Source organism: Siphateles boraxobius, unplaced genomic scaffold (assembly GCF_051911475.1).
Source record: "Siphateles boraxobius isolate OS27281-9 unplaced genomic scaffold, OSU_SipBor_1 50, whole genome shotgun sequence".
Lineage (NCBI taxonomy): Eukaryota > Metazoa > Chordata > Actinopteri > Cypriniformes > Leuciscidae > Siphateles > Siphateles boraxobius.
In genome coordinates, this window is record NW_027509142.1 from 3,326,171 (window position 1) to 3,470,349 (window position 144,179).

Sequence of the window (144,179 nt, forward strand, 5' to 3'; positions counted from 1 at the left end):
ACAGAACATGTTAGCTGTAGCGTAGCACCACACACTAGCACCCTCAAAATATTGCACTTTTATATACATATTTTATTGGCAGGTGAAAGTCCAAACTTAAAGGTCTCTTCAATTGTAAATTGAGAGATTAATAATTGATATGATAAAATGTTTTTTAGCCAGTGTGTGTGTGTGTGTGTGTGTGTGTGTGTGTGTGTGTGTGTGTGTGTGTGTGTGTGTGTGTGTGTGTGTGTGTGTGTGTGTGTGTGTGTGTGTGTGTGTGTGTGTGTGCGCGCGCGTTGGAGTTGTAGAGGTCAAGGATCAGTCCTTGAGGTGGAAATAAATACTCACCATTTTTCATTCTCCTCATCAGGTTTGTGAGCGAGCAGGAGACCCATGGGTTTGCAGAAGAGGAGGTCATAAAACAACATGACACCAAGAGGAAGTCCAGGTTAGCCGTGCTGAAAGATGACAGTGTTTGCGAGACTGCGATGTAAATGGTTTCTGGGGGTTGACATAGAGATTTCCCCTCTTAGTCCCACATTACCACCCCATTAACCTCTGACCCCATGTTGCGGAGAGCAGAGGAGGGCTGCGGTGGAGAGCGGGATACATGAGAGGAAAGAAGAGGCCAAGCTTGTGCCCCTGGCCTCTGAGAAAGAGAAAGTGGGGAGTGTGCCCCGTGACCTCGCGCACACACACATGGTCCGCATTTGGATGTCTGCGGGTGGCACAGAGCTAGCACTAATCTGAAACAGCCTCCACTATAAACAGCATGTTGGAGAGAGGGAGAGAGAAGGTGAGCGCGACGGGACGGAGAGGCTGTCCTGGTAAAGGTGTCGGTATGGAGACTCTGAGGAGATTCTCCTGTAACAGCCTCAGTCTGACCATCGTTTTGTTTATTAGGCGTTTTCACTCTCTGGGCCCTATCTTGCACCCAGCGCAATTGACTTTGTACACGGACGCATGTATCATTCGTATTTTGCAACCGCGCAAAGCGGACTTTCCCCTCCACAGACGCACGCCGGCAAAATAGGGAATGAACTTGCGCTCCCTGGGCGGTTCAGCACAAAAAAGGAGGCGTGTTCCGGCGCAAACAATCCCTGGTGCTATTTTGCAGTTCCAGAAAACAATTGCGCCACTGACCAGAAAAAAACTAGTCTAAAGTCAGTGGCGTGTTGCGCGTACATTCAGATGCTATTTTAAGCGCGCATGCTTGGCCATAATACAGAGTGTGAACAACGCGCATACACTGATGATTCTCTCATCTACACAGATGCATTTAACTTTTTGCAAACGATACATTACTATAAGGAAAAATATAAAACACGAGGGAAATCATTGTTGTGTCCATGACGATGGGAAAAAAAGGCATAAAGCTTACACATTTACCCAAATTATTATATGCATGTTTAACCGAAGCTAATTTGGGTGGGTTTGTCCCATCACCAATGTCACTTCTCTTTCTTTTACGGCCCTGACGAGAACATCGATCTCCTCGGCTGTGAACCGATTCTGAAGCGCGCCTGGTAAATGCGCCGTTATAATAGTATTGCGCCATTGAACAAGCGCACCTCGTTCATCATGCTCTTAAAGGGAATGTGATATATAGCTCTTATTGGTTTGTTTCCCGTTACGCCCAAACCACACCTATGAATAATGAAGCTACTTCAGACCAACCCCTTTTAGATTTGCGCCAGGCGCAAGAGGCATTTATCCCGCCGGGAAAATAGCAACAGCGCCGGGATCCGCCCACAAAGTTACTTGCGCCTTGCGCTTGACACTTGCGTTTTAGATGGTTTAAATAGGGCCCTCTGGGTTATATGACTCCTGTTTCCGCCTAAGAGTAAAAAATAATAAAAAAGTAACTGTAACTTTAAATCTCACAACTGCGTCTTTTTCACAACAGCAATATTTTTCGTAATTGTGACATTTACATCTCTGATTATGACTTTGTATCTAACAATTGTGACTTTATTTTTGAAAATTGTAAAAATGTATATGTTGCAACGTGACAATATTTTACAACTGCAGCTTTATTTGTCGCAATTGCGATTTTCATAATTGCAGTCTTTTTTCTCACAATTGCGACTATATATCACGTTTTCAACTTTATTTTTTTTCTGTGACTTTCTCACAATTGTAACTTTATTTCTTGTAATTGCAATTATCATAATTGTGGTATTTTTACAATTGCGACTTTTTTTGGGGGGGGGCTTTCTCACATATGACTTTATATCATAATTTTGACTAATAATTGTGACATTTACATCTCACAATGTCAAATTTATTTTTTATTTTTGTGACTTTCTCATATATATATATATATATATATATATATATATATATATATATATATATATATCATATTACAATTGCTACTTTATTTATCAAAGTTTCAATTATCATAATTGTGGCATTTTTTACAATTACGACTTTATCAAAATGTGATTTTATATCTCACAGTTGCGACTGTTTCTCACAATTGCAAAATTGCAGCATTATTTCTCATAATAGTGACCAGTGTGAATATATCTCACAATTATCACTTTTTTGCACCTAATCCTCATAATTGTGATTTTATATCCCACAATTACATTCTCACAAGTTTCTCACAATGGACTTTATATCTCACATTATGACTTTATATGTGACTATTTTTTATTTTATATAGGCCTAACCTTCTAATTTTTTAATGAGGCAAAAACAGGTTTCCATATATAACTCTTCCTCTCTCTCTCTCTCACACACACACATACACATACACACACACATGCAAAAGTGATATTTTTATTATAATAAAATAATATAAAAAAATATTTTATTCTAAATGTATAACATAGATTTTCACCACATTTAAACCAATTAACATGTTTTACTGTAGTTTTACTTTTTTCAGTTACCATTACAAACTTTTTCCCCCTCATATGCTTATGAATAGTTATCCTTCACTCGTAGCACACGAACTGCTGTCGGCACGACAGCTAAAGCCACACTAAAGCACTGCTGGAGCAAGATTATGCTAATACTTCACAAACAGACATTTGTGATTAGCACACAAAACATCCTGCATGCAAATGCCACACTTTAGCTCTCTTTTCCCCCCATATTTAATTCAATTGTGTTCAAAATGTGTTTACAGATTAACCATTACTATTAGGCCGGATTTATGCATAGGCATTTAGGCACGTGCCTATACTCGTATCCAGGTGGACCAATTACAATGGCTGCGTATGAAATCACATACACTCTTGAGTTGGTACTCATTTTGAACAAGTAATTACTAAAAAAGTATGTTCAATATAGTATGCATGTGTGTAGTACGAATGTAATTATGATGTTGTCATTATGATGTGACCTACCAGCGTCAGTTGCGTCGCTTCACTGCCATACATAAATCCTCTCCCGCGGCCTCATGGGATAGTGAAGTGTCCATCGTATACACACTTCAGAATCTCATTGAATAACCATTGAAAAGTATTAAAAGAGCTTGTGACTAAACCTCGTAATTCCATTGGATCCTCAAACTGTCAGTCAAATGTGTCTCAGTCTAGCATTTGCTGTTGAGTCATAGCCAATACTGTCATTTTATAACATGAGATTTTGGCCAAATAACCTTGAGCGCCCACATAGTTACAGTTACAATAAACTTTATAACCTGTAAGTTGATGAAAACATTATTTTGCCTGTCCCAATATGAAGTAAACCCGGCCCTGTTAGTAATGGTTGTTAGTGTTTCATTTTTCTTTAGCATTTGTACACCACCTGTTGACCAAATAGGAAAAGAGAATGAGAAAAAAAATGGCTGTAAAAAAAGATAATCCTGGATAAAGCTGGATTTCCTCATTTCAGTTTATCCAACAGGATCTTATTTGATTCTCAGATATTTTTAAAGGATTCTTGTTTATCCTATAAGGGTCAGTGCAAATTATATATGGATAGAAATGTCATTAGCATTCCTTTGGGATTTTGTTTCGTCAAAGGAAAGCGAGAGGAGAGTAAACTGAGAGATGTTGTGTGTGCGTGTCCCCGTGTGGAGGCCTTGGGTCTCAGGGTCACTGCTGGGGTACGAGGTGCTCGCTGTACTGAGAGGACAGCCTGTGTTTATTCAAACTTATTTATTGGGCCAAGTCTGTAGTAAAACACTATCAGAGTCTGGAATGATGTCCTCACCTCACATGCTCCTTATAAATGCCCATCTGTCGGTGGGGGAAGTGGGGGGGGGGGGGGGGGGGGGATCCTAAAAATCCTAAAAATATGAAAATGAATGCTATTTGTTGTATACATTACACTGGTGTATTATTGTATCAGTGGTATATAACTTTATATGGCAGCTGGTAATCCCATATGTTGGAAATTTATGACACGTATTGAATTAATCAACATTTGTAAAAATAATAATAATAATAAAAGTGTTATGGTCCAAAACAATTCTTTTTTTTTTTTTAAACAGTTTGGAGGACACATTAAAAACAGACCAGAAGACAAGGATGTTTAGACTCCATGTTGGAAGACCAGGAAAATAAATACACTTTTGTTTCTTTTGTTGAAAAACTATTTACACAGTAGAAAGCACAAGTATCATATAAAAGTGTGTACATGTGAGCATGTATATGTGTGCATACAAATGTTGGTGTTTGTGTCTTTTCTGGTTATTTCCTTTCTATTTCCTTTTTTTATACCATATTTAAAACATTAATTGTTGTACATATAAGAAAACTTTGCACGTTGTCCATGGTAAAAGAAATCCTGGAATTGGCCTGAGATCTTCATATGATTGCTCCTTTTTTATAACAAATGAGGAGCAGTCAGTTGTGTGACTGTGTGTGTATTGTCTATACTGTGTGTGTGTGTGTGTGTGTGTGTGTGTGTGTGTGTGTGTGTGTGTGTGTGTGTGTGTGTGTGTGTGTGTGTGTGTGTGTGTGTGTGTGTGTGTGTGTGTGTGTGTGTGTGTGTGTGTGTGTGTGTGTGTGTGTGATAGGACTCTAGTGGCAGCCACACGCTCTGACCACCATGTTGCGGTATTTCTTCAGGATGACATTGGAACTGTCGTCAAAATACAGGACGGAGATGGCGTGGAGTTGTGTGGGGGCGCAACATGGTTTTGGAACCGTTTCGGGGTTGATGAAGTGAACCTGAGGGGAAAAAAATACAAAGGTCAAAATAAAAGTACTTGCACAGATAGAAGATAACGCATCTTACCATCTGTACTTTACAGAGTTATTGTATTGCTAGACGCAAGGTTAAAAATGGACACTTTGTTGGTTTTATTGAGTCGTTAATTGGTAGTTTTAAGAATGGCAACTTTGGGGGACGTTTATGCGTTTTGGCCATTCATGTACACAACAATGGCGTTTTGGGGGTCTAAAAACACAAACTTTTGAAAACGGGTTTCGAAGTGCAACTTATTGAAAATAATACTGTTATCGTCTCTGTGATAACTACAAAAAAGGTGAATTTGTGAAAACGGTGACGTCATGCACATGCCTGTTCAGTCTATAGGCGCATAGTGTTTCTTTATAAAGAGACATGTATAAACGTTTTGACAACGTTTCGTCTGTGCGTGAAAAACACAAAGGAAAAACCTTTCCGTTTTCAGTGCATCACTGTCGTGTAAACGTACCCTCAACTTGTGCATCTTCTTGTTTGTCACTCATTTACAAGAACAAAATAGCTAAATAATCCAAATGCCATAAAGACAAACATACACTGTTAATAGTATTAAATATTACAATTATTCCTGTGATCAAAGCTGAATATTCATCATCATTACTCTAGTCTTCAGTGTCACATGATCCTTCAGAAATCATTCTAAAATGCTGATCTGATGCTCAAAAAATGTTTTTTTATTATTATCAATGTTGAAAACAGTCATGCTGCAAAATATTTTTGTGGGATCATTTGATGAACATGAAGTTCAAAAGACGTCATTTGCATTTATTTGAAATAAATCTTTCGTAACAAATGTCTTTACTGTCACTTTTCATCAATCAATTTAATGCATCCTTGCTAAATACAATTATTAATTTCTTTAAAGATGCAGCATTATAAATTTTCATATCTGGTATTTATCATTGGCGGCTGTGGCAAAAAGTACATTTTGGACCCAGGTTAGAGGCTTACCAATGTCTGTACGATGGCGTGGTTTGTAGCGTTCATGTAGGAATTGAGAGGAAAGGCACATTCTCCCATACAGTAATAAGCAGCGTAACCCTCAGGAGCAATAATCCAATCCTGAGAGATGGACAGAGAACAGATCTGTTAAAACAACATCCACCTTCAGTCATAAAGCCTGAGCTAGACCTTTCCCAACCAGATGTTCTTCATTTTCACCATGCACGTCAGATTGTGATCACAATAAAGTGTAATTGTGTTGAGGTATGTGTAAAATGTAATGGTTCAAAAGGGAATGTGGGATGTAAGCCCACATGGTAGAGTTGGGGTCTCCGAGTCCTCGCCAGCTGTTCTGAGAGAGTGTTTATGTGCTGTGATCCAGTAGGAGAGACAGATACGCTACAGGTGGCAAGACTATCGGTGTGTAAACAGAAACGAGGCTCTCCTATCTCTGCTTGACTGCTTTTGCTCGTACTCTTGAGCCTAATGGAGTGGACGGCTTGAGCTACGCAGACTCGTAAAACCGTTTGAGCCATAAACACAGTAAGAGATAAAGTGGAATGTCGAGTGAGAAGGAGAAGGAAACCTGCTGGGAAAAGATCAAGTTAAACCTGATTAAGCTGGTTTTTGGAATATTTTAGCTGGTTTGTTACTGGTTGTAAGCTGGTGGTCTGTCAGCCCTAACCAGAGGTGCGTCTCACGAAAGCATCGCTAGACAACTATGGTCATGAGTTCCGTCGTTATCAGCATAGTTCAACGTGTTTCCCGGAACCATCGTTCTAACGAACATCCGCAGACAGGATCGCAAAGTTGTGTGGACGGAACGACAGCTCTCGGCCTGTTTTCTAGTTTACATTACATGTGGACTCAATAAATCCTTATCTTGAGCCAAATAAGCAAGCTGACATTCAGTACAATCTGTATCTTTTATTTCGAATACATACAAATGTCATTTATTTTGTCAAGAGATTTAAAGCGCTGTTTTTGAAGAGTGCACGTGTGTACGAGCTCTAGAACACAAGCACGAGAAAAATGAGAATTAATCCTCAGATCCCAATAATTGTCAAAAACTATCAGATTCTTATAATTTATAGCAAAAAAAATTAAAAATCTCAAACAGATTAATTAAAATAAGTTATTACACAATATTAAGTGTGATCAGTAACCAACGTGGTTGAACATCAAATCTGTGACAATACGGTTTTGGTAAACAGTTGACAAATTTATTAGGTCAACAAATTACATTGTTGTACAGGAAACGCACCTCAGATCGACCGATATATATATTGTGGCCATTAATGAACAATTTGTTCTTTCATTTTAGAGAATCGTGTTCACAATCATGGTCACGATTTACTAATTAGTTCACTCGTTTTAGTTAAATCAAGGCCAAAAATGTTAATTAAATAAAAATGAATAATTAATAATCACCTTATTAATTTTTTCCCTCGTTTTAATATTCTGTGGCCACATTGAACTAATTTGTTCCCTTGGTGTGATTTAACTAAAAACAAAGAAAATGTATTTATTTATTTATTTTCCCCACAGGTCATGTGCAGAGCTCTGTAAGATACACTACCGCTTAAAAGTAGGGTCAGACAGTTTTTTTCTTTTTTTTTTCTTTTAAATGAATTAAAACTTTTATTCAAGGATGCATTAAATTGATCAAAAGGGACAGTAAAGGCATTTATAAAAGATTCTATTTCAAATAAATGCTTTTATTTTGACCTTTCTGTTTGTCAAAGAATCCTAACAAAATGTATCCACAAAAATAACACAACTGCTTTTAACATTGATAATAATCAGAAATGTTTCTTGAGGATCAAATCATCATATTAGAATGATTTCTGAATGTGACTCTGAAGACTGGAGTAATGATGCTGAAAATTCAGCTTTGATCACAGGACTAAATTACATTTTAAAATATATTCACATGGAAACTATTAATTCACAATTTAACCGTTTACTGTATTATTGATCAAATAAATGCATGAGAGACTTTCAAAATGCTTATAAATCTTAAAAACCCCACACTTTTGCACGGTAGTGTATACAGTATAATTCCCTCTTCAAATAATTTTCTGACCCCTTGTGTTCTTGAGTAGAATATGTTTCTGGCCAAAAACAGGATAGATGGAGAAAGCAAGGAAATAACAATATGAGATGTGGCAAGAACAAAAAAAAAGAGGAATATCACACCTGCCATCCAAGGTCTCGAAAACTAACGTACAGCTCATGTTTCTTACAGGCCTGCTTCTGATCCGCACTGCTGTTCTCTGAAAAGAGCGAGAGAGACAGATTGCTGTAGAGCTGTAGAAACCTTTTTACAGAAATGATAATCGCTTATGATAATGGTTTGCACATTTAAGTCCATGTCTGTTATTTTTAGAGTCAAATATATGCTAGAGAAGTGGTTTTGTCAGACTTCAAATATGTAACGGGGTGTTGAAGCTAAGGCTAAGCTGTGAGATACATGGAGAAATAGGAGGAATAGGTCACTGAAGTTTACCCGAATCCCTAACCCTCATACCTATGCAGAACATCGACCCATATTCATTTAATATACATTTTACACTGTAATGCTATTACTGAGTAAAATAACCTGCAGAGAATTACACAGTAATAGGAACCATATGAACACTGCCACACACTCTCACGCAAATTTTATCTCTGCTTCTCCTTTGCCTTAAAGGGATAGTTGATGCTGAACATAAAAGTTATTTTTTGACCCAATTAAGTCAGATTTAAGCACATCTTTAAATGTAATTTCATATTGTATTTATATGGTTAAAGTGTACTGTATTTATATAACACACTACAGTTAAAATTATAAGTACATGTGCTTTTGTATCTTGGTCAACACATCAAAATAAAGTACAACAAAAGATCTGAAATGGTCTTTAAAGTAAAACTGACATTATTATGAAGCGCACTTGTTAAAAGTACTTAAATGTGTAAAGAAAAACATCATGAAAGTGTGCTCTCTTTAAGTACACTTAAAGGATTAGTTCACCTCAAAATGAAAATGTCCTAATAATTTACTCACCCAATGCCATCCAAGATATTTTTCTTTCCTCAGTGGACGAGAAATTAAGCTTTTTGAGGAAAACATTTCTGGATTTTTCTTAGAATAATGGACTTCAATGGCAACCACTGTTTTGAAGTCCAAATCAATGCAGTTTCAAAGGTCTTTGAAGTGCTTCAACGGGCTGTGCCCGATCGCAGCTGAGGAAGAGGGTCTTATCTAGCGAAACGATAGGTCATTTAAAATATATATAAATATATATATAGATCAGCGCAATCTGAACAATTGTAGTTAAAAAGTACATATATATATATATATATATATACTTTTTAACTACAATTGTTCAGATTGCGCTGATCTGCAACGCGCCGGGAACTACGTCATCACGTTGAAAGGTCACGCTCGATGTCGCCGGCGGAAGTGCCGCCCCACTGTTTACTGCTTATTTTATTTTTTTTAAATTGACCTATCAATAAGCTCGATAAGACCCTCTTCCTCAGCTGCGATCGCGCACAGCCCGTTGAAGAACTTCAAAGACCTTTGAAACTGCATTGATTTGAACTTCACAACGTTGGTTGCCATTGAAGTCCATTATTCGAAGAAAGATCCAGAAATGTTTTCCTCAAAAAACTTAATTTCTCTTCCACTGAGGAAAGAAAGACATGGATATCTTGGACGGCATTGGGGTGAGTAAATTATTACGAAATTTTCATTTTGAGGTGAACTAATCCTTTAAGTGACCTTTTATTTCTTTACCATTATATTATGTGCAAGTACCGTTTTTTTTAAATAATATACTTATAAGATTTGAATACTATTAAGCGCACTTCTCTAGGCTGATTCCGAAATCGCCCCTATACTAAGTCAAGTCAAGTCTAGTCATCCTCATTTGTATAGCGCTTTCAACAATGTAGATTGTTTCAAAGCAGCTTTTTACAGAGATAAACATATAATGCAAGGTAACCGAGATTGGTTTGGTTTTATAGTGGTTCTTGAATAATGTTATTTCCAGCTAAAGTTATACCCTTAAATAGGGCACTATTTGAGGGGACACCCATTTGTAGCGGTGTCCAAAACCACAGTGGACGTTATAAAGTGCACTCCAATAACGAGAGTACAACTGATGTACACTTAACGGCTAGAGAATACCCATAATGCACTGTGAGAGTCGCATCTGACCAGAAGATGGCGAATCATCCATCCATCCATTTTCCAAAATGCTGGTCAAATGTGGCAACAGCGTAATGTCGTACAGGTATACATTACTTTTTACTTGATTATTACATTTTTTAATAAGGTTTATACGTGCTAGTTTCCATGACAGAGTTCCAGATACATCTTTTCTTTTCAGCTGCCAGTTTGCTAAGTTTCAAATGATTATTCAACAGCAAACACAAACTATGCAAAAGCGGCTGCCCTTCCGGCTCACTCAGTGTCCGAATTCACTCACTCGTTTTCATTCACTCCTTCAAGTGGACTATATTAGTGGAGTAATGTAGGGAATAGTGAACGAGGGTACGGTGGGCGATTTCGAACACAGCCCTAGTTTCTTCACTAAGAAAAAATGACCATGTTATTTCCATTTCCATTTGGAACCACAGTATTCTTTTAAATACCTTTCTTTCGGTTCTTTTATTGCAATTTTTACATTTGTTTTCCTTTTTCACTTGCCTTCACACTTCTGTATTCAATATTGAAAACACACACACACCTGCAATATTGGCTACACGCAGTGCCTCCTGGCCCTTGGCGGTTTTGGAGCGGTTGGGATTGCGCTGCTTGTTGCCGCCCTGTGCGGAGCGGATGCTTCGGATATGGACCTCCGTAGCTTTGAAGAAGGCCACCATGAAGGGCTGTTTGCTCTGGGGGCCGCTGCGACCCACCAGCCCGGCCACCCATGGGTTCACACTCTGGCCTGCAGGGGGAGACACATACAACACTCATTTACCACTGTCAGAAATCAATTTCTAATTTGTTTTCCATCTGAGATCTGAGAGGAAATAAATACATCTTGGAATTGTTAATATAAATGTTGACAGGTACAAATCCCAAAAGAGAAGCAGTCACAGCTCTGTGAAGTTATACGGGCCCCTTGAAAGATGTATTTGAATGTATTTCTGTGAATCGGTTCTTGAGAGAGACCCCATATATCACTCAACGGGACAGTTTAGCAATCCTTTACTTTGTCAGAGCCATGTGGCCTAATAAATCGCGTAATATGCATTATATAATAATCAGTTTGTCGGTCACAGTCTTATAAATCATGAGACTTGTGTAAGAAAGTGTGCGTGTTCTCCAAGAATATGCGATTTCTGGTGTTTATTTTGTGTAATCTCTCCCGCTCTCAAGAGCGCTTTTAGTTCACTGTTTACTCAGAGAATTCCAGCACTTACATCTGTTTCTGTGCCATCCTGGACTCCTTTTACCTACACACCGGCTTTAGTGTGTGTGTGTGTGTGTGTGTGTGTGTGTGTGTGTGTGTGTGTGTGTGTGTGTGTGTGTGTGTGTGTGTGTGTGTGTGTGTGTGTGTGTGTGTGTGTGTGTGTGTGTGTGTGTGTGTGTGTGTGTGTGTGTGTGTGTGTGTGTGTAGAGTAAGGAATGCTCACTCTGTCTGAGCGCCGAGGTAAAGTCGGGTTGCCGGTTGCCTACAGCGACAGGGTAAGCGTCCCGCAAGCATGTCTCGACAAGCTCGCTAATCTACACAAGCCCCATAATACATTGCACCTGTTTTCATGCTAACACTTAAAACCTGTAACATCCTGTACACACACACACACCTTCCTATCACGCAGCTACGGTACAAAACACACTCCCGCTGCGGCTGGCTATAAAGTGAGTGAGTGAAAAGGATAGTAGGTTCAATTCTGCATTGCTTAGAATTTACACTATAATACATTATATGATTAATAAGTTATGATAACATAACTCTTCAAAATAAGTTAAGCAACTTTTTTTATAAGTTATCCAAGATTTTAAAAAAAATTAAAGTCAGTTTAATGTAATTTAAGTTGAATTGACGTAAACATCCAAGTTGATTGTACTTAAAAATTTTAGGCAGCAACTTTTTTTTACAGTGGACATCCAAACCAAGCATTGATATTAAACTAAACTTCACCATTAATAGTGATTTCGGCTGAAAATCTAGACTAAGCATTAGTGATCAACACAGCTACTTAAAGAGAGTACACTTTCATGACTATTTCTCTTAAAACAAATAAGTACACCTTTAAATATTAATGTAAAATTAAAAGTTTGAAGTCATCATGTTTTAATAATCTTTTGTTGTGCTTTAAAGTGCACTTATTTTGATGTGTTGACTAACATACTAAAGCACATGTATAGTACTTGATCATAATTTTAACTACAATTAAAGTTTAAAAAAGTTAATGTACTAAATTGCAACTTCGTCATTACAATACAATTAAATATATTTAAATTAGTGCTGATATATACTTTATTTATTATATTTTTACAAACTTTTATGCTAGATGTGATTAAACGGAATTAATCGATTTGAAAGCACAAATTTAAATACATGAAATACAAGTTACAATAGAAATTATATTAAAGTGTATTTTAGTTTACCATAAATGCTTGTCAGTACATTCGGCAGTAACTTTAACCATATTTCAAAGACAATTATTATGAAATTACATGTAAATTCCTATTTAAGTGGGTCAAAAACACTAAAGGTCAACTAATTACATTTAATATGAATTTAAACTATAATACATTTTCATTTAACTGCAAATAATAGGCAATTAAGTGTCCAAAAACATTACATTCAGTTCCATAGCAAGTACACTTTTTAAAAAGTCTTTTTAAAGTGTACTTCTTTTCAAGTCATTCAAATTAGAACAATACAAAATGTACACAAAAAAGTGGTCTCAAACGTTTGGACCCCCACTATAGATGTTTTTCTTTGAATGGCTTTTAAATGCAATGTAATAAATTGCCCTTCAGAGAGACTGTAAACATTTACTGAACTGAACTGCACTGAACTAAAATGGCGCACAAAAGCAAAGGCAAAACAAATCGAGTGCTGTGCAGTGTGGGCTCAGGAACGGTCTCATTTTTGCAATCTGTGATGCAACACAATGTTCATGTATCATATTTTGAACCAGTGACCTGTGGTGTTTGCACGTCCACTTACCATCTAAACTTTCCAGAGCCAGCTGCAGGCCCAGATTCCGGCCCGGGTTCAGCACCCAGTGGTTACTGGTAGCTGTGATGTCGAATACCAGCCATCCCTCTTCTGCTGCCCAGATCACCCGTGAGTCCAGCAGGAACAAATCTGAATCCCTAATGGAGAGAGCGCATATGACAGCGTATCACATGGAACATAGCATGCACATGAGTGATTAAAGCAAGTAGGGAAATATGGGGAAAGATGTGCCAGCCCCTTAATACTGTGTGCAACTGTTTTTCATATATATATATGTATATATATATATATATATATATATATATATATATATATATATATATATATATATTACACACACCAATTTTTTTACTTCATTCCTGAATGAATCAACCGTTTGAACTAATACCCTCATATATCATCATCTTAATTTGTCATACATATTTGAAACGACATGAGGAAGAGTAAATTAATACAGAATTTTCATTTTTGGGTGAACTATCCCTTTCATACCCTTGTAAAACCCATGTATCTCATGGCATTACTTTATGTGTAAATGCTTTCATACCACCTCTGATCTGCAGTAAACGGTCTGTAAATGTATCTAGATACCAATTCAGATGCAGCTTATAAAAAAATGTATGGCCTAAAAGTTTGTGTGATAAAAGCTGTGTTTGTCACGCGCAGGTCTGCAAAAGATTACGAAAAGGGAGGTTTAGAGTAAATAGTAGCATTAGCTTATAATAGTAAAGCAGAAGAAAATAAAGCAATGGCGTGTACTAAAACAAGTTCACCATTAGACAATGAGTGGAAAGAACTTAAAGGGATAGTTCACCCAAAAATGAAAATTCTGTCAGTATTCACTCACCCTCATGTTGTTCCAACCCCGTAAGACCTTCGTTCATCTTCAGAACACGAATTAAGATATTTTTGATGAAATCTGAGAGCTGGATCACTGCTCCATACTAGTCCATAGGCTTGTTGAGGGATTGAACTTGCAGGCCCCGAAAATATATTACAGACATCGTTAAAATAGTCCAAGTGACTACATTGGCTCAATCTTAAGTTTATCAAACGACGAGAATACTTTTTGTGCGCAAAAAAACAAAAATCACGACTTTATTTCATGTATTAATTTACTTCTCTGTGGGCCTCGAGTCAGTTCACTAGTGTAAAAGCGTAGAGCTTCTGTTGTTGTACGTCCATTATGAAAATGTAAGTCCATTATGAAAATGAAAGTGACTTTATCTTTTGGGGGTAATTTCTCAGCCAAATTTGATGTGTGATTAATTTGAGATTAATTAGATTAAATATTTTAATTAATTGACAGCCCTATTCTTTTTACTTTACCAAATAGCTTTTTAAGAACATGCAATTCTGGAATACAGAACATATAATACATGTAATGTATTACATTTATATTATTTAGCTTAATTAGTTAATTTAAATGTTTAATATTTAAATTAATTACGTCAATAATTACACACACATTTAATATATTACATTATTTAACCACATAAAATAATCCTCATCCTCCAAGGGAACCCCCAAAGAGGTCCAGAGATGGAGGGCAACTGGAGTGAGCCGAAAGAAAAATACGTTCAGTGGCCAACTGATTCAAAGACTGGTATATAAATCAACACAGACATTCTTTAAGTCTTGTGTCTACAGAAAAGCCCAGCAGACATTTACTGTTGTACACAGGCTGGCAGAACTGACACCCTATTCACTACAGGTGTGACTTTTGAATTTTGCTGTTCACACAACAGCTTGAATAGCAGCTTGAATAGGCTATTATTGGTATGAACAAATAATAAAGTCAAGTCCAATTTCTATTCTCATAATAGCCGTCAATAACATCTGGTAACTTCCATACAGTAACACGACAAAGTCTTAACCTAGCTGAAATTAGTTTTATGTCAAATCAAATGTATTCAAGTCTAAAAACACATATCATGTATACTATTTTTATATATATAAACACACAGTATACACACACACTCACCGGCCACTTTATTAGGTACACCTGCCCTTTAAAAAACTCAATACATTTAGGCATGTAGACATGGTCAAGACGATCCGCTAAAGTTCAAACTGAGTATCAGAATGAGGAAGAAAGGGGATTTAAGTGACTTTAAATGTGGCCTGGCTGTTGGTGCCAGACGGGCTGGTCTGAGTATTTCAGAAACTGTTGATCTACTGGGATTTTCACACACAACCATCTCTAGGGTTTACAGAGAATGATCTGAAAAGAGAAAATATCCAGTGAGTGGCAGTTCTGTGGGTGAAAATGCCTTGTTGATGCCAGAGATCAGAAGAGATTGACCAGACTGGTTCAGCTGAAAGAAAGACAACAGTAACTCAAATAAACACTCGATACAACCGAGGTCTGCAGAAGAGCTATGGCAATCTCTATATCTGCTCCAAAATTCAGATGGTAAAGTCAGAATTTGGTGTAAACAACATGAACACACATGGATCTGTCCTGCATTGTATCAGCGGCTCAGGCTGGTGTAATGGTGAACAGTATTATCTTTGGGCCCCTTAGTACCAGTCGAGCATTGTTTAAATGCCACAGCCGACCTGAGTATTTTTGCTGATCGTGTCCATCAGCTTTATGACCACAGTGTATCATCTTCTGATGGATACTTCCAGCAGGATAACACACACGTCACAAAGCTCAAATCATCTCAAACTGGTTTCTTGAACATGATAGTGAGTTTACTATACTCAAATGATCTCCAAAGTCACCAGATCTCAATCCAATAGAGCAGCTTTGGGATGTGCTGGAACAGGAGATTCACATCATGGATGAGCAGCCAACAAATCTGCAGAAACTGCGTGGATTTCATGACAACATGGCAACACAACTTTCATGACAACATGGACCAAAATCTCTGAGGAATGTTTCCAGCACCTTGTTGAATCTCGGGCCTTGTAGAATGCATGCAGTTCTGAATGCAAAAAGGGGTCTAACCCGGTACTAGCAAGGTGTACCTAATAAAGTGGCCAGTGAGCTTTTAGTGGATAACAATGTTATATAATAATTAACATAATATTTTAAATAAACATTGTATCAGCAGAATTAAAAACTTAAAACTAACTTTATTTTATTATATATTATCAGTAGGGGATGTTCCTAAGCTGTCAAATCTGTTACCATGATTGTGTACAGTAAACCATTGTTAATTGAAGACTGAATTGTTTTCAAAATAGAAAAGACACTGATTTGAATGACCCTTACATTGAAAGATGGAAGGTGGTGGATAATGTGAAACAGAGGGGGGAAAGTGAAATAAGTGGAGAAATGAGAGAGCGATGAACAGCGCGTTCGTTCCAGATGGTAATGCCCTGGGGAGCACTTCATTTCCTTAATTGACAATAATGGCTTTATAAACGACTGTTGATCTCACAGTGTGGCTGCCCTGCACTAAATCAAACAGAGGAATTTAGAGCAAGTCAAGAAGACAGCGTAAGAAAGGGACTGAGAAGCAGTATACAACAAAAGACAAGGGGAAACGCTGCAGGGAGAGAAAGACTGGAACTAAATGAACACACTTCAGAAGTTTCAAAGCCCCAGAGTAGTTCAGGTGCTCAGTGTGTGTGATCCAAACACCTGTTCTGCTCAACATCTGCTGCCTCAGTCTAATTCAGTCTCCTTTATCACTCCATTTTTGTCTCTTTTCTCTCCCTGATGGGAGCACAATGAGGTGTGTTGTTCCCCACAGGCCTGTTGAGGCAACTGAGGCCTTCAGGAGGGGTTGAGCAGCACGTAGGAGGAGCTAGACGTTCTTGAACCCAATTCACAGCGCGGGTCAAGCCGATATTCTAGAAGGTCCCGAACGTGCGGTGAAGGGAAGCCCTGTGGTGCACAACTGATTCTTTGAGAGGGGAGCCGCTGAGTCGGAATAGGAAACATGGTGTGATGCAACAGTAAAGTTTGCATTGGGATGGTTAGATAGACTGCGCACTGTGTGTGCGGCAAAAAGAAATAGAAGGAAAGGAAACACAATTCAAATGTTTACAGCGTTTATGCACCAGAGGGGTTGAGAGCATTACAGCCCTCAAGAGGAACGGATTTTCTTTGGAAACCAATTCCCAGGCAAGAAACACCCACCGTAAAATAAAATAGTAAACTATATGCAGGCCCACATGAAATCTGCAGACATGTTTAATATTTCTGAGGTTGATTTAAAAATGCAAAATGGCAGAAAAGTTTTCTTGTGGATATGGATATGCATAATGATAAACCGATTTTGGGGGCATTGGATTCAGAGGAAAGACTTTTTTTCAGCACTGGAGTTATTAGCAAAAACATTATAGACTTGAACAATTTTTTAAACATGTACTCATTTTCACATGATCCATTTTTGTAACAGTACGCCATTCATATTTGGCGTTATTAGGCGCTGAGATTCGATAATAATAGTCATAATAGAGGATCTGTTGGTATGTCCACCAGAGAAGATGCCCCCCTATTTTAAACTTCCCGATCATACGGTAACGGCATTATTAAAGATTTTCAGTTGCAGAGCAGTTGTGTAATTTTTACATGACTCGGAGGGCAACCTCAGTGTCCAGTGGTTTATGTGTATAAAGCTTCAAAAAGTTGTGTTAAGTTTGCAACACTTCTTCAAATCAAAATTATTTTTGCCAGCACAGTCCCTTGCTGCTGTGTGCAACATTTGATGATCAGATGAATGGCCTAAGAGGCGTTCGAATAAGTAGGGTTTTTGAAAAAGAAAAAGAAATAGCAGGGAAATTTTATATGAGGAAAGGAAACTGACAAGAACATTATTTTTAGATGTTGACTCAAGGATTCAGAGTAATAAAAAGTTAATTCTGGTGTTAGCAAAATGTGTGACACCACCTAGTGTCCGACGACAGATATGTGTTTGCTTGGAGCCCTTAACATGAATGATTGGGTATAAAATGTAGATGTACCTGTCTGAGTGTTCTTCCAGCACCTGGTAGACACTGATGCGGAAGGTCTCATTGTCAAAGCGTTCTGGAACAAAGTCCTTGTAGATCCGGAACTCAGCCGCAGTCACCGCCTCACCCTCGGGAATCTTGGACAGGTCAAATCGGAATTCTCTGTGATGGCGCCTCACGGGCAAAAACTCCTTATCATGTTCAACTGTACAAGATAAACAGTAAAAGAGATGCATCAGCGCTTCAAACTGTGTCAAAACATTTCCACCGCAGTGAAAGGTGAGCTTGACATTTACACTGTACTCATTTACACTTGAACTCAAATGTCACCTTCGTTTGCACTATTGCTGCCTGCAGGCAAGTCAAGCCACCCCATTCTGGTTTTTCATGCATAAACACAGAGCACATTTCCAGACAGATGTATGAACTCTCTAGAGCCACTGATTGAGACATAGTCCAGCAGACAGCTTTATGTGTCTCTTTTTCTCAAGCCCTTTCCCTCTTTTTCCTTTTCACTCTTTCTTCCATCATCTGGACTGTGTGAGACAGAAGACATCTCGCACATTTTGTGAGCTTGGGACTTGATTCAAACTGGCTGATCAAATTGTGTTTACATTTTATCATTGTGAAAACAGAATGTTTTTCGTAAAGAGGGCAGAATCTGACACTGAGCCTGGAGTGTTTTGGTAGCCAAGGAACTTGAAATAAAGAGATTGTTCAACCCAAAATGAAAGTTCTGTCATCATTTACTCATGTGTTCCTCATGTGTTTACAAACTGGTTTAATCTTCCTTCTTTGGTTGAAGATAAAAGATGTTTTGAGGAATGTTCAATCAGGCAGATATTTTACAGCTCCCATTTAATCAAATGTCGAAATATGGATACATTTCAAATCAGCAATACAATCTGACATGAATAGTATCATAAACATTGTTTCTTTAAATAGCTAAAACAACTGTAAAACAACTGCTAAACGCAAGTTTCACCCATAGAGTGTAAAAAAAATATGGACGTAGTGTTTTTTTTCACCTGTAGGTTTCTGAAGAGCACTTTTGAAGCCCAACGTGGGCTGAGCCGGCCGTCGCCATCTTGGCAGCGCGTCAATGCGCGTCACTCCCGGATAACCGAAAATGGGCAAATGACATGACGGCTAACAGACAGCAGACAAACGGCTAGAAGTGACATCAGCGGCAATCCATCGGTCACTCAAGTGTCCACGCCCTTAATTATGAAGAACTTCAAGGTTTTATATAGTTTAAACGGATGAGTTCCTTAAAAAAAAAGATCACCCCCCTCATGAAGGGCAAAATTAACTATATAGCCCAAATTTAGTACCATGCAGGCTATAAACATATTTTTTTTTTGCTGTAAAGTTGGGCATTTTAATATGGGGGTTTTATGTGATTGACTCTCCTTTGCAGCCTGTCTCTCTACCGGCCAAACTAACTAGCACTTAAACTACAATTCATTGACTGGCCGCTAGAGACAGGCTTGTAGCGGCCAGTCAATGAATTGTAGTTTAAGTCACTTCCGTGTTGGATTCGAAAGAGAGACCGGAAGGTGGTGACTTTGCTGATTGGCTTTTACCAGAGCTGCCATATTTGACGATCCAATTTCTCCCATTTATTGTAAACCCAGTGGCCTATCTCAGCTAAATACAGTCCCTGGCAGACCACAGACACACAGGGGTGGTGATGGCGCAGTGGATAAGATACATGCCTTTGGTGTGAGAGACCCGGGTTCGAATCCACTGCAAGACACCAATGTGTCGCCTGAGCAAGACACTTAACCCCTAGTTGCTCCAGAGGCATGCGACCTCTGAAATATAGCAATTGTAAGTCGCTTTGGATAAAAGCGTCAGCTAAAATGAATAAATGTAATAACAGACACGTTAAAGCTAGTATAACACAAGCACTGGGGGTCAAAAGGTTAAAAAGATGCACTCTCAAAATAAAAGTGCAAAAATTTTACCTTTAGTGGTACAACCGCTTGTCACTGGAGTAGTACCCTTAAAGGGACCTCTGTACCTTTCACATAAACATTCACAGTAGTGCTTTTAAGGGTAACATTCTGATACTTATTACTACTCTATGGCCCTGTCCCAAATGGCACACTTTATGTGCACTTGCAGTCTTGTGGAGTTGAAAAAGCCATTTTAGGCTTCAGAGTGAGTCCTTTGCGGCAAATATGCACCCTGGATGCACACTTTTGCCAGACCCGCACTGAAGCGAACTCTACTGCAGAATTCTGCCCGTCAGTCAAAGTGGCGTTACATCACGAAGGTGTGGATTCAGAGGAAGAATCGTAGGGCTTAGGGTTCCATTTTGGACAGGGTCTAAGGTACTAAATTGCACCTTTAGGAAGGTACAAAGTTGTACAATTTTTGCACCCTTTTCAGACAGTCTACAGTCATCGTGACATCTTTGTCAATATAGGCTTTTTAAGTTGGGAAACCCTGGTGAAATTTGAAAGGCATCGGGTGTAACTACATAATAATTTAAAGAAAAATGCTTTTAGTTGACATTTCTTTCCAAAATTACAAGAATGAATAACTTCAAACTGACCTGACAGAAGCTCTAGGTTACAGTGATTTTGCAAGAAATTAATCAATATGAAATTTTGATAGCCATAGTGCAAGATCTTTGTAACTATATACCAGATAACTAGGGATGGGTACCGAAACCCGGTATTAAACCGGCACCAGGGCTGAATTTTGAAAGGCCGCTCTATCAATAAGCTCGGACGTTATCAGTTCTGCTCTCGGTACTGGAATTAAGAAAATACACATACTATTTATTATTGCTATAAAGACGTAATCTTGAACATGTTTATCTCGCCAGTCAGTTATATATATAATAATATTAAACCGTTTGTCTGTGATGCAATTTTGCTATTCGCAGTGCAGAAGAGTGAGAGAGAGAGAGAGAGAGAGAGAGAGAGAGAGAGAGAGAGAGAGAGAGAGAGAGAGAGAGAGAGAGAGAGAGAGAGAGAGAGAGAGAGATCTCTCACGTGGAGCCAGAGCCCGCACAACACGACAGCCCTGCTTAAAGGGCAGCTAAACACCTGGTCAGAGCCTGACTCCACCCACTGGCAATATTTGAAAAATGCTGGAAAAGTGGGCAGAGCCCAGCGGAGGGGGGCGTGCACCTGAGACGCATCTGTCTGTATAGAACTTGCCTATGTCACCAACAACCCCTTACGTCACGAACCACCCAAAACATCCAATAGGAAAATTCAACTGCAGTAGCCACCGTTCAACCTGAAGAGGGCAGCACTCAGACGTTTTTACACCATATATTGTAGAATTAAAACACTTTATACACAAATGTCAAAAAAGTTACTCGAATCAATGAACAGCATTTATGAAGCTCCATTCTTACAGATCATTAACTAAAAAAAGTTGGTTTAGGGTTTAGTTACCCTTTAATGAGTGACAATGAGGACAGAACTAAAAATACAAACGTGGTTACACTTTAGATCTGGTAATTTTAATTTTATTTTAGATTTCGGCTTTCAAAGATTATAAAAAGTAGATGTTTGAGATGAAACCATTACAAACTAGACGCATTCTGTCTAGCGCAACTTCTTTCCCTTCACAGCGATGCGCTGTCATTTCTTCCTAAAACCCAAACTTAGCATCAGAATCAGCACCATCGGTGATTGTTGTAAAATGCAGTCTCTACTGTTACTAAAGTGCAGACGCGTTTAATCATTAAAAGAGCTATTAAAAGCACAACAATCTGCGCAAGAGACGCTGTTCACAAGGCGACGCGCGCTCTGAAATGGATTGCAACAAGGCAAGAAAGGTATACTTAAAGGAACACAATGTAGTTTTTCAACCTTCATTATATATTTCCAAGACCCTTGTGATGGTACATTGACTTACAATAGGTCGTATGACACGTCTGTCATAGCCTATCAGTGTCTGTAAGATAATAGTTCAATTGTTTTCAAAGTTATATGATCAAAGCTCTGTAGTTTTTATTCTGGGGGCAAAACATATATTTCAATACAAAACAAGGATGATTGAGAGATTAACAAAACTGTTCCTCAAAAGCTTGATGGATCATATTTGATTTTTACATTTTAATGTGATTTTTATAAAATACTATTTGTGGATAATCAAATAAACCTAAGTTGTTTCAGTCCAGTAAGTGTTCAACTTGAAATATTATTCTTATGTTTACTTTATATATTATTATAATATTTCACAGCTCAAACACATGTGTATCACGACCTGACGGGGGAAATTTTTAGAATTATGTTAAAAGTCCTTTCACTTGCTAAAAAGTATAAACTTTTTAATCAGACAAAAGAAGGCATGTAGTAGATTTGATTGGTTAGTACATTTGAAATTTTGAACATTTAGAGGCCTTGTAAAATTGTGTATCGAAAAAAAGAAACAGTAGGTTTTAGGGTTAATGATAGTGAAGCCATTGTAAAAAAATTGCATGTCTGATTTATTTGTCAATTTTTTTTGTTGCACATAATGATCTTCAATTTCTGATACAGTGGGTGAGCTTACAGTACTTGGTGTGTACTGTGCTCAGAAGTTGTCTAATGTGCCGAACTCTCACTTTTCAGTGATTGATAAGCCCTGTCAAGGACTGAAGATAGCGCTCTGTCTTTCTTTGGCTCCTCTTCAGTCTTTTATTACTCTGTGAGAGTACTGCACACACACAGACAATAGCAGCCTTGTTGACTCTGCAGTCAGTGCATCAGAGCCAGAGAGAGCAGCTGTCATCCTCATAGCTCTACTGAGAGCAGTGAATCATGGTCTGAAGAGACTTATCTGTGTGAAAATTAAGTTGTATTTCTCTCTTTACTGATTCCAAGAGTATGTGATCTATTCTGGTTCTCAACTGGTTTTACTTCAAAGGCCAAGCCAACACAGTACCAAATTTATTTGGGTCAATGTTATTTGGTATGAAGGCTGTTTATAATAAAGAAAAAAACTCTTGTCTACAGTAGGTCTTAGAAGTGTCCTTTTTGTATTCATGTTTCTTGAAAACGTATACAATTTTCAAGAAAGTTCAAATTTAATGACTCCAAAAATATCATGTGGTATACCCAAATAAAAAGTAATAGCAAGTACTAAAAAGTTGAATAAGAAAATTTCAAATATAATAAATTAAAAATAGTGATAAAAATGTCTTTAAGGTAAAGTATTTTCTTTACAAATATCATGAATTATTCATTCATAAATATAATTTTAAAGTTTTTGTGGAGTCATACCACATGACATTCTTCTACATAAAGTAGCATTGCCTCATTCAAAAGGTAAAATGACCTTGTATTTCAAGCATTTTTTTGACCATGACATAAGTCAATAGTTTGCAGGGGTCCTCAAGATGATATCATATTCTGTTTGATGTTATTTTTTCCCTGTATTTCTCTGAATGTTGGCCAACTTTGAACATGAACATGTTGGCTGCAACACTTGAAAAGTTTTGTATATATTAATCATCACTGAAGCAGTTTTTTTTCAAACTGTTAGAATAATAAATTGAATAGATAATACAAATAATAATAATAATAATAATAATGCAATTTTAAATCAAATAAAAATAAAGGTTTTCAAGAAATTTATGTTCCCTTTCGAGAAAAATGGATGCTGCATTATAGTGTTGACACTATGGGAATGCATCCAGGAATGACCAGTGTCTGAAGCATGTGTGTATAACACACCAATCTTTATTGTCCGACTACAATACTATGAAGCATATGGAGCGCCCATGCGTATAAAAGGGCGCCTGCATTAGATGCCATCAGTTTCTTTATCGTCAGGTGCCGCTTTGTTTGTGTGCGTTAAAGATGAGAATCTGTAGTGTGTTCGAGGGAGCTGGATGCGCTCATTGTGATGCATTTGCAGTAAGAACTTTTGTTCCTGCTTGGTTCTCTAGGAATAAAATCCAGAGTGTCCATGCAGCGCGTTCGGCTCTCACTGGAGCTCGAGGCTCTTATGGCACTGCATCACTGGAGAGCATTTGCATTTGCCATATGAAGCTAGCTTGATTCTCTTAGAGTGATGAGAATGAAGGAGTGAAGGAGTGGTCACGTTGACATAATGCAACCCCTTCACTCTTCAGCTAACCTTCTTCCAGCACAGCTGGTAAAAAAAGTTGAGAGACAACAGTTTCATAGAAGGGCTGGTCACGGTAAAAAGAACCTCACTTTTCAGATGCCCTTCCTTTATATATGTGGAGGTGTTAGCAGTAAACTGCTGAGGCAACAGCTTATTGAAGGAGTGGTGGCGGTGAGATGATGCGACCGCTTCACTTTTGGGTTGCCCTCCCTCCAGTGTGCCGGGGGTGTTAAGCAGTTGACCTCGCTGTAACCATATCGTAACAAAGTTCATCGTTCAGGGAAGGAGGTAGGAACTGGCGAACGTTCAACGTAATTTTAATAATAATATAAACAAGCAAAACAAAATGAAAGTAAGTCTGTCACAGACAACTGCCGCAAATAAACATATAAAAACAACACCATAAATGTCCCAGGCCTGGTCCTCTCTATCTTCCACCATCGTCATTTCTCCTTTTATCCTTCCGGAGCTCCTCCGTGGGACTCGAGAACTCTCATTAACACTCCGCCACACACCTCGCTCCGTTCCCACAGCTCACACATATGGCAACCATTGCTGAGAGGACCACTCTCTCTGTCGCCTGTTTAGTGTGTCTGTAAACAGTACTTGGACAGATGGAAATACATTTTCTGTGTCAACACGGTCCTTCAAAATGGGTACTGCTGAGCACACTGAGTTCATCTGGAGTATGAAGCACGCTCGCACGCTTATATACCGAGTAATACAAATATTTTAGTTAAGATTGGGAATGGACAGATACCCTTTTTTTTATCAGTGTCTCCCCTGATGGTCCGTGGAGGGTCAATAGTAAGAGGTAGATCACTTCGTAAAAGTATCCCTTACTCCAGTCTGTCACCCGAGTCAGTGAATAGAACAGAAAAACTTCCTTACGGATCTTCTGAAAGTATATTTACTCTCTTCCTAGGGTATAGAGATGATAAATTAGAATTATTATGGGCTGGTCACATAGCATCCCAATTTCTCATTCTGTCTCCCTCCCCAATTATTAGTTGGGTTTTAAGTATGGTGTTACACTCGTCTGTGGATGGGTTGGCCTTCTTTGGTGAACAGACGGTTGGTATGAGCTTGGCAGTGCTGAAGATGGGCCGTACTGCATTACTAACCATCCTCTTATATGCTGCCCAGTACAGCAATTTAAGCTAGACATGCTGAGATGTGCCTTGTGTGCCGCTCCCTAAGGTAAAAGTAAGATGTAGAGCTGGAGGAATGAGAGATATCTAGGCAGGCATTCTAGTTCCTATTCTCTCATTTTGTCTCCCTTCCCAATTATTTATTTGGGTTTTAAGTAGGGTTGTATGCTCCCCTGTGAAAGGGGCACTTTCTGTTGTGAGAAAGTGACCCTTGTCTATGGACTAAGCATACTACTGGAGCATAGTGGTGACTATGTCCCTGGAAAGCTCTGATTATGATCTCTAGGCAGGGGCCTGTGCCGCTTTCGGAAGTCAGGCTACTTGTGCTTGAGTTCCTTTGCTGAAATAGGGATAAGGTAAGTATTGGAGGATGGAGCTCTGGTATTTTTCCCTAGCACCTGTTGTCACTGGCTATTAGGGAATGAGGCTGTTGTATATGTCGCATAGGATGCACCCAGTGAAGTGTTGATGCTCAACTTCGGGCTTGGCCATAGAGTTATTATGCCTAGATCACTATGATTGTGCGCATTTCACAGATTAGCTGCAGCATATATTCTCTCAGCATGGCGTAGTTGGTATTCACATTCCCATAGTGTCAACACCATGAAATAGCATTGAGTTCCCTTGAAAGGGAATGTCTTTCCATGAAAATGGAATGAGACAGCGCATCGCGTTGCCATGCCTTGGGCACGCCTGCACATCTCCTTCAGACATTGAATGACACAAAAAGCTAAAACAAACTAAAGGAGAGAGAAGGGGAGAGAAGGTTATCCCAGTCCTAATAAGCTAATAAGTCTGTTTTGCTATCCTACTTATGCATTATTTTTATGATTTCATGTTATTATTTGCATTTAGCATTACCTTTCCCTGATGACTGTAACAGAACAGACCCCCATTTTCAGGTCGACACCCAGCAGTCGTGAAGCATTGGTTTATTACCTGCTCACCTCATTTATCCTCAGTTACTCTCTGTCCCTTCATCCCTTTCTCCCTTCATCTTCCCTCATCTCCTCCTTCAGATCCTTTCATCATCTTTTCTCCCCATCCTTTGCCCTCTCCGTCCACTACTTTTCCTCATCCTCCCTTCAAACCACCTTTAGAATGGCAGCTAACAGCACAAAGGCCCTACTGTGCAGTAAGGTGAAAGCGAGAGAGGAAGAGTGCGCATGGATCCAGTTACCCAGCAGTGACGATTAGCAGGGGGCATTCCGTGTCTCATTGTCCCGCTCTTCTCAGAGGACTTGAATTGTTTACACACCGTTCTAATTCAGAGCTGCCCTTCCATTGAACCCCCAGGATGCCCCCTCGCAGGGCAGACGTAACACCAGGGCCACCTGTGCCCGCTTGGCACAGAGCAACAGCTCTAATAGAGACACCAAGACCTCTACAGTAGTAAAGCCTCTTTGACGAAGATGGTTCTTTCTTATTATGTAATACTTTTATGGGTTCAAAGCAATAAATAGAGTTCTTGCACATCTGACAGCTGCAATAACCTGTATCATTCAACACATGCTGATATGGATTCTAAAGGCTCGTTCACACCAAGAACGATAAATGTAAAGATAACTATATTAGCATCCACACGAGTGGACAATATCGTATATAACAGAAATAAATGAATTCACTGTCAAAGAGATATATATTTCAGCTGATGAATGTTAACGGCCAATCAAACTCCATCTGACATTAAAGCATAAAGTCTGGCCTTCAAGGTTAACTTTCTGGCATGAGAGGGGAGATGAAATGATGGTGAGAAGAGGGACAAATAACAACAGGAACGGTTGCTTGCTAGATTCAAACTCACGTTGTCTATGAGCACCATGGCCTAATATGATGGAACATGTGCTAACAGGTGTTGGATCCAACAGGTTTCAAAATGTTACAAGCTAAATGTGAATTCACTTCACTCAAGTGAGAAACATGACAAAGCCTTGACAAGGCTACAGATTTGGCAGGTGCATGCAGATTTTTTCTTTGTCACTTAACTTGGACCTTATTTTAATTGTGCATCAAAGCAAGACTTTTTTTACAGTTCTATCTCTGTATCTCGCTGTCTCTTACACACATCTCTCTTTCCTGAGTCTTTCTCTACTTCTGTCTGGGTAGATCAAAAAGTTTTAGTCTAAGTGCTTTTCCATTTCTCTGTAGATTTTAATGGATGACGTGTACCAAGCTGTCATAGCTTCACCCTTACACCATTAAAACATACCTACAGGAATGTGCTTGAAAAAACAAACACGTACACTCCTGATAATGTAGACCAGAGCACAGACACCCATAGAGACATGCTGCACAAATTATCTCAGAGTTTCCCAGTCATAAATATGACTTGAGAGGCTTTTCATATCCGATTTCTGACTAGGAAACTCATAATATGATAATGTAAATACTAGTCCAATACTGTTATATACTGTTCAAATACCTTTTGGATCCACACTGTGTTCATGCATTTCTAAAGAAGATCCTATGAGAACAGGAATCTAGGTGACGGGCAATTTGGCATTGTCTTCAAAATTACACAGTGTTCTGAAAGCTTTCGACCAAACCAGAAACAAATGATTCAGATGGCCACCTGTTCATCAATGGCACCAATAGAGCAAGACCAGAGGAGTGTCATAGTTGAGCTATTTAATAAGACTCTCTTCACATTTTTTCCCTAGTTCATTTGGCGTCATTGTCTGAGCACATGTGCGGCCTCACATTAAATGAGATCACACACACAATGATTTCCATGTTTTATGGGGACTATCCATCATTGATATCATGATTTTTATACTGTAGAAGCTGTATATTCTATCCCCTTACACTAACCCTTTTTCAAAACACTTAATTTTGTATAATTTATTAGCTGTTTACCTCATGAGGTAAAAATGTACTGGTATTACTATCCTTGTGGTGACATTTGGTCCCCATATTGTAGCGAATACCAGGTACACACACACACACACACACACACACACACACACACACACACACACACACACACACACACCATACAGCTACAAACACAATGCACGTGGCTTCAGATACATCATGGCAAATCTACTCCAAGAAACATCTGCAAACGTGGACACACACACACACACACACACACACACACACACACACACACACACACACACACACACACACACACACACACACACACACACACACACACACACACACACACACACACACACACAGAGTGAATGATTACAGCAGTTGTTCTGTTCCACCCTGTAACCAATAAATAAGATCTCCAGGCTCAGAGCAGCCAGAAGTGATGACACAAGTAAGCGTGCGTCGCCCATCCATAAAGCCCTCAAAAGCTCTGTACCCCAAACCCCTGGCCCACCGCAGGTGCGCTGTGGACAGACACACCCTCTCTGAACTTGGTCCACAGCCGGCCCTCAATCTCTCTGTCAAGGCTTCCACACTAAAGAGGACTTTATCGACTGTGTGGAGCAGATGTGAAGCAGCTCTCCAGCCTCCTGCAGTCTTCTGTTCTTTCACAAAAGTCCTGTGATGCTCTTTTGTAGTGCATTATTTTTTGAAATACCCCATTAAACAGTTCAACGAACATTATTTTCTATTGGGGCAGGACATGTTGAATATGCAGTAGCATGATAAAAATTAAGACTATAAATCAGAATCAAGACAAATGGTTCTCTGTCAACTGAAAAAGCCTTTGAAAACAATCACTTTGAAAGTGATTCTAGCTTATACCATTATTGTACTGTAAGAACTGTTCCTAATGTTTCTATAAAACTTTCACAATGTGTTTAATGTATTTAAGGCAAGGCTTAGTGACAAGTCAATTGTTTGTTTTGATTTGCAGTTCTTTTCTGTGCCACTAGGGGTTCATATATGCAGCAAACTGTTTTAAATGCACAGTATGTAAATTTTGCCACTAGAGGTCGCTTATTCAAAACAATACCCAGACAGCAACATAGTGCCGGCCCAGATCCGGCCCACATCTGGTGTGTGTTGAATCCACATGTACTAGATGTGGCCCGAACACTATTTTCCTGCCTGGGCAACAAAGGCATAGCTTGATGAGTGTGGAAACCTGGGAGTTGTCGTCTTCACCTCCGCAACCGATGGAAAGCAATCCAACAGGAGTCAGGCAGAAATAGTGTTCATGGATGAGCTAATGTAATAATGTTTTATAAAAGATTCCGTCAAGACCAGATTTACCTTATATTGTGACATATGCTATGTTAGGCCTCGTTTACACTGTCAGTGAAATGTGACCCAATTCCGATTTTTTGCTCATATGTGAAACAGATCGGATGTGTTCTATGACAGTGTAAACAGGGAAAAAACGCTATGTGCCAATGGATTTTCTGAGGCATTAGGCTATGTATCCACGGTTTAATGACAAGTGAAACCCCGACGTGCATCTGCAAAGGGACTGATGGCCCGACGAAACATTGTGACACACGTCGACACAACATATCAAAGGTTGGCTTGCTCATTATGCCATAGACCCACTGCTCCTCATTAAAGCCCGCCACAATCTCATGAAAGTGCGTATCTATAGCACAAATTTTATTTCTCGTGCCATTTACGGCGAAAATAGTTTTTGCGTGGATATGATACGCAGTTTTCACGTGAATATGATATGCACTTTATGGCGTGTAATACACACGCACTCCACACCTCTAATCCTACCCAAGGGGTTTACAGTGCGTATCATGCACGCAAAAACTATTTTTATTTATTATGGCACAAGAAATAAAATTAGTGGTATAGATACGCACTTTCATGAGATCGTGTTGTATGTTCCCACCAGTCCTGATATCTTTCTCGCACACAATAACTGAAGCACATGCGCTGACTGCAATGATGGCACAATGATGGATTTCGCATATATCTCAAAGCTAGCATCAAGCATATTTTGCGTTCGTCCATCTGTGCAAGAATCCCCTTTAAGCATGCACGATGTTTGAAACACATGAAACACATGAAGGATATGGGTCACAATTGAAAGAACGTACAAACGGACGGTCAAAAAAATCAGATATAGGCAACAAATCAGAATTGGGCATCAAGACCTGCAGTGTAAACGAGGCCTTAGCCACTTGACAAAACAGTGTTGAGGCTTGGTAAAAACATGTTACACGAGGTAAATCAATAAAACGAGATTCAAACAAAAAGACTAACCGATTAAGGTGCCCAAACAGTTGCTCACATGTCTAATAAAACGCACAATATATTAAAGAGTCTTTGGTGTTTCCATGGTTTTTACAGAAGTAAACCTGGAAATCGTGGGTAGTGCGGATATAACGACATTGACAGGCGACGCAATGGCACGGCCCATTACACTGGATTTAAACATTGTTGGAAACATTAGTGATAATGTATGTACAGAAGTCAGCAAAATATATAACATTGTTCTAGTGGTTTTTACATATTTTAATCCAGAAATCTTACATACTGTGCCTATAAAGTCCACATGAAATGAAAATATGTACTGTATGTATTTTCTAAATGCATGTAATAGACCTTATTGCGAATGATTCATGCTTAAAAAAATTTACTTCGTAATGTTTAAAAATATATATTATTGCTCAATCTTCCAATGAAACCGATAGATTCTAGTTATGTATGCAGAACTTCTCCAATCCTTTAGTCTGCTTAAAACTCGCCTCTGCAAGCTAAAGATCATCTCCTTCCACTTTTGAGTGCAACGGCCACAACTATAAATCCAATCAACAGCTGATGCACAGAACCAAGTCCCTGCCCTACATTTTCTTATTATGTTTATCTCGCCTAAATGTTTGCTCACTCATTGCGTTTTTACAATGTGGTAATTTTGTTGTTAAGAGTTTACACAACACAAGGAAGCTTGATTTCAATCTTTAAATTAAATGTTAAATGTGTGTAGGTCTAACACCAGTATTCAGAAATACTACAGAAACATAATAAAGTAATCAAATGTAAAATAACACATAGTGTTTTAGTTCTGTTTCCTGATTAAATTAAATAGGCTAATAATTCTCATTCATTACAATTAAAGCTATCTTTTGTTGTTTTGACGACAACATTAATGACAGACGCATAGCCTATGGCTGCTGTCACTTTTACAGCTAGTGCACGGATCCATTGCTGTTTTCATTATACTGTCTGTCACACTGTCACATGCGTTTTATACATAACCGACTGTGTTTATGAGTATACTTACCAAGACCGGAAGTTTTACACAATTTTGCGTTTTTCCCCCCATTAAAGCGATATAATCCGCGAAAAATAACTTTAGTTTCTCGCGAGCTGTACTCTATATATGCACGCAGTGCAACTCTCTCAGAGAGTGCGCGAGTAACCTAGCTTACTGGATAGTCTAAAACCGCTTGAATGTTTCAACTGATAAGAATTAAGAAGACTTGAAAATTATAAACTTTAGTTACGATGCACTGATGGCTAGATTTTGGCTAGACATTCAGTCATGTCCCGACTCCTAAACGCGCTCAGACAGGTGTTGTTGTTGTTGTGCGTGCTAGGGAACGTAAATGCGCCGTACGTCATCGCGTCACTATATCATTCATATCGCGATATGACACTTTTTTATCATGTAAAAATGTATACCGGTATTATCGTGGACGGTATGATATGGCACACCCCTAGCTGCTACATTAGTTTCAGCATGACTGTGAGTGCCTTCCATGGACTGTAAAAAAATATGGACGCAGTGTCCGTGTCATCACCTGTTGGTTTCTGAAGAGCATTTTTGAAGCCCAAAGTGGGCGGAGCTGGCCGTCGCCATCTTGGCAGCGCGTCATAACCGAAAATGGACAAAAGGGCGGGATTAGCTGAGGTGACATAACAGCTAACAGAAAGCAGACAAATGGCTATAAGTGACATCAGCAGCAATCCACCTGTCACTCAAGTGGCCACGCCCTTAATTATGCAGAACTTTAAGGCTTTATATCATTTAAATGGATGAATTATATTTAAAAAAAATCACCCCCCTCACAGTTGTCATGAAGGGCAAATTTAGCTATATAGACCAAACCCAGGCCGTTAACATATTTTTTTCTGCTGTAAAGTTGGGCATTTTAACATGGGGGTTCTATGGGATTGACTCTCTTTTGGAGCCTGTCTCTAGTGGTCAGTCGATGAATTGCAGTTTAAGTCACTTCTTTGTTGGATTCAAGAGAGAGAACGGAAGGTTGCCTCTTGGTGTCTTCTCATCTATATAGCATGTTTCTTCTGCCTGAGCTAAACTGGAACTTTTTGTGGGTTGTGCAAACTCACATTCCTCTAGACAGGGTAAGAAGTCTGCATAAAAAACTGTTCTGAAATATCATGTTGTTACTGGATGGTGACCAGAACAAATCCATTGGAATAATCTCCTCAGCTTTCCGTGATGCCTTCAGCTTCTAAAACATCACCTCTTTGCTTATCATCCCTTTATTTCCATCTCTTCCTCTATCTCTCTTCCTCCACATATGAATGGCAGTCATTAGCAGCAGGGCTGGCGCGCAGTTAAACCCAAGCGGGCACATTTATGACTTCCTCTGGGAGGAAACAAGTGGCTAACGGCATGGTCGTCCTACCTGTGTTAAATAAACATTACTGAGAGAGAGAAAGAGTGAGAGAGAGCTTTTATATGAGCAGCTAGGGAAACTCAATCCACAGGCATCTGAACAGCTGCCCGTTTCCACTTCTTTTCCTTTTCATCCCAATACACGCAAACACAAACAATCCCATTAGCACTTACTTGCATTACTCCTGCTTCTGCAGTCTCACACACATGCACAGCATACGCTTGGTTTGAATGAGAGGTAATGATCGAGACTCCATAGGCTTGCTAAACCTGTTGCCCACCTGGAGCTGTGCAGATTAAGTGCATGTGCTCCACACTTATAACATGTATACCTTTCATACCTAAAGAGAACAGTAAAAGTCCTGTGTCGTTCTGCGGAAGTAATTGTTGCGGATACGGTTTTATTATTCTATCAGTACAAATGTCAGCGATAGTCATAATAAAATGAAAAATGTATTGATATGTCTATACGGTTTAGACTGGGCTATACTGTTTAGACCAGGGGTTAGAGATTTTTTGATATAGTTTATCTGTATGTAAATATATCCGTGTAGTGCAGGACTGCTTCAACACGATAGAGCAGAAAAGATACATGAATGAATGAGAAGAAAGTGTAACAGATAATCGCAGCGTGTCGCAGGACTGCCAGTGTGAAATTGCTTTTATACAACAATTCAATAAGCAATTATAATAACTCACGCACACTATGTAAGATTTTGGATCAAAATATCCAAAAACCACTAGAACAATGTTATATATTTTGTTGATTTGTGTACTTACATTATCCCAAATGTTTCTAAGAATGTTTAAATCCAAAGAAATAAGCAATTTTAATGTGCGTCGCCTATCAATGGCATCATACCCGCGTTACCCTCGATTTACGATTTTATTCTGTAGAAACCATGGAACTACCAAAGACATTTCAATATATTATGTCTTTTATTAGACAGGTGAGGAACTGTTTGGAGACATTCATCGACAGAAAAGTAATCATTGTTATACAGCTCAACATGGCTAGTCTTTTTGTTCAAATTTTGTTTTCTTGATTTACCACGAATACCATATTTAACATGCCTAATATTAATATATATAGATCTAGCTTACTACAAGTGTCTCATATAGTAGCCACCGAGCGAACCAACAGAGTAGCATTATAACAATTTTCATCACACTCAAATGTATCTAATATGATAAAACAGCGCTGCGTTACCCCACATACGCATGACCGGAAAAAGCAAAAGCACTCTGTGGCATAATAAAAGCTCCACTGCTCTCGAGCTGTGTATCGCGCTCGTCTCTAATTAGCAATCGCTCCAGCGGCCTCGTTACGCTCCAACAGCTTTTGTAACGTTAATAAATCTGTAATACATTACCGGTCATCTTTGAATATGATTTCTGCCCGAGTCCCGTCGTATTCTCCACCGGCTGTAGAGGTGAAGACAACAATTCTGATGATTTTGCGAAATCAAGGCGTCATCAAGCTACGCCTTTGTTTTCAATTAACGACCTCTAGTGGCGAAAAATTACATAGTGTGCCTTTAATATTAAATAATGAAATTGTAAGTGTATTTGCTCATTTTTGCTCCGCCAATGAAAATAAACCCAAATGAAGTCAAAGAAGAATCAAAAGTTCCGTCTCTGAGGAAACAGTAGTAGTGTTTCGTTTCCTGAATTAAATCAATGTGTTCGACTTGAAGTAGCGCTGCACAGATGTATGACATCAAAATGCAATGAGAGCGATTCGAAAGCATACTATGAAAATAAACATGAGATACTTCTAAAGCATTTATTTTACATAATGCAATGAGTTTCATTTTTTAAGTGTACTAAAGAGAATATCTGTAAGTAACAGAAAAAACTGTTTTATGTTACAAATGTATTTTCCTGTGATTTGCTGCACTTAATTACTATAAAAATCAAGCTCTCCTTCCTCCATTGAACCACATCAATACAGCCAGACCAAAACCCATTCATCCCACGTGTGTGAGTGTGTGTGTGTGTGTGTGTGTGTGTGTGTGTGTGTGTGTGTGTGTGTGTGTGTGTGCGCGCATATGCGTGCGCATGTGTGTGTGCGTGCGCACAAAGCCATTATGAGATGAATGTGACCTCTAATTGGAAACACACCGTCAAACATAGACAAATGAAAACACACATTTTTTATCCCTCGTGTCTTTCTAATTCTCTTTGTCTCTTGCTCATATACACACACTTACATTCCCCTCATTGTTATTATTAAATTACTGTCGCTACATTGTTTTTGCTCTATAAAGTATGAGGTACATTTCCTGTCTGCATTTTTTTTCTGCCGTAATAAGCTGTTCTAAAGGGCACATGATCAAACTGCTCAATTTGGCAGCCGGTCTCAGTCTCTCACATGTGTTGGCCACAGGAAAGAAGCACTGGAGCCGTTGAGCATCTCACCAAGCACTTCCTCCACACACACACACACACACACACACACACACACACCCTGTTTAGTTGTGGGATTACGAGCATTTAAACTGAGAGCAGCTGTTTTTACACACACACACGGAAGAACTGCAGAGATGATGTCACTCTTCATCACTTACAACCTACACTAAATGGCTCACCAACATCCTCCTGACCGCCCGACAACACCCAGTGTTTCAAATCCACCTCGCAACAAGCATTCTGGGGCTTTCAGATCTGTGCTCTGTCCATATTCACTATACAACATTTACTGTATCTTTGACCAAATAAATGCAACCTTGGTGAGAATAAGTGTCTTATGTGTAATTACTGTAGTGAAATTATTTGAAAAGAGCAAAGCAGATTGGTAATGTGTAATTCATTTCTCACATTTGATCTACTTAAAGGTGGGGTGAGCGATATTTCAAAAACGGCTTTTGGACATTGTTGATATTTGAAAGCAACCCAAACAAACACACCCCTCTCTCCAAAACTCACACTCCAATCCTAACCGCCCCGCTCCGAGTCGGTCTCGAACCGCGATCCTCCTACAAGCGTGTCGAGTGCGCTAACAATGACGCTAAACTCCGCATTCTTTAGCAATCGTCAGCGTGACTCTCACTAGCTGCCCTTTGTTTCACACGCAATCCAAGAGTGGATGTCTGTTTATCATAGCAGAAGCACAACAGAATAATGCTTCAAGAAAAATAAAGTGCAGATGATTAAAGAATAACAAGGAAGCACAAAAAATGTACATACAATAGTAATTACAAACAAGAGTTGGTTGTTAGTTGCCAACAGCACAGCAGCACCAAACACAATGACACTCAAACCCAGTGTTACTCACGTGTGGAGCGAATCAAAGCAACATGCGTGTCTGTTTTCAGGCCTTCCCGCTGAGCTCTCTCCAGAGCTGGACAGCTTTTCTAATATTAACAAGGGCCCTAAAGCTCTTGCCCAGTCATAACCCTTCAGTGATTTCTTCTGATCTTTTCACTTTTGTATTGTCTCATCTTTATTTCTGCAGTCTTTTTTCAGATCTCCCTCTTGCTCGTTCTCTCTCCTCCATGGTCATATGCCCCCTAATGTTGATTGTCTACACACATTTATTGTTGTTGTTCGTGTGTCGGTCAGACTAACTTTTCAAACAGCGTTTTTCAAATATCGCTTACCCCACCTTTAACCCTTAAACACATACCTCAGGACCCGGGACGTCATTCACTACCCTCCTTATCATTCATTTTTTAAAGTTACACATCAACCTTCTTAGTATTCTTTAATCAATTCATTATAAACAATGTAACAAGAAAAAATATAACAAAATTCTAAAAGAATGCCTGTTTTACTGATAATTGTTTTGTAAAAATTGTATAGTGTCGCTAACAACCCATGGAATGTAACAGTGTAAATATATTTTTTCTGCATGACCATAAATTAATCTTTGATGACTGAGGAAGTGCAATTCACTTTTTTCCTTAAGTTGGCAATGTCTGAAACACAATGATGTAGTGACGTTTCACTTATAGTTACCGCAGGCAGAAAACAAAAGAATAGGAAGAATCATCAGCAAAACTTAATTTGTAAATAAATAAATGCTGGATCAAAAACAGCAATTAAAAGTCGCTATGACCAACACTGTCCAGACAACTTGGGGCCAATAGCAAAACATAACCTCTAAATAAATCTGCATTAACCCGCGCTCGCTCTATCTCGCTCTGTCTCTCACGGTGCGTACACACTGGCGCGGAGTGAACGTTTTCATTTAATTCCTATGAATTGAAAACGCTCACTCAACTTCCAAAGGAATGAACTGAAAACACTTGCGCTGCTCCACTTGCTTCGCACCAGTGTGCATGCACTGTCACCATGTAATGCACTTTTTTATGCCGGATTGTTTAAAAACATTTTAAAAAAATTCTAAAATCTGACATTTTCCGGAACAATATCCGGCTCAAATTAAGCACTTCTTTCAAGCTTCAAAAGGTGACAAATATTTATTCTTCTGTAATTGTTACTCTAATATCACGAGAATTAGGCAGAGGTCCATCCGTGTTAGATATAGATTCGGATATGTAATAATGATTGGCAAAGCATTCAAGCATTTAAGGGTTTAATGAAAGTGTTTTAACTTTTCTGAACGAGTGTCATAACTTTAAAAAAAACAACCAGCTTAAGAAATCTACAAGTATTATGTGGTTAAATGTCAAAATAACTCCAATATCATACACTAGAGCTGTGTGGGTAAATTAAGCGCGATATGATTTGACGTCACAATCACGTTGCATTGTGGTCTATGAATCTGCCTGAAGTTGAGTAGACTCAAATTCGAGAGGTCAAGAGTCTGTCCAAATAAACTTCCCTCGCCCACTTGACGAAGTTGAACGCTTCAAAATGTCTGCGAGGATTAGGGAAGTGTATGATTTAAACGCAGCCCTTGTGGTTAATTTGTAGCAAAGCATTGAGGGATCCCGGAGAGCAGGTGGGGCAAAAAAAAAAGGGCCTTGTCAAAGTGTGACAGGTTTCAGTAGGTTGACACCTCTGAGGCAGGATGAGAGGAGAGGCCGCGGTGACACAACAGATTAAAGCACATGCCCGTCAGCCGCCTTCACACCCGCCGCCCCGACCTGTGTTCCTCCTCTTCTCAGCAGGACACCTGAAAACTCCTCCTTAATCCCTCACTCTTCCTTTCTTTCTCAGATTCTCTCCTTTCTGTCCTTCACGGTCCTTGACACTAATGTTACATTCCTCTAATGTTTGTCCCTCTCGCAGAGCTGTATGTTAGAGTCTGCCGCTGAATTGAACTGAAAGAAGTACACTTATTTTGATGTGTTGACTAACATATTAATGCACATTTTATATGATACCACTTTATATTTTACAGTGTCCTTGTTACACATTACATATACTTACAGTAGTAATAATAGTATAATAATGCAACTAACCCTGAAAAAAACATTGTGTTAATAAATATTACTCAGTACTTAAAGGCCCCTTGAAATCAAAATTTTAGTTTTTAAACTGTTAATATGAATATGTTAGCCTTAAGGTTATGAATAAGCTGGTGTGTTCCAAAACAATGACAAAATTTGCATTTAGTAGATATAAGCATTCAGAACTTACAAGTCTCTCACTTCCGCTAAACTGGATCACGGGTGTTTATGACATCACTGCGGACTTCAGCTTCTCATCACATCTTCTGTCCAATCAAATGCTCTCTAGAATTTAAAGCGTCCCGCTGCCTACGCTATAAATACCACCTGGCCAAAACAACCATTGACACGTCACGGAGCAATTTTTGAGGCTGAAACGCTCACGTTTTTTTTTTCATTTTCCAACAGTACTTTGGTATAGAATAAAATGGCTAGAATTTATTCCCACCTCTACTATTGAATCCAACGCATCATCAGTGATCGGATTCACTTCCATGGCGCTGTCAAGTACGACATGCAGTCTGTGAGTTAAACTAAACGCTATTGGCTATTTGAAAAGGGGGAGGAGCCATTCAATATGTCCCGCCTTAGCTTCCTGTTTCAGTAGAAATTATGTCAACGCATCATGCAAAACTGCGCCTTCCAAGGCACTTCAGTGGGACTTTAAATTTATAATTACACAGAAAGAAGGACACATTCAAATAAATTTTAATCGTACTTGTTTATAATTAACTGTAGTGTGTTATTCGAAATTACATTTAAAGTTAATATATTTTAAATGCACTAAATTGCAACTTCATCATTAATAATGTGTCATTACAAATATGTACTTGATCATTTTTCTACCTATACCAAATCTCATTGCTCTCCTTTTAATCTCAATGCTGCCTAGGAGAAATAATAGAGATATTAAAGAGATCTGTTATCATTACTGATCCCATTTGCTTTGTGACAGCTGTTTAGTGGCAAAGATATGCTCAGTATGCGTAATATTAGCAGAGAAGATTAATATGGTAAATTACGTCCTGGCCACAGCTACTGACATCACTCCAGTCAAACACCTTACAGATATTTCAAGCTCTGAATGAATGAATAATTACATGCTATTAAACAGCAGGTGTTTTTCTAAAACCAATCCCTCGCACAGAAACCACCCATATGCATCTTTCTCATCTTGTTTTTTAATATGCATACTAATACAATCAATAACGTATGCTAACACAGAAACGGAAAATAAACAACAATCCGCATTAGCAAAGGCCCCATCACACACACATCACAGTGTGTTTGGATTGTACCGTTGCTCCGCTGTTTATTTAGTTTAATTAGATCCAGAAACTCTTAGTGAATTAATGAAAGAATCCTGTTTAGCTCCAATCTGCCTGCGGTTTAAGCATTTCCTTAATAAACTGATGTAATATTTGCCGAATTGATTTTTTCAGACTAATTTGACACACATTTCAGGTTCTCATAAATGATGCCTCGCAGTTATTGCTCGGCGGTACAGTAATGGGCTTTTATTTGGCTCATAGCATGTGCTAACATCCAGTGATGCATTAGGGGGTTCTGTGTACAAGATGATCCTGTTTATACACACATGCAGGAATACACGCAAATATACGGACGCTCTGTCACAACATGTCACTCTGCAACAAATCGATTTTTTTCTAGTAAATTCTCGTGTTTTTTGAGGTGATAGTATAGCAAAATGTCTCTTTGTAGAAGCCTTTGATTTTAAAAAGCTTTATTCTTCCAAAGGAAGTGTGGATCTCAGGGTTTGGTTTGGCATCAGTTCAAGGACAAAACAGAGCTACTAATACATCCTTTATCTCTGGCTCTCTGCCTCTCAGCTGTGAAGAGTTGATGAGTTTGAGAAAGAGTGAGTGTGTGTGTGTGTGTGTGTGTGTGTGTGTGTGTGTGTGTGTGTGTGTGTGTGTGTGTGTGTGTGTGTGTGTGTGTGTGTGTGTGTGTGTGTGTGTGTGTGTGTGTGTGTGTGTGTGTGTGTGTGTGTGTGTGTGTAGTACAAAACCCATTACATCTATGGAGAGTCCCCACAAAGGTGCTTGTGCGTGTGTGCGTGCGTTTATTTTTTGAAATGCCTGTGATCAGTTATGGGGTCACTGGCTGGGTTTTAGGACTCTCTCCAGTGTTGAGTGAGTCTTCAAGTGCCTCTTTTATACTTTTTCCAATATTACCTTTCATGTAGTGTATAATGTAGCTGCTTGTGAATGCAAAAGGTCTGAAAAGGTTTTAAAGATCAAAGTGCACGACAAACTACGTTTTTGCCTCCTCAAAAAAAAAAGAATTGATTCTGAACTGCCGAAACAAGCCGTCAGCAATTCCAGTCTCACTTCCATATGTTTCAGACCTACGTAACAAATTTGGGTTACACTTTATTTTGAGGTGTTACAATGTAATTATACATTTAAGTTCGGAATATTAAGTAACTACATAGGGTTTGGATCAGGGTTTGGTTTGGTTTTGGTTTAGTTGCATGTACTTATTCATATTTATAGTTATTACTATAGTAACTACATGTAACATATGTAACAATGACAGTGTAAAATAAAGTGTTACCCAAATTTGCATAATGGAAGTCTGTGGTCTTCATTGGCTACCCGAGAACAACGTCTACTTTGACCCTCAAACACTGTAGATGAAGCTGAGAATGGAAGAGTTTGGTTCGTGTTGTTGACATATCGATAAGACACGGTTTTCAGTGCTGCAATTCCACTTTGCACTTCCAAAGGAAGAGGACTCATGCTGGAATTGATACGGAAAAATCTATGCCATCATTCGTCTTCATATCACTGTGAATCAGGCGTGTTTCAGTATCCTGTTATATTTTATTATTTGAAAGTCCCCCTGTATTCAATAATTTTATCCCTTTAAAACTCATATTTCATCACCAAAATGACAACGTTTAAACTTTTTTTCCTTGAAAAAAAATGTCATGCCTTAAAATAACGTATAAATTAAAGATGTAACTCTACACCCTTGCCTCATTTAGTATACGCGGTTCTGTGAATATGCAAATGATCCCCGCCTCCACTCACTCACACCAGCTCAGAGATCCACTCATTGACGATCACACATTCACCTGATTGGTTACAAGGTAGTTTTTGGCATCAGAAAAAACAGTCTTTGGTTCACTGCAGTTTTAAGGAAAAAATGCTCAGTGATGGTGTTGACGTATGATTTAGCACATGGTTTGCCTTAAAGTATATTAAAAACATCACATGGACACAACTTTAAAAGCTGGATTTTCACCACATGGCGACTTTAACATTGCACAGACATGATGGTAAGTAACTAATAACATAGATTTTTGGGTGAACTAATCCTTTAAAGGGTCTGTCAAGCTTTCAAAACAACTGAAAATTGACATCAATGCACTGATATTCCTCTCATTTGTTCTTCACATTCTTCTCTTGTAGTTTTTGTATTGTGTTGAATGGACTAAAGAAAACAGCTGAGGAATCTTTTGTTGCACTTTGTCTGATATTTCCCAGCACAGCAAGGTCTGTGGCCTGCTTCTCTGTAACAATGTTACACAATGTTGATGCTCTGGATCTGTGTCCATACGGGACAGGCGGGGAACTGCACTCGCACCAAGAACAGATGGGCAGGTTAAGCTTTTTCCTCTCACAAAGAGATAAGGACAGAGAAACACAAAGAAAAAAAGTGATTAAAACAAATGCAAACATGAAGACATTAAAAGGTACACTGTGTAACTTTTGACCCTCTAGCGGTTAAAAAACAAACATGCATGCATTTTGTGGAGGAACATTGTTTTGGTTTCACTTCGGCTCTGCGTGTTTGTGCAGATGAATATGGTTATCTTACTACTCATAAAACATTCACTACTAGGCTTAAAAGATAAAACAAGTTTAGATGGAAAGGATCTCAAGCTGACTAGCTGAAGATGTTACTGTTATCCATTAATAGACACGGTACTAACTTGATAGTAAATTCCAGAACAACAACAACCATAATGAAATGAGCCTTCACAATAGATAATGCTTTACAATGAACTCTGTTAGAGAGCTACATATGGCAATTTCTCTGTTCAATAAAATACCTTACTCGCAGCTGAGTAATATAAACACAATCTCTATGTCACTTTTACAACATTTCTGAAAAGCCAAACCAATGTTGATTCTTGTTTTCTTACGAGCTCAGTCGCGTTCTCTGTTTTGCCAGCAGACTCTCCTCTGTCTGGTGTTTGTTTAAAACGGGTGATTCCCCGGAGGTTGGGGATTTAGCAGATCCATGTCAGGCTTTCTTGCTAACTGTGACAAATAACCTCTGCCACTCCAGCCACACGTCAAAGTAACCAGAGCATTTTTTTGTCTATTTACATATATGACGAGACAAGAACTGGCGAGTGAAGTATGTACGCAATTTTACGCAAAAACCATCCCAACCGGTCTCAAATATAAACACTTATACCATATTTACTATAGTGAATCAGGGTAAGACAAAAAAAAAATATTGGAAGAAAGACTGAGGGTGTATTGACTGTAAATGTTGTTAATTTTGAACAACAAAAAAACCTATAGTGCAAATTTAAATATAGAAAGCAGCAAACTCCAAGCCAGTGATCTCCCAGCGCTAGAAAAGTAGCCTAACACTTCAGTTACACAAGACAACATGTCAAGACAAGAGTCCTAATCAAACTCAACAAGAGGAAACAAATTCTGTCAAAATCTGCCCTTTTATTTGGTGCCAAGGCAGGCCGATGGCTCTCACTGACTCTCTATTATTTCTCTCTATATCGTTTGTTATAATTTCCAAGACTTGTCCATCTGCACCAGTCACATCAACAACCAGCAAACACAAGTCCTTCACAGAAGGAACTGACAAGTCTAGACCTACAGTTTGTATGCTTGGAAAAAAGTGTTGGAAAATAAGTGCTGCAATAGTGTGTGTACGTGTGTGTGTGTGTGTGTGTGTGTGTGTGTGTGTGTGTGTGTGTGTGTGTGTGTGTGTGTGTGTGTGTGTGTGTGTGTGTGTGTGTGTGTGTGTGTGTGTGTGTGTGTGTGTGTGTGTGTGTGTGTGTGTGTGTGTGTGCAGACCTTCAGCAGATAAAGTTCCCTGTACAGCTGCTTTGGCCAGCAGATGCACAGAAACATCTGTATTAACCTCTGGCAGTGTCCCAAGGGCAGCCCGCTGAGAGCAGGAATGCTAGGAAGGCCCTTCGACAGAGCCAGAGACAGAGAAATAACAGAAAGACATGGAAAACGGGCACAAAAAAGAAAGGAATAAGACAGCTGCTGAAAGGAAGGCCCTTTGCTTAGGAGCTCTGCATAATGTTTTAGCAAAAACAGCTATCCCGTAACTGACCATCTCACAATTGCACTGAACATTTATTAGTGAAATGACATCACATATAAATCGTCCCACATTTTAGTATCAGTGGTTTGTCTTACTACAGAGTCATGTCATAACCATAATTATTAGATGGCAACCCGTGACGTTCTACCCGGAGCTGTTCACGTCCTCAGACTCGGATTTATGCATTTCTAGGTCAACACTATCAACACTGAAATGAATCTGCAGCAAACCAAAATATACTTTAATATCATATTGAAAGTTGTATGACATGAGTTTAAATATATTTGTAATTATACATTTGTAATGATGAAGATGCAACTGTGTACTTTTAAAATATATTAACTTTATTTGTAATATTGAATAACACACACTACATTTCAAATGATAATCAAGTACTTGGCATGCGCTTAAAGTCGTCATGAAACAGAAGTTGAGATTGTCCTTTTTCCTTATTGTGACGTATATCCGAGTGAAACGGCTTCTGAAATTAGAAAAAAAATGTAGGGCGGGGCTTGATTTCGTCCTTTGGGAATTGATTGGATCGTTGGAGGTTGGGCGTTGCTAACAAAATGGAGGCAGATTTGAATGACAGTTTACAGTCAGTTGTGGAGGATTTCTCTCCACCGGGCTCACCACCGTTACCCTCCCATGAAGCATTTTTAATTGAGGAACCCAACGATGAGAACGAGGACGATCAGCCAAATTTTCCGGGAGGAATCACCTCATATTTATATGAGCCTCCCGCGAACCAAGATGAGGCGGCTGATAGTCAAGTCAAAAGAGACAGACCACAATAGCCACGCCATCTAGTAATAGTTTTTGACCGGAAGAGAAGAGAAGTCGTTTCGAAGGGGGGAGGGAAGGGTAACGTATTTGATTAAAGATTATAAGCGTACATTATTTTAAAAAAAAGAATGAAGTGCACAGATAAATCATTTATAATAAACACTACAATATTACATAAAAAATGAATGGTAAAATTTGATTTCATGTCGACTTTAAGTATGTCAGTCAACATCGAAATAAGTGTACTTCTTCAAAACTTGACAAAATATTATTAAAACATGATTATTTAAAGTGCCCCTATTTCAAATGTTATCGTTCATTACCAATCAGACCAGAGAAGGCCAATCACAACAGACTGGGTCATCTGATCAATCAGAGCAGAGTAGGGCAATCACAACAGACTGGGCTATCTGACCAATCAGAGCAGAGTAGACCAATCACAACAGACTAGGCCATCTGACCAATCAGAGTAGAGTAGGCCAATCACAACAGACTGGGCCATCTGACCAATCAGAGCAGAGTAGACCAATCACAACAGACTGGGCCATCTGACCAATCAGAGTAGAGTAGGCCAATCACAACAGACTGGGCCATCTGACCAATCAGAGTAGAGTAGACCAATCACAACAGACTGGGCCATCTGACCAATCAGAGTAGAGTAGGGCAATCACAACAGACTGGACCACCTGACCAATCAGAGTAGAGTAGGGCAATCACAACAGACTGGGCCACCTGACCAATCAGAGCAGAGTAGACCAATCACAACAGACTGGACCACCTGACCAATCAGAGCAGAGTAGACCAATCACAACAGACTGGGCCACCTGATCAATCAGAGTAGAGTAGGCCAATCACAACAGACTGGACCACCTGACCAATCAGAGTAGAGTAGACCAATCAAAACAGACTGGACCATCTGACCAATCAGAGTAGAGTAGACCAATCAAAACATACTGGACCATCTGACCAATCAGAGTAGACCAATCACAACAGACTGGACCTAGATCAACTGAAAATTAAACTTCTGTTATCATTTACTCACCCTCATGATGTTCCAAACCTGCATGACTTTCTTTTATTTGTGGGACACAAAAAGAAACCTTTATGAAAATGACCCATTGAGCTCCAACGAGGATAAAAGAGCACCATATATATATCACAAAAGAAAACCAAGCAAACCAGTAAATTGAGGGGAATTTTTTAAGTAAATCAGTTCACCCTTCTCTCAGAAATCTGTCTTCAATCTTGTGAAGCTCAACAGTGTGAATCAACTATAGTGTGCGAAAAGAGCAGCTTTTCTGCAACACATCTCATTTTGTGACCCATGCAAGAAAGTCAAATGGGTTTAAAACAACATGAGGACGAGTAAATAATGACTGTTGCAGTCTACTACAACATGCAAAAACAAATGCTGTAATTTGTTTATTTAAAAACAACTGTCATTAAAGTGAGATTCAAACTTGTGAAATATTATACTCCGTGCCACATAACCCCCCCCCCCCAGAATATTTTTCCATGACAGAAATTGTTAATAGTCCAGGAAAAATTATAAATACATGTTTATTCTTCCAACACACAAGCATGCCACATAAAACACAGCAAAACAATGGTATTATGTGTGCACTTGTGAATGTGCATTGAGTAAGACGCCTTTTAATGACACATTAACAGATTTGCCTATAACGTCATGCTTCCCTAACAAGGCTTCTGATTATCGTCACTATAAAACATTACAAATTTGAGCCAGCCAGGAGCCTGAGTGTCCCCGGAGATCTGTGTGCATGTGTGTGTGAGGCAGAAAGCTTCCATGAGTATTAACCATTGTTGTAGTGAGACTTCAGAGAGTTGGTGCGCTAATGAGAGGCTCACTGATACACACACACACACACACACACACACATACAAATACACAGATATCTGCATTCACCAAAACTCAGGAGATTCACAATACAAGGTTAAAGGGACAGTTCACTCAAAAAGGAAGATTGTCATATAGCAGAATGTTCAGGCTGCTAAAGAATACATGCAATTCATTGGGGGAAATCATATCATAGGTTGTAAAATGTCATGTGGTGCAACTCCCCAAAACATTTAAAAAAATATTAATTATTATTATTATTATTAAAGTCCCCCTGTAGTCAAAAAATGTATCCCTTAAAACTCATCTTTGATCATCAAAATGGCATATTTAAAAGTTTTTTCCTTGAAAGATTTTTTTTCATCATGCCTTAAAATAGCTTGAATGTAACTCTACACCCTTGCCTCATTTAGTATGCACGGTTCTATGGATATGCAAATGAGCTCCGCCTCCACTCACTCACACCAGCTCAGAGATGCACTTGTTGACGATCACACGTTGACCTGATAGGTTACAAGGTAGTTTGTGACGTCAGAAACACCAGCGATTTCAAACCGAGTTTTTGAGATCACTGATGAGATCACTTTAGTTCACTGCAGAAAATGCTAATCAACAGTGTTGACTTTTCAATTTCCACATGGTTTGTCTTAAAGCATATTAAAAACACCACATAGACATATAAACAACATTAAAAGTTTGATTCTCACCACAGGGGGACTTTAAGATCATATAACTCAAATGTATTCAAGGTGTAAGGACAATATGTTATTACCCTTTAACACAACAAGACATGTAAAGAGTTGTTTTCTCGAAAATGGTATTTTAAAAAATAGTAACCTGTACCTTTTTGATGTTTCGTGACATGAGGGTGAATCAGAGTTTCTTAATCACCTTTATTTGGTTCCTCTAAGTATTAATGGTAAAACACACATTCATTCACTTTTATTCGCAATGTTTTGAATTTGAAGTGATGCCAGGAGCTGTGTTTTATTTTACGAATCTTCCCGAGACTGTGATGTAAATGTGACCTATTAAAAGAAGAGGAATCCATAAGAGGCTTAATAGCTAACAACCCCCCGCACAAGAGTGGTATTAAGTCTTTCTTCCTTCCTCTCTCGCTCTCTCTCATCCATCCATCAATCTATCTGAGATTCCACTTGCACGCTAGCCAGAGGACTGCATGAGAGCGAGCGATGACTAACGCTCTAAATAACGCATTAGCGAGATTGAGAGACGGAAAACAGACCCATAAAAAACTGATGGGGTAATGACGTCTCTTTCTCGTGGCAGGTAGCAGACGGGCCATTTCCTCAGCCGACGGGACTCTCAGCACGGGGTGGGCCGGTGTATGGAAAGTGGCGGGGTGAGGTTGAGCTAACGACGGGGGTCAGGTCAGGTCAAACTCATTTCGCCCCTCTCCATCTTACTCTAAGACTGCTGGAAGTTGATTTTGACTAAACTGTTGAAATGCACCTGGCTTTTGAGACACTGTTGGTCAAAGCCAAATTCTTGGTCTGTTCCAAAAAACGTAGACGCACATCTAAATTGAGGGACGTTTCAAAAGGTAGGCAACATCATTGTGATTGCCTTATAAGATACTGTAGGCTACATTATTATGGCTAAGACCCATTCATTATAGTTAATTGTGTTTAGACGAAATATAGCCTACTTACACTACAGGAGAGTTGGATGCTTGCATCTGATTGGTTGAAGAACGTTCTAAGGTGTGAAATTATTTTCAGGGAAACACACGACTAAAGTAGTTCACTTAGTGTTGCTTCGCCAAATGATTTCAGTTATTTTAAAGGTCGTTACAAACCAGAATTACAGTTCTTGGCTGTGGACACGCCTGTGTGTGTCCTGACAAGCCAGGATAGGGACACCTCGTCTAAAAATGTAACTTCGACTTTAAAAGAATGAAATACAAAGTGGTCTGACAGACTCAATTAAAGGTCTATATATATATATATATATATATATATATACACAGGGATGTGAATAAGTTAGGACACCCATGCTAAAGTTGCCTAAAAAGAGGAGTAAAAGATCATCTTTTGGAAATTGATCTTAATGCCTTAATTAAAAAAAATGAGGAAAAATCCAACCTTTAAGGACACCAATTTTCTTTGTGAATGAATAATGTATCATAAATAAATTAATGTTCTTCCTTAAAATACAGGGTGCATAAGTCAGGACACCCCTATGTTAAGTTATGTTATGTGTAAGGCCAGTTATTTCATGGATCCCTGGATACTATGCATCCTGATAAAGTTCCCTTGGCCTTTGGAATTAAAATATCCCCACATCCTCACACACCCTTCACCATACCTAGAGGTCGGCATGGGGCACTTTCCATAAGATCATCTTTCAATGCAAATCAAACCAGCTATTAGGCTAACTGAAATAAAACCATGCCAATCTCTAGGTATGGCAAAGGGAATGTGAGGATGTGGGGATATTTCATTTCCAAAGGCCAAGGGAACTTTATCAGGATGCATATTATCCTGGATCTATGAAATAACTGGCCTTTAAAAATAAAAATCTGCCTGACTCTATAGGCATTGAGATCAATTTCCAAAAGATGATTTTTTTATTCCTCTTTTTATGGAACTTTGGCATGGGTGTCCAAGCTTATTCACATCACATATATATATATATACACTAAATTGCACCTTCCTCATTTCAAATGTGTAAATAAATATAAGTATATATAAAATACATGACATACAAGTTTCAATAAAAATGACATTAAAGTATATTTTAGTTTACCATAAATGCTTGTCAGTACATTTTGGCAATACACTTTAATCTTATTTCAATAGACAATACAAGTAATTATGTAAAATAAAGATTTTATTTTTTGGACTTAAGTTCAACTAATTGCAAACATTTCATGTAAATTACTCTTAACATGAAATGAAGTGTCTGAAAACATTACATTCAGTCTTTAAGTATATCTCTCTATTATTTCTGTAATAAGTGAATTTTAAAGTTGTTTTTCACATGGGACGACACTATACCTTCTAATATAGGCCTATTTTGTTCATTTTTTTCACCAGTACATAATTATTAATCACACAAAAAGCAAAAGACGTAAAGAATGCATCATAAAAGATGTTTAGACCATTTTTCTAAAAATGTTTTGTCCTTTGTGTTACTTGATAGTCTCCATCTACTTAAAGTCCTTGGAAAAGAGCAGCCTGAACATTCTGCTAGGCATCAACACTGAGTTGAGTTATCATGTGCTTTTCTTTAAGTAGTATCCGAGTGCCTGTATTTCACACACTGAAAAGCATGTTCTAGATCCTTCGAGCGTTCACACGCCCTCCGCAGTGTTAACTCTTCACTAGTGTTGTGTGCGCCGTGTTGCAATGCATTTACATTTTACATACATGCTGTAACCCATTTACACAGCTGGGATTTTTACTCAGGTGACTCAGAGACAAAATGTCCCGTGCCCTGGGGTCCAAACTAATCAGAGATCCACCCACTTACACACGGCACATCTCTGTTATCACTAAACCCAACAAGACGCAGGCCCTTTAAGGGGAACTCAAATGACACAACTTATCTGACTTTCACAACTAGAGCTGGGAGATATACTCAGCATTATGATGAATATTAAAATAGTCTGATTAAAACTTCAATAGTAAGATTCACACCCAAAATTAAAATGATGTCATCATTTATTCATGTTGTTTCAAATTTGAATGACTTTCTTTCTTCTGCTGAACACAAAGAAGATATTTTGAAGAATAGACAACAAGACAGGCCCAAGGCCCCATTGATTTCCATGTATGGGAAAAAATACTATACAGAGTCAATGGGATCCATCAACTGTTTGGTTACTGACATTCTTCAAAATATCTTCTTTTGTGTTCAGCGGAAGAAAGAAACTCATAAAGGTTTGGAACAATATAAGGGTAAGTAAATGATGACAAAAGTTTCATTTTTGGGTGAACTATCCCTTTAAGTACACTTAAGTGTCCTTTTATTTCATTAATATTATATTATCTGCAAGTACAGTTTTTAAAAATTCAGTAATATTAAGCACACTTCATTTTCACAAGGGTAAACATATTGAATATCATCAAAAGGAAATAAAACTATATCTTAAACATTACTCAAGTCACAAACATGTAACTCAGAAATGGCTGGCTCTATAAAACTCTGAAAGCCAAGTACAAAGCCTTTGCCTCCAGTGTTACTACAAACAGTTTAAGTGAGTCACACCTGCGCTGGATTGAAACGCACTTTATTTGACCGACGGAAAAAAGATTCATTCTCTTGGAGCAGCGAGACACCCACATGTCTGTCGTAAACTGTGCCCCAGACTTATGAAACATTTGTAGGTATAAAGTGGTCTGGTCATGTCAAACAAAGCTTCTTTAGAGCCTGTCGTTCAGCGGACCTCCCCACCGTGCTTCAGAGGAGTATCTGTGAAATCAGATCCACAACTGTTGTCATAATATTTTAGAAGGGGCGAATGCCATCCAGCTTCATTCAGAAGGCAAGAGTACGAATAATCAAGATGGAGGGCAAAAGGTGTACACTTTCTTTCAGTCATTTATGAGGAACAATTAGGTTGCTTCATCTGAAGAAGTAGTCTAAAAAGTTGAAATGTATATGTAGGTAAAAAGACAATTAAAGGCAGTTAAACAGAGTAAATCTGTTTTTAAAAGTCCATTCACTTATGTTTTCACTTAATGTTCAAAGAACGTTTTGCAAATGTTTATATTAAGTTATGAAAGTGTTATTTCTGAATGTTCAAAATGAACGTTTTAAAAAAGTTTTTCCTTGGTTATGCGAACGTCAAGGGAACATTCCCTTTTATCATTTTGCAAACATTATGAGAAAGTTACTTTTGAAGGTAACATTTAAAAAGCGTTAATGAACATCCAACTTTCAATGAATGATGTATAAATGACGTTTTTGTGGTAATGTTTTGAGAACATTATTAAACAACTAGTTCTATGTTCTAGAGCCCAACAGTCGGTTTTTCGGAAGTAAAAACTCCATTCATTTTCTCCACAGGGAAATTGATTTTTAATGATAACTTATACACCTTTAAAAGACAGCCCTACTGCTATGAGGTTGATAATCGATAATATTTGCTTATGTTGAAGCCGTTAACCACCATTATTTCAACTTAGTTTTAATTTCATGTTTAACAGCGGAATTAGTGGTGAAAAACTACATTACCCATGATGCTGTAGAAAATTCCACCAATCAGAGAGTCGAAAAAAGCAAAACATGGCAAAAGATCTGTTAAGACCCCGCCCACTCCCATGAAGCACTGAAAATTACATAATCGGGTCGGTCTCTCTACGTTCTCAAAATACTTAAATATTTTAATATAAAATTTAAAACATAAAAGATTAAACAACATATATTGTTTTTATATATATAATCAACATTTGCAAATGAGTAGTTTTATATTTCTCCATCATTTTTAGTATGATTATGCTGTTCACAATGCATCATGGGATTGTAGTGCTTATCTCTAAACCCGTCACATAGTCTTGAACAGTCAATACTTTTTTGCTTCAAATCAAAGTTTGCAGTGTTATGATTCACTTGTAGCTGGTTGGCTTGGTTCATGGCTTATATAACGAAGACTATTTTGAAATTTGAGACATGAATAGAAAAAAATACTTCCAGTAAAGTGGACTGGCACTAGTTCACTCTAGAACCCGTTACTGTAAGAATCATAACTTTGGGAGAACCTTGCCAGAACATTAGCCAAAGTTCTGATAGTATTTCCTGTTAGTTGAGATGAATCTTCAGAGAGAGAGAAAAAAAAAAATTTTAAACACTAAATATGCATTCGGTTATGTAAAAAGTTGGAATTTGTTCTAGATCACTAGCATGATGGCATTCATACTAAATAAATGCTGCCACTGACTGGCTTGGTACTAAGGAAGCAAAGACCGATACTGACACTTCTGTTGCTTCTGAAACATAGCATGTGTTCATAATTGTAAATCGCTCGCCTTTTGTCAAAATTGCTCCGAAAAGATTCAATAAGTCTGATCAAATCACGAGGTTCAGGCACTGAACTCACAAAGCAGCTTTTCTCTCGCAGAGAACATGCTGCGAATGCATCGTGAAGACATGCATTTGTTTTAGCAAAGCCATGACACAGATAATCCTGGAAGTGTGCTCTGTTTTTCTTTCTTTCTTTCTTTCTTTTAATAAAATGCATGAATAAGGTCTCTGATTGAAGAATACAACTTTGCAGGCTACAAGAGAGAGGGACGTTTTCTTCACTGAGAGGATCTCTAACAAAAAAATACCAAAAAAATCAAAATAGAGAATTTCATAATTTTATCGGTTAGGGGAAAACCCCATTCCAGTAAACATTAAAAAATCTTTAGATGTTATTGGATCGCATGTGGTTTTTCTGTGAACTCTTTTGTTTTCCCTGTGTTCGCTTTGCTTATGTGAAACATCTTTGTTATGATTGACTGTCAGGTTTATGGATCGCAGATTCAGCAAAACCCTTGTATCGTATGGCATCCATGCAGTGTTCTCTGGGCCTAATGCAATATCGCACTATGTAACCACCATCGTGAAAATTAAGTAAATATATACATATCTGCACATTCTTTCTGCAAAATGCCCAAGGGTGAAGTCTCTGTTGACATTGTAGCTTGTTTAATATAAAAGGTGTGCTGTGGCAGTTTGGTTTGGTTGAACGGAGCGACTACAGCAGGTTATTTGATTTAAAGCTGATGTCTTTCCTCGGGAAGAGAGAAAGCAGAGCAGAAAGAAAGAGAGGCAAGCCTCCGTGGTCAAATCCATCTGTGTCAGTGCTTGTCCAAAATAGGCACAATACAGCAGTCCTCTGGATAATTACACATTTCAGAATAGGAAACACTGTCACCTCCCTCCTTGTAGACATACACTCACATTCACACACATGCTAGTCATTTTCAGATTAATCATTCCTGTTAACCCGTAAATGCATGAATGTTTCGCCAATCATTATTACATATCCAGGACTTTAGCGAACCGGATCTATATCTACCACGCACAGATGGATCTCTATCTGTTGAGATAATATAAAACTCTCCTGATATTAGAGTAACAATTACAGAAGAATAAAATAAAGCACATTTTGTTAACTTTCGGAGCTTGGAAGGGTTCAGTTTGAGCAGATGTTTTATACCATCATCACTGTCCTCATCAGAGCTCATTTTCCAGTATATTCAGCATCTGGCTCGTATTCGCCATCTAAAACATATTCTCAAAACTATCATTTTTAAAATCTTCCAAATCAATATTTTGATGATCGCTGACAGTTTCTTCCCCAGATCCAGCATCAAGTGACAGACACATTGTCAGAGACACATTTGACTCCGCAATTTCCACATCCTCATGTCATTCCAAACCTGTATGAATTTTTTTTTAATATTGTATTTGTATATGCAAAATATATTTTGTGTTCCACGAAGAAAGAAAGTCACACAGGTTCGGAACAACAGGAGGGTAAAATGGCTTTATAGTGTAAAGTTGGGATGAAATGGAAGTTGCGATATTCTTTTCTTCCCTATTGTGACGTATATCAGTGTGAAACAGCTTCTGGAACAAGAGCAAATGTAGAGCGAGGCTTGATTTTGTCCATGGGGAATTGATTGGATGGTTGAGTGACAACCATCTCCTGTGAGTGACAGGTTGCCCCGCCCTCACTCCATCACTAAACACATCATCAGAGAAGAGATGAGATGTTGTTGCAAGACGTTATTTTGATTTAAGATTACAAGGGCACATGAATAAAAAAATTATGTTGTGGATGGATAAATCATTTATAATAAATACTGCCGTATTCCATAAAACAATACGAATTTTGATTTCATGGTGACTTTACGAAGAATTCAGATCACCACTAAACTATTACATCCAACCCATTTTGCCAATAAACAGCGATATAAATCACACCCTTAACAACATAACTGCTCTTATCAGACAATAAATCACACTTTACATGGCAGTGTTGTGCTAGTGTGCAGATGATGACGCTTTAATGAGGAAACTAACAGGCTTGCTGATAAGACAAGCCAAGTTCTTATGAAACATTCAGCCAAGCCAGGTTAGGCGGTGTCAAAGATTACACTTTACGTGGAGGTAAAGGTGGATGACTAAAAGCTACTTGAATGGTGACCTGGGGCCGTTCATGTGTTACTAAAAATACAAGAGTCATTATTACGGTTATTGTTCTTATAACAAAACAGTGGAACTACTGTAGCTACTATGGTGGTAAAAACAGACATTAATCAAAGTGAAAATATTCTGAACACTATGTATATATTACGTGTCATAGTTTTACAGTAGTAACAATAAATGTGATTGGCAGAAACTATGGCTACCATGATCATTTTGTTTTTTTGTAAGGGTTATTCCATCGGCGCTTTTGTATGCAAGAATATGTGTGAGCGGCCCCATAGGCTTCCTCACTGTTGAGCAAACGAGTCATGAGACGTACTTTGCACTAGGCAAAACACTTGTGCCTCTGTCAGCTGATATCATTACTGCAGAGAAAAAAAAACTGAAGATAAAGAGACTGTTGAGCTCCCAGACAGCCAACCCTGAACACCTGAATATTAGCGGAGGACACAGCTGGCGCTGAGACAGCAGACGCTTGGGAATGCGACAGCGCTTTATTATCACTGCCCAAAACACACAATGCAAATATAGGTTTGCGTTCACCAGCATCAGGGGCTTGGAAATCACGCCAAGGTTAAGACTTTCCACAGATAAGTGGCCTAATAAAATCAAACAAACAATGGAGGAGAGAACTATGTATGCTATTTTGGCCTAGGAACAAATAAAATATCTAAGACTCTCAGGGGGGAAAATCCCCCTTCTTTGGCCTGTTATTATTCACTCAGCCCTGTTATTATCTGATTTCCGTGGCAGGTCTTTCCTGTCAATGCCAAAAACATGAAGAGACAGAGGATCAATCGGAGTAAATGTTTTAATGCAAATATTGAGTTAAAAAGTGCTATTGTTTAAACGGACTATCAGATGTCATCCGATTTCACATTTAAGCTCTGCAATTTCATTAGATGCTCTTTGTCTTGTCAAAATCAGTTGCGCTATTGGAACCAGACTTTGTGACAAGTTCTTTATCAAAAATATCGAAACAAACATTTTTCAGAGTTATGCAGCTTCACATTGTTTCTTGTAAAATATTTTTCAGAGTTATGCAGCTTTACATTGTTTCTTGTAAAACTATCAAGTTTGACCCCAAAATATGTGGTGCCTCAATAATAGGGTGCAACGGGGCTAAAGGCCCCTGGATGTGAATTTCTCCTAACTCACTTTCATTTTTATTTCCACCATAAGTCATTAGTGTGTTCTTAAAGGGATAGTTCACACAAGAATGAAAATTATCCCATTATTTACTCAGCCTCAATCAATCCTAGGTGTATATGACTAAAACAGTTTTCAGCCAGAACTCGACTCGCATACAGCCGTTACCGGAAGCCAGTGATTATAGTTTATAAAGTTATAAAAATGGATATTTTTCTTACAAAAACCCATTGCTTAACTTCAGAAGCTCTTTATTAACACACTTGAGCTGTATGGATTACTTTTATGTTGGGCTTGTGGGCTTTAAAATCTAAGGTACCATAAAGCTTGGAAGAGCCATGATAATTTTTAATATAACTCCAATTGTTCTTGACTGAAAGAATAAAGTCATATAGGCTACAACTAGGATGGCTTGAGGATTAAATTGAAATTATGGGATCATTTTAAAAGCCTTTAAGTGCTTTATGGGTTTGAATCAAACGATTACACCATAAATATTGTGGACTGACTGTTTTAGTAAGCAAACTCATGAAGGGGCCTCCATCCGCTAGAAGATATAGTCCCTGACTAAACAGAATGCTGTGATTGGTGAACAGGTGTTTCGCGTCATAGCTGTTCCATAGTGTGGAAAATAACGCAGAAACCCATGCCGACCAATCCGGAGCAAAGACTAGGACTATCCGCTTTATAAACAAAACTATTTGACCAATCGGTTCACCAATCAGAATCAAGCATTATAGAGCGCCTTAATAAAGTTCATTCAATGGATACTTTTTTGTCAAAGTTCAATAGTTTCTTTTTACTCAAATGATGAAACTGCATCAGTAATCAATTAGCCTATTATCATTACACATCATGACCCAATAAGAGTCTGTATACACAATTTGCACTGTAGCCTATACAACTATTGACGCATTTGAATGGTTTCAGTGAGAGAATCACAGGTGGGTGCAATTTCCTAGGACAAAATAAAGAAGGTTAAAATATGGCATTTGACATCCCAGGACTGTCAGTGCGCGCGTGCTAATCTTACCTAGATTAACAAAACTCATGACCATGTCCGCGTCGTTCAGAAAGTTGTTGTCCTGAAGTGTCGCGATTGGCGGTCCCTGAGTGGTGAAAACGGGCTTGTATGGGTACGAGAAGCCCTCCTCGTCTCCCTCGGTGGACATGGCATTGTACAGATCCAGCATGAACATCGGCGCGGCGTTGTGCTTGCCGTGGAGGTGCGGCCGCGGCCGGTGCGGCAACCCGAGGATTGACAGGATCTCCCGCTGCATCTCCCGGCGCTCCTGGCTCTTTAAACGCCGGTGGATGAAACTAGAGTGCACCTCGTTGTCCAGGGTAAAGTTTGTAAAGACCGTGTCCGCCAGGACGCAATATCCCCACACGAGCAACAGAACAAGAGCGCTTAAATCCAGCAATGAAACCATGATGAACTTTCGCGCAGAGTTTCACACAAATAAACGAGCCAATCCAAATAGGTGATGAGTGAAACGCTATCGCTGGTATAATCAGTTATTTTGTTCCCACATCTCGCCCTCTCGAGAACGCTCTCAGATTCATTAACGCGGGTATAACCTGTTGCGTTTCTACAACCTGCGGACGCACAGAGCGCGATGCGGATTCAGTGCAGATGGCAAGCTGGAGGAGGAGCGAAGCGGAGACGCGTAAACTCCGCTTGCAAAACGGAGAGTGGGAGGTATGAGGACGCAGGCGACTGATAACGGCAGGGTTATCTCCGTAGATGCTTGTCTAATGATGCTTGGAGGCCGCTTACGCGCTTCATCCATGCCCGTTTTCAGAAATGCACCTGCGGCGACATGTTGCCCTGACGCGCGTGTCGCTGCGTAAAGATATTGCAACATGTCAAGGAGAGTGAATTATAATGCTGTTATTAGCTGGAGATCTTACCTTAGGGTAGGCTACAGATTACAATCAGAACATCTCAAAAACAAGGAGTGAACATTGGTAAAACACTAGCTGTGAACTGTTTCGAACGACTACAGTAAATGTGAAGTTTTTGCTTGAGGAGATAACCATGGCGTTTTTGGTTAGGATCAGTAGGCATTGTTCAGTCCATCGACAAAACACTGGCGAAGAACATTATAGAAATAGTAGTTTTATTAGCAATCCCCTTCTTGCTGATTTATAAAGCCCAAATATCACAAAAATCCTTTAAACAGTTTTTAAGATGAACTTCAACAGTCTGAAATTCCTTGTAACTGAATAATTTGCACGCCTATTACACAGCTGCAAGTATACACATGCCTTTGATAGTTTGATCTGAGATGGGAACACCTTTATTCATAAAACACTGGATTTGTGAAGATTAAGATTTTAATTTGAATGACATCAACTCTTAAAGTCCCCCTGTAGTCAATAACTTTCTCCCTTAAAACTCATCTTTGATGACAGAAATTACAAATATATTAAAAAATTAAAAAAATTATTCATAGACCTACCTTAAAATAGCTTGAATGTATACATGTACACCCTTGCCTCGAGTCAGTTCAACGAGTCAGTGTTTCCCGAAACCATCGTTCTAATGAATATTCACAAACAGTATCGCAAAGTTGTGTGGTCTGAATTACAGCTCTTGGCCTGTGGTTAGAAGCAGTTTCTAGTTTACATGACATGTGGACTTAAAGGGATAGTTCACCCAAAAATGAAAATAATGTCAGTATTCACTCACCCTCATGTTGTTCAACCCCGTAAGACCTTCGTTCATCTTCAGAACACGAATTAAGATTTTTTTGATGAAATCTGAGAGCTGGATCACTCCTCCATACTCCTCCATAGGCTTCTTGAGGGATTGAAACTTGCCGGCCTCGAAAAGTTATTAAAGACATCGTTAAAATAGTCCAAGTGACTACAGTGGCTCAATCTTAAGTTTATCAAACAACGAGAATACTTTTTGTGCGCAAAAAAAATAAAAAAAATAACGACTTTATTTCAACTATTTATTTCCCTCTCTGTGGGCCTCGAGTCAGTTCACTACTGTAACAGCGTAAACTTCTGTTGTTGTACGTCACACGCATCACACACATGACCAGCGTCGGCCAATAGTGAGCCAGCCTACGTGTGACGTAGCTCTACGCAATCACACTACGTTAACTGACTAGCTAGTTGATTTCTTCAATGATGCATCGTACTAAGATAGTGAAGCAGCGAGTTACGTAGTTGTACGGGAAACGCAGCCCTGATTGGTTACAAGGTAGTTTGTGACTTCAGAAAAAGCATATTGAAAAACACCACAGACATATAAACAACATTAAACGCTTGGGTTTCAATACATTCAATACAATTTTTTGCTTCAAATATTGCCTCTTTGTAATCAGTGTGAAATGGTTGACAGATAGAAAATTGTCTTTTCTAAATGCACGTTAGAATTTATTGTGAATAATTTATATGTGCATCATTTTTTCATAACTGTACCTCGTTTAATCAAAATGTCATACCTGGACCTTCTGTTGAAAATGGAAGGCTTATCTGGTGGCGTTTGTAAAGGACATTTAGTCTACTTAAACCCGTGCCTGCAAAGCTCGCATCTCAACATCAAATCAACAACCAATGCACAGCTCCTACATTTTTCAGGGATGCAAACACATGTATGGTCAAAAAAAAAGAGAGGTTATCGAAGCCCTCGCCCCGCGGCAAATATCCATAATTGTGATGAATTTAATCCTGTGTAAGTTATCATTTTGCAGTGTAAGATTACAGTTAACACCTTTAAATAATACATAAATGTATAATGTATTTTTATTAAACTTAATGAGTGTATAAATCAGCAGCAAAAAGTAATTCTTGAAAAAATCTGCAGTCATTTTATAAAAAACTAAACATGTTAATAAAAACAAATTACTATTAGTACTCTTATAAAATTCAATGATGCAATCATACATTTCAAAATTTTACATTTATATATGAATGTCAAGAATTCAGAAGTGTATTTATTTATATAGCCTACACTACACTACACAGAAATAATATACAATTAAATTATACTTATTTTAAATGTATTGTGCACGATAGGTATAAATAAATATATAGGCTTTTAATAATCTTTCAGTGCGCAAAACCATGAACCCTTCAAAACAGAGCGCACAAAGCGCGTATGCGCGTCGCGGGCGCAGAATGATGTGCTCAAAGCAACATGGAGTCACAGTGTGCAGCGAGTCGTTAAAAAACAGCAACAAACATAATATACAAATACACAAAATAAAGTAATTTTATGCAAATCCACAGCCTTTTATCTACAGATCAAGCACTATAATGTGAATATATCATATTGGAGAGAGTTTTACCGCGCATCCTGCTGTAACCGGACGAGGCGCGCGCGCTGAATACTGAATGGAGAATGATTGACAGCCGCAGAGGGAAAACGAGTTTCCGTAAACTTTAATTTAATGTTGTAAATAGACTTCTGTCCCTCACATTAAGCTATGGAATGGCTTCAGATGACTTTGTGAAATTATAATAAGACCCTCTCAGTCTCAGACCCAAGTCACTCAAAATGACGTGAAAAAAGCGCGAGGCGCCGAAAAGCGCGCTGTTTGCATCCCTGATTTTTTCTTTATCAATAATTAATTTCACTTGGATGTGTGCCACATATGGAAGAAAAGATCTGTTGCTACTTCTGCTTCATTACATCTTTAATGTATGTACAGACTATTATATAGTTGGTTTTAAACAGGTAGGCTATAAATCCCAGGTTACACCCTTAACTAATTAACTCAAATAATGAATCGAAACATCACCCACGTTAATTGTCAAATTTCTTTTTTTATTTATTTCCTAAAACACTCTTCACCAATGGTCTTTGAAGGGCCTTTCGTAAGGGATTCAGATGCTGCTCACCTTATTTTGACAAATCTGAGCCATTGTTGTGATCGCTTCTAAGCAGTGTTGTGCTAGTTACTAAGATATAGTAACTAGTTACAGTTACTAGTTACTTCATTCAAAAAGTAACTCAATTACTTTGTTGATTACTTACACCAAAAAGCAATGCATTACTGTTAAAAGTAACTTTTAGTTACTTTAAAAAACAAAATTCTTTAATGTTCCCATTAATGTTCTTTTATGCGTTATGGTCTACACAAACACAAAACTGACTTAAAGTAATTTTTAAACACTATTTTATTTAAGTCAGACCAGCACAAACTGAATATATCACAAGGATTTCTGAGGTGACTCGCTATGCTGACTCGTGATCTTTGCAGTAGACGCGCCAGAGAGAAATGCACATTTCATACTGATTACATAAGCAGAGAGCAGTCTGTAGTCTGTTTTCTTTCGTTTTGAATTGTTCTGTTTAAAAGTAGACATGTCTGTGAGGCAAGTAGGTTACCTTATACGCAGAGTTTCGGTTCATTTATGAGACAAGCTCCAGTTCACGCGCTGGCGCCTCCGTTTCGTGATTATCTATCGTCTGCTATATTTACTTCTTATTTATTAAATCCAGGAAATTGGTTGATGAAACATTGATTAAAATTAAGATACAATTAATACAAAACGAAATTCACTTTTAAGAAAGGTTTTGTGCTTTCTGTTTGATGTCTCTGTGAAAGTTTTAAAGCATCTTTTAGTTCCGCTTTCAGAGCGCTCACGTACGGAGAACTGTCACGTCCGTAACATTGTTTCTTCCTCATAAATACGAACACTAAAAATAAAATAAAATAAAATAAATATTTTGTTCTGTGGAGACTGAGAGCCAACCCTTCTTCATCCGGTGGGTAGTATTACTTTGGTTTGCGCAGTGTAATTCACAGAATTACTAAACAATATTTTAGGCCTATAAAATTCAGCCCGTATAAATCTGCATTTTCTAAGCTTAGAAAAATGGACAAAATTCATTTGATTCTAATCATAATGTAACATTATTGTGAAATTGAATTCTTTATAGGCTATTTGCTATTCGTATAGTAAATCCTTATGTTTTTATCCAACTAGGCTATGTGTGGGCCTTATGTAAAATACGGGACAAATCGTTCCCCTTATTGATTTGATACGTGACGCATAATTTTACTTGTAAATACGGGACAATTCCGTATTTTAAGGGACGGGTGGCAAGCAACCCTACCACCAATCCTACAATGTGTCGCTGCTGCAAACAGGTTAGGCTGTAGGCTACACTTCAGCCTAAATGAATTAATTTAAAAAAGTAACGGAGAACGCACCATATGGTAACGGTAACGGAGTTAATTTATTTAAAAAGTAATGTGTTACAGTATGAGTTACTGTCAAAAGTAGCTCCGTTACAGTAACGCGTAAATTGTGTAAAGGAGTCAAATCCCTCCATCACACAAACAAACATAATTTCTGACGCCTGTACCGAACTGTGATGGGAAATATTGCAACTATAACGAGAAAATTCAGGTATGGTTGAGCATTCTGTCCTTTTTAAGGTTGCATCTTGTGACATTGTGTCCTGTTTTTGGTTTGTTCACATGTTTTTGGTCCACGTTGCGTTCATATTTCATTCAAAGCACACCAGAGTTCGCTTGGAAGCGGACTGAGAGAGACCCATCTTTTCAGATCGGTCCGCTTGTTTGGTGCACACCAGGGTTCAGATGGCAGCTTTCACACTTATTCAAATGAACCGCACTACCAGAGCAATCGCACCTGTCCGAACCTGCCAAGTATGAACACACCCTAACTCTAGAGGAGACACATGTGACATTGGGGTCTTTGTCTCAAGGGGGAAAAATATGAGACACAGACGGCTAAGCAAAAGTTTCCAAATAATCTCATTGCTGTTAAAGAGAAACAATGAAGGTGCTGCTACAGAGAACTCCTTCGTGATTTATATAAAGGCATAATGACTGATGTATGGACTCAGACAGTGGACAGCTGTTGCGTGAGGCCAATCCCACATGCCCCTTATGGCTCAGCACCTCTTAAACACTTCTGAAGCTCACCTGCGCTGTTTATTCTGTCACCCGGCCACATTAACCTCTCCAGTTCAGAGCCATGTGTACAAGTGTACAGTTGAAGAGATAGGCCAGTTGTTTTCATAACCAGCTTTGCCTTGAGCACAGGTGTCAGGTACACTCATTAAAGTGGATTCAGCGCCAGGGGAACAGGGCGGTCACAGATGTGAAACAACAGCTGCTTTGATTTAGCTTTCGGGAAGATGGATGGAGAGGAAGTAGCTCTTTGCTTTACGCCCCTTATTGTGTTCATTTATTATTTAGGGATACTTTCAGTCGTTTGATTTGCAATGAAAATAAATGTGGTTCATTCATCTGCATTGTTTTTTCTTGCGCTCAATATCCGTTTGTACCTCGATCAGTGTTAAATACCTATTAGAAGTAGCCTGAACCATGTCAACAGCGCTTTCCGGTTCCATTAGATGGAATCAGAGAATGGCTGCAGGTGTTTACATTGAGGCAGCGTCTGATTGGGGACTTAAAAGAAAAGGACATGGTTTCAGTTAAAACTGTCCTCCATCTCTGTATGTGGGAGCCAGGGCCCCCCGGTCCCCCTCTCGGCCCAACAGAGAGCTGTCATTCTGGGGAAGGACAATAGGAACAGACCCCCCTTTGTTCCAGCTCCGATGGCCCTTGTGACCGGCACAGTAAACAGCGGGCACAGACTGATTTGCCGGCCTGGATAGCCACACTGAGGAGCTTTTGACCGGGGGAAGTTAAGCAGAACAGCACCCTGATATCTCTCTTTCAAGCACAGTCTCTCTCACTCACCCTCTTGAAAACAGACTTTTATTAGCAGGGAATGTACACAAAAGCCAGCCATTTACGCAAAGGAGATGAGGAAAGATGAAAACAAAGCATGAGTGTTTACGCTCATGTTAAAAAGGGCACTGTCACTCATGTTCTGAATAATACTTAAAGGGATAATGCACCCAAAAGTGAAAATTCTCGATATATAGGCTTATGACTTTCTTTCTTAAGACAAAGTTAACACGCATAGCAATCGCATTGGTAATCCATACGAGCCAAGTTGATGGATCAATGTTTAAACAATTAAAACTTTTTTTTTAAACTAAGTTTAAACCTTTTAAACAAAAGTTGTTGTGTGTGAGAATTTTAATATTTATAAAATTTCATTCTGTATTTAAAAAAAATATATACTATAAAGGCCCCGATATACTTCAAACAAAATCGAAGAACAAACTGTAAATGATGTTCAAACTGTAAATGATGAACTAAAAAAATAATCACGACCAAATCACGGCAAAATGTTAATTTGGAGTTTGTTTAAGAAGTTCAAAACCGCTCACCAAAGTCAACTTTATGGAAAAGTTTGCTTCGGCTGGTAAAAACCTTTCAATTACCATTGCTTTGTGGCGAGTAAGTAATAGGTAGCTGTGGTTCTTTGGCTCCGCCTTCTTTGACATCTCATTTCTATTGATCAGGGGTGCGTTTCAGGTACAATGATGCAACTCACTGCTGCTTCACTACCATAGTACAATGTATCATTGAAGAAATCAACTAGCTAGTCTCAAATGTTTCCCGAAACTGTATTGTCGCAAATTGGTCTTTCAACCCCGTTGGTTAATGATGTCACGCACGTGGTGGAGTTATAACTACTTTTAATGAAAATGTTTGAGATCAAATTAATGCTAGATGTTTTGCTATAAATTATGGACATAGCATGGTCTATGGTCTAGGCCTATTTCTCATTTTTCTCAGTTATTTGGCTTTATTTCCCTATTCAATCATAGGTTCGTTCTTATGTACTAGAACACATTCGCAAATGAGCACTCTTCAAAAATGACGCTTTAAATGTCTTGACAAACTAAAAGACATCAATGACATTTGTGTATGTATTCTAAATAAAAGATACAGATTGTAGTGAATGTCAGCTTGCTTATTATGCTAAAGATAAGGATTTAGTGAGCGAACTAGAAACTGCTTCTAACCACAGGCCGAGAGCTGTCGTTCAGACCACACAACTTTGAGATTCTGTTGGTGAATGTTCGTTAGAACGATGGTTTCGGGAAACACCGACTCGTTGAACTATTCTGATAACGACGGAACTTGCGGACATAGTTGGCTAACAATGCTTTTGGGAAACACTTCCCAGTCCGTCGAGGTCAGACGCAAAAAAGTGTTGTCACTTGGTTGAAAAGGAATTAGATCTTGCATGTCACTTGACCAAATGCGACAAGACAAGTTTAGAAAACATGGCCACAAATGAGATGTAAGAACTACGACAGAGGGCATGATTATAATTGAATAATGACTTAAATTATCTTAAATTTCAGTCTATACTTCATAAAAAAGCTTTCGTAAGGCTTCAGGGCCTATATGTTGTTACCATCCACTTTCCTTGTATTGAAAACAGATGCTTAGACAGCTGGAAATACATGGGGGTGTGATTAAATGATGACAATATTTTCATACATTAGACATTCTGTGTACTTGCCATGTTGTTACACAGCATTTTCCTTACAATACAGACTTAGCCAATACCCTGATCACATGAAGCAAAAATAATGAAGCTTTCCTGGTTGTTTACACACTATGGAGGACTCACATTGCAACATGTCTTAAAAGCAAGATAAAAAAAGGTCACAGTTCTTCTCAGTCTAAACAAGCTCAAACTGTTGAGTGATGTAAATTTGAGAAATCAAGTGAAGAAAGAAGGACACTTTTTTCCCCCCAGTCTTTGCAGTCAAATCTACTCTTCCGTTCAAAAGTTTGAGGTCGGTAAGATTTTGTAATTTTTTTTGAAAGAAGTATCTTAATCTCACCAAGACTGATTTTATTAGTTAAAAAATACATTAAAACAGTATTACAATTTAAAAAATTTTTTTTTTTTTTTTTAAATACAATTTATAGTCTTCAGTGTCACATGATCCTTCAAAAAAAATCATTCTTTGCTGATTTGCTGCTTAAGAAACATTTGCTTGTTATTATCCATGTTTAAAAGGTTTTGCCCGCTAAATACATTTCACATAATACAATATTTTTTTGCAGGATTCTTTGAAGAATACAAAGTTCAAAAGAACGGCATTTATTTGAAATGGGAATCTTTTGTAACATTGTAAACGTCGTTACTGAAGTAGTAATTTCTTTCAAAAAAGCAATTTATTTCAAAAATATGTTACTTTCACATGAATCTGTCTGCCCTAAATGATAATCACTTTAGCTCTTGCAGTTTAGAGAACGACGCTGAAATCAAAAAGATTCCGATTGAAAAGGAAAGAGATTCAAAAGATTCTAATTCCATCCTGAAATAACTGACACATACTGACACTCTCCCACCTCAAAGGCCTTCTAAAGCTTCTCTCCTTTTTTTTCCTTTTCGCTCGCTCTGTTTGACTCTGGCACCAAGAATTGGAGACATGGGTCAGAGTAATATTTATTTCGCATGTTGTCTGGTTCAAGGCGGGGGACGGTCTTTTGAAGGCAGCGGGATGGCAAACAGTGGGGCGGCCCGGTGAAGCATACAGTAAAACTCTTTCAGGGTAAACGGACCCTCAAATGAAGCACTGAAGATCTGAGGAGGGTCCAGTAGGGCGAAGCGCGTTCCTCCACCCGTTATGTCCGGTTTAGATTTTCGGGACACCCTGTGTGTGAGTACCCGGCATCACGGCAGGCTGTTAAAACACTGGCGGCCAGGTGGGACTGAGCAATAGCAAAGTTGACACTGCGAGAGGCCGCGCGAACATATGAGACACAGCTGTGAAAAGGGGAAGCAAGAAAAAAGAAAACGCGGCTTCAGATCTCTGTCCTTTCTCACATGCAACAAATGTTTTTTCTGCCGTGTGTTTTACATATTTGTGCAAGATGGCCACTCAGGCAGCTGTTGAAAAGCTTGGGAAGATTCTTGTTTCCGCTCATGTGTTTGTATGTTATTGCATTAGATCTCTGATCTTTAGTTTTTACAAAACGATTTGAACTTTGTACTTGTTCTCGTTCCTGCACTTTTACGCCTTGCTGGCCTACATTCTAACTTTGTTTTGCATACTTTAAACATTGCTGACTCCTTATATGACCGCTTTATGCTCACGATATGTTCCTCACTTACAATGGTTTTTGAAAGCATTTGCCAAATTAATAAATGTAAGAGTAAATAATCAATCAGCCAATTAATTGTTCTTTTACTCCCAACACAATCTCATGGTAATTGCATTTTGTCAATTGGTGGCTAATTCGTACAATCTCATTCGTACATTTTCATACGATCTTATTCCTTTGTGACGGGTGTGTTTTGGGGCGGACCTTCATGCTTTCTTTTTTTCTAATAATCGTATGATTTTGTACGATTCACATAATGCAAATTCATACCAAATCTCCACCACGTTTTCCCCTGAGATCAGGTTGTTACTCCCTAAAGACTGAAACTATGCTAAAACTATGTTCATGTTCAGAATGGCATACTATAGCCCAGTGACAAACCTAGAAGAAAAGTTGCTCAAGAAGGCAACGCAATGCATTAAGAGCCAGTGGGTGAAACATTTTGAAGTCACTAAATTATACTTCTGTCTTCTTGGAAGCTTCTTATGGTCAGTACTAAACAAGAAATTACGCATCTTCATCCTTTTCAGGAATTTATCCTTTTCTTTTGTTAAGTGAATTGATTTAATAAATAAAACATTAATATTTGCAGAAAAAAAATATTGGTTAACTGTAAGTTGATTTAGTGTAAATAACATTGCATTGTATGTAATATATACAATTTATATTTTTGAATTTTCAATTAAAATTTTTGAATTTTCAATTAAAATTTTTAATTTTTGAAAGTAAAAACTATGAATTACCATAGAATTCACAATGAATAACAGTAAAAAGTTATTCCTGTTGTAGCACAGGGCGGGTAACACTCGTCTCAGTTACTAGGTCGCTATAAAAGCAAAACTATGGACCAGAATCAGAAGATTTGGATCCACTCACTGAAGCAAAAAATAGCAAAGATTATAGTAAGAAAGAATAAAAACAATTAACCACTCAGACCAATGTCTGGAATGCAGCTAATTAATGAAAAGGTAAGTGTATTTTTCTATTTGTTTCTTTAGCATGAGTTGTATCTTTTGAAATTGAAAGAATGAAAGAAAAAAAATAGATAACAGTAACACACATTATTTCAAATAAATGATAAACACAGAGTCAAAATTTCCCAATATCAATTTCTGAAAACAATGTCTTGTTTTCAAATCCCAAAAAATTACTGAGTAGGAATGTTCATCCAAAATGAACGCAGTTCAGTCCACAAAAATGTAATTTTGTCTTCAGGAAAATCCAGGAAAACTTGAAAACCGCATTGTATGCAGTTCTGTCCTACCCAATTAGAAAACTATTTTTCTCACAACTCTCACAACCCTTTTTACTCTGTTTCCAGGTACGAAAAGATGGGATCCAAACCAGGGATAAGAATCCACAGCCAGGACAGGATTCAGGATCACAGCAGCAATTTTTCAGACACCCACAAAAGAGAAAAATAAAACACAAAAAAAAAACCTGCCTTGCAAAAACAAAGCCAAAACAATCGTCAGTAACTCATTCAAATAAACAGTTTCAAATGACAAAAATGTCTGTTTCAATTATTTAGATATAGGCAAGCAACGCATTCAGTACATGCTAGTCACCACGTGCGCAGTAGCAGTATTAACATTAAGTGATATGGCATCTGACGCACAGAAGCCAACGGCACATGTCACTATGCGTATCGGCACATCCGGTCTTCATTGGCATGTGTCCCTGACATTATCGCGACACACTGACACGACACCTGACTGACACAGAGTCGCGGAACATGTTGTGACACCTCCTGTAGTGACTGGAAGATTAATCGAGCACCTACTGACATAATTGTGACACAAAATCCTAAATAAATAGTCTAATTTTGTGATATTTTTAAATATCAATTAAAGCATTAAAGTAAGTAATATTTTTTCAAACGTGTTATTTGCGTTTTTATTCATACGTGTTCTTTTTTTCTTTTTTTTGCTATTCCTGCGTAAGAATTTACGTTATTTTAAATATTTAAATTTTTCTCTACAAGTTGTCAAATTTTAATCTCCAGTTATATTATTAATTGTAGCTATAATTTCTTGACAAAAGGTTTCACTGTTTAGAAGATTTGAGTTAAATTTCCAGTACCCTTTAGTCCTTTGATATATGTTAGCAGGTTTAAGAATAAGCAGAAACTATAGAGCTTTTCACTGAACCATCAGGTTTAAACCAAGTGAAGACTTGGATACAAGGGTTTTTAGTCCGCTATACATCTAACGTTATCAAATTAAACCCACTACAAAAGTTAAGCAATGTGGGATTGTAATGATGTCTTAGGCCCTGTTTACACGAGAACGATTCCGGGTGAAAACGTAAAAATATTTTATCGGATGTGCCTTTCGTTTACACGGCGACGGCGTTTTGGGGGCTTAAAAACACAAAAAAGTGAAACCACCCTCCAGAGTGGAAATCTTAAAAACGCTCCACCCGTCTAAAGGCTAAAAACGCAAATCTGCTCACGGTCGCTCTCGTCGCGTTCGCGTTTACGTCACAGGCATGCGCCAGTACAGGAAAATAACAACCAACATGTCAGATTATTTCCACACGTCGGATCTTCAAGTTGCCCAAGCAGCTCTGATAAACGTATAAGAGTCTTTTCAGCAGTTGTACAAAATATTCTCAGATATTGGTGTTGTTGTGAGGCAGTGCTTCACATTTCCCCCTAGCCGCCCGGAGTGCATACTACATCGAATTTCGCACACTTTTGCGTCACCATATGCACACGGATTTCCCCCCCATAACGCTCGTCTAAACGCAGAATAAAAAGTGTTAACGCAACGCCACTTTTGAGTTTTATCTTCAGATCGTTTCCGTGTAAACATAGCCTTATATTTTAGACCTATTAAGCCAATCATCTATTACCATATTAAAATCACTTCCAAAAATCACGTTTTCAGTAGGATACCTTTGACCTAAATCCTTTACAACTCTGATAACATCATAAATCAATATTTTGTTTTGGTTATGATTATTATATCCATATATATTTCCCAAAATCAAAAAACTATCCTCTATTTCAAAAACACATATTATCCAATGACTATTATCTTTAAATTAAGGATCTAAAGTGAACATAATTTAATAACTTAGTTTCAAGCTTTTCTACTTTTTTGAAAACGTGACTTTTTTTTCTAAAGCTTTAAAGTAAACACTAATGTTGAATTAACAAGCTAACAATTAAAGAATTTTCTTTCTTTCTTTTTTTTCTCCCCTCCCTTTTTTACATAGTGATTATTAAACTGAGAACTCACTAATGTAATAACATGCCCTTTTAACTACAACAGTGTTATCAGGAAAGATGTGTCGGTTAGGACAGAACCTATTAATATAAAGCCTGAGGTATAAATCTCAATCTGTTATGTGAGAGGAAAATGACATGCTTTTGTCCAAAGCTCTGTCTAATCCAGAGTAACCCTGTTACCGTTGATGTAGCCCACATGTCCTCTGTAGTCCGCATTCTGGCCTGCCGCCCTGGCTTGCTCCATCTTCGGCCATGCAGCTGCACGAGAATCACTGTCAGCTTTACAAGTCTTGCTTTAAGTGAATCCCCAGATCTTTGCAAATCTTAGAGTTTTTGGACAACGTCCAGATGGGATCACGGTGGACTGGATAATAACCTGACGGTCTCTCCCGTCTTCTTTTCTCCCGATGCGGTGCACAGTATCAACTACCGAATCCATCGATGTATCCCACTGCGCTGCTAATTTGGAAAGGATACTCTTGACAACGTCTCGGGTGTTTTCGCCAACTTTTTCTTTCAAACCATGTATATTAAGGTTCCAGCATCTCTTGTAACGCTCCAACTCCGTGACTTTATCTTTCAGTTCCTCGTTTTTCTTTACGAGACGTGGCATTTCTTTTTCTATCGCTTGAATCTTGACCTTGCTCTCTTTAATCTCAGTGGCATTCAGCTCCACTAGTCTGGTGATATTAGCCACCATGACAGAGTTTTCTCTCAGCTGGTCACCGAAGCGGTCAATTCTGGAGGTGAACTTTTCTATTGCTTCAACAAGAGATGAATCCTGTGAGGTTTTTACCTTTGAAGGTGGCGCTGCACATTTCGTTGGAGTAAAGGGGGAACTTTTTCTCTTTGTCCCACCGTAACATCCATCCATGGTCCATGTTTGCTTGGCACCGAGGTAGTGGCTGATCTAGATTCTTTCTGTTTGGCATGTTCGGTTAAAACTTTAATTGTCTGGAATAAAATGTTTCAATCCCTTATTTAAATGTTCAATTTACTGTTTATAAACTTTTTAACCAATCACATTGAATTTTGAAGTAAAAATTTCAGGGGAGGTGAACGAAAGCTCAGAAAGCATTGCTTGCCCGTTCCGCCATCTTGCCGAATCCCGCCATGTCACTTAATGTTAATACCGCCTCTCCATGTGCTTGATTAACACATTAGAGTCTATACAGCGCTAGCAAAGCTAGCACCTCATGGCACACACTTCACAAAAAAAAAACAATCCAATATATATATAATCTCAACAAATACTACGTCTTTCAAATATTTAAAGGGGTGGTAAAACACGATTTCACTTTTCTAACTTTAGCTAGTGTGTAATGTTGCTGTTTGAGCATAAACAACATCTGCAAAGTTACAGCGCTCAAAGTTCAAAGCAAAGGGAGATATTTGCTTTTAAAAAAATCAATTTCTAAGTACTACAGCAAACGACCGGTTTTGGACTACACGACATTCCTCCGGAGTTGCTGACGTCAGCATATCCCATTATTTACATAAACCTCTCCTCTGAGAATACTTAATAAGCGGTGCGAGGCCATTTTATATTGCTGTTTTGGAGATGAGTTGTCGCAATGGCGTCGAAACGCTGCTGTTATTTTCATCCCAGTTGCAGGTCCACTTTGTTCAGCCTTCCTAGGGACGAGGGAGTTAGGGATCAATGGTTAAAATTTATTTTTAACTCGGTCCCTCATAATTGTGACCCAAATCTTGCTCTCTCTGCTGCACGTTACGGAGGAAAGCTTTCACAATCTTCGCGAGCTCAATGCAGGATTCTCACAACGGCTTGTGCTGAAAGATGGAGCAGTTCCAACTTTAAGAACAGAAGCTGTTGTTTAGGGGCCACAACCTGTAAGTATGATTTATTTTTCATCTAGGTGTTTTCCTGTAATAATTCGTATTGTTAATTGTACGTTGTAGCAAGGAAGTAAACAAATGACAACACTGTTTGGCTCTGCTGGTTTGTTAAATGCTCATTCATACTTAACGTTATCCGACAAACACCAAACGTTACAAACTTTTTTTTAATCTCAACAGCGAACTTGGAATTAGTGTAAATTATTCTTTGATTAGAGCTTTTATGTTTATCTACATGCTTGTTTATCTACAGGCATGCTAAACATGGTTCTGTGTTTGATTTGGCTACTGTAGTAAATCCGATGTTTAGTGTTTGTTTTGGGTTAATAGTTCTGTTGACAGATATTTGTCTACAATCGTTCTAAAAATACAAAAGTAACGGTGGCATACAGTCAGAAACGATCACTATAGATCCGCAGTCTTTACTCAAAAAAATCCCTTTGAGGACTGTAGTATAATTAAATTGTTAGAACGATTATATGAAATTCTTGTTTATGAAGCTTATTTTTTGTAATTCTATAATAATTAGTACAATTAAATAACAGCGTATCTAAGTAATGAGAGAACAACAAGAAACAAACCTTTATGAAAAGTCGTTTAACAGCCGTTCTTGAACGGGTTCTGCTCGATCATCTTCACTAACGTTTCCCCGGGTCCGATTGGTTTTATTGACGCCATTGTTTATAATACACCAAAGCACAAAGTACCGGTACGGGCGTGACGTTTCCGGAAAACGTGCACTAGACGGTTAGCGAATCAGAACACACTGGGCCAGCTAACCAATCTGAGACCATTGCGTATTTTTGAGGGACTGGCTTCATAGAACCAGGAAACCATCAGACCGTTTTTACAAGGAGGGACAGAGCAGTGTAGAATAAAGGTAAAATATATGAAAAATAATGATTTTTTTTTAAAACGAAGCATGAACACATGTTACAGTGCACCCCACAAACACAATCAAGCCTTCGAAAAAATGCGTTTTACCACCCCTTTAAACATAACTATAAGAACCCACAGATTGTATTAGAAAACACATTTTCAAACATTTTATATCACTTGTCATCACTTTTTCAAATGTATTTTTCACATTAAGATTCCAAAAACAGTATCCACATTACCTAAATACATTTCTTATAAAGAAATTGGTACTCACCAAGGACAAATATAAATCAGAGACCAAAAAAAAGAAGTTTCTCAAAGAAAAAGATTTGGTTCAGATCCTATTACGTCAAGTGTCTTTTCTTCTCGTCGTGTTCAGATTCACAACACACTCTCAAAGCGTGGGCTTTTTAAAGAATTAATACTCTAATTCTCAACTTGTTTATAATTTATTCCTGGATTATTAAACAGTGTGTTCTCACTCAATCGCATCTGCTCTCAATCTCGTTCTCAATCTCTCGTGTCTCTCAGACATTTTTGCTTGTACGCGATCTTCTGGAAACTTTCCAAAAGGGGGCGGAGCTAACCTTTCACCTCACCAGTCAGGAATCAGTTCAGGAACCTTTTCTTTCTTTTGGGATTATTTATTATAAAATAAATAAAATTTACTTCATGTTCTTTTCTTACTATTAGTTTTAAAGCAATATAAATAAAATAATACTAATTATTAATATTAGTGACCCCAGTTAATGACCTGGGTTACACTGTAATTAATCACGAAGAGTAGAGTACATTACGGTGTTTTGAGTTACATTTTCTGGTATTTAGTTTTTTAGTGCCGTGTGTTACCCTGATGTTGTTTGGACTTGGTGTGAGTGACCCTGTTCACCATTGGTCATGTTTTTTTGAACAGGCCACTTACCATGAGCTCTGATTCATCATGTGACTTTCTACCACCTTAATTTTTATTTTATTTAATTTTTTTTATTTTTTGGTTATCATCCGTAAACTTTAAGGTAAAAGGCAGATTTTGGTATAGTTCAAGAGGACATATTAACATTATATAACTTAATGAAATATATAGTTAAAAGTTTATAAGTATGTTTAGGCATCCCGTAATAGCGGAAACATTGTCACAGTATTTGTATAGTGAATTTCTGGCAACCACAGCCGCTAGTTCTTAACATAAATGTAATGGGATTTTTTTGTTGTTGTTTTTTTTACAGTGAACAGTATATGATCCGTATTTATAGTCTTATTTTGCTCAAATTTACATTTTGCTAATTCTGTAAGGTGAATGTAAACTTGACCGCAAGTTAACAACTGTTAAGGGTAACGCATTACAAGTAACGTGAGTTGCGTAGTCAGATTACCTTTTTCAAGTAACTAAAGTAACGCATTACTTTAAAATTTAAAACAAAACATCTGAATTACTTTTCCAAATAAATAACCCAATATACTGTGTTTCCCCATGTATTGACTGACAGCTCTACTGTCCTCATGTTGAGTGAAATCAGGAGTAAGTGCCGAGGTGCTGTGTGCGCTGTGAACATGGCGGTTATTGTAGTTCTAGACTAAATGTGAGCATTTATTCATCTCACTTGCACAAAAACTGATTCAGTATTCCTCAAAATGAATAAAAACAGTGAACTGCAAACTCAGAATATTATACAAACCTGCAATCTTTAAATATGTTAAATAACACAAATATACTTTATGTATTTAATCTCACTTTATTAACCAATATCTTTGCTTGCTACCTTCAATGATCCAATTTACCCATATAAATAAGCAAATTTTTTTAAAATATTTTATATTGCTGAAGTAAGAGGCTGCATTCGAAATCGCATACTATATAGTAGGCGAAAAACGTGTGACAAAAGAAGTATGACCAATTTCACTGTACTCATAAAAGAGAAGGCACAAATTACACGGATGACCTACTACTTCTGGTGAGATTCTGAAGTGTACATACGATGAACACCCTACTATCCCATGAGGCCACGGGAGAGGATTTGTGAATGGCAGTGAAGCGACACAACTGACCATCGCAGATCACATGATAATGACAACATGGCGAATGTAGTACGTCTGGATTACATTTTACTGCCTTTACTGCACACACTCATAAATAGAACATACATTTTTAATGGTCGTGAACTAATAACTTGTTCAAAGTAAGTACCTATTTTAGAGAGTATGTGATTTCGGACACAGCCAGAGTGTTGAACCTTCCTTTCCTGTGTCCTATTCTTCAGCAATCCAGAATGGCAGCACAGGTGAAAGTTTGAGTGGCGCCCTCTACTGTACAGGCGTAAAAAAGTGGCTTTAAAAAAACAAGCATTCCCAGGTAACGCAATTAGTTACATTTTTAAGGTTGTAAAGCAATATTGTAACGCATTAGCCTTAAAAGTAACTTACCCCATCACCGACCCCAACTATACAAACTATATATAGTCAGTGTAAACAGAAGGTTAGGAAATTATCCAAGGACCTTATGAGCTGCACAGTCTTCATCACTAAAGACAAAGCCCTCCTACATTCTTCATCTCATCACCCTGTGAGGTTATGCAGAGCTGTCCATTACTGCCAGGGCCAATCAGTCACTTCCTCCTCTGGGATGCTTCTCTGGGTCCCATTAACAGGCTGAGGGCAAGCAGTGTTTGGCAAAGGGCAGATGTGAAAGAGATGAAGCAGTGGAGGGGTATGTGCCAAATGAGAAGGAGAGAGGCAGAGCCGAGGCAGCTCTGCTTTCTATTTGTGGGGATTAGACTGACAGATCTGTATTTGGTTTCGGAGGGGCCTCTGGCTTCAGCTAATCCTCATCACCTCCACCCCCTCCCTTCAAGAAGTCTCCAACTCCCCCTTCTGCGGCCTTATAACCCTGCACTTCGGCCCAATAAAGCAAACACTCACCCCGAGACACAACCCTCACACTACGTAAGGTTGACTACAACCTCAGCCCAGAGGAAGAGAGATAGTCTGCCTCTTTGTACCTTTTCACAATCTATTAAAGCAGGCTGTAAGGTGTTGCTGTGTTGGTTTTGGAGAGATAGCAATTATCTGCAGATTAAACTCAAGTGTTACGGAAACTGCTTGTCAATGTCACTCAAGAAAAGAGGGAAAGATGGCCAGATGCTCCGTGAGAAGCCGTATGGAGGTTTTCAGGTCAGGTCAGGGGCAAGAACCTTCTGTCTCCCTTAGTCTCACATTTTTTCACACATTGTCAACATCAAGACATCAAGATCGCTCTCTTGACGACCTAATTAACATTTCAATTCTGATACTCATTTCAGACCAGCTTCAGACATCGCTCAGCATCAGCATGAAATGGTAGCCGTACATTTAAAGAATAGATCGAAGTATTTTTAGATGAACTATTGCAATTATAATTTACATATTTTTTAAACTTGCAGATAATAGCCTACATTAATGAAAGTGTTAAAGAGAGTACACTTTCATGACTATTTAACACACTTAAGTACTTTTTTTTAAACTTTGTGATAATTTCAAATCAAAAATATCAACCATTAACAACTTAAGCAAAAAACAAACAAAGAAAGCCTAATTACAGTGCAAATAAATAAATAATAATAATAAAAAAGAAACATCAATATCAGGTTATAGGGTCCAGACATGGAAATCTTCAGTTGACAAGTGAGTAAAACATTTTATTACATCAACATGTTTTAATGTCTGTTGTCCTGCTTTAAAGAAGTAGCCTACAGTACGCTTATTTTGATGTGTTGACTAACATACTAGCCTACAATTAAAGTAAGCCTACTTGATTATAATTCGAAGTTATATTGTTAAATATATTTAGTTAGCCCAACTTCATCATTACAAATAGCCTATGCAATCACAAATATATGTAAATTACATGACATACAAGTTTCAACATGACAGTACATTTCGCCAGCACACTTTAACCATATTTTAAAGACAATGGAAGAAATTATGAATATATTCTGTAGTCATAATGTAACTTAGACCTACTCTGCTTTTAAGTCCGAGTCAGATACACTTTACAGCTAATTGCATTTAATATGAACTATAATACATTTTAATTTAATTGCAATTAACGTACAATGAAGTCTCCAAAAACTATGTTATGCTACAGGCTGTAGGCCTAAGTAAGTTAATAGTGTACTTTTTCACACTTCATGATGGTCTTGCTTGCATTATTTTCTCCATATGACTTTCTCTTCTCTTTGGGACATAAAAGGTCAAAATTGAAAGAATAGCTAGACATGACTTTGTTTTTTCAGTCGCTTGCGCGTTCCGCTATTCTAAACTAGAGAGAATCAAGCGCGTGGCAGATATACGCAGGCGCGCGCGCACGCCACACAGCCGTTATCTGCTCACAGCTGACTAGATTGTTGATTAGAAGATTATTTTAACAAAATACGTAATAAAAACCCGACTAACATATTCAATGGTTTTATCTTCGAGTATTTGATCACTTAGCCGTTAATATCCATAAAAGTGACACCCATTTCGACGACTTATTGAGAGCTCCATCACTTCTGACACTAATCCGCTAACTCGCTCCAAACGCTAAACTGTTTTCCATTTGCAAACAAACAACCGCTACAACTCCAGCGAACGCAAAACATTTGTAAGTTAACTATTTCGACTGCAGTTGAGATAACGTTACTTCCTTTAAATGGCTGATCAGTTTACTAAGGTAGATTGTTTACGAGAGACGCTTCTCGAGAGTCTGGAAATAACTGACAAACGCCAGGAGGACATCAGCAGGTGAGGTGACACCACGAGCAGAAATATTATGTTTTAATACTAATTTCCCTCCATTCTTGTCGGTTTGGGCGTTATAATTGAATATAAATCCCCCTCCCCATTCACAGAGAGGATGTTTTATCGCGCATTGAGAATGTCATTCAGACGATAGTCGTCAGTGTGTCTAAAGGTGAAGCTCCTTTGCTGAAAGTGATGAACAGATCCAGCTGGACCAATGTCAGGTGTGTGTCTGTGTGTGTGTGTCTGTGTGTGTGCGCGTGCTTGTTTATTTACACATCCTAATATTATACAATGTTTATTTACACAGCCTAATTAAGATATGCAGGACTTTATTTAAATAGGTTTGTCTATATCTATCTCTATCTGTCTGTCTGTCTATCTATATCTATCTGTCTGTCTGTCTGATAATATCTGGCTGTCTATAGTAACGTTACTTCATCTGAACCTTGATCCTTTCAAATAAAGTAACTTCCAGACTCTAAATAGCTGTAATTTCATGAGAGGATGAACACACACTCTCTCTCTCTCTCTCTCTCTCTCTCTCTCTCTCTCTCTCTCTCTCTCTCTCTCTCTCTCTCTCTCTCTCTCTCTCTCTCTCTCGGACACACTTGAAGTCCTCTGAAGAGGTTTTCACTGTGCACACTGTAATAGCTCTTGTGCAGAACAAAGAAAACTGTCTGGTCAGATCTGCATCAAACCTCCCTAAAGCTTAAAGCCTGTTTCATCTGGGCCCCTCTAATGCCAGGGTCCTGACAACTTGGAGAACGGCTAGGCTTTTGGCTTACTGTTGTTATAAAGGTATCCTTCGTTCTAGCAAAATGACTGATAGTTTTAATATCAGATATGAGAATGAAACACTCATTTACGTGAATAATTTCATCCCCCTCAACAATAAAACCTCTCAGTACTTAGATTTCCCACAGCCACATTTGGTTATGATCATCATAAGATTTCTCAGATGAGACATGGAGATGTTTTTCCCCCCAAAACATTTCACCCGTACACTTAGACATGAAGTATCTCCTGATGTCATCTTCATTTCTTGTGCATATTTCAGGGCATGTTATGACTTTCTGCATATTAGTCAACAACAACAAAAAACGAATAAAGAGGAAAAGAAAACGGAAATGAGCAAAAGCGATGTTTGTTTTATTCTCAGATTTCAGAAGTCTGTTGGTTTGGTACTGAAGGCAGATGTCTCTCTAACGCCTCTCCAATGTGACTGCCCTTCATCGGCCACCAAGTTTGGTGAGATCACCCTGGTTTACTTGCTTTTGCATATATATTTACAGATAATAAAATCGTAATTACCATCCAAATATACATAATATCCAGACATACATAATCTGCCTAGGGGACAATAAAAATCCCCATAGACTCACAGTTATGCAGGGAACCAAGCATTATAGAGACCAGAATATCATAGAGGCTCTCTTGATTTGGGCTAGTAATAACAACCCACAACAGCCTAGCAAAAAAAAAAAAACCTATATAATAGCTTTAACTCATCAAAAAGGTTAGAGTATAGGGTATATGTGAGACCTGTATGTTATAAAGTCAGAATTGTGAGATATAAACTCACAATTGACTTTTTTATCGCAATTGCAAATTTATATCTCGCAATTCTGACATATTTTCTCAGAATTGTGAGATATAAACTCGCAATTGCGAGGTATAAAGTCCAATTCTAAGGAAAAAAAGACTGACTTTTTTCCTCAGAATTGTGAGGTTATATGTCACAATTCTGACTTTAACACGCAATTGCGACTTTATATCATGCAATTCTGACTTTATATCTCCCAATTACGTGTTATATATTTAGAATTGCAAGACATAAACATGGAGTTATGAGAAAAGAAAGTCAGAATAGCGAGTTTATATCTCATAATTCTGACTTTATAACACGCAAATGCGACTTCATATCATGCAATTCTGTGATAAAAAGTCAGAATTGTGAGATAAAAAGTTGCAATTACCTTTTTATTTTTTTATTCTGTGGTGGAAATGCTTTCATTACATATAGCACATTCAATTGTGGAAAAATTCTATATTCTAATTTAACAAGATATGTCTGTTTCTGGCATGTTCCTGTTTTACAGCCCTGATTCTGAAGGTCTTGTCTGTTATTTACAAACTTGTACAAAGTGACTCCTATGCTACTAAAAGGTAAGTCAACACATGACACATCCATAAACTCTATAGGTTAAAATATGGTTAAAACTTTTCACCTTCACAAGATCATTTTACACCCTGTTGTTTAGACAAATACATTTGGAAAAGTAAAAAAAAAATTCATGCTTTTATGCATGAAAATGATAAAAGTAAAATGGTGTTTAAAATAGTTTTAGATGGAGTTCAGCGTGTCATACTGCAGGACTATATTTTGCCAAGTTTTTCTCCAGAGCTTTTAATATATGACCTGTTTCATGTCTAAATATTTAACATTTTTGTCAGCTTTTGCAGACCGTTTCATTCAAACCACCTGTGGATATAAGTGATGATGTGATTATAAATCAACAAACAGCGTCATAAATCATCTGATATAGGGAGCAGGTGGAACCTTTGATTTTTTTTATGACGTGATTTGTCAAGTGCACCTGTGCACTGAAATGTTTTCTCTTCGATCCGTCAGGGACATATACTATAATGACATGCAGCTGTTTGGGTCACAGAGGACCTTAGATTTCATCGTGGATGACGTTTCGTGCTTGCTGAAGGTTCCTCGTAGGAGTCTACATGTTGTATGTGCATATGGCTCTAGTGTGTAGTATAGACTTGTATACACTCACACAAAAGCAAAACGAATAAAGTGATTGTCATCTATGATTTAAGGCCTCATTTGCAAAGGTTGACCTTTGCATATGCACTAAAGAGAATGTAAACAATTTCTTTTAATAATCCTCGCAGCTTGCAACATCCAAAGGCTTCATCTCAGGTGATCTGTGTTATTTGGAGGAAGATGGCACAAAGGTGGACTGCAATTCCAGCTCCGCAGTGAGTCCAGATCTCCAGCCAACCTTTCTGTAAAGCTCACTTAATGTGCACTGTGTGCCAGAGCATGATTTATATAATCTCCTTCCCGCCCAAAGCCATTCATCTGTAATTCGACTGGCAACATTTTTAGACCGTATCTGTCAAACATGCACATCAGTATAACTCAAATGCTGTTCCATTGACCACTGGTCTGACACCCCATTCTCAATCTACTCAGTCATTTTGTCTGTCTGAAGTTTTTTTCCATACTGTTGTTTGCTGTGAAATGATTTGACATGTTTTCATAATTCTAACCCCCCCAGGCTACCCCTGTGTCTTCCAATGTTAACGGGATCAGAAGTATCCTTCCTGTTTTCTTCAACCATGCAAAAGGAACACCACCCTAATCCCTTGTCAAGTCAAGTCACCTTTATTTATATAGCTCTTTATGCAATACAGATTGTTTCTAAATAGCTTCACATTAATAAACAGGAAAATTAATGATGCAAACTTCATCACATATGAGACAAAATATGCTGTATGCACATACGCTGTAAAGCAACTTTTAAAAAGATAATAGTGTCATTATTCAGCTTGAGTCAGTTCAATGTTGGTTCATTCAGTTGATGGTGCAAAATTCGGCAGTTATGAAATGAATTCAATTCAGCTATAAGCAACTCTACAGAGGACAATGGTATCATCAAGTTTTATTTCAGTTTTAGTTTTATTCATTTTAATACTTTAGTACAACTAAACCTAGTTTCAGTTAGATGCAACTTTTCTTCCTCCACCCACAACAAAACTCCTGGCCTACTGTTATCAGACAAACACCAGAGTCAAAGGATAATTCAATTAAATAAAGGCAGAATTAAATCATAAGACGTTTTGGAGTTCCTTTCTAACAAATGCTAAGTGCCTAATGGTTGTGCTGCACAGTGATGTGTGAGATTTTTGGCACAATGGAGGCTTTTATATCACAGAAATGATTCACATTGATATAGTTATGTCACTGCTCTACCAAAGTTAATTGTAGCTTTTAAAGGGATAGTTCACCCAAAAAATTAAATTATGTCATCATTTACTCACTCTGAAGTTGTTCCTAACCTGTATGAGTTTCTTTCTTCATGTTGAACACAAAGGAAGATATTTTGAAGAATGTCTGTAACCAAACAGTTGATGGACCCCATTGACTTCCATAGTATTTGTTTGTTCCATTGAAGTCAATGGGGTCCATCAACTGTTTGGTTACCCATATTCTTCAAAATATTATCTTTTGTGTTTAGCAGAAGAAGAAAAAAATATACAGGTTTTAAACAACTTGAGGGTGAGTAAATTATGACAGAATTTTCATTTTTGGGTGAACTATCCCTTTAAGAAAACAGAGCCAAATTACATGTTTTAACTCATGAATGTGTATTATAAACATTAAAATATAAAAAATATTATAATTTATATTTTATTTGAAGGACTTTAAGAATGAACTTCGTACTCCCTGTCGTATTATCTATTACATTCCTCAGCAACATATAAGACATTGTATCATCTGCAAAATTCATTCTGATAGTGGAGAAAGATGCAACATTCCAGAGACTACTGGACGATGATTTTTGTACCAGACTTTCGCCCTGCATCATCATAACAGTAAGTGTCTGTTAGATCAGTGCTGGTGTGTATTTTCGAGGCCTGAATGTTTGGTCTTGTGTGTTCATCAGGGTAAAGGGATGCCTGATGTCAACAGCAGACTGATGGTGAGGAAACTCTGGGACACGCTACACGTCCCAGTTTTTGCTCTGGTGGATGCAGATCCTCATGGTACAAACACACACACACACACATTTATTAATCATGCTTACATCATGTTGCTCATTCATGAACGAGGGATTTTAGGGTGGCAACTACCCAAAACCATTGTTGGGGAAAGTTACTTTTAGAGTAATGTGTTACAATATTGTCTTACTCTCTGAAAAAGTACCTAATTGTGTTACTTAGTTTTTATGGAAAGTAATGTTACGATTTTTGGCAAATGTAGAGGTTTACCTAAAGTCATTTTAGCTTATTAGTATGGTTGAATTGAATCATCCAAGGCCAGCGGCAAATATATTGGTTAATAAAGTTAACAAAGAGTTTAAATATATAAAATATATTTGTGTAAATTAAGATATTTTATTATTGCAGGTTTGTGTAATATTCTGAGTTTGACTCATTTCACTGGGTTTTTTTTTTTTTTTTTTTTTTGAGGAATACTGAACCTAGTTTTGTGCAAGTCAGATGAGTAAATGCTCACATTTAGTCCAGAATTACAACAACCGTCATGTTTACACACAGCGCACACAACACCTCTGCACTCACGATTTCTCTCAACATGAGGACAGGAGAGATGTGTTTCTTAAGTAACTCGCATTGTATCCAACACTGCCCACAACACCCCTAGCATCTTTGTGAAAAAGTGTGCTTAATTGTATTGAATGTGCACTTGTAGTCTTTGAAGCATATTTTGTTACTTGCAGATAATATAATATTAATGAAATAAAACGCCAGCTAAGTGTACTTAAAAGAGTACACTGTCATGACTTTTAAATGCAATTTTTTTTAAAGTGCAATTAATTAAAAAATTTAAATTAAAAGTTTTAAAGAAGTGCATTTATTTTAATGTCTAGACTAACATACTAAAAGCACATGTAAAGTACTTGATTATAATTTTAACTAGTGTATTATTTTATATTAGAATTAAAGTGAATATATTAGCTATGTTCTAAATTGCTTCCTCGTTACAAATGTGTAATTACAAATATATTTAAATACATGACTTATTAGTTTTAATAGAAATTACATTAAAGTAAATCTCTCAAGGTGTCAATGAAAAGGCTCAAATTATTCAATGTTAATGTCACTTATCATGTTCCCTGCCAAATGAAATTTATACTCGGTAAAGTCATTGAACTACAAACATACATGCATGCAAAGATAACAAACACACGCATGCTCCATCGTTTGCATGAGTTCATCGCTCCCTGAGAACAACCAATCCTGCAGTGATTTTCATTTGTGGCAGATCTAGTGCAGTTTAGCATGAACATCAAGGCCCTGCTATTTCTGACACTGTCATTATCAATGACTCTCTGTGCATGTGTAATGCTTTACTTTGTTCTCGGGCGAATTAAGTTGTCCCAAAGGATAATTGCAAGGGTATGGTGGTGATTGCAGAATCAGCCTCTCTTCTTTTTTTTTTTTTTTCCCCAGGCATCGAGATCATGTGCATCTACAAGTATGGCTCACTGGTAAGTCCTGTTTCCTACTATTTCTGTGCAATTTCCAGTGAGGCCTGCACAGTTTTGCATTGCGGTGACATGTAATTATTCTTCTCTCTTTGTGGCAAGACGAAAAAGAGGAAGCACTCATTCATGAACTTCAAATTTACCCTGTGGAAAAAGTAAAGCATTTCTACATGTGTATGTGTGACACATCTGCAGAGTGTGTGGCTACATTTTGGCTCTTTAACTCACATACAGAATCCTGCAGTACAAAAATATTTTTCTTAATGAGTTTTTTTTTTTTTTTTTGGTAATTTTCCAGTATAAAATATCTAAACAAATATGAATGAAGAAATAATATAATAAATATGATTTGCTGCTCAAGAAAAATTCAAAAGAAAATCAAAAATTTATAAGAATGGCACTTATTTGAAATATAAATAATTTGTAACATTATAAATGTCTTTACTGCCAGTTTTGATAAATTAAATGTGTGTACCAAATAAAGTATTCATTAAAAAAATAAAATCTATTCTACACCAAACTTAAACAGTTTTGCTTCTCAGTTACAATTTTATTATTAAATTTGGTTTAAATTTTATATTGAAAAAAGACAAAAATTCTGATAAAGTAGCCTAAAAAAATGTTTTGCAGGCCTTTCAAAGCATCCAGCACATTAAAACGAACATATGCAGTGACTGTAACATTTCATATACTTAAACCTGAACATATACTTAGTAAATCATGTTGGCTTGTTTAATGTCTGTCAGCCGTCCAGCTTTAGGAACTCTAACTGTCATTTGTCCACAGTCAATGGCCTTCGAAGCCCACAGTCTGACTGTCCCCAGTGTGCTGTGGTTGGGCCTCCTGCCTTCAGACATCCAGAGGTTTGGGAAAGTCAACTCATTACTCTGCTCTGTGGTTTGTGATTGAGGCTGGGCTTGCTCTGGTTTCCGTTTTCTGGGTTTTTTTTGTTTTGGTTTTTGTTGCTGTTGCTGTTTTTTATTTCCTTCCTCTTGAAAGCTATTTTTAAATAGATGTGTCAACTGTCATGGACTTCAGAAATCAGAACCTCTTTTTAGGAAAACAGAGTAAACTACAGAAGAAAGAAATGTTAACTGCCGTTGTTAGCACCATGTAGCCTACTTGATATGTTAAACACTGGCCACTTTGCAAAGTACATCATCTAGTATCGCATACGTTTCTTTTATGCTTTTAGAAGGGGAATTAATGCCACACTACCAAAAATTGGCAGTTTCACATCTTTCAGCCCAGTTATGAGTGGTAGCTTGTAGAGAAAGCAGCAGACCACCATGATCTGGCATACTTTATCTGTACAACATCACCCTAGAAAACCAAATCGGCTTTTTCAAATGCCGGAAGTGCACTTCATTATACTGTAGATCAAGTTAAGACTTCATTTTGATGACTTTAATTTGATTATGGTCATTATTTGATAAAATAAAAACTAGGGGTGTGACGATCTCACAATATTAAAATGTGAAGAAATTTCTTGTTGAGGTGAAAAGCTTTCTCCCTATATTAGCATGAAGGAGTTGAGTTTGTGGCAAAACCTTTTACAGTGAATGACATTCGTTACAAGATAGGGCTGTCACGATTCCTCGATTAAATTTGAGTGCTCAATAAAAAAAAACATGCACTTATTGTCCTTCTAAATGCTGTTTTTAACCATGGGTAATTTGATATTGATATAGATGAGGTATAGACACAAGGACCAAATCCACCTTTTCTTGCTTCTGTTAGGAGGAGTTGAAGTGTCTTGCACGTCAAATATACACGGCCAGTCCATTAAAGTGTTGCACATTTATTTTCACAAAAAAAAAAAAAAAAATATCCTTGAAATTCTTTCGGCCAATACTTCCAAACAGCGCTCAAGTATGGCTCCAATACCTTTGGAATCTTACGTCTTAAATCCATGAATATATTCCTTAAATTTCGATTTAGACAATTTCATGAAGAAAACTTCAAGGACAACTTCGAGTAAATGCAGTACAGGAAACTTTAAGTTATTTCTATACATAAGTAAACTGTATACAGGATAACTTCAAGTAAATTATTAAATAATGCTGCACTGCACATAAGCTAAGAATAATAATAATTCAAATTGACAGCATATTAAATTGGCTCTTACATGCGGTGTTAACCCCACATTGCTGTGCCAACATTGTACTTTGTGAAACAGAACGGTGTTCGAATGTTACCGCTGAATGCTTAGCAACAGACAACCAATCGCATACTCATTTTTGTGTACTTTGGACAGTCACTGAAACACTGCTCACTGTATATAAACTGTAAGTTCAGCGTTTGAGAGGAAAAATGTCAAATGGTGACAGAAAATGTGATAATTTAAGTGAAGAAGAGACTTTTTTCTTACCTTTTATAGTCTTAGCTTATAGTCTTTATTCATAGATGCCACCTACATCACTACTAAATAGAACGCCGCCATATTTACGCCCGATCTCGTCCGGTATGGCCGCCTAAACTGCCCATTTGAATGAGAGAGAGAGACAGAGATACCTGGAGAAAATTTTAATTTTAGGCTCCGATCCTTCTTTGTTACCCCCAGTTTTCTTTTGTCCATTATTATCTGCCCCAGATTTGCCCCAATTTGCCTTCCATGATATATATATATATATATATATATATATATATATATATATATATCTTGTGCATAACCCCTTCCTATACAGTGGGGATTGCTTGAAGGCTTTCAAGAGTACCGATGCATATCAATATGATGTGGCTGGATGGGTAAAAAACATAAAAGTGCAGCACCTGGCAACCAAGGATTTATATTTAATCAAGGGAAATGTTGGCATTATAAAAAAAAAATTAAATGTATGATTTTGCTGGTAGTTTGCTCTGACTAGGTAGCGAGTTGTTAGCTAGCTAAGTGGCTAACAGCTGGTAGCTTGCCAGCTGTTAGCCACGGCTCACGGCTAGCTGTCATTAATCTGGATTAGGCCTGTCGCGAAAGTCAATAAATCAATTAATTGCACGATTTAAAAAAATGAGCTCGATCATTTATCCGGCCTCGATAATTTCCATTTGCATGCTAGTTTGTTTTCCTCGTCTTTCTCTGTCTCTCTCTACCAAAGAGACTGGATGTCAACTCTGTTTAAGACATAACCGACATATTTTACGTGAATACTCTCCAAAACGGACATTTAAACATAATGTTGTGTGTATTTGTCCATTCAGACACGAAAGCGAGCTCAATTCATTACTTGCGCGCTGTATAGGGGTCTATGGCTGCACGCTTCGGGTCGGGTGTGTGCGCACAGAAGGATGAGACATGATACAATATGAGACATTCATACAATATGAGAGATTTCTTCTATCCTTTTTTTCGGTATAGAAAAAGATACCAGTTCGGGGTTCCTCTTTCAGCTGTTGTTGCAGCCAACTGCACCACATATTGCAGGCATTACTGAGACCGTCGATCGTAAAGATGGCGCCGCAAAGCTACAGTGAGGTCATGTGACCCGAACGAATAGTAAAGACCTCCTAGACACCCAGGGACTAGACTGGAGGGATCGTCTACCTCCGATCCAGACTACAGTCAAACCCAGAGCCCAGCCCACCACCACCCTCGACCGCGAAGACTTTGCGAGAGCCCCCCCGCAAACGGAGAGGGATCGCCTGCCCGATGAGTAAGCCAGAATTCTAAGAGGAAGGGAGAGCTCCGACCATCGCCCGTAGCCGGTGCCCCAGAGTGAGTCTGACCAGGTGTGTGAGCCCACGACACCAGCGGCTGAGGGGACACTGGTAGAAGTGGACACTGAGGATTGGCTGATTAACCTGGATATGGAGGTACTGCCTCCCACACTATCCCATCCGTTATTATCGGTTTATTCTTCATCATTGCTATTTCAAGATAGCAGTTAGACTATCATCGACCTGTTGGGAATTGGAATTACTGTTATTAAATACGTCGTTTACCTCTGTCGCCTTCACAGCAAAGCTCAGACAGTTCTTCAACCCCGCCTCTGCTGGATGCCTGCAGCACTTCTTCTCCGGGAATGCCTTGCTGTGACGTGAAGCCTCAGGTTGTGCAGCCATCAGCCTTGCCCGGACAAGAGGATCCTGTGGCTCCGCCTCTGGCCTCTGATCCCTTCGCTCCACCTCGTCCTGTCGATCTGTCGGCTGCGCCTTGGCTTCTCCCACCTTGGGCTCCACCAGAGACCCTCGACCTTGCGGGTTCCCTCGTCCCATCGGCTTCCCCTTGGTCAGTCGTCACTCTACTTCCGCCACAGACTTGCGAGCCTTTAGCTGCGCTCAGTCCCTCCACCCCTACGGCTACAGCAGGTTCCTCCTTCCCTCCTGCTCCGCCTCTGTATCACACCGACCTCAGCCCTCTGGCTCTCTACTAAATGCTTGTCTCCGCGGCTTCGCCTAGCCCTCCAGTGTCAGCGATGTCACTCTGTACAGTCGGCTCTTCGTCTGCATCCTGGGATCCATCAGCACCTTCTCCGTCGGTGGTCGCACGGATGTTGTTGGCCCCGTCAACACCAACTCGGCTGTCTACCCTGCTGTGCTTTAGGTCTGTCTCCATCTCTTCATCATCTCCTGTCTCCATCCATTCGTCATCTCCTGTCACCATCCCTTCTTCATCTTCAGTCACCATCCCTTCGTCATCTTCAGTCACCATCCCTTCGCCATCTCCTGTCATTATCCTTTCTCCATCATCTTCTATCACCATCCCTTCATCATCTTTTGTCACCATCCCTTTGTCATCTTCCGTCACCATCCCTTCTCCATCTTCTGTCACCATCCCTTCTCCATCTTCTGTCACCATCCCTTCATCATCTTCTATCACCATCCCTTCATCATCTTGTCACCATCATCTTCTGTCACCATCCCTTCGTCATCTTCGGTCACCATCCCTTCGCCATCTCCTGTCATCATCTATTTGCCATCTCCTGTCATTATCCCTTCTCCTGTCACCATCCCTTCGCCATCTCCTGTCACCATCCCTTCACCATCTCCTGTCATTATCTCTTCGCCATCTCCTGTCATTATCTCTTCGCCATCTCCTGTCACCATCCCTTCGCCATCTCCTGTCATTATCCCTTCGCCATCTCCTGTCATTATCCCTTCGCCATCTCCTGTCATTATCCCTTCGCCATATCCTGTCACCATCCCTTCATCATCTCCCGTCACCATCCCTTCATCATCTCCTGTCACCATCCCTTCATCATCTCCTGTCACCATCCCTTCGTCATCTCCTGTCACCATCCCTTCATCATCGTCTGTCACCATCCCTTCGTCATCTTCTGTCACCATCCCTTCATCATCTCCTCTCATCATCCCGTCATCATCTTCTGTCACCATCCTTTCGTCATCTTCTGTCACCATCCCTTCATCATCTCCTGTCATCATCCCTTCGCCATCTCCTGTCATCATCCCTTCGCCATCTCCTGTCATCATCCCTTCGTCATCTTCTGTCACCATCCCTTCGTCCTCTTCTGTCACCATCCCTTTGCCATCTCCTGTCATTATCCCTTCGCCATCTCCTGTCACCATCCCTTCATCATCTCCTGTCACCATCCCTTCATCATCTCCTGTCACCATCCCTTCATCATCTCCTGTCATCATCCCTTCGCCATCTCCTGTCATCATCCCTTCGTCATCTTCTGTCACCATCCCTTCGTCCTCTTCTGTCACCATCCCTTTGCCATCTCCTGTCATTATCCCTTCGCCATCTCCTGTCACCATCCCTTCATCATCTCCTGTCACCATCCCTTCATCATCTCCTGTCACAATCCCTTCGCCATCTCCTGTCATCATACCTTCGTCATCTTCTGTCACCATCCCTTCGCCATCTCCTGTCATTATCCCTTCGCCATCTCCTGTCATTATCCCTTCGCCATCTCCTGTCACCATCCCTTCGCCATCTCCTGTCACCATCCCTTCGCCATCTCCTGTCACCATCCATTCGCCATCTCCTGTCACCATCCCTTCATCATCTCCTGTCACCATCCCTTCATCATCTCCTGTCATTATCCCTTCGCCATCTCCTGTCACCATCCCTTCGTCATCTCCTGTCACCATCCCTTCGCCATCTCCTGTCACCATCCATTCGCCATCTCCTGTCATTATCCATTCGCCATCTCCTGTCATTATCCCTTCGCCATCTCCTGTCACCATCCCTTCATCAGCTCCTGTCATCATCCCTTCGCCATCTCCTGTCACCATCCCTTCATCATCTCCTGTCACCATCCATTCGTCATCTCCTGTCACCATCCCTTCGCCATCTCCTGTCACCATCCATTCGCCATCTCCTGTCACCATCCCTTCATCATCTTCTGTCGTTATCCCTTCGCCGTCATCTTCTGTTGACATCTCGTCCTCTTCCTAAGCCTCCTTGTTCTTTTCTCCAAGCCCCGACGTCACACCTTCCAGGAGGGGGTGTTCTGTTAGGCATATTCACTTGTGTATTTCGTATTGGAACGTGGATTCTCATCTTGATCTTTTTCGTCTTTTTGACAGATGGAAACATAGCTACTGGCTTTGAATCTGGATTCTGATCTGCATTGTACGTTTTTGTATTGAAATGCACAAACTGCATGTAAAAGCGGTCAGCTGTTTGTGAATTCACCCATCTGAAGGACAGCATGCATTCAAAAAAGCGCTGGAAACATCCTCAGGTATTTTTGCTCTGATTCCGACAGCATCAGCACATTCATGCTGCCAGTTTCCTGCTCCACCTTATCCCAAAAACACTACTGGACTGAGATCTTGCATGTTTGTAATGCACTAAAGCCATGTTTGTAAAGGCAGGATTTGTAGAACAACACACTGTCCTTAAAGTCTACATGAAATTAAGACAGCTCGGAATTCTCAGCACAGATGTATTGAATTAAAGTGATGTGTTTCAGTTTTCTGATTTAATGTGCTACACCATAGTAGGATAGCCGACCATAATTGATTCTTGCCTGGTCTTATAATTTTATAAAAACACATTGTTCTGTTAACAATTCTGATATTTGAGCAGTGAAGTTCTTGTCATTTTTACTGTGGCTTTAGGATTTATACATTATTTTTGTCATGGCAGCAAGGTTGTAAAATTAGATCTAACTTTACACAGAAAAGTTTAGTAAGCAATTCTTTACACTACAATTATTTTAACATGCATATTGTTTACATCCTGTAGCTTTACTATTGAAATTTCCATTGTACGTGCCTCACTATTACCCAGATTTTTAATTTTAAATTTTTTTATAGAAAAGGAGGGATAAAAATGTCTTGTGAAAAATGAACTGAACTGAATGTGCGATTATAGTGTACTTCAAATCTTATTTTTTAACTGTAGTTACAGTTAATATAATATCAATGAAATAAAAGGCCACTTAAGTGTACTTAAAGAGTTTCTGGCACTTTAAAAGTGCGTTTTGTTGCAATATCAGACTAAACGTTTTACTTTAAAGTGGGGCTGTAGTACTCGAGGCCAGTCTTGGACTCGTGTCCGGACTCGAGACCGTTTTTTTATGATCTCGGACTTGTCTCGGACTCGCTGGTATTCGGACTCTGACTTGTCTCGGTCTCGGCCACTGGTCTTGCCAAATATGGCTTTTGGTCTCGACCGAGTCCAGGTGTCTTTATTGTGTTCCCAGTAAGCACACATAAAAGCCATTTTTATGCGCGCCGTTTATTTGCTCTGGTGTGAGCCGCGATTGCGCCAGAACCAGCCAGTCATCGAGATAATTCAGCACGAGCACTCCCCGGAGTCTTAAGGCCGGTGACACACTGGCTGCGTGGCGTAATGACACACTGACTGCGTGGCGTAACCCCTAAAATCCACTGTATCCGTCTACGGCACGGAACGTCAGCGTCGCGGATGCCGGAGCTAATCGCGGCCATTATAGTCAATGCTCTTAAGTCCACCAGCTGCGGACGCAGCGCGTCTCAGAAGTGTCCCAGAAGCGTCTCTCCGCTCCGCCGAGAATAGGTAGCAGGTCTATTTTCGCTGCTTGCCGCGTCAAACATCGTACCGGGCAGGAAGTCAGACACAGAACGCATAGAGGATCCGGTCGATTTTCAAAATAAAACACCTTGTAGAAGCACAAAGAGGAAAATTGAAAAAAAAAATCAATAAGGTAGCACAACTGTCCGCTCCTGAGCCAAAAGAGGACAAATGAACCACAAATAAACAACGCTCCGATTCTGAGGAAAAATGAAGAAGTCACCAACGCTCCGCTGCTGAAACGCGTCTGAAACGCTTCCAGTGGACTTTGACGCTGAGCTAGGGACGCATCAAAAACGTGGCGCTGACGTTCCGCGCCGTAGACGGATCCAGTGGATTTTAGGGGTAAGCGTCTCAGCTGCGTGGCGTGATCGTTTTTATTTCGGCTCCAATGTTAACAGGTTAGAGCTTGCAGACTGCCTGCGTGACACGTGCGTCTCAGAAATCTCTGAGTCTCACGCAAAAACGCGTGCATACTAGAAATAGTACAGACGCCTATTTTTCACGCGACACGCAAGCGTGTTGGAAGCATTTTCATGCAAAATAGAATATAAAATATGTTTGTATGTTATTTTGTACACAAATACATATTAATAAATTACATTTTGATGGTTGAAAGTCTAGGTTTTGACATAAATTCAGATATAAATATGATTTAAAAATAAATGAATAATTATCAATTTTCAAATATTGCACCTGTCAATACAGAACGAAATAGTCTGTAGTCTATTTTGCTGTCAATACTGGTGACAGTGTCTTTAGGCTTTATATTTATGCTTAACATGAATATAGGGCTTCCACAACTCTCTCCCATATGTCGAAAAAGGGTGATCCGTGTCAGCAGCGCCACGCAACAGAAACGCCATGCTCACGCCACGCAGCCAGTGTGTCTCCGGCCAGCGCCGTGTCCATGCACTTTGTAAATGCATACTGTGTATTGATAACCTTGCCCCTCGAAGGCGTATCTCAAGAATGGCCTGTGATGGGGGGCTATCTGAATGTGAAAGTATGCGTCTTTCAGATCCACAGTGAAACACTGCTATTATGAGGTATCACCATATGTCATCATTCTGTTTTCTTTAGATTAGAAGATTATATGATATCAAGGGGAATGTCTATACTTAAAAATCCTGGGTGTTATGACACTTTTTTTGCTTTTATATCAACAAATAATAACCCAAAATGATTGTCTTGCACAATACTTTTTTTCCCTGTCCTGGACTCGGTCTTGACTCGGTCTCGAACCTTTTTGGACTCGATCTTGTCTTGGACTCGAACCTCTTTGGTCTTGGCTTAATCAACTGCAGCTTTAGCTTTATAAATGTTGAATTACAAATATATTCAAATACATGACATATAATTTTCAATAGAAATGGCATTAGAGTATATTTTAGTCTACCATAATTGCCTGTCAGTACATTGAGCAGTAACTTTAACCATATTTTAAAGACAATAGAATTGTGAAATTACATATAAAAATGTACTTAAGTCCTAGTGAAGTAGATATAAAAGCACTTTAAAGTTCAGCTAATTGTGTTTAATATAAATTTAAACTGATAGCATTTTCAATTGCAGTTAACATGCAGTTAAGTGTCTGAAAACACTAATCATTATGTGCTGTTGTATTGAATCCAGATTAGCTCCAGTCACTTGATTTTCTATTTCCCTCTATCTGCATGGACTAACACTAGTACCAAATAGAGTGGCCAGCAACTATATTTTAGAGTAAATTGCTGAGATTGTGTTTGTGTGTATATTGTTATGAATGCACAAGGCCTCATGGTGTCTCTATGTGATTGGCTGTCGCAGGTACAGAGTGCCGGAGGAAAGTATAATTCCATTTTCGCAAGCAGATGAGAGCAAAATCAACAGCTTGAGGAACAGATCCTACATCACGTGCCAGCCTGCGTGGGAGAGAGAGGTGCCTCATTCCATGCTTCTTTACACTTAAGACATGACAAAGGCGATACGCAAAGAACATACGAAATGGTCAAAGATGCGTCTGTGACATTAGTGTTTTGACAGGTGTTTGCAGAGGCCAAGAATGTGAATGATGTTGCCTAATCTATGTGTCTGTGATTTTTTTCAGATAGAAATGATGCAGAGACTGAAGCAGAAAGCTGAGATCCAGTCCCTGGCATCTATCGCCCCTCATTTCCTCACTCGAGTCTACCTGCCAAATAAACTGCGCTATGGAGGCTGGATATGAGCATCTGCTGCCCTCTACTGGAATATATATGCCGCACATGTAGCGTGTTTTCGCATGAAGTGCATGAATGAATACTGTACAGATGTTACAGTGTGTTCTTACTGAATTTTAGATGGGCAGTTATGTTGGATTACCGTCACCGTTATGAGCTTGAATATGCCATACATCAACTGAGCTGTTATGTTAAGGCTGCTCTGGACTGTCACGTTTGCATTGGCGGTGAATATTATGGAATAAATAAATGAAACAAACCCTTCCCTTTCACAATGGTAAATCCTGTTATTCCCTTCCCTTTAAAATACTTCGGTAAATTAAGTCATCGGTTTCTTTAAAAATAAAGGTAAATTGTAAATATTTAAATCATGGTTACTGTGATTTAGCCCAAAAAATGTAAGTTAATTAATGGTAGGGTAGGCATTTAGCAATAAGCCTTTATCACAAGCGTTCGAAAAGCAGAGGCTTTAAATGGTAGAGTTAAAAATGTTACACTGCAGTCTGTATGGCTGTGCCCATCGAACGGGATTGTTGTGATTTATTTATTTAAAATTCAGCACAAATTCTTCTTCTAAAGACACCAACCTCAGTTACAAAGAAAATTTGTTTAATGGTATTCCGACGCATATTCCATGATTTAAAAAATGTGCAAGCCATGTATGGGCAATTCTTCACCTTAATCACCTTAATTTATTAAAGATCTGCAAGAATACAATACAAACAACATATCATATAGAAGATATTTATACATGTTTTAATATTTAGACCACTTCTATTATTGATTGCTGTCAGGATGTGAAGAGAGGTTCAACTAGAATAACAAAAAGTGTTTATGAAAAACATTGCCTATACCTTTAACTGTAATAGGAGACTATATTGCAACAATATCTGATTTTACAGTTTTTCTCAATTGCTTTGGCTCAATTCTTGAATGAGATTTTTTTTTTTTACTCAAAACAATACATTCATTTCTCTGAACAGTTTGTTTCTTGTTCACATCATATTGGAATTTCTTGTTGATTTAAGCAAATTGCATTTGTTTCAAATTCAAGTTTATTGTCAATTATACTATGTGTACAGGACATACAGAGGATTGAAATTCTGTTTCCATCAGAGTCAGACTCATCGTGTAAAACACCAACATAACACAGGCAGAGTAAAAATATATATTAAATACAATACAAACAATAAAAAACATAAGGCACATGAGAATGTAAATATGTTTAGTTACATTATAAAGGGCCAACAGTATGCAAAAAGAAGGCATCAATTGACCGTTCACCAAAGCCCGCCCCCTATAGTTACTGTTGCTATGTCCGACAAGCCACGCCGTTCTCACGCTACACCAGAGTCCGTCTACGGAGAGCCTGTTTACTCCCTATCAAGTCCTATTGTACCGAATTTTGGCTGTAGTTCCACTGGGCTGCGAGTGCAAAATGAATGGGAGTCTATGGAGCTAGACGGCTATGGAATGAGCAAATTTGTCTCTTTCACCCGATTGCCGTAAAGAAATCTCAGATTTGATTGTAGGTTTTGCAAGTTCAACATATAGGTCGAAAGTTGAACGAACGAGTACTTATGTCCTTTCGATTTCTTAAAGGTTGAGATGTTGTTGCCCATTACACGCTAGTATTCTGCTAATGAACGCTGATTGGTCAATGAATGACTGATTACGACCAGAGATACCTCTTGATGGCATCGTGGCATCCGAAGCGGGACCAGAATGTGTGTGTGTATTTTCGGCGTGGTCTTTTAAAACAACAAAACAAAAACTCTTCTAGCGCGGGTATTTACCTGTGTCAGTGGTGTTTTCGATGCCTCGAGAGAAAAGAAAGTGCAGAACGCGAAAGCACCAAAGTGACTGAAGGATTGCCGTATGACGTCATTGACATTTTAAAATACTTTTTAAAGCAAATAAGTGACTCTAAAAAATCTAACACCCAGCAATTTCTTTAATTAGTAATTTCTTTGCATCTCCTTTCGAATACAACATTCAAATTACTAGACAAAAAATATATCCTGAGAAAAGTGGTTTTTGAGGGGTATATCTCCATAGATCTCCATTCATTCTGCACTCGTCCTGTGAGCGCCCTCATATGGAACCAGAGTGGAACTACAACTAGTTCAGAAGCCAGAAGTTTACTGAGAGTGAAAGTTCTCCCCTTATTAGAAGGCCTTTAGAAATAAGAAAGTCTTTAGGCCCTTCTTAAAAACCTCCAGAGATTGTGGAGCCCTTAGGGCCTCTGGGAGGGCATTCCAGAGCCGTGGGGCTACTGCCTGAAAGGCCCTGTCTCCCATGGTGGAGAGTTTTTTCCTTGGTTGGTGCAGGCAGTAGGTAGAGGTGGAGGAGCGGAGGTTTCTTGAGTTCACTGAGGTAGGCAGGGCAGTTCCATGTATGCACTGGTGGGTGAGGAGGCAGAATTTGTACTGAGTTCTGTATTGAATGGGCAGCCAGGGGAGGGATTTCAGAACCGGAGTGATATGATCATATTTGCGCCTCCTCGTCAGGACCCGGGCAGCGCAGTTCTGAATATGCTGGAGCTTTTGCAAGCTCCTGGCAGGGGTACCGACGAGGAGGGCATTACAGTAGTCCAACCTGGAGGAGATAAAGGCATGGATCAACTTCTCAGCATCTGGTTGTGAAAGGGAGGGGCGATGTTTGGCAATGTTTTTGAGGTGGAGGAAGGAGACCTTACAGAGGTGATGGATGTGAGTGTCAAATGTAAGATTTGAGTCAAGTCTGACTCCAAGGTTGGTAACATAGGTAGACAGGGCAATGTGATGACCAAAAATGGATATACTGCTGAGGGAGAAGGACTGGGTTTGGTGTGGGGTACCAATAAGGATGGCTTCGGTTTTGCTGCTATTTAGTTGAAGAAAGTTGTCAGCCATCCATGCCCCTATCTCCTCCAGGCAAACCTGAAGTGCAGATGGCAGAGCTGAGGGGAGTGTGGAGTCCATTTTTATGTATAGTTGTGTATCGTCTGCATAACAGTGGAATGGAACTTTGTGTTTATGGATGATTTGACCGAGGGGTAGTAAGTATATGGTAAAAAGGGTTGGTCCAAGGACGGACCCTTGTGGCACTCCACAGCTGACTGTGTGGGGGAATGATTTGGACTGTCCTAGAGCCACATACTCCGTCCTGGCTGTGAGATAGGACTGGAACCAGCTTAGTGTGGTCCCAGAAAGTCCTACCATAGACTGGAGAAGGTGAAGCAAGATGTTGTGATCCACAGTGTCAAAGGCGGCCGACAAGTCCAGTAGGAGAAGGAGAGATGGTAAGCCCTGGTCTGCAGTCATAAGTAGGTCATTCATGACACGGACCAGGGCTGTCTCCGTGCTGTGTGCTGCTCGAAAGCCAGACTGAAATTTTTCATATATGTTATGGATGCGAAGGTGATTGTGGAGTTGGGCTGCAACAACTTTTTCCAGGACTTTGGACAAAAAAGGCAGGTTTGAAATGGGTCTGTAATGAGCCAGGATGTCGGGGTCAAGTGACGGCTTTTTCAGACGGGGGCGGATAACTGCAGTTTTGAGAGCTGGAGGGACCTGAGCAGATTCGAGTGACTGGTTGAGGATTTCTGTGATCAGTGGACTGATGGCTGTAATGTTGGATTTTAATAATGATGTGGGGAGAGGGTCCAGTGTGCATGTGGAGGTTCTCATACACTTTATGATCGACTCCACCTCTGTCTGAGAAATGCCCGAGAAGACAGAAAATGTGTTTAATGGGTTTGTGGGACTAAATTCGGAGGAGGGTGAAGCTGTGGCAGAGAGGTTGGACCGGATTGAAGCCACCTTGTTGGTGAAAAAGTCCATGAACCTATTGCACTGGTCTGTACTGGTGTCGGAATGTGCATATGTGGGGGGTTTGAGAAGAGAATTTATTGATGCAAACAACTGTTTTGAATTTCCAGTGCACTTCGAGATTTTTTGAGAGAAATATTGAGACCTAGCTGTGATGAGTGCTTTGGAGTATGATTTTTGGTGTTCACGGTAGGCCTGTTTATGTACCTGTAGGCCACTGGAGGTGAATTTCCGTTCAAGGGCACGGCCAGCCGTTTTCATCCTCCGGAGCTCTGTTGTGTACCATGGGGCTGACCTGGAAAAAGTAACTGTTTTCATTTTGATTGGTGCATGTAACTCAAGGATATTGTAAAGCCTGGAATTATAGTGGTCAACAGAGCCATTAACTGATGCGAACTGTGTGACTAGTGAAATTTGCTGTACGTCTTGGTTGAAGAGGTTAGTGTCTATTGCTTTTAAATTTCTGAACCGGATTTGACGTTTTGTTTTATGGTAGATAATCTTATGGTCAGACACGCCCAAGTCATAGACTCTCATGTGGGTGATGGGGGCGGTGTCTGTAATGACTAAATCAAGAGTGTGGCCTTTTGTGTGTGTAGGTACTGTGACATGTTGTGTGAGCTGTAAGCAGTCCAGGAGTTCAAGGAACTCTGCAGTAGGGCGGTTTGTGGGGGAGTCAACATGAAGGTTGAAATCTCCCATAATGAGTGTATTATGTGTTATTGCACAGAAAGATGTGAGTAGATCATGCAGCTCAGAGATAAATCCAGGGTGTGGTTTTGGGGGGGCGATAGACAAGGAGTATTGTTATTACTTCTTTATGTGATCTGAGTTTAAATGGAAGACACTCAAATGTGGTCAGCTCTGGCAGTGGGAGGGGGGTGGCAATTAGGTCTTTGCGATGGATGACAGCAAGACCTCCCCCCCGGCCGGTGGTTCGGGCCTTCTCCAGGTATGTGTATCCTGGGGGGCAGGGTTCATTTAGTGCGAGATATGACTCTGATTTGTGCCAAGTTTCAGTGAGGCACATCATGTCTATTTGTTTTTCAAGAATATGTTCAGATATTAAACTGGTTTTGTTTGTCAGTGACTGGGTATTGAAAAGGTCTATTTTTATTTCTGAGATGATCTTACATTTGGGAATAGTGCGAAGAAGGCAGAAATCCACTCAGCGTTTTCCATGTCTCCAGTGTTTCCCGTTCTGACGGAGCCCTTTATTGGTCCTTGTGTTGGTCGTTTTCTGATGACGCAATTGCCAATGACGTGTTTGGTCAGCTCCGCAGAGATGCAGCAGGTGAGGGTGAGGTCCAGGTGGAGACGAGCTGATGGAGTCTCCGAGTTTGTCGAAAATCTGTCCCAGATGGACGCGACGCTCCCGGGCTTCAATGGCTCCGTCCTGTTGACCTCCTCGTCTGTCCAGGATTCCGGTGACACCGCATCGCTCACAGGAGGGACAAAAGAACGGAGATGAGATTGTTGTGATGCTGTGTAAAATGAACAAGGTGAGAATACCTGTAAGTTGTCGATGGTGCTCCTGTTGTTAGCGGTGGTGTTAACATGGATCTCATCTGTTGGGCAGTTCAGCGGGGAACTGTAGGTGTACGGCCCCATCGTTTCGGAGAGAAATGTTGTTGCACGTGTATTGAACATGTCTGGTGTGTGTCTCAGCAATTGTTAGAGGCATTAGTAGAATCCACTCCGGTCATCATGTCATCAACTCCTGAGTCCTGCTGCTGCTCGAGTCAACGGGGCGGGTCTCAAGGGTCTCACTTCGATGATCCAATTCAACCATACTAATAAGCAAAACCAAATGACTAGCAGTTTGAGCACAATTTTCTCTAGTACACTAGAAATTGTTGCACCAATTAGATTAAAAAAGGTTAGAGAGAAAACTAAAGAACCATGGTACAACAGTGCTATGCATGTTATTAAGAGAGAAACTCGTAACTTAGAGCGTAAATGGAAACAAACTAATTTAGAGGTCTTTAGAATCGCGTGGAAAGACAGTATGTCACGTTATAAAAAGGATCTAAAAGCAGCCAGAGCTGAGCCTCTCCGCAAACTAATAGAAAATCTTTGTGGTGTCTTATGATTCAGCCTCAATTATCGCCCCTCAAGAACAACTTCACCGCTTTACAACTATAGGACAGGAAGAGTTAAATAAACTTATCATTGCATCTAAACCAACAACATGTTTGTTAGATCCAATACCCACTAAACTACTGAAAGAAGTGTTACCTGTAGTGGAAGAGCCTCTTCTCAATATAATTATTATTTGTAGGTCATGTTCCAAGAATATTCAATCTGGCAGTAAAAAAACCTCTCATTAAGAAACCGCAATTAGATTCAAATAACCTAGCAAATTACAGACCCATTTCAAATCTTCCATTTATGTCTAAAATAATTTAAAAAATTGTGTCCGCTCAATTGTGCTCTTTCTTGCAAGAAAATGATATCTATGAAAAATTTCAGTCAGGATTCAGACCGCATCATAGCACAGAAACTGTGCTAGTTAAAATTACAAATGATTTACTTTTAGCTTCTGACCAAGGCTGTATCTCAATACTAGTTCTACTCGATCTTAGCACTGCGTTCGACACTATAGATCATAAAATACTCTTGGATCGACTACAAAACCACACTGGTGTTCAGGGACAGGCATTAAGCTGGTTTAGATCGTACTTATCAGACCGTTATCATTTTTTCTGTTTAAATGGGGAAAAATCGAAGATAACGTCAGTAGACTATGGAGTGCCGCAAGGATCGGTGTTAGGCCCTCTGCTATTCTCAATATATATGCTGCCACTTGGTAATATTATAAGAAAACATGGAATTAATTTCCACTTTTATGCTGATGACACTCAATTATATATTTCATCACGACCAGATGAAAACACTAACTCATCTAAATTGACAGAGTGTCTCAAAAATATAAAATGCTGGATGACGTGTAATTTCCTGCTATTAAATTCAGATAAAACGGAGGTATTACTTATTGGTCCAAAAAACTACCCACAAAACCTTGGACAATACAACTTTAATTTAGAAGGATGTCCTGTTACTTTATCCACTACAGTAAAAGACCTGGGTGTTATACTAGACCGCAACTTGTCTTTCGAAAATCATATTTCATATGTTACAAGAACAGCCTTTTTCCACCTCAAAACATTGCTAAGCTACGTAACATGCTACTGTTTCTGATGCAGAAAAGTTAGTTCATGCATTCATGACCTCGAGACTAGATTACTGTAATGCTTTATTAGCTGGTTATCCTGCATCCTCAATAAACAAGCTACAGTTAGTGTAAAATGCAGCTGCTAGAGTTCTTACTAGGTCAAGAAAATATGATCATATAACACCAATTTTATCATCTCTACACTGGTTACCTATTAAGTTCCGTATCAATTACAAAGTATTACTACTGACCTATAAAGCCCTAAATGTTTTAGCTCCTGTGTATTTAATGGACCTTCTATCGCCCTACAATCCATCACCTTATTTAAGTTAACTAAATTCGAGGCTTCTGGTCATTCCTAGGATATCTAAGTCCACTAAAGGAGGGAGGGCGTTCTCACATTTAGCTCCTAAACTCTGGAATAGCCTTCCTGATATTTTTCGAGGCTCAGACTCGCTGTCCCAGTTTAAAACTAGATTAAAGACGCATCTCTTTAGCCAAGCATTCACATAATGCTTACCTTTTATACCACTGTTGAATCAGATCGAATGCATTAATATTATGAACAGCAGCTATGCTAATTATCTCCCATCTGCTCTTCTGCTGTTATTCGTCAGCTCCAGTTTGTATCCAGCCTCTCACGGAGACTTCAGATCCCCCAACACCTGCGATGAGATGACTAAACGCCTGTGAAGAGACGACTCGATGCCTGTGAAGAGACAACTCAACATGAGAAGAATTGAATTGAATTATGATTGGTCAGATCGCCTGTCAATCAAAGTCCCTGCGAAGGGTCAATTGTAAAAGTTTGTGTGTGTGTGTGTGTGTGTGTGTGTGTGTGTGTGTGTGTGTGTGTGTGTGTGTGTGTGTGTGTGTGTGTGTGTGTGTGTGTGTGTGTGTGTGTGTGTGTGTGTCCATTTGTTATGGGGGCAAAAAGTCACAGTTCAGTGCATCTGAGTGAAGAGCTAAGAGGGAAGAGATTTCAACTTCCTGACAGCCTGGTGGATGAAGCTGGTCTTCAGTCTGGTAGTTCGGGCCTGCAGGCTCCAAAACCTCCTCCCAGATGGCAGAAGACTAAAGAAGCTGTCTGAGGGGTGGTGGGAGCACCCACTATGCCGAGTGCTTTTTTGGTTAATCGGGCATTATAAATGTCATTGAGGGAAGGTAGTGTGGCACCGATGATCTTTCCTGCTGCATTCACTATGCACTGCAGCGCTTTCTGGTTGTGAGTGGTGCAGTTACCAAACCACACAGTAATGCAGCTGATCATGATGCTTTCAGTGGTGCCCCGATAGAATGAGCACATAATGGGAGCCGAGGCTCTAACTCTCCTCAGTTTTCGGAGGAAATAGAGGCGCTGTTGGGCTTTCTTGGAATAGAATAAATCTTTATTGTCCACCAGGGTGGAAATTTTTCTTTGGCTCACCAAACATACAAGACAGATACACATACAGACAACGTCTCAAACATAGTAAAGGAAATATAATAAAAAGATACAATGTAAAATATCATAATGAAAACAAATATACTTAAATACATTAAAAGAAAACTCATTTGTTGTTGTCACTTGGTTTAGTTAAGGATACTAATGACATTTGGGAAAAAATATTTTTTTAAAGCACCCTGAAGCGCCTCCCAGACTTCAGAAGCTCAAACTGGCCAGAAAGAGGGTGACTACTATCTACTGTGATTTTCCTAGCTTTCTTCCTCAGTGTATATTCGGGTCAGGTGTTTTGGGGGTTTTCCTACTATTTTACTAGCAATTAACACTTTCTGTTAAGCTTGTTCTTACGTTTGCAGTTTAAATGGCCAAACCAAGCAGAGAGCTGAAAGGTTAAAACACTTTCAATGTGTGTGATGTACACTAGCTCAATAATCTGAGCACTGACACCCAGGTAGTTCAGTCTTCTGAGGAGACTAAATCGTTGTGAGCATTTCTTAAAAATATAGTCTGTATTATCTGTAAAACAAGAACCGTGCCTAGATACTTAAAAGTTCCTACAGTTTCAACTGCTTGACCACTAAGTAAAACTGGCTCTGTTGTTATGTATTGTTTTTTGCAAAAAAGTAGCTTGTTTGTCTTCGCCACATTGATTTCTAGCTCTCCATCTTTGCACCATGCTTCAAGGGCCTTTACATGTGCTAAGTAAGAGGCCACAACAAAGGGGTCAGTTTTTTGTAAGAGGCCTACTAAGGCCATATCATCTACATATTTTATCAATTTAAAAGTGCTATCATTTATAGAAAATTGATTTGTGAACAGGGAAAAAAGCAGAGGGGAAAGAACGCTGCCTTCTGGGCAGCCCGTACTGATAGTGTGCACTCCTGACAAAAAGCCATTTACACATACCCTCTGAGGCCAAAAGGAGAGAAAGTCCTTGATCCAGAGAATCAAGCCCTTATCTATGTTAATATTTGCTAGTCTTTGCAGGAGAATGTGTAGCTTCATAGGATTAAATGCTGCACTACAGTCTACGAAGAGAACTCTAGCATGCCCTTTAGGGAGTGCAAGCTGTTTTGAAATAGAGTCCAGGACCAGCACGGCTCTGTCACTTCTATAAGCGAACTGCAGTGGATCTAACAAGGTGGTTACTTGAAAGGTCAGAAGATCTACCAGAACTCTCTCCATTGTTTTACACAATATGGAGGTGATAGCTATGGGTCGGAAATCTTCAGGCATACTTGCACCAGGCTTCTTAGGTATGGGCCTTATTAAAGAAAATTTCTAAGACGTGGGTACACCTGCAAATAGAAGGAGGTTAAAAAGCCTTGAAAAACACCTTTTAATTGTGGAGCACAATCTTTAAGCGGGCATACAGGCCATCTGGGCCAGTGGCCTTATTCGGCTTTAATTTGGTGAGGCTTTTGGCAACAGCATCTTCTGTGATAAATATTAGTGAACCTATGGGAAGATTTTTACAGATGTCATCACTCTCATCCACAGCATCAAACCTGGAGAATAACGTGTTCATTTCATCTACAAGACTTTGACTGCAAACTACAAGACTGTCGCCTTTATTGCAACTTTTTCCCATTAAGATGTTTAAGCCCTCCCAACCCTGTTTTACATTCCCGCTGAAAATTTTACTTTCTATTCTGTTTTTCTATTCCATTTTTGCCTTGATGATATCCCCCCTGAATTGTTTCCTTTTTTCCTGCACTAATTCCATGTTGCCTGAACAAAAGGCAATCTTTTCTTTCATTAAGGCAGGTTTTTCATTTTTTGGAAACCCAGGGTTTATTATTTCGGAACATTCTAATAGTCTTTGTTTCAGACACACAGTCCTTACAGAACTTATATGATGTTACAATGTCCGTAAATTCATTCCCATCCTGACAGGATTCAAAGAAGGTGTGTTGTCAAAACAGTCCCTGAGTTGATCTTTGTTTGTTTCAGACCACATCTGTATCTGCTTGATGACTGGTCTCGTCCTTTTGAGCATAGCTTTATATTTAGGCAAGAGAAGAATTACATTGGCCCTCATTTATCAAAAGTGCGTACACCAAATTTCCAGCGTACACCTGGCGTACACCCAAAACCACGGTGACTTTGATATTTATCAATATGGACGTTGGTGTACGGCACGCTCAAATCCTACGCCAGGTCAGGAGGTGGTGTACATGTACGCACGTTTTGAGTTAGTGCGGAAATGCGCAGAAAAACAATTCCTAACACCACAAAACGCACTGACAAACTAAAAGATATGAGGAGCTCTTTTCCAAAACGCGATAAACGCCATTTTTAAAAATAAATTTGTATTTTATTTCTATTAATAAACTAGTGTTGTGTCTGCAAAGATGAAATTGATGATCACCATCTCCGTAGTGAACGCGCCTATAGAGAGAGTAGCCTATTTCTTTTCGTTTATAATTGTTTCGTTTAAAGACATTTCAAGCTTTCTTTATAGATATATTTCTCATGTCTGTGAGGCATATACTGAGTTTCGGTTAATTTGTGATGAGATGCGCCCCAGTTCACGTGCAATGCAAGGGACCGCGCTCGCGCCTCCATGTCATGATTCATGATTATATTGTCTGCTATTTGCTTCTTATTTATTAAATCCAGGCAATTGGTTGATGAAAAAAATATTAAAATTAAGATACAATTTATACAAAACGAAATTCACTTTAAAGAAAGGCTTTCTACAAAACAAAACTTAATTAAGTGGCCAAAATCATGTCTGAGCATGTCTCCCGATATATTGCGCATCCTATCTTAGCCTATGTTCACTTTTCATAATCAACATAGATGGGGAAAAAATAACATTATTATTTTTTAACAAATATGAAACTAAATGCACTTAGTTAATGGCTACAACACGTAGCCTAATAGTAGGCCTGAATATTGTTATCATTACTTTTTTCAAGTTCGGCACGAATTACTATTAGCCTAAATGTGTTACTAAATGATTTGAATGTATTTTTAACATTGTTGTATTTAAGGACTGTATTTGTGTGTTATTTTTAAATTATTTGTTTTATGTGGTGGACAATATTGGAACGTGACATTGGAAATATTTATTTTATTTTTACTATTTAATTTATTTTACTATTTCTTTTGTTTGGCTTTTATTTATTTCATGCAGTTGCACTTATTTAATTTATATTAATTTATAGTATGAATCCCTGATTATATGTTGCATGTTCTCTTCTTGTTGTTTTTGTTGTTGTTTTTTTAGACAAAAAATGGATGGATTTATAGCGTTTTGAAAAAAAAATACAATTAACTTTGAATTTATCATCAACAATATTGTTGTTTGATTTAATAATAATTTTTCATGATGGCGATGGTCTCGATCTCCAGAGAAGTGTCTCCTATTTGCCGTCTTCCGTGTGTCCATGGCGTAAAATGAGGGCGTGGGGGAAGCGGATACTTGAATATATAGGGGCATGTTATTCTAATGACGATCGTTTTCAGCCGCGGCATTTATCAAGGGCAGGTATTGCGTACACCTCGATTTCAAAGGTACGCACAGCTTCATAAATCAGGCGGTGAGAGGAGTGTAAGCATAATCTTACGCCAACATATACGCCCGTTTCTACGCAAGAATGATAAATGAGGGCCATTGTGATTAGATTTCCCCAGGGGTGATCTACACACTGCTTTATATGCCTCAGGGATATTTCCGTAGCAGCGGTCAAGGGTCTGATTTAACCGTGTAGGAGAGTCAACATATTGATGAACAGTGGGCAGATGTGTAGACAAGTTACAAGAGTTAAAGTCCTAGAGGACAAAGACAGGCTGATTTGCAGAGCGGGCGAGTGCATTATAGCTCTCTGTTATTTTTCCCCCGCTGCTGCATCATTCGGTCCGGACACATACACAAGAGTAATAGTAATTTGACCGAACTCTTGCAGGAGGTAGAATGGTCGAAAGGATACAGTCAATATTTTTCTTAGCCAGTGATGTAGTGTTGGTAGACCAGGAGATGTCAGGTCCTCTGTTATGTGCACACTTACCCTGCTTACCCTCTTCACAGCAGCGCTGCTGATGGTCAGAGAAGGGTGCTGGGTGTGAGCGGAGTTGTGAGAAAGTCCACTACAATCTCCTTTGTTTTCTCTACATTTAGAGAGAGATTGTTGCCGCTGCATCACCTGGCCAGTTGGCACACTTCATTTCTGTAGTTTTTCTCATCATTGTTTTTGTAGGGCGATGGTTTTGATGTGTTGCATCCGTTCAAAGCATTTCATGACAATAGAAGTCAGTGCAACAGGACAATAGTCATTAAAAATGGATGGGGATGGTTTCTTGGGAACTGGTATAATTGTGGTAGCTTTAAAGCATGTGGGGACAACAGCCTGCTCAGAGAAAATTTTAAAGATATCTGTGAAGACATATTTGAGCTCTCCTGCACAATCCTTTAGCACCTGACCAGGTATATTGTCTGGACCAGCTGCTTTGCAGGCGTTGATCTTAGAGAAGGATCTCATCACGCTGGCTGGAGAGAGATACAGAACCTGGTCGTCATAAGGAGGTGGACTCTTCTGTGCAGGTGTGGTGTTGTGTGCTTCAAAGTTGTTGAGTTCATTCAGCAAAGAGATGTCACTGTCACAGGTCTGTGGTGGGGGCTTGTAATCGGTGATGGTCTGGATTCCCTGCCACAGTTTCCTTGTGTCTCTGCTGTCTCTGAAGTTATGGGCTATACTCTTGGCATACTGTTTTTTGGCCTTTCTGATGCCCCGGGAAAGGTTAGCCCTATCTGTTCTCAGGCCTTCATCATCACTAACTCTGAAGGCGGCATTACGTGCCCTCAGTACGTTGTGAACCTCTCCTGTCAACCATGCATTCTGATTAGGGCATATGTGTGCAACAGTACAAATGTCTACAATTTACACAATATCTAAATGCACATGGCTTGTTGATCAAAATGGAATTGATTCTCAGTGAAATTGTCAAACTTCTACACATTGTTTTACTATGTGAGCCACCACATGCAAAATTATCTATTCAATTATCAAAATCATGTACAATTTGTTCTATTCCCGGAAATACCCTGCGTCACAAGGTTCTGACCAGCTGTTGTCAGTATGTCCTCCTTTGACTGATGTGCAAATAAGACCCCATGTTATATAATCTGTGTCCTTTATAATCGCTCTTGCTGTGAGTTTCTCCTCTCTACTACACACTCCATGATCGACCAGTCTATGAGAGCGCAGAAAGGGATCCCGCGTGCAAGTACGACCGACTACTAAAAACAACAACTTAGCCTAAGGTATTCGGGGGTCTCGAAGCCATGGTGACCGATGGGCCTCTGTTCAGATTCTCGCTGTGTGTGGTGAGTGTAAAATAGGAAACAAACTACTAGTAGTAGTAATAATAACTTGAAAAAAAAATTTAGACAAACTTAAAAATTGGCTTGAAAAGCCTAGCCAGAAAGTTTGAAGTAGTTTTATAAGCTTGAAGTTTCAAGGTTTAAAGTTTCAAAGTTTTAAAAGACAATGCTAGATTAGAAACATTAGATAGATAGTTAGATAAAACTATAGATAGAATGATAGACAGATGATAAAACTATATATAGATATATGTTAATGGATGGGCCTCTAATATAGCAGCTCCAATCATCAGAGCTAGATGAAGCACATCAGCGACGGATGAGCCTCTAATAATCATAATGATAATATGTGGCAGCTGGTGACGGATGGGCCTCTGTGTTCAGCTTCCCGTGGGATGGCTGTGTTGGATGGTGTTGGTGATGTGTGTGTTCCTCCACACCATCTGTATGGAAATGAGCCGTAGCGTCTGGTGGTGTGATTCTCACACTCACTCTTCGCCCAAGTGAAGCACTCTTACCATAGCGAGACGCTGCTTTCCATCTCTCACAGCAGTGAAGATCAACAGTGAAGGCTTCGCTCAATGTTTCTATCTCTCACAGCAGTGAAGATCAACAGTGAAGGCTTCGCTCAGTGTTTCTATCTCTCACAGCAGTGAAGATCAACAGTGAAGGCTTCGCTCAATGTTTCTATCTCTCACAGCAGTGAAGATCAACAGTGAAGGCTTCGCTCAGTGTTTCTATCTCTCACAGACAGTGAAGATCAACAGTGAAGGCTTCGCTCAGTGTTTCTATCTCTCACAGACAATGAAGATCAACAGTGAAGGCTTCGCTCAGTGTTTCTATCTCTCACAGGCAGTGAAGGCTTCGCTCAGTGTTTCTATCTCTCACAGACAGTGAAGGCTTCGCTCAGTGTTTCTATCTCTCACAGACAGTGAAGATCAACAGTGAAGGCTTCGCTCAGTGTTTCTATCTCTCACAGACAGTGAAGGCTTCGCTCAGTGTTTCTCTCTCTCACAGCAGTGAAGATCAACAGTGAAGGCTTCGCTCAGTGTTTCTATCTCTCACAGACAGTGAAGATCAACAGTGAAGGCTTCGCTCAGTGTTTCTATCTCTCACAGCAGTGAAGATCAGCAGTGAAGGCTTTGCTCAGTGTTTCTATCTCTCACAGACAGTGAAGATCAACAGTGAAGGCTTCGCTCAGTGTTTCTATCTCTCACAGGCAGTGAAGATCAACAGTGAAGGCTTTGCTCAGTGTTTCTATCTCTCACAGACAGTGAAGATCAACAGTTAAGGCTTCGCTCAGTGTTTCTATCTCTCACAGACAGTGAAGATCAACAGTGAAGGCTTCGCTCAGTGTTTCTATCTCTCACAGCAGTGAAGATCAACAGTGAAGGCTTCGCTCAGTGTTTCTATCTCTCACAGCAGTGAAGATCAACAGTGAAGGCTTCGCTCAGTGTTTCTATCTCTCACAGCAGTGAAGATCAACAGTGAAGGCTTCGCTCAGTGTTTCTATTTCTCACAGACAGTGAAGATCAACAGTTAAGGCTTCGCTCAGTGTTTCTCTCTCACAGACAGTGAAGATCAACAGTGAAGGCTTCGCTCAGTGTTTCTCTCTCACAGACAGTGAAGATCAGCAGTGAAGGCTTCGCTCAGTGTTTCTCTCTCTCACAGCAGTGAAGATCAACAGTGAAGGCTTCGCTCAGTGTTTCTATCTCTCACAGCAGTGAAGATCAACAGTGAAGGCTTCGCTCAGTGTTTCTATTTCTCACAGACAGTGAAGATCAACAGTTAAGGCTTCGCTCAGTGTTTCTCTCTCACAGACAGTGAAGATCAACAGTGAAGGCTTCGCTCAGTGTTTCTATCTCTCACAGACAGTGAAGATCAACAGTGAAGGCTTCGCTCAGTGTTTCTATCTCTCACAGACAGTGAAGATCAACAGTGAAGGCTTCGCTCAGTGTTTCTATCTCTCACAGGCAGTGAAGATCAACAGTTAAGGCTTCGCTCAGTGTTTCTATCTCTCACAGACAGTGAAGATCAACAGTTAAGGTTTCGCTCAGTGTTTCTATCTCTCACAGACAGTGAAGGCTTCGCTCAGTGTTTCTCTCTCTCACAGCAGTGAAGATCAACAGTGAAGGCTTCGCTCAGTGTTTCTATCTCTCACAGCAGTGAAGATCAACAGTGAAGGCTTCGCTCAGTGTTTCTATTTCTCACAGACAGTGAAGATCAACAGTTAAGGCTTCGCTCAGTGTTTCTCTCTCACAGACAGTGAAGATCAACAGTGAAGGCTTCGCTCAGTGTTTCTATCTCTCACAGGCAGTGAAGATCAACAGTTAAGGCTTCGCTCAGTGTTTCTATCTCTCACAGCAGTGAAGATCAACAGTGAAGGCTTCGCTCAGTGTTTCTATTTCTCACAGACAGTGAAGATCAACAGTTAAGGCTTCGCTCAGTGTTTCTCTCTCACAGACAGTGAAGATCAACAGTGAAGGCTTCGCTCAGTGTTTCTCTCTCACAGACAGTGAAGATCAACAGTGAAGGCTTCGCTCAGTGTTTCTATCTCTCACAGACAGTGAAGATCAACAGTGAAGGCTTCGCTCAGTGTTTCTATCTCTCACAGACAGTGAAGGCTTCGCTCAGTGTTTCTATCTCTCACAGAAAGTGAAGATCAACAGTGAAGGCTTCGCTCAGTGTTTCTATCTCTCACAGACAGTGAAGATCAACAGTGAAGGCTTCGCTCAGTGTTTCTATCTCTCACAGACAGTGAAGATCAACAGTGAAGGCTTCGCTCAGTGTTTCTATCTCTCACAGACAGTGAAGGCTTCGCTCAGTGTTTCTATCTCTCACAGAAAGTGAAGATCAACAGTGAAGGCTTCGCTCAGTGTTTCTATCTCTCACAGACAGTGAAGATCAACAGTGAAGGCTTCGCTCAGTGTTTCTATCTCTCACAGACAGTGAAGATCAACAGTGAAGGCTTCGCTCAGTGTTTCTATCTCTCACAGCAGTGAAGATCAACAGTGAAGGCTTCGCTCAATGTTTCTATCTCTCACAGACAGTGAAGATCAACAGTGAAGGCTTCGCTCAGTGTTTCTATCTCTCACAGACAGTGAAGATCAACAGTGAAGGCTTTGCTCAGTGTTTCTATCTCTCACAGACAGTGAAGATCAACAGTGAAGGCTTCGCTCAGTGTTTCTATCTCTCAAAGGCAGTGAAGATCAACAGTGAAGGCTTCGCTCAGTGTTTCTATCTCTCACAGCAGTGAAGATCAACAGTGAAGGCTTCGCTCAGTGTTTCTATCTCTCACAGCAGTGAAGATCAACAGTGAAGGCTTCGCTCAGTGTTTCTATTTCTCACAGACAGTGAAGATCAACAGTTAAGGCTTCGCTCAGTGTTTCTCTCTCACAGACAGTGAAGATCAACAGTGAAGGCTTCGCTCAGTGTTTCTCTCTCACAGACAGTGAAGATCAGCAGTGAAGGCTTCGCTCAGTGTTTCTCTCTCTCACAGCAGTGAAGATCAACAGTGAAGGCTTCGCTCAGTGTTTCTATCTCTCACAGCAGTGAAGATCAACAGTGAAGGCTTCGCTCAGTGTTTCTATTTCTCACAGACAGTGAAGATCAACAGTTAAGGCTTCGCTCAGTGTTTCTCTCTCACAGACAGTGAAGATCAACAGTGAAGGCTTCGCTCAGTGTTTCTATCTCTCACAGACAGTGAAGATCAACAGTGAAGGCTTCGCTCAGTGTTTCTATCTCTCACAGACAGTGAAGATCAACAGTGAAGGCTTCGCTCAGTGTTTCTATCTCTCACAGGCAGTGAAGATCAACAGTTAAGGCTTCGCTCAGTGTTTCTATCTCTCACAGACAGTGAAGATCAACAGTTAAGGTTTCGCTCAGTGTTTCTATCTCTCACAGACAGTGAAGGCTTCGCTCAGTGTTTCTCTCTCTCACAGCAGTGAAGATCAACAGTGAAGGCTTCGCTCAGTGTTTCTATCTCTCACAGACAGTGAAGATCAACAGTTAAGGCTTCGCTCAGTGTTTCTCTCTCACAGACAGTGAAGATCAACAGTGAAGGCTTCGCTCAGTGTTTCTATCTCTCACAGGCAGTGAAGATCAACAGTTAAGGCTTCGCTCAGTGTTTCTATCTCTCACAGCAGTGAAGATCAACAGTGAAGGCTTCGCTCAGTGTTTCTATTTCTCACAGACAGTGAAGATCAACAGTTAAGGCTTCGCTCAGTGTTTCTCTCTCACAGACAGTGAAGATCAACAGTGAAGGCTTCGCTCAGTGTTTCTCTCTCACAGACAGTGAAGATCAACAGTGAAGGCTTCGCTCAGTGTTTCTATCTCTCACAGACAGTGAAGATCAACAGTGAAGGCTTCGCTCAGTGTTTCTATCTCTCACAGACAGTGAAGGCTTCGCTCAGTGTTTCTATCTCTCACAGAAAGTGAAGATCAACAGTGAAGGCTTCGCTCAGTGTTTCTATCTCTCACAGACAGTGAAGATCAACAGTGAAGGCTTCGCTCAGTGTTTCTATCTCTCACAGACAGTGAAGATCAACAGTGAAGGCTTCGCTCAGTGTTTCTATCTCTCACAGACAGTGAAGGCTTCGCTCAGTGTTTCTATCTCTCACAGAAAGTGAAGATCAACAGTGAAGGCTTCGCTCAGTGTTTCTATCTCTCACAGACAGTGAAGATCAACAGTGAAGGCTTCGCTCAGTGTTTCTATCTCTCACAGACAGTGAAGATCAACAGTGAAGGCTTCGCTCAGTGTTTCTATCTCTCACAGCAGTGAAGATCAACAGTGAAGGCTTCGCTCAATGTTTCTATCTCTCACAGACAGTGAAGATCAACAGTGAAGGCTTCGCTCAGTGTTTCTATCTCTCACAGACAGTGAAGATCAACAGTGAAGGCTTTGCTCAGTGTTTCTATCTCTCACAGACAGTGAAGATCAACAGTGAAGGCTTCGCTCAGTGTTTCTATCTCTCAAAGGCAGTGAAGATCAACAGTGAAGGCTTCGCTCAGTGTTTCTATCTCTCACAGACAGTGAAGATCAACAGTGAAGGCTTCGCTCAGTGTTTCTATCTCTCACAGACAGTGAAGATCAACAGTTAAGGCTTCGCTCAGTGTTTCTATCTCTCACAGACAGTGAAGATCAACAGTTAAGGCTTCGCTCAGTGTTTCTATCTCTCACAGACAGTGAAGATCAACAGTGAAGGCTTCGCTCAGTGTTTCTATCTCTCACAGACAGTGAAGATCAAAAGTGAAGGCTTAGCTCAGTGTTTCTATCTCTCACAGACAGTGAAGATCAACAGTGAAGGCTTTATTCAGTGTTTCTATCTCTCACAGACAGTGAAGATCAACAGTGAAGGCTTCGCTCAGTGTTTCTATCTCTCACAGACAGTGAAGATCAACAGTGAAGGCTTCGCTCAGTGTTTCTATCTCTCACAGACAGTGAAGGCTTCGCTCAGTGTTTCTATCTCTCACAGACAGTGAAGATCAACAGTTAAGGCTTCGCTCAGTGTTTCTATCTCTCACAGACAATGAAGATCAACAGTTAAGGCTTCGCTCAGTGTTTCTATCTCTCACAGACAGTGAAGATCAACAGTTAAGGCTTCGCTCAGTGTTTCTATCTCTCACAGACAGTGAAGATCAACAGTTAAGGCTTCGCTCAGTGTTTCTATCTCTCACAGCAGTGAAGATCAACAGTTAAGGCTTCGCTCAGTGTTTCTATCTCTCACAGACAGTGAAGATCAACAGTTAAGGCTTCGCTCAGTGTTTCTATCTCTCACAGCAGTGAAGATCAACAGTGAAGGCTTCGCTCAGTGTTTCTATCTCTCACAGACAGTGAAGATCAACAGTTAAGGCTTCGCTCAGTGTTTCTATCTCTCACAGACAATGAAGATCAACAGTTAAGGCTTCGCTCAGTGTTTCTATCTCTCACAGACAGTGAAGATCAACAGTTAAGGCTTCGCTCAGTGTTTCTATCTCTCACAGACAGTGAAGATCAACAGTTAAGGCTTCGCTCAGTGTTTCTATCTCTCACAGCAGTGAAGATCAACAGTTAAGGCTTCGCTCAGTGTTTCTATCTCTCACAGACAATGAAGATCAACAGTTAAGGCTTCGCTCAGTGTTTCTATCTCTCACAGACAGTGAAGATCAACAGTTAAGGCTTCGCTCAGTGTTTCTATCTCTCACAGACAGTGAAGATCAACAGTTAAGGCTTCGCTCAGTGTTTCTATCTCTCACAGACAGTGAAGATCAACAGTTAAGGCTTCGCTCAGTGTTTCTATCTCTCACAGACAGTGAAGATCAACAGTTAAGGTTTCGCTCAGTGTTTCTATCTCTCACAGCAGTGAAGATCAACAGTTAAGGCTTCGCTCAGTGTTTCTATCTCTCACAGCAGTGAAGATCAACAGTGAAGGCTTCGCTCAGTGTTTCTATCTCTCACAGCAGTTGAGATCAACAGTGAAGGCTTCGCTCAATGTTTCTATCTCTCACAGACAGTGAAGATCAACAGTGAAGGCTTCGCTCAGTGTTTCTATCTCTCACAGACAATGAAGATCAACAGTTAAGGCTTCGCTCAGTGTTTCTATCTCTCACAGACAGTGAAGATCAACAGTTAAGGCTTCGCTCAGTGTTTCTATCTCTCACAGCAGTGAAGATCAACAGTGAAGGCTTCGCTCAGTGTTTCTATCTCTCACAGACAATGAAGATCAACAGTTAAGGCTTCGCTCAGTGTTTCTATCTCTCACAGACAGTGAAGATCAACAGTTAAGGCTTCGCTCAGTGTTTCTATCTCTCACAGCAGTGAAGATCAACAGTGAAGGCTTCGCTCAATGTTTCTATCTCTCACAGACAGTGAAGATCAACAGTGAAGGCTTCGCTCAGTGTTTCTATCTCTCACAGACAGTGAAGATCAACAGTTAAGGCATGTTTCTATCTCTCACAGCAGTGAAGATCAACAGTGAAGGCTTCGCTCAGTGTTTCTATCTCTCACAGACAGTGAAGATCAACAGTGAAGGCTTCGCTCAGTGTTTCTATCTCTCACAGACAATGAAGATCAACAGTTAAGGCTTCGCTCAGTGTTTCTATCTCTCACAGACAGTGAAGATCAACAGTTAAGGCTGTGCTCAGTGTTTCTATCTCTCACAGCAGTGAAGATCAACAGTGAAGGCTTCGCTCAGTGTTTCTATCTCTCACAGACAGTGAAGATCAACAGTGAAGGCTTCGCTCAGTGTTTCTATCTCTCACAGACAGTGAAGATCAACAGTGAAGGCTTCGCTCAGTGTTTCTATCTCTCACAGACAGTGAAGATCAACAGTGAAGGCTTCGCTCAATGTTTCTATCTCTCACAGACAGTGAAGATCAACAGTGAAGGCTTCGCTCAGTGTTTCTATCTCTCACAGCAGTGAAGATCAACAGTTAAGGCTGTGCTCAGTGTTTCTATCTCTCACAGACAGTGAAGATCAACAGTTAAGGCTTCGCTCAGTGTTTCTATCTCTCACAGACAGTGAAGATCAACAGTTAAGGCTTCGCTCAGTGTTTCTATCTCTCACAGACAGTGAAGATCAACAGTTAAGGCTTCGCTCAGTGTTTCTATCTCTCACAGACAGTGAAGATCAACAGTTAAGGTTTCGCTCAGTGTTTCTATCTCTCACAGCAGTGAAGATCAACAGTTAAGGCTTCGCTCAGTGTTTCTATCTCTCACAGCAGTGAAGATCAACAGTGAAGGCTTCGCTCAGTGTTTCTATCTCTCACAGCAGTTGAGATCAACAGTGAAGGCTTCGCTCAATGTTTCTATCTCTCACAGACAGTGAAGATCAACAGTGAAGGCTTCGCTCAGTGTTTCTATCTCTCACAGACAATGAAGATCAACAGTTAAGGCTTCGCTCAGTGTTTCTATCTCTCACAGACAGTGAAGATCAACAGTTAAGGCTTCGCTCAGTGTTTCTATCTCTCACAGCAGTGAAGATCAACAGTGAAGGCTTCGCTCAGTGTTTCTATCTCTCACAGCAGTTGAGATCAACAGTGAAGGCTTCGCTCAATGTTTCTATCTCTCACAGACAGTGAAGATCAACAGTGAAGGCTTCGCTCAGTGTTTCTATCTCTCACAGACAGTGAAGATCAACAGTTAAGGCATGTTTCTATCTCTCACAGCAGTTGAGATCAACAGTGAAGGCTTCGCTCAATGTTTCTATCTCTCACAGACAGTGAAGATCAACAGTTAAGGCATGTTTCTATCTCTCACAGCAGTGAAGATCAACAGTGAAGGCTTCGCTCAGTGTTTCTATCTCTCACAGACAGTGAAGATCAACAGTGAAGGCTTCGCTCAGTGTTTCTATCTCTCACAGACAATGAAGATCAACAGTTAAGGCTTCGCTCAGTGTTTCTATCTCTCACAGACAGTGAAGATCAACAGTTAAGGCTGTGCTCAGTGTTTCTATCTCTCACAGCAGTGAAGATCAAAAGTGAAGGCTTCGCTCAGTGTTTCTATCTCTCACAGACAGTGAAGATCAACAGTGAAGGCTTCGCTCAGTGTTTCTATCTCTCACAGACAGTGAAGATCAACAGTGAAGGCTTCGCTCAGTGTTTCTATCTCTCACAGACAGTGAAGATCAACAGTGAAGGCTTCGCTCAATGTTTCTATCTCTCACAGACAGTGAAGATCAACAGTGAAGGCTTCGCTCAGTGTTTCTATCTCTCACAGACAGTGAAGATCAACAGTGAAGGCTTCGCTCAGTGTTTCTATCTCTCACAGACAATGAAGATCAACAGTTAAGGCTTCGCTCAGTGTTTCTATCTCTCACAGACAGTGAAGATCAACAGTTAAGGCTTCACTCAGTGTTTCTATCTCTCACAGACAATGAAGATCAACAGTTAAGGCTTCGCTCAGTGTTTCTATCTCTCACAGACAGTGAAGATCAACAGTTAAGGCTTCGCTCAGTGTTTCTATCTCTCACAGCAGTTGAGATCAACAGTGAAGGCTTCGCTCAATGTTTCTATCTCTCACAGACAGTGAAGATCAACAGTGAAGGCTTCGCTCAGTGTTTCTATCTCTCACAGACAGTGAAGATCAACAGTGAAGGCTTCGCTCAGTGTTTCTATCTCTCACAGACAATGAAGATCAACAGTTAAGGCTTCGCTCAGTGTTTCTATCTCTCACAGACAGTGAAGATCAACAGTTAAGGCTTCGCTCAGTGTTTCTATCTCTCACAGCAGTGAAGATCAACAGTTAAGGCTTCGCTCAGTGTTTCTATCTCTCACAGACAGTGAAGATCAACAGTTAAGGCTTCGCTCAGTGTTTCTATCTCTCACAGCAGTGAAGATCAACAGTGAAGGCTTCGCTCAGTGTTTCTATCTCTCACAGACAGTGAAGATCAACAGTTAAGGCTTCGCTCAGTGTTTCTATCTCTCACAGACAGTGAAGATCAACAGTTAAGGATTCGCTCAGTGTTTCTATCTCTCACAGACAATGAAGATCAACAGTTAAGGCTTCGCTCAGTGTTTCTATCTCTCACAGACAGTGAAGATCAACAGTTAAGGCTTCGCTCAGTGTTTCTATCTCTCACAGCAGTGAAGATCAACAGTTAAGGCTTCACTCAGTGTTTCTATCTCTCACAGACAGTGAAGATCAACAGTGAAGGCTTCGCTCAGTGTTTCTATCTCTCACAGACAGTGAAGATCAACAGTTAAGGCTTCACTCAGTGTTTCTATCTCTCACAGACAGTGAAGATCAACAGTGAAGGCTTCGCTCAGTGTTTCTATCTCTCACAGACAGTGAAGATCAACAGTTAAGGCTTCACTCAGTGTTTCTATCTCTCACAGCAGTGAAGATCAACAGTTAAGGCTTCGCTCAGTGTTTCTATCTCTCACAGACAGTGAAGATCAACAGTTAAGGCTTCGCTCAGTGTTTCTATCTCTCACAGCAGTGAAGATCAACAGTGAAGGCTTCGCTCAGTGTTTCTATCTCTCACAGACAGTGAAGATCAACAGTGAAGGCTTCGCTCAGTGTTTCTATCTCTCACAGCAGTGAAGATCAACAGTGAAGGCTTCGCTCAGTGTTTCTATCTCTCACAGACAGTGAAGATCAACAGTGAAGGCTTCGCTCAGTGTTTCTATCTCTCACAGCAGTGAAGATCAACAGTGAAGGCTTCGCTCAATGTTTCTATCTCTCACAGACAGTGAAGATCAACAGTTAAGGCTTCGCTCAGTGTTTCTATATCTCACAGCAGTGAAGATCAACAGTGAAGGCTTTGCTCAGTGTTTCTATCTCTCACACACAGTGAAGATCAACAGTGAAGGCTTCGCTCAGTGTTTCTATCTCGCAAAGGCAGTGAAGATCAACAGTGAAGGCTTCGCTCAGTGTTTCTATCTCGCAAAGGCAGTGAAGATCAACAGTGAAGGCTTCGCTCAGTGTTTCTATCTCTCACAGACAGTGAAGATCAACAGTGAAGGCTTCGCTCAGTGTTTCTATCTCTCACAGACAGTGAAGATCAACAGTTAAGGCTTCGCTCAGTGTTTCTATCTCTCACAGACAGTGAAGATCAACAGTGAAGGCTTCGCTCAGTGTTTCTATCACTCACAGACAGTGAAGATCAACAGTTAAGGCTTCGCTCAGTGTTTCTATCTCTCACAGACAGTGAAGATCAACAGTGAAGGCTTCGCTCAGTGTTTCTATCTCTCACAGACAGTGAAGATCAACAGTTAAGGCTTCGCTCAGTGTTTCTATCTCTCACAGGCAATGAAGATCAACAGTGAAAGCTTCGCTCAGTGTTTCTATCTCTCACAGCAGTGAAGATCAACAGTTAAGGCTTCGCTCAGTGTTTCTATCTCTCACAGACAGTGAAGGTCAACAGTGAAGGCTTCGCTCAGTGTTTCTATCTCTCACTGCAGTGAAGATCAACAGTGAAGGCTTCGCTCAGTGTTTCTATCTCTCACAGGCCGTGAAGATCAACAGTGAAGGCTTCGGTCAGTGTTTCTATGTCTCACAGACAGTGAAGATCAACAGTTAAGGCTTCGCTCAGTGTTTCTATCTCTCACAGCAGTGAAGATCAACAGTGAAGGCTTCGCTCAGTGTTTCTATCTCTCACAGACAGTGAAGGTCAACAGTGAAGGCTTCGCTCAGTGTTTCTATCTCTCACAGCAGTGAAGATCAACAGTTAAGGCTTCGCTCAGTGTTTCTATCTCTCACAGACAGTGAAGGTCAACAGTTAAGGCTTCGCTCAGTGTTTCTATCTCTCAAAGGCAGTGAAGATCAACAGTGAAGGCTTCGCTCAGTGTTTCTATCTCTCACAGGCAGTGAAGATCAACAGTTAAGGCTTCGCTCAGTGTTTCTATCTCTCACAGACAGTGAAGATCAACAGTTAAGGCTTCGCTCAGTGTTTCTATCTCTCACAGACAGTGAAGGTCAACAGTGAAGGCTTCGCTCAGTGTTTCTATCTCTCACAGACAGTGAAGATCAACAGTGAAGGCTTCGCTCAGTGTTTCTATCTGTCACAGCAGTGAAGATCAACAGTGAAGGCTTCGCTCAGTGTTTCTATCTCTCACAGACAGTGAAGATCAACAGTGAAGGCTTCGCTCAGTGTTTCTATCTCTCACAGACAGTGAAGATCAACAGTTAAGGCTTCGCTCAGTGTTTCTATCTCTCACAGACAGTGAAGATCAACAGTGAAGGCTTAACTCAGTGTTTCTATCTCTCACAGCAGTGAAGATCAACAGTGAAGGCTTCGCTCAGTGTTTCTATCTCTCACAGCAGTGAAGATCAACAGTGAAGGCTTCGCTCAGTGTTTCTATCTCTCACAGACAGTGAAGATCAACAGTTAAGGCTTCGCTCAGTGTTTCTATCTCTCACAGACAGTGAAGATCAACAGTTAAGGCTTCGCTCAGTGTTTCTATCTCTCACAGACAGTGAAGATCAACAGTTAAGGCTTCGCTCAGTGTTTCTATCTCTCACAGGCAGTGAAGATCAACAGTGAAGGCTTCGGTCAGTGTTTCTATCTCTCACAGACAGTGAAGGTCAACAGTGAAGGCTTCGCTCAGTGTTTCTATCTCTCACAGGCAGTGAAGATCAACAGTGAAGGCTTCGGTCAGTGTTTCTATCTCTCACAGACAGTGAAGATCAACAGTTAAGGCTTCGCTCAGTGTTTCTATCTCTCACAGGCAGTGAAGATCAACAGTGAAGGCTTCACTCAGTGTTTCTATCTCTCACAGACAGTGAAGATCAACAGTGAAGGCTTCGCTCAGTGTTTCTATCTCTCACAGCAGTGAAGATCAACAGTGAAGGCTTCGCTCAGTGTTTCTATCTCTCACAGACAGTGAAGATCAACAGTTAAGGCTTCGCTCAGTGTTTCTATCTCTCACAGACAGTGAAGATCAACAGTGAAGGCTTAACTCAGTGTTTCTATCTCTCACAGCAGTGAAGATCAACAGTGAAGGCTTCGCTCAGTGTTTCTATCTCTCACAGCAGTGAAGATCAACAGTGAAGGCTTCGCTCAGTGTTTCTATCTCTCACAGACAGTGAAGATCAACAGTGAAGGCTTAACTCAGTGTTTCTATCTCTCACAGACAGTGAAGATCAACAGTTAAGGCTTCGCTCAGTGTTTCTATCTCTCACAGACAGTGAAGATCAACAGTTAAGGCTTCGCTCAGTGTTTCTATCTCTCACAGCAGTGAAGATCAACAGTGAAGGCTTCGCTCAGTGTTTCTATCTCTCACAGACAGTGAAGATCAACAGTGAAGGCTTAACTCAGTGTTTCTATCTCTCACAGACAGTGAAGATCAACAGTTAAGGCTTAACTCAGTGTTTCTATCTCTCACAGACAGTGAAGATCAACAGTTAAGGCTTCGCTCAGTGTTTCTATCTCTCACAGACAGTGAAGATCAACAGTGAAGGCTTCGCTCAGTGTTTCTATCTCTCACAGGCAATGAAGATCAACAGTGAAAGCTTCGCTCAGTGTTTCTATCTCTCACAGCAGTGAAGATCAACAGTTAAGGCTTCGCTCAGTGTTTCTATCTCTCACAGACAGTGAAGGTCAACAGTGAAGGCTTCGCTCAGTGTTTCTATCTCTCACAGCAGTGAAGATCAACAGTGAAGGCTTCGCTCAGTGTTTCTATCTCTCACAGGCAGTGAAGATCAACAGTGAAGGCTTCGGTCAGTGTTTCTATCTCTCACAGACAGTGAAGATCAACAGTTAAGGCTTCGCTCAGTGTTTCTATCTCTCACAGACAGTGAAGATCAACAGTGAAGGCTTCGCTCAGTGTTTCTATCTCTCACAGACAGTGAAGATCAACAGTTAAGGCTTCGCTCAGTGTTTCTATCTCTCAAAGACAGTGAAGATCAACAGTGAAGACTTCGCTCAGTGTTTCTATCTCTCACAGCAGTGAAGATCAACAGTTAAGGCTTCGCACAGTGTTTCTATCTCTCACAGACAGTGAAGGTCAACAGTGAAGGCTTCGCTCAGTGTTTCTATCTCTCACAGGCAGTGAAGATCAACAGTGAAGGCTTTGCTCAGTGTTTCTATCTCTCACAGACAGTGAAGATCAACAGTGAAGGCTTCGCTCAGTGTTTCTATCTCTCACAACAGTGAAGATCAACAGTGAAGGCTTCGCTCAGTGTTTCTATCTCTCACAGCAGTGAAGATCAACAGTGAAGGCTTCGCTCAGTGTTTCTATCTCTCACAGCAGTGAAGATCAACAGTGAAGGCTTCGCTCAGTGTTTCTATCTCTCACAGCAGTGAAGATCAACAGTGAAGGCTTCGCTCAGTGTTTCTATCTCTCACAGCAGTGAAGATCAACAGTGAAGGCTTCGCTCAGTGTTTCTATCTCTCACAGCAGTGAAGATCAACAGTGAAGGCTTCGCTCAGTGCTTCTATCTCTCACAGGCAGTGAAAATCAACAGTGAAGGCTTTGCTCAGTGTTTCTATCTCTCACAGACAGTGAAGATCAACAGTGAAGGCTTCGCTCAGTGTTTCTATCTCTCACAGCAGTGAAGATCAACAGTGAAGGCTTCGCTCAGTGTTTCTATCTCTCACAGCAGTGAAGATCAACAGTGAAGGCTTCGCTCAGTGTTTCTATCTCTCACAGACAGTGAAGATCAACAGTTAAGGCTTCGCTCAGTGTTTCTATCTCTCACAGCAGTGAAGATCAACAGTGAAGGCTTCACTCAGTGTTTCTATCTCTCACAGACAGTGAAGATCAACAGTTAAGGCTTCGCTCAGTGTTTCTATCTCTCACAGGCAATGAAGATCAACAGTGAAAGCTTCGCTCAGTGTTTCTATCTCTCACAGCAGTGAAGATCAACAGTGAAGGCTTCGCTCAGTGTTTCTATCTCTCACAGACAGTGAAGATCAACAGTTAAGGCTTCGCTCAGTGTTTCTATCTCTCACAGGCAATGAAGATCAACAGTGAAAGCTTCGCTCAGTGTTTCTATCTCTCACAGCAGTGAAGATCAACAGTTAAGGCTTCGCTCAGTGTTTCTATCTCTCACAGACAGTGAAGATCAACAGTTAAGGCTTCGCTCAGTGTTTCTATCTCTCACAGACAGTGAAGATCAACAGTTAAGGCTTCGCTCAGTGTTTCTATCTCTCACAGGCAATGAAGATCAACAGTGAAAGCTTCTCTCAGTGTTTCTATCTCTCACAGCAGTGAAGATCAACAGTTAAGGCTTCGCTCAGTGTTTCTATCTCTCACAGACAGTGAAGGTCAACAGTGAAGGCTTCGCTCAGTGTTTCTATCTCTCACAGCAGTGAAGATCAACAGTGAAGGCTTCGCTCAGTGTTTCTATCTCTCACAGACAGTGAAGATCAACAGTTAAGGCTTCGGTCAGTGTTTCTATCTCTCACAGACAGTGAAGGTCAACAGTGAAGGCTTCACTCAGTGTTTCTATCTCTCACAGGCAGTGAAGATCAACAGTGAAGGCTTCGCTCAGTGTTTCTATCTCTCACAGACAGTGAAGATCAACAGTTAAGGCTTCGGTCAGTGTTTCTATCTCTCACAGACAGTGAAGATCAACAGTTAAGGCTTCGCTCAGTGTTTTCTATCTCTCACAGCAGTGAAGATCAACAGTGAAGGCTTCGCTCAGTGTTTCTATCTCTCACAGCAGTGAAGATCAACAGTGAAGGCTTCGCTCAGTGTTTCTATCTCTCACAGACAGTGAAGATCAACAGTGAAGGCTTCGCTCAGTGTTTCTATCTCTCACAGCAGTGAAGATCAACAGTGAAGGCTTCGCTCAGTGTTTCTATCTCTCACAGACAGTGAAGATCAACAGTTAAGGCTTCGCTCAGTGTTTCTATCTCTCACAGCAGTGAAGATCAACAGTGAAGGCTTCGCTCAGTGTTTCTATCTCTCACAGACAGTGAAGATCAACAGTTAAGGCTTCGCTCAGTGTTTCTATCTCTCACAGACAGTGAAGATCAACAGTTAAGGCTTCGCTCAGTGTTTCTATCTCTCACAGGCAATGAAGATCAACAGTGAAAGCTTCTCTCAGTGTTTCTATCTCTCACAGCAGTGAAGATCAACAGTTAAGGCTTCGCTCAGTGTTTCTATCTCTCACAGACAGTGAAGGTCAACAGTGAAGGCTTCGCTCAGTGTTTCTATCTCTCACAGCAGTGAAGATCAACAGTGAAGGCTTCGCTCAGTGTTTCTATCTCTCACAGACAGTGAAGATCAACAGTTAAGGCTTCGGTCAGTGTTTCTATCTCTCACAGACAGTGAAGGTCAACAGTGAAGGCTTCACTCAGTGTTTCTATCTCTCACAGGCAGTGAAGATCAACAGTGAAGGCTTCGCTCAGTGTTTCTATCTCTCACAGACAGTGAAGATCAACAGTTAAGGCTTCGGTCAGTGTTTCTATCTCTCACAGACAGTGAAGATCAACAGTTAAGGCTTCGCTCAGTGTTTTCTATCTCTCACAGCAGTGAAGATCAACAGTGAAGGCTTCGCTCAGTGTTTCTATCTCTCACAGCAGTGAAGATCAACAGTGAAGGCTTCGCTCAGTGTTTCTATCTCTCACAGACAGTGAAGATCAACAGTGAAGGCTTCGCTCAGTGTTTCTATCTCTCACAGCAGTGAAGATCAACAGTGAAGGCTTCGCTCAGTGTTTCTATCTCTCACAGACAGTGAAGATCAACAGTTAAGGCTTCGCTCAGTGTTTCTATCTCTCACAGCAGTGAAGATCAACAGTGAAGGCTTCGCTCAGTGTTTCTATCTCTCACAGACAGTGAAGATCAACAGTTAAGGCTTCGCTCAGTGTTTCTATCTCTCACAGACAGTGAAGATCAACAGTTAAGGCTTCGCTCAGTGTTTCTATCTCTCACAGACAGTGAAGATCAACAGTTAAGGTTTCGCTCAGTGTTTCTATCTCTCACAGCAGTGAAGATCAACAGTTAAGGCTTCGCTCAGTGTTTCTATCTCTCACAGCAGTGAAGATCAACAGTGAAGGCTTCGCTCAGTGTTTCTATCTCTCACAGCAGTTGAGATCAACAGTGAAGGCTTCGCTCAATGTTTCTATCTCTCACAGACAGTGAAGATCAACAGTGAAGGCTTCGCTCAGTGTTTCTATCTCTCACAGACAATGAAGATCAACAGTTAAGGCTTCGCTCAGTGTTTCTATCTCTCACAGACAGTGAAGATCAACAGTTAAGGCTTCGCTCAGTGTTTCTATCTCTCACAGCAGTGAAGATCAACAGTGAAGGCTTCGCTCAGTGTTTCTATCTCTCACAGCAGTTGAGATCAACAGTGAAGGCTTCGCTCAATGTTTCTATCTCTCACAGACAGTGAAGATCAACAGTGAAGGCTTCGCTCAGTGTTTCTATCTCTCACAGACAGTGAAGATCAACAGTTAAGGCATGTTTCTATCTCTCACAGCAGTTGAGATCAACAGTGAAGGCTTCGCTCAATGTTTCTATCTCTCACAGACAGTGAAGATCAACAGTTAAGGCATGTTTCTATCTCTCACAGCAGTGAAGATCAACAGTGAAGGCTTCGCTCAGTGTTTCTATCTCTCACAGACAGTGAAGATCAACAGTGAAGGCTTCGCTCAGTGTTTCTATCTCTCACAGACAATGAAGATCAACAGTTAAGGCTTCGCTCAGTGTTTCTATCTCTCACAGACAGTGAAGATCAACAGTTAAGGCTGTGCTCAGTGTTTCTATCTCTCACAGCAGTGAAGATCAACAGTGAAGGCTTCGCTCAGTGTTTCTATCTCTCACAGACAGTGAAGATCAACAGTGAAGGCTTCGCTCAGTGTTTCTATCTCTCACAGACAGTGAAGATCAACAGTGAAGGCTTCGCTCAGTGTTTCTATCTCTCACAGACAGTGAAGATCAACAGTGAAGGCTTCGCTCAATGTTTCTATCTCTCACAGACAGTGAAGATCAACAGTGAAGGCTTCGCTCAGTGTTTCTATCTCTCACAGACAGTGAAGATCAACAGTGAAGGCTTCGCTCAGTGTTTCTATCTCTCACAGACAATGAAGATCAACAGTTAAGGCTTCGCTCAGTGTTTCTATCTCTCACAGACAGTGAAGATCAACAGTTAAGGCTTCACTCAGTGTTTCTATCTCTCACAGACAATGAAGATCAACAGTTAAGGCTTCGCTCAGTGTTTCTATCTCTCACAGACAGTGAAGATCAACAGTTAAGGCTTCGCTCAGTGTTTCTATCTCTCACAGCAGTTGAGATCAACAGTGAAGGCTTCGCTCAATGTTTCTATCTCTCACAGACAGTGAAGATCAACAGTGAAGGCTTCGCTCAGTGTTTCTATCTCTCACAGACAGTGAAGATCAACAGTGAAGGCTTCGCTCAGTGTTTCTATCTCTCACAGACAATGAAGATCAACAGTTAAGGCTTCGCTCAGTGTTTCTATCTCTCACAGACAGTGAAGATCAACAGTTAAGGCTTCGCTCAGTGTTTCTATCTCTCACAGCAGTGAAGATCAACAGTTAAGGCTTCGCTCAGTGTTTCTATCTCTCACAGACAGTGAAGATCAACAGTTAAGGCTTCGCTCAGTGTTTCTATCTCTCACAGCAGTGAAGATCAACAGTGAAGGCTTCGCTCAGTGTTTCTATCTCTCACAGACAGTGAAGATCAACAGTTAAGGCTTCGCTCAGTGTTTCTATCTCTCACAGACAGTGAAGATCAACAGTTAAGGATTCGCTCAGTGTTTCTATCTCTCACAGACAATGAAGATCAACAGTTAAGGCTTCGCTCAGTGTTTCTATCTCTCACAGACAGTGAAGATCAACAGTTAAGGCTTCGCTCAGTGTTTCTATCTCTCACAGCAGTGAAGATCAACAGTTAAGGCTTCACTCAGTGTTTCTATCTCTCACAGACAGTGAAGATCAACAGTGAAGGCTTCGCTCAGTGTTTCTATCTCTCACAGACAGTGAAGATCAACAGTTAAGGCTTCACTCAGTGTTTCTATCTCTCACAGACAGTGAAGATCAACAGTGAAGGCTTCGCTCAGTGTTTCTATCTCTCACAGACAGTGAAGATCAACAGTTAAGGCTTCACTCAGTGTTTCTATCTCTCACAGCAGTGAAGATCAACAGTTAAGGCTTCGCTCAGTGTTTCTATCTCTCACAGACAGTGAAGATCAACAGTTAAGGCTTCGCTCAGTGTTTCTATCTCTCACAGCAGTGAAGATCAACAGTGAAGGCTTCGCTCAGTGTTTCTATCTCTCACAGACAGTGAAGATCAACAGTGAAGGCTTCGCTCAGTGTTTCTATCTCTCACAGCAGTGAAGATCAACAGTGAAGGCTTCGCTCAGTGTTTCTATCTCTCACAGACAGTGAAGATCAACAGTGAAGGCTTCGCTCAGTGTTTCTATCTCTCACAGCAGTGAAGATCAACAGTGAAGGCTTCGCTCAATGTTTCTATCTCTCACAGACAGTGAAGATCAACAGTTAAGGCTTCGCTCAGTGTTTCTATATCTCACAGCAGTGAAGATCAACAGTGAAGGCTTTGCTCAGTGTTTCTATCTCTCACACACAGTGAAGATCAACAGTGAAGGCTTCGCTCAGTGTTTCTATCTCGCAAAGGCAGTGAAGATCAACAGTGAAGGCTTCGCTCAGTGTTTCTATCTCTCACAGACAGTGAAGATCAACAGTGAAGGCTTCGCTCAGTGTTTCTATCTCTCACAGACAGTGAAGATCAACAGTTAAGGCTTCGCTCAGTGTTTCTATCTCTCACAGACAGTGAAGATCAACAGTGAAGGCTTCGCTCAGTGTTTCTATCACTCACAGACAGTGAAGATCAACAGTTAAGGCTTCGCTCAGTGTTTCTATCTCTCACAGACAGTGAAGATCAACAGTGAAGGCTTCGCTCAGTGTTTCTATCTCTCACAGACAGTGAAGATCAACAGTTAAGGCTTCGCTCAGTGTTTCTATCTCTCACAGGCAATGAAGATCAACAGTGAAAGCTTCGCTCAGTGTTTCTATCTCTCACAGCAGTGAAGATCAACAGTTAAGGCTTCGCTCAGTGTTTCTATCTCTCACAGACAGTGAAGGTCAACAGTGAAGGCTTCGCTCAGTGTTTCTATCTCTCACTGCAGTGAAGATCAACAGTGAAGGCTTCGCTCAGTGTTTCTATCTCTCACAGGCCGTGAAGATCAACAGTGAAGGCTTCGGTCAGTGTTTCTATGTCTCACAGACAGTGAAGATCAACAGTTAAGGCTTCGCTCAGTGTTTCTATCTCTCACAGCAGTGAAGATCAACAGTGAAGGCTTCGCTCAGTGTTTCTATCTCTCACAGACAGTGAAGGTCAACAGTGAAGGCTTCGCTCAGTGTTTCTATCTCTCACAGCAGTGAAGATCAACAGTTAAGGCTTCGCTCAGTGTTTCTATCTCTCAAAGGCAGTGAAGATCAACAGTGAAGGCTTCGCTCAGTGTTTCTATCTCTCACAGGCAGTGAAGATCAACAGTTAAGGCTTCGCTCAGTGTTTCTATCTCTCACAGACAGTGAAGATCAACAGTGAAGGCTTCGCTCAGTGTTTCTATCTCTCACAGACAGTGAAGGTCAACAGTTAAGGCTTCGCTCAGTGTTTCTATCTCTCAAAGGCAGTGAAGATCAACAGTGAAGGCTTCGCTCAGTGTTTCTATCTCTCACAGGCAGTGAAGATCAACAGTTAAGGCTTCGCTCAGTGTTTCTATCTCTCACAGACAGTGAAGATCAACAGTTAAGGCTTCGCTCAGTGTTTCTATCTCTCACAGACAGTGAAGGTCAACAGTGAAGGCTTCGCTCAGTGTTTCTATCTCTCACAGACAGTGAAGATCAACAGTGAAGGCTTCGCTCAGTGTTTCTATCTGTCACAGCAGTGAAGATCAACAGTGAAGGCTTCGCTCAGTGTTTCTATCTCTCACAGACAGTGAAGATCAACAGTGAAGGCTTCGCTCAGTGTTTCTATCTCTCACAGACAGTGAAGATCAACAGTTAAGGCTTCGCTCAGTGTTTCTATCTCTCACAGACAGTGAAGATCAACAGTGAAGGCTTAACTCAGTGTTTCTATCTCTCACAGCAGTGAAGATCAACAGTGAAGGCTTCGCTCAGTGTTTCTATCTCTCACAGCAGTGAAGATCAACAGTGAAGGCTTCGCTCAGTGTTTCTATCTCTCACAGACAGTGAAGATCAACAGTTAAGGCTTCGCTCAGTGTTTCTATCTCTCACAGACAGTGAAGATCAACAGTTAAGGCTTCGCTCAGTGTTTCTATCTCTCACAGACAGTGAAGATCAACAGTTAAGGCTTCGCTCAGTGTTTCTATCTCTCACAGGCAGTGAAGATCAACAGTGAAGGCTTCGGTCAGTGTTTCTATCTCTCACAGACAGTGAAGGTCAACAGTGAAGGCTTCGCTCAGTGTTTCTATCTCTCACAGGCAGTGAAGATCAACAGTGAAGGCTTCGGTCAGTGTTTCTATCTCTCACAGACAGTGAAGATCAACAGTGAAGGCTTCGCTCAGTGTTTCTATCTCTCACAGCAGTGAAGATCAACAGTGAAGGCTTCGCTCAGTGTTTCTATCTCTCACAGACGGTGAAGATCAACAGTGAAGGCTTCGCTCAGTGTTTCTATCTCTCACAGACAGTGAAGATCAACAGTTAAGGCTTCGCTCAGTGTTTCTATCTCTCACAGACAGTGAAGATCAACAGTGAAGGCTTAACTCAGTGTTTCTATCTCTCACAGCAGTGAAGATCAACAGTGAAGGCTTCGCTCAGTGTTTCTATCTCTCACAGCAGTGAAGATCAACAGTGAAGGCTTCGCTCAGTGTTTCTATCTCTCACAGACAGTGAAGATCAACAGTGAAGGCTTAACTCAGTGTTTCTATCTCTCACAGACAGTGAAGATCAACAGTTAAGGCTTCGCTCAGTGTTTCTATCTCTCACAGACAGTGAAGATCAACAGTTAAGGCTTCGCTCAGTGTTTCTATCTCTCACAGCAGTGAAGATCAACAGTGAAGGCTTCGCTCAGTGTTTCTATCTCTCACAGACAGTGAAGATCAACAGTGAAGGCTTAACTCAGTGTTTCTATCTCTCACAGACAGTGAAGATCAACAGTTAAGGCTTAACTCAGTGTTTCTATCTCTCACAGACAGTGAAGATCAACAGTTAAGGCTTCGCTCAGTGTTTCTATCTCTCACAGACAGTGAAGATCAACAGTGAAGGCTTCGCTCAGTGTTTCTATCTCTCACAGGCAATGAAGATCAACAGTGAAAGCTTCGCTCAGTGTTTCTATCTCTCACAGCAGTGAAGATCAACAGTTAAGGCTTCGCTCAGTGTTTCTATCTCTCACAGACAGTGAAGGTCAACAGTGAAGGCTTCGCTCAGTGTTTCTATCTCTCACAGCAGTGAAGATCAACAGTGAAGGCTTCGCTCAGTGTTTCTATCTCTCACAGGCAGTGAAGATCAACAGTGAAGGCTTCGGTCAGTGTTTCTATCTCTCACAGACAGTGAAGATCAACAGTTAAGGCTTCGCTCAGTGTTTCTATCTCTCACAGACAGTGAAGATCAACAGTGAAGGCTTCGCTCAGTGTTTCTATCTCTCACAGACAGTGAAGATCAACAGTTAAGGCTTCGCTCAGTGTTTCTATCTCTCAAAGACAGTGAAGATCAACAGTGAAGACTTCGCTCAGTGTTTCTATCTCTCACAGCAGTGAAGATCAACAGTTAAGGCTTCGCACAGTGTTTCTATCTCTCACAGACAGTGAAGGTCAACAGTGAAGGCTTCGCTCAGTGTTTCTATCTCTCACAGGCAGTGAAGATCAACAGTGAAGGCTTTGCTCAGTGTTTCTATCTCTCACAGACAGTGAAGATCAACAGTGAAGGCTTCGCTCAGTGTTTCTATCTCTCACAACAGTGAAGATCAACAGTGAAGGCTTCGCTCAGTGTTTCTATCTCTCACAGCAGTGAAGATCAACAGTGAAGGCTTCGCTCAGTGTTTCTATCTCTCACAGCAGTGAAGATCAACAGTGAAGGCTTCGCTCAGTGTTTCTATCTCTCACAGCAGTGAAGATCAACAGTGAAGGCTTCGCTCAGTGTTTCTATCTCTCACAGCAGTGAAGATCAACAGTGAAGGCTTCGCTCAGTGTTTCTATCTCTCACAGCAGTGAAGATCAACAGTGAAGGCTTCGCTCAGTGCTTCTATCTCTCACAGGCAGTGAAAATCAACAGTGAAGGCTTTGCTCAGTGTTTCTATCTCTCACAGACAGTGAAGATCAACAGTGAAGGCTTCGCTCAGTGTTTCTATCTCTCACAGCAGTGAAGATCAACAGTGAAGGCTTCGCTCAGTGTTTCTATCTCTCACAGCAGTGAAGATCAACAGTGAAGGCTTCGCTCAGTGTTTCTATCTCTCACAGACAGTGAAGATCAACAGTTAAGGCTTCGCTCAGTGTTTCTATCTCTCACAGCAGTGAAGATCAACAGTGAAGGCTTCACTCAGTGTTTCTATCTCTCACAGACAGTGAAGATCAACAGTTAAGGCTTCGCTCAGTGTTTCTATCTCTCACAGGCAATGAAGATCAACAGTGAAAGCTTCGCTCAGTGTTTCTATCTCTCACAGCAGTGAAGATCAACAGTGAAGGCTTCGCTCAGTGTTTCTATCTCTCACAGACAGTGAAGATCAACAGTTAAGGCTTCGCTCAGTGTTTCTATCTCTCACAGGCAATGAAGATCAACAGTGAAAGCTTCGCTCAGTGTTTCTATCTCTCACAGCAGTGAAGATCAACAGTTAAGGCTTCGCTCAGTGTTTCTATCTCTCACAGACAGTGAAGGTCAACAGTGAAAGCTTCGCTCAGTGTTTCTATCTCTCACAGCAGTGAAGATCAACAGTGAAGGCTTCACTCAGTGTTTCTATCTCTCACAGACAGTGAAGATCAACAGTTAAGGCTTCGCTCAGTGTTTCTATCTCTCACAGGCAATGAAGATCAACAGTGAAAGCTTCTCTCAGTGTTTCTATCTCTCACAGCAGTGAAGATCAACAGTTAAGGCTTCGCTCAGTGTTTCTATCTCTCACAGACAGTGAAGGTCAACAGTGAAGGCTTCGCTCAGTGTTTCTATCTCTCACAGCAGTGAAGATCAACAGTGAAGGCTTCGCTCAGTGTTTCTATCTCTCACAGACAGTGAAGATCAACAGTTAAGGCTTCGGTCAGTGTTTCTATCTCTCACAGACAGTGAAGGTCAACAGTGAAGGCTTCACTCAGTGTTTCTATCTCTCACAGGCAGTGAAGATCAACAGTGAAGGCTTCGCTCAGTGTTTCTATCTCTCACAGACAGTGAAGATCAACAGTTAAGGCTTCGGTCAGTGTTTCTATCTCTCACAGACAGTGAAGATCAACAGTTAAGGCTTCGCTCAGTGTTTCTATCTCTCACAGCAGTGAAGATCAACAGTGAAGGCTTCGCTCAGTGTTTCTATCTCTCACAGCAGTGAAGATCAACAGTGAAGGCTTCGCTCAGTGTTTCTATCTCTCACAGACAGTGAAGATCAACAGTGAAGGCTTCGCTCAGTGTTTCTATCTCTCACAGCAGTGAAGATCAACAGTGAAGGCTTCGCTCAGTGTTTCTATCTCTCACAGACAGTGAAGATCAACAGTTAAGGCTTCGCTCAGTGTTTCTATCTCTCACAGCAGTGAAGATCAACAGTGAAGGCTTCGCTCAGTGTTTCTATCTCTCACAGACAGTGAAGATCAACAGTGAAGGCTTCGCTCAGTGTTTCTATCTCTCACAGCAGTGAAGATCAACAGTGAAGGCTTCCCTCAGTGTTTCTATCTCTCACAGACAGTGAAGATCAACAGTTAAGGCTTCGCTCAGTGTTTCTATCTCTCACAGGCAATGAAGATCAACAGTCAAAGCTTCGCTCAGTGTTTCTATCTCTCACAGCAGTGAAGATCAACAGTTAAGGCTTCGCTCAGTGTTTCTATCTCTCACAGACAGTGAAGGTCAACAGTGAAGGCTTCGCTCAGTGTTTCTATCTCTCACAGCAGTGAAGATCAACAGTGAAGGCTTCACTCAGTGTTTCTATCTCTCACAGGCAGTGAAGATCAACAGTGAAGGCTTCGGTCAGTGTTTCTATCTCTCACAGACAGTGAAGATCAACAGTTAAGGCTTCGCTCAGTGTTTCTATCTCTCACAGCAGTGAAGATCAACAGTGAAGGCTTCGCTCAGTGTTTCTATCTCTCACAGCAGTGAAGATCAACAGTTAAGGCTTCGCTCAGTGTTTCTATCTCTCACAGACAGTGAAGGTCAACAGTGAAGGCTTCGCTCAGTGTTTCTATCTCTCACAGCAGTGAAGATCAACAGTTAAGGCTTCACTCAGTGTTTCTATCTCTCACAGGCAGTGAAGATCAACAGTGAAGGCTTCGCTCAGTGTTTCTATCTCTCACAGACAGTGAAGATCAACAGTTAAGGCTTCGGTCAGTGTTTCTATCTCTCACAGACAGTGAAGATCAACAGTTAAGGCTTCGCTCAGTGTTTCTATCTCTCACAGCAGTGAAGATCAACAGTGAAGGCTTCGCTCAGTGTTTCTATCTCTCACAGCAGTGAAGATCAACAGTGAAGGCTTCGCTCAGTGTTTCTATCTCTCACAGACAGTGAAGATCAACAGTGAAGGCTTCGCTCAGTGTTTCTATCTCTCACAGCAGTGAAGATCAACAGTGAAGGCTTCGCTCAGTGTTTCTATCTCTCACAGACAGTGAAGATCAACAGTTAAGGCTTCGCTCAGTGTTTCTATCTCTCACAGCAGTGAAGATCAACAGTGAAGGCTTCACTCAGTGTTTCTATCTCTCACAGACAGTGAAGATCAACAGTTAAGGCTTCGCTCAGTGTTTCTATCTCTCACAGCAGTGAAGATCAACAGTGAAGGCTTCGCTCAGTGTTTCTATCTCTCACAGACAGTGAAGATCAACAGTGAAGGCTTCGCTCAGTGTTTCTATCTCTCACAGCAGTGAAGATCAACAGTGAAGGCTTCACTCAGTGTTTCTATCTCTCACAGACAGTGAAGATCAACAGTTAAGGCTTCGCTCAGTGTTTCTATCTCTCACAGGCAATGAAGATCAACAGTGAAAGCTTCGCTCAGTGTTTCTATCTCTCACAGCAGTGAAGATCAACAGTTAAGGCTTCGCTCAGTGTTTCTATCTCTCACAGACAGTGAAGGTCAACAGTGAAGGCTTCGCTCAGTGTTTCTATCTCTCACAGCAGTGAAGATCAACAGTGAAGGCTTCACTCAGTGTTTCTATCTCTCACAGGCAGTGAAGATCAACAGTGAAGGCTTCGGTCAGTGTTTCTATCTCTCACAGACAGTGAAGATCAACAGTTAAGGCTTCGCTCAGTGTTTCTATCTCTCACAGCAGTGAAGATCAACAGTGAAGGCTTCGCTCAGTGTTTCTATCTCTCACAGCAGTGAAGATCAACAGTGAAGGCTTCGCTCAGTGTTTCTATCTCTCACAGACAGTGAAGATCAACAGTGAAGGCTTCGCTCAGTGTTTCTATCTCTCACAGCAGTGAAGATCAACAGTGAAGGCTTCGCTCAGTGTTTCTATCTCTCACAGACAGTGAAGATCAACAGTTAAGGCTTCGCTCAGTGTTTCTATCTCTCACAGCAGTGAAGATCAACAGTGAAGGCTTCGCTCAGTGTTTCTATCTCTCACAGACAGTGAAGATCAACAGTGAAGGCTTCGCTCAGTGTTTCTATCTCTCACAGCAGTGAAGATCAACAGTGAAGGCTTCGCTCAGTCTTTCTATCTCTCACAGCAGTGAAGATCAACAGTGAAGGCTTCGCTCAGTGTTTCTATCTCTCACAGCAGTGAAAATCAACAGTGAAGGCTTCGCTCAGTGTTTCTATCTCTCACAGCAGTGAAGAATTACAGTGAAGGCTTCGCTCAGTGTTTCTATCTCTCACAGACAGTGAAGATCAACAGTTAAGGCTTCGCTCAGTGTTTCTATCTCTCACAGGCAGTGAAGATCAACAGTTAAGGCTTCGCTCAGTGTTTCTATCTCTTACAGCAGTGAAGATCAACAGTGAAGGCTTCGCTCAGTGTTTCTATCTCTCACAGCAGTGAAGATCAACAGTTAAGGCTTCACTCAGTGTTTCTATCTCTCACAGCAGTGAAGATCAACAGTTAAGGCTTCACTCAGTGTTTCTATCTCTCACAGACAGTGAAGATCGACAGTGAAGGCTTCGCTCAGTGTTTCTATCTCTCACAGGCAATGAAGATCAACAGTGAAGGCTTCGCTCAGTGTTTCTATCTCTCACAGCAGTGAAGATCAACAGTTAAGGCTTCACTCAGTGTTTCTATCTCTCACAGACAGTGAAGGTCAACAGTGAAGGCTTCGCTCAGTGTTTCTATCTCTCACAGACAGTGAAGATCAACAGTGAAGATTAACAGTGAAGATCAACAGTTAAGGCTTCACTCAGTGTTTCTATCTCTCACAGACAGTGAAGATCAACAGTGAAGATTAACAGTGAAGATCAACAGTTAAGGCTTCGCTCAGTCTTTCTATCTCTCACAGCAGTGAAGATCAACAGTGAAGGCTTCGCTCAGTCTTTCTATCTCTCACAGCAGTGAAGATCAACAGTGAAGGCTTCGCTCAGTCTTTCTATCTCTCACAGCAGTGAAGATCAACAGTGAAGGCTTCGCTCAGTGTTTCTATCTCTCACAGACAGTGAAGATCAACAGTGAAGGCTTCGCTCAGTGTTTCTATCTCTCACAGACAGTGAAGATCAACAGTGAAGGCTTCGCTCAGTGTTTCTATCTCTCACAGACAGTGAAGATCAACAGTGAAGGCTTCGCTCAGTGTTTCTATCTCTCACAGGCAGTGAAGATCAACAGTGAAGGCTTCGCTCAGTGTTTCTATCTCTCACAGCAGTGAAGATCAACAGTTAAGGCTTCACTCAGTGTTTCTATCTCTCACAGCAGTGAAGATCAACAGTTAAGGCTTCGTTCAGTGTTTCTATCTCTCACAGCAGTGAAGATCAACAGTGAAAGCTTCGCTCAGTGTTTCTATCTCTCACAGACAGTGAAGATCAACCCTTTCACACGTAAGTTTAAAATATTCTAACTGACACCCCAGCGTGAGTTTTTCAAGGCGACCGTTATTTAGAACTTGTCACTTTAAAGTTTCCATGGTGACGCGTCATTGCTTGTCACGTGACACAGCGCAACCACAACACAGCTGAATGAATGATGATCTGCTTTTATGTCATTTCCCCTTTTATATTAAAAACATTCACAAATGTATTAGCTATAGCATGAAACACTGATATTCCGATTGTCAAATATGTGCATGTGGATGTGTTTTGATGTTTAAACACCTTTATAACGATCGCGTTAGTTGAGCTGTATGCGCGATGGGCGGCGCCATGTTAGTTTGTTTCACAGTTCAGAGAATCGGATCTGTTGGATTTACACGTCAATTCCTCCACTTCTCACGAAATGCATGAAAGTAAGTGGCCGGTGAACTGGGAGAAGAATAGGGTCAAATGTAAAGCTACTTACACTATGTGTATCTGATATGAATAAAACGTGTCGTCTTATTATAATGTAAAGGATTATTATTGCCGCTTCCATATACATCAGTGTGGATTTTACAAACTCAAAATCATTGTTTTGCTAGTACTTGTGTGTATTTTAATGTCTGAAACCTAAATATAAACATTATGTGGTTGAAAACACTCAATAGTTGTGATATATGACAGCACTGAGTGGGTCCTTCTCTGGCTCAGCGCCAGCAAATGCGCGAAAGCACGTTTGAATTTAGCAGTTGATCACGTGATGCACTGACCGTTCTAATCACACCGGTGTGATCGTACGTGTGAAAGGGTTAAGGCTTCACTCAGTGTTTCTATCTCTCACAGACAGTGAAGATCAACAGTGAAGGCTTCGCTCAGTGTTTCTATCTCTCACAGACAGTGAAGATCAACAGTGAAGGCTTCGCTCAGTGTTTCTATCTCTCACAGACAGTGAAGATCAACAGTTAAGGCTTCGCTCAGTGTTTCTATCTCTCACAGACAGTGAAGATCAACAGTGAAGGCTTCGCTCAGTGTTTCTATCTCTCACAGACAGTGAAGATCAACAGTGAAGGCTTCGCTCAGTGTTTCTATCTCTCACAGACAGTGAAGATCAACAGTGAAGGCTTCGCTCAGTGTTTCTATCTCTCACAGACAATGAAGATCAACAGTGAAGGCTTCCCTCAGTGTTTCTATCTCTCACAGACAGTGAAGATCAACATTTAAGGCTTCGCTCAGTGTTTCTATCTCTCACAGACAGTGAAGATCAACAGTTAAGGCTTCGCTCAGTGTTTCTATCTCTCACAGACAATGAAGATCAACAGTGAAGGCTTCGCTCAGTGTTTCTATCTCTCACAGACAGTGAAGATCAACAGTGAAGGCTTCGCTCAGTGTTTCTATCTCTCACAGACAGTGAAGATCAACAGTTAAGGCTTCGCTCAGTGTTTCTATCTCTCACAGACAGTGAAGATCAACAGTTAAGGCTTCGCTCAGTGTTTCTATCTCTCACAGACAATGAAGATCAACAGTTAAGGCTTCGCTCAGTGTTTCTATCTCTCACAGCAGTGAAGATCAACAGTTAAGGCTTCGCTCAGTGTTTCTATCTCTCACAGACTGTGAAGATCAACAGTGAAGGCTTCGCTCAGTGTTTCTATCTCTCACAGACAATGAAGATCAACAGTGAAGGCTTCACTCAGTGTTTCTATCTCTCACAGACAATGAAGATCAACAGTTAAGGCTTCGCTCAGTGTTTCTATCTCTCACAGACAGTGAAGATCAACAGTTAAGGCTTCGCTCAGTGTTTCTATCTCTCACAGCAGTGAAGATCAACAGTGAAGGCTTCGCTCAGTGTTTCTATCTCTCACAGACAGTGAAGATCAACAGTTAAGGCTTCGCTCAGTGTTTCTATCTCTCACAGACAGTGAAGATCAACAGTGAAGGCTTCGCTCAGTGTTTCTATCTCTCACAGACAGTGAAGATCAACAGTGAAGGCTTCGCTCAGTGTTTCTATCTCTCACAGACTGTGAAGATCAACAGTGAAGGCTTCCCTCAGTGTTTCTATCTCTCACAGACAATGAAGATCAACAGTTAAGGCTTCGCTCAGTGTTTCTATCTCTCACAGACAGTGAAGATCAACAGTTAAGGCTTCGCTCAGTGTTTCTATCTCTCACAGCAGTGAAGATCAACAGTGAAGGCTTCGCTCAGTGTTTCTATCTCTCACAGACAGTGAAGATCAACAGTTAAGGCTTCGCTCAGTGTTTCTATCTCTCACAGACAGTGAAGATCAACAGTGAAGGCTTCGCTCAGTGTTTCTATCTCTCACAGACAGTGAAGATCAACAGTGAAGGCTTCGCTCAGTGTTTCTATCTCTCACAGACAATGAAGATCAACAGTGAAGGCTTCGCTCAGTGTTTCTATCTCTCACAGACAGTGAAGATCAACAGTGAAGGCTTCGCTCAGTGTTTCTATCTCTCACAGACAGTGAAGATCAACAGTGAAGATCAACAGTGAAGATCAACAGTGAAGGCTTCGCTCAGTGTTTCTATCTCTCACAGACAGTGAAGATCAACAGTTAAGGCTTCGCTCAGTGTTTCTACCTCTCACAGACAGTGAAGATCAACAGTGAAGGCTTCGCTCAGTGTTTCTATCTCTCACAGACAGTGAAGATCAACAGTTAAGGCTTCGCTCAGTGTTTCTATCTCTCACAGACAGTGAAGATCAACAGTGAAGGCTTCGCTCAGTGTTTCTATCTCTCACAGACAGTGAAGATCAACAGTGAAGGCTTCGCTCAGTGTTTCTATCTCTCACAGTAGTGAAGATCAACAGTGAAGGCTTCCCTCAGTGTTTCTATCTCTCACAGACAATGAAGATCAACAGTGAAGGCTTCGCTCAGTGTTTCTATCTCTCACAGACAGTGAAGATCAACAGTGAAAGCTTCGCTCAGTGTTTCTATCTCTCACAGACAGTGAAGATCAACAGTGAAGGCTTCGCTCAGTGTTTCTATCTCTCACAGACAGTGAAGATCAACAGTTAAGGCTTCACTCAGTGTTTCTATCTCTCACAGACAGTGAAGATCAACAGTGAAGATTAACAGTGAAGATCAACAGTGAAGGGTTCGCTCAGTGTTTCCATCTCTCACAGACAGTGAAGATCAACAGTGAAGATTAACAGTGAAGATCAACAGTGAAGGCTTCGCTCAGTCTTTCTATCTCTCACAGCAGTGAAGATCAACAGTGAAGGCTTCGCTCAGTCTTTCTATCTCTCACAGCAGTGAAGATCAACAGTGAAGGCTTCACTCAGTGTTTCTATCTCTCACAGCAGTGAAGATCAACAGTGAAGGCTTCACTCAGTGTTTCTATCTCTCACAGACAGTGAAGGTCAACAGTGAAGGCTTCGCTCAGTGTTTCTATCTCTCACAGACAGTGAAGATCAACAGTGAAGGCTTCACTCAGTGTTTCTATCTCTCACAGACAGTGAAGATCAACAGTGAAGGCTTCGCTCAGTGTTTCTATCTCTCACAGTAGTGAAGATCAACAGTGAAGGCTTCCCTCAGTGTTTCTATCTCTCACAGACAATGAAGATCAACAGTGAAGGCTTCGCTCAGTGTTTCTATCTCTCACAGACAGTGAAGATCAACAGTGAAAGCTTCGCTCAGTGTTTCTATCTCTCACAGACAGTGAAGATCAACAGTGAAGGCTTCACTCAGTGTTTCTATCTCTCACAGACAGTGAAGATCAACAGTGAAGGCTTCGCTCAGTGTTTCTATCTCTCACAGTAGTGAAGATCAACAGTGAAGGCTTCCCTCAGTGTTTCTATCTCTCACAGACAGTGAAGATCAACAGTGAAGATCAACAGTGAAGATCAACAGTGAAGGCTTCGCTCAGTGTTTCTATCTCTCACAGACAGTGAAGATCAACAGTTAAGGCTTCGCTCAGTGTTTCTACCTCTCACAGACAGTGAAGATCAACAGTGAAGGCTTCGCTCAGTGTTTCTATCTCTCACAGACAGTGAAGATCAACAGTTAAGGCTTCGCTCAGTGTTTCTATCTCTCACAGACAGTGAAGATCAACAGTTAAGGCTTCGCTCAGTGTTTCTATCTCTCACAGACAGTGAAGATCAACAGTGAAGGCTTCGCTCAGTGTTTCTATCTCTCACAGACAGTGAAGATCAACAGTGAAGGCTTCGCTCAGTGTTTCTATCTCTCACAGTAGTGAAGATCAACAGTGAAGGCTTCGCACAGTGTTTCTATCTCTCACAGACAATGAAGATCAACAGTGAAGGCTTCCCTCAGTGTTTCTATCTCTCACAGACAATGAAGATCAACAGTGAAGGCTTCCCTCAGTGTTTCTATCTCTCACAGACAATGAAGATCAACAGTGAAGGCTTCCCTCAGTGTTTCTATCTCTCACAGACAGTGAAGATCAACAGTGAAGGCTTCGCTCAGTGTTTCTATCTCTCACAGACAATGAAGATCAACAGTGAAGGCTTCGCTCAGTGTTTCTATCTCTCACAGACAGTGAAGATCAACAGTTAAGGCTTCGCTCAGTGTTTCTATCTCTCACAGACAGTGAAGATCAACAGTGAAGGCTTCCCTCAGTGTTTCTATCTCTCACAGACAATGAAGATCAACAGTGAAGGCTTCCCTCAGTGTTTCTATCTCTCACAGACAGTGAAGATCAACAGTGAAGGCTTCGCTCAGTGTTTCTATCTCTCACAGACAATGAAGATCAACAGTGAAGGCTTCGCTCAGTGTTTCTATCTCTCACAGACAGTGAAGATCAACAGTTAAGGCTTCGCTCAGTGTTCCTATCTCTCACAGACAATGAAGATCAACAGTGAAGGCTTCGCTCAGTGTTTCTATCTCTCACAGACAATGAAGATCAACAGTTAAGGCTTCGCTCAGTGTTCCTATCTCTCACAGACAATGAAGATCAACAGTGAAGGCTTCGCTCAGTGTTTCTATCTCTCACAGACAATGAAGATCAACAGTGAAGGCTTCGCACAGTGTTTCTATCTCTCACAGACAATGAAGATCAACAGTGAAGGCTTCGCTCAGTGTTTCTATCTCTCACAGACAGTGAAGATCAACAGTGAAGGCTTCGCTCAGTGTTTCTATCTCTCACAGACAGTGAAGATCAACAGTGAAGGCTTCGCTCAGTGTTTCTATCTCTCACAGACAGTGAAGATCAACAGTGAAGGCTTCGCTCAGTGTTTCTATCTCTCACAGACAGTGAAGATCAACAGTGAAGGCTTCGCTCAGTGTTTCTATCTCTCACAGACAATGAAGATCAACAGTGAAGGCTTCGCTCAGTGTTTCTATCTCTCACAGACAGTGAAGATCAACAGTGAAGGCTTCGCTCAGTGTTTCTATCTCTCACAGACAGTGAAGATCAACAGTGAAGATCAACAGTGAAGATCAACAGTTAAGGCTTCGCTCAGTGTTTCTATCTCTCACAGACAATGAAGATCAACAGTGAAGGCTTCGCTCAGTGTTTCTATCTCTCACAGACAGTGAAGATCAACAGTGAAGGCTTCGCTCAGTGTTTCTATCTCTCACAGACAGTGAAGATCAACAGTGAAGATCAACAGTGAAGATCAACAGTGAAGGCTTCGCTCAGTGTTTCTATCTCTCACAGACAATGAAGATCAACAGTTAAGGCTTCGCTCAGTGTTTCTATCTCTCACAGACCGTGAAGATCAACAGTGAAGGCTTCGCTCAGTGTTTCTATTTCTCAAAGACAGTGAAGATCAACAGTGAAGGCTTCGCTCAGTGTTTCTATCTCTCACAGACAGTGAAGATCAACAGTGAAGGCTTCGCTCAGTGTTTCTATCTCTCACAGACAGTGAAGATCAACAGTTAAGGCTTCGCTCAGTGTTTCTATCTCTCACAGACAGTGAAGATCAACAGTTAAGGCTTCGCTCAGTGTTTCTATCTCTCACAGACAATGAAGATCAACAGTTAAGGCTTCGCTCAGTGTTTCTATCTCTCACAGCAGTGAAGATCAACAGTTAAGGCTTCGCTCAGTGTTTCTATCTCTCACAGACTGTGAAGATCAACAGTGAAGGCTTCGCTCAGTGTTTCTATCTCTCACAGACAATGAAGATCAACAGTGAAGGCTTCACTCAGTGTTTCTATCTCTCACAGACAATGAAGATCAACAGTTAAGGCTTCGCTCAGTGTTTCTATCTCTCACAGACAGTGAAGATCAACAGTTAAGGCTTCGCTCAGTGTTTCTATCTCTCACAGCAGTGAAGATCAACAGTGAAGGCTTCGCTCAGTGTTTCTATCTCTCACAGACAGTGAAGATCAACAGTTAAGGCTTCGCTCAGTGTTTCTATCTCTCACAGACAGTGAAGATCAACAGTGAAGGCTTCGCTCAGTGTTTCTATCTCTCACAGACAGTGAAGATCAACAGTGAAGGCTTCGCTCAGTGTTTCTATCTCTCACAGACTGTGAAGATCAACAGTGAAGGCTTCCCTCAGTGTTTCTATCTCTCACAGACAATGAAGATCAACAGTTAAGGCTTCGCTCAGTGTTTCTATCTCTCACAGACAGTGAAGATCAACAGTTAAGGCTTCGCTCAGTGTTTCTATCTCTCACAGCAGTGAAGATCAACAGTGAAGGCTTCGCTCAGTGTTTCTATCTCTCACAGACAGTGAAGATCAACAGTTAAGGCTTCGCTCAGTGTTTCTATCTCTCACAGACAGTGAAGATCAACAGTGAAGGCTTCGCTCAGTGTTTCTATCTCTCACAGACAGTGAAGATCAACAGTGAAGGCTTCGCTCAGTGTTTCTATCTCTCACAGACAATGAAGATCAACAGTGAAGGCTTCGCTCAGTGTTTCTATCTCTCACAGACAGTGAAGATCAACAGTGAAGGCTTCGCTCAGTGTTTCTATCTCTCACAGACAGTGAAGATCAACAGTGAAGATCAACAGTGAAGATCAACAGTGAAGGCTTCGCTCAGTGTTTCTATCTCTCACAGACAGTGAAGATCAACAGTTAAGGCTTCGCTCAGTGTTTCTACCTCTCACAGACAGTGAAGATCAACAGTGAAGGCTTCGCTCAGTGTTTCTATCTCTCACAGACAGTGAAGATCAACAGTTAAGGCTTCGCTCAGTGTTTCTATCTCTCACAGACAGTGAAGATCAACAGTGAAGGCTTCGCTCAGTGTTTCTATCTCTCACAGACAGTGAAGATCAACAGTGAAGGCTTCGCTCAGTGTTTCTATCTCTCACAGTAGTGAAGATCAACAGTGAAGGCTTCCCTCAGTGTTTCTATCTCTCACAGACAATGAAGATCAACAGTGAAGGCTTCGCTCAGTGTTTCTATCTCTCACAGACAGTGAAGATCAACAGTGAAAGCTTCGCTCAGTGTTTCTATCTCTCACAGACAGTGAAGATCAACAGTGAAGGCTTCGCTCAGTGTTTCTATCTCTCACAGACAGTGAAGATCAACAGTTAAGGCTTCACTCAGTGTTTCTATCTCTCACAGACAGTGAAGATCAACAGTGAAGATTAACAGTGAAGATCAACAGTGAAGGGTTCGCTCAGTGTTTCCATCTCTCACAGACAGTGAAGATCAACAGTGAAGATTAACAGTGAAGATCAACAGTGAAGGCTTCGCTCAGTCTTTCTATCTCTCACAGCAGTGAAGATCAACAGTGAAGGCTTCGCTCAGTCTTTCTATCTCTCACAGCAGTGAAGATCAACAGTGAAGGCTTCACTCAGTGTTTCTATCTCTCACAGCAGTGAAGATCAACAGTGAAGGCTTCACTCAGTGTTTCTATCTCTCACAGACAGTGAAGGTCAACAGTGAAGGCTTCGCTCAGTGTTTCTATCTCTCACAGACAGTGAAGATCAACAGTGAAGGCTTCACTCAGTGTTTCTATCTCTCACAGACAGTGAAGATCAACAGTGAAGGCTTCGCTCAGTGTTTCTATCTCTCACAGTAGTGAAGATCAACAGTGAAGGCTTCCCTCAGTGTTTCTATCTCTCACAGACAATGAAGATCAACAGTGAAGGCTTCGCTCAGTGTTTCTATCTCTCACAGACAGTGAAGATCAACAGTGAAAGCTTCGCTCAGTGTTTCTATCTCTCACAGACAGTGAAGATCAACAGTGAAGGCTTCACTCAGTGTTTCTATCTCTCACAGACAGTGAAGATCAACAGTGAAGGCTTCGCTCAGTGTTTCTATCTCTCACAGTAGTGAAGATCAACAGTGAAGGCTTCCCTCAGTGTTTCTATCTCTCACAGACAGTGAAGATCAACAGTGAAGATCAACAGTGAAGATCAACAGTGAAGGCTTCGCTCAGTGTTTCTATCTCTCACAGACAGTGAAGATCAACAGTTAAGGCTTCGCTCAGTGTTTCTACCTCTCACAGACAGTGAAGATCAACAGTGAAGGCTTCGCTCAGTGTTTCTATCTCTCACAGACAGTGAAGATCAACAGTTAAGGCTTCGCTCAGTGTTTCTATCTCTCACAGACAGTGAAGATCAACAGTTAAGGCTTCGCTCAGTGTTTCTATCTCTCACAGACAGTGAAGATCAACAGTGAAGGCTTCGCTCAGTGTTTCTATCTCTCACAGACAGTGAAGATCAACAGTGAAGGCTTCGCTCAGTGTTTCTATCTCTCACAGTAGTGAAGATCAACAGTGAAGGCTTCGCACAGTGTTTCTATCTCTCACAGACAATGAAGATCAACAGTGAAGGCTTCCCTCAGTGTTTCTATCTCTCACAGACAATGAAGATCAACAGTGAAGGCTTCCCTCAGTGTTTCTATCTCTCACAGACAATGAAGATCAACAGTGAAGGCTTCCCTCAGTGTTTCTATCTCTCACAGACAGTGAAGATCAACAGTGAAGGCTTCGCTCAGTGTTTCTATCTCTCACAGACAATGAAGATCAACAGTGAAGGCTTCGCTCAGTGTTTCTATCTCTCACAGACAGTGAAGATCAACAGTTAAGGCTTCGCTCAGTGTTTCTATCTCTCACAGACAGTGAAGATCAACAGTGAAGGCTTCCCTCAGTGTTTCTATCTCTCACAGACAATGAAGATCAACAGTGAAGGCTTCCCTCAGTGTTTCTATCTCTCACAGACAGTGAAGATCAACAGTGAAGGCTTCGCTCAGTGTTTCTATCTCTCACAGACAATGAAGATCAACAGTGAAGGCTTCGCTCAGTGTTTCTATCTCTCACAGACAGTGAA

General features: G+C 40.3%; 2 protein-coding genes and 1 long non-coding RNA gene across 6 annotated transcripts; 2 read left to right on the forward strand and 1 right to left on the reverse strand.

The window, feature by feature from the left end:
• Positions 1-4,462: 4,462 nt before the first annotated feature.
• bmp7b (bone morphogenetic protein 7b) lies at positions 4,463-57,369 on the reverse strand. Its single transcript, XM_077204724.1, has 7 exons — positions 56,650-57,369; positions 18,207-18,399; positions 13,272-13,420; positions 10,830-11,033; positions 8,293-8,369; positions 6,103-6,213; positions 4,463-5,114 (listed from the first exon to the last, which is right to left on the reverse strand). Exons 1-7 carry the CDS (start codon positions 57,047-57,049, stop codon positions 4,965-4,967), a joined length of 1,284 nt encoding a protein of 427 aa, XP_077060839.1. The 5' UTR covers positions 57,050-57,369; the 3' UTR covers positions 4,463-4,964.
• LOC143712729 (uncharacterized) lies at positions 41,497-68,083 on the forward strand. Its single transcript, XR_013195055.1, has 3 exons — positions 41,497-41,624; positions 47,592-47,692; positions 67,926-68,083. It is a non-coding gene; the product is annotated as an uncharacterized LOC143712729 (long non-coding RNA).
• Positions 68,084-76,723: 8,640 nt separating this feature from the next.
• Positions 76,724-94,001, forward strand: spo11 (SPO11 initiator of meiotic double stranded breaks). 4 transcript variants are annotated; one of them, XM_077204725.1, is made up of 13 exons: positions 76,724-77,333; positions 77,441-77,554; positions 78,493-78,581; positions 79,433-79,499; positions 79,966-80,074; positions 80,241-80,327; positions 80,630-80,666; positions 81,838-81,947; positions 82,019-82,118; positions 83,547-83,584; positions 84,368-84,444; positions 93,354-93,465; positions 93,634-94,001. In XM_077204725.1, the coding sequence occupies exons 1-13, from the start codon at positions 77,242-77,244 to the stop codon at positions 93,751-93,753; spliced, it is 1,152 nt and encodes a 383-aa protein (XP_077060840.1). In that variant the 5' UTR covers positions 76,724-77,241; the 3' UTR covers positions 93,754-94,001. The 4 variants fall into 4 exon arrangements, 2 of the variants coding, with proteins under 2 accessions (XP_077060840.1, XP_077060841.1); XM_077204726.1 differs by having other exon boundaries at positions 93,638-94,001; XR_013195057.1 differs by lacking the exon at positions 83,547-83,584 and having other exon boundaries at positions 93,638-94,001.
• The last annotated feature ends 50,178 nt before the right edge of the window (positions 94,002-144,179 follow it).

Excerpts from the sequence above, each read along its gene's own strand:
- bmp7b (XM_077204724.1), bottom strand. The coding sequence starts at position 57,049 with ATGGTTTCATTGCTGGATTTAAGCGCTCTTGTTCTGTTGCTCGTGTGG. Across the intron at positions 18,400-56,649 it reads CATGAGTTTTGTTAATCTAG|TTGAACATGATAAGGAGTTT; the intron begins GTAAGATTAGCA and ends TATCTTGTACAG. Across the intron at positions 6,214-8,292 it reads TTCGAGACCTTGGATGGCAG|GATTGGATTATTGCTCCTGA; the intron begins GTGTGATATTCC and ends TCCATCTCTCAG.
- spo11 (XM_077204725.1), top strand. The coding sequence starts at position 77,242 with ATGGCTGATCAGTTTACTAAGGTAGATTGTTTACGAGAGACGCTTCTC. Across the intron at positions 78,582-79,432 it reads TTCATCGGCCACCAAGTTTG|CCCTGATTCTGAAGGTCTTG; the intron begins GTGAGATCACCC and ends CCTGTTTTACAG. Across the intron at positions 80,667-81,837 it reads CAATGTTAACGGGATCAGAA|ACATTGTATCATCTGCAAAA; the intron begins GTATCCTTCCTG and ends GCAACATATAAG.